Consider the following 144,179-nt stretch of genomic DNA (forward strand, 5'->3'; position numbering starts at 1 on the left):
GCTCATTATCAGATCCACAGTCAGTTCCAGGTCTTGTTTTTCTTCAGTGTATAGAACTTTTCCATCAGATTTCCATGTTGACCATCTGGTTAAATTAAGACAGTCAATAGGGAGGCACCTGAATTTGCCCTTCAGAGGATATTTGGATTATCTGAGACATGTAGTATGTAGAGATCAGAGATGCTGCTACCCATCAGCAGTATTACCATTATAACTCCTTAAGGGAAGAAAAATGCTTTTCATATAATTCATTATCCAGCAAGAGTTTTGATATCCTGAATTGCTTAATAAACCTTTTCTAATTGAATTATAAGAATTAGGACCCCAAAATTGTTTTCACCATAAATCTACAAGACCAACATTCAAAGAAGCTTAGCTTTTTGCTTTCTCCTTCCATAGGAGGCAGTTTTCTTCTTCCCCTATAGTTAGTTATTTAGTTTTTTATTTATCATTCTGTATTATAAATATAAGCAATTATACATACAATTACATTCATAATACCTTCCCATTTCTAAGATAAATAATAGCACATTTACATTTTCTTTTACCGCTTCTGATGTGATACTTTTTTTGTTGTTGTTACAGTTTTCTTCTTAACATCATGAGCGTGCATGTTAAGTTGCATCAGTTGTGTTCAATTCCTTGTGACCCCATGAACTAAGTAGGCTACCAGGCTCCTGTGTTCATAGGATTCTCCCAGGCAAGAATACTGAAGTGGGTGCCATTCTCTTCTCCGGAGGATCTTCCTGACCCAGGGATCAAACCCGTCTCATGTCTCCTGCATTGGCAGCTGGGTTCTTTACCACCAGCACCACCTGAGAAGCCCCTCTTAACCTCATAGTCATTTAAATTTACTTCCTCCATCATCTTCATTGATTTTGTTTCACATCTATTTATTTTTTGTTTAAGTAGCTTTTCTATTATTGAATAAATAAATAAATACAGAAATGACACAATTTACCCAGGTGGCACTAATGGTAAAGAACCTGCTTACCAGTGCAGGAGACATGAGACTCTGGTTCAACCCCTGGGTCAGGAAGATCCCCTGGAGGAGGGCATGGCAACCCACTCCATTATTCTTGCCTGGAGAATCCCATGAACAGAGGAGCCTGGTGGGCTACTGTCCATAGGGTTGCAGAGAGTTGGACATGACTGAAGTGATAGAGCATGCACGCACAGAAGTGACAGAAACAGATCCTTTGTTTTACATGTTTGAATCAGGAGTTTGTAATTTCTGAATTGTTTTTGTAAGCCATTCCAAAATATCTTTCCAAATTGGAGTTAAATGATGTGTCTGAATTTTATCAGTTTTTTTTTTTTTTTTTTTTCCCTCATGTGTTTTGATTTTTTGTTTTGAATCTTTAAAAAGTATGTGTTGGAAGTCTTTAAAATGTCATCATGTCCCAACAGCCTGATACTGGGGAGACCATCTTGTTATATTAAAGTGCATTAGAAAGTCCAAGTTTGCATGTGTTTAAAATACTCTGTTAAGAGGACCCTGAAAAGAAAAAATGTAAGAGTTAAAATAACCAAAGTGATGAACAATTGTAGATACTGTGTGAACTGCTTTTACTTTGATGAGCTTAAGGGAATGAACTGAACAGGATACATACTCTAGGTTCTTACATGTGTTTTTTAAAAGAATCCTTGCAGCTGCTCTGTGAAAGGCACTGTTAAGAGAATGATAAGACAAGCCACAGACGGGTAGGAAATACGTGCAAAACACATATTTGACAGAGGTCTTGCATCTAAAATATGCAAAGAACTCTTAAAATGCAACAGTAAGAAAATAACCCAATTTTACTGGACAAAAGATTTGAGCAGACATCAGACCAAAGAAGCTGTATAGATGGCAAATAAGCATATGAAAAGATGCTCATTTATCATCAGGGAACTACCAATTAAAACAATAATAATATACTATTACCTACGTATTAGGAGAGCATAAAAAAAAAAACCTGACAATAACAATAACAGTGGCAAGGGTGAGAAGCAGCAGGACCTCTGATTCATAGCTCCTGGGAGTGTTAAATGGTACAGTCACTTTAGAAGACAGTTTGCATTTTCTTAGGAACCTAAGCAGTCTTACCACACAGCTCCGTAATCGTGCTCTAGGGTATTTACCTAACTAATTGGAAAACTTATGTCCACAAAAAAAATGGAATGTTTACAGTTGCTTTATTGATAATCACCCAAAACTGGAAACAACTAAGCTGTCCTTAATAGGTAAATGGATTAAAAAACTCTAGCACAGTCATACAATGGAATATTCTTCAGTGAGAAAAAGAAATGAGCTTAAGCCATGAAAGACATAGACAAATCTCTGATTTGTATTGCTGAATGAAAGAAGCCTGTCTGAAAAGGCTATCTATCTATTGTAGGATTTCAATTATATGACGTTCTGGAAAAAGAAAAAACTATAAAGACAAAAATCAGTGGTTTCCAGAGGTACAGGGGAGGGAAGGAATATTGAATATGTAAAGCACAAGGGATGTTTTCGACCAATGAAACGGTTCTGCCTGATGCTATAATGGGGATAGACAGTGCTGTGTATTTGTCAAGACCAGTACATGGAGAAGCCTAGAACATGTGTCCTTATGTACAGATTCTCTGGTTCCATAAACATGGCAATTTAGTTAAATTCTATTGTGCTTCCTCACTATTAAGAGGGGGAACAAAGTATGACTTGTTAATAAATGTATACTCTGCATGACTGAGGATTTTCTGGCTGAGGAAAGACACTGCTTTTTTTTCCCAGTTGCACTGGGTCTTTGTTGGTGTGCGCAGGCTTTCTCGAGCAGCAGTAAGTGGTGCGCACTGGGTCTTAATTGCTGTGTGCAGACTTTAGTATTAGCAAGTGGTGCATAGCCTTCTCTTTTCAGTGACGTCTTGTTGCAGAGCACAGGCTCTGGGTGCTCAGGCTTCACTGGCTGCAGCACGCAGGCGCAGTAGTTGTGGCCTGAAGGCTCTAGGGCACAGGGGCTTCAGTAGTTGAGGCTCACCAGTTTAGTTGTTCCAAGGCATGTGGAATCTTCCTGGACCAGGGATTGAATTTGTGCCCTCTGCATTGGCAGGCAGATTCTTATCCATTGCGCCACCAGGGAAGCCTGAAAGCTACTGTTTTGATGAAGCATTAATGAAACCTGCAGAGTCTTCCATTTACAATTTACAATCATTTATGATGATTGTGACAGTTTTCCCTAAATTGGCTTCGGTTCCGTTCATTTTAAACCTTGTTTCTCCTCCATCATTGATATACTTCTGGCGTCAGTCCACAGGACACATTCACCAGGGCCTCATAATACAGCCTCTGACCACACACCTTTGGGTCATGATGCCCTAGTGCCCACAGTGGTCAGTGGGACAGTTGCTGGAAGCCACTGCCACACAGAAAACCTACTAATAACCTAAAGATAAATGGAAATGATGGCAAATTTTACAAAAATATATTTCTGTGAGAATACATTGCTAGTCCCCTTCCTATGACTTATAAAAGAACTGTGTATGCTTCACAGAAAATCACCCTCCATGTGCCCAAGAGTCTTTGGAAGGTCTCTCTTATTTTCTTCATCTTTCAAGGAGAAATAGCAATCAGGATGGATAACCATGAGAATGAGGAATGAAGTGGGTAGTTTGAGAAAGAAAATAACATATGAAGTATCTATGAGAATGGAAATAGACTAGGGAAATATAATTATTGAATGGCATTAGGACCTACTTCATGTTCTTGGGGAGGAATTTATAGAAAAACCAGTAGGTGTGATGGTGTATTACACTCTGGCCATGTTTAGTCACACAATTATAGACCAAAGAGTGGGTGGAGAACTGGATTTGAGCAGGGCATCATTGCCAAGCAAATATTGCAAAGTGAGAGGGATCAAGGGGGAAGAAGATGTTGCAGAGAGTGATTTTAAAACTGGATTGTGAATTTTAACCCGTGTAAGGAGAGGAGAAAGGTTATCAAAAGTTGATGGTTAGTGAAAAGTGGTAAAATCAATAGGTTGAGAGGTCTTGTGGATCACAGGATTGTTAGAATTGAATGCATGAGGAAGTAAACTGGAAAGACATGGAGTGATGACAAGAAATGGGGTGCATGGAATTGAGATTCGGATGAGTTGCTGTTAATGGCAATGACAAAGCCTACAGGGTTAGCGTCAGACTGAGTGGGTAGGGTGGTGTTGAGGACTGGCTCACTGGGAGAGACTTTTCAAAGACCTGAAAGGACAGGATATTGAAAGGATCCCTTATATGTGTATCAAATTCCCAAGAATTAAGACAGGAGTACAAATGAGTTGGGTGACAGTGAACCTTGGTGCTCATACTTCTTGTTAAGAAGTGAAGAAGAACCTGGGAGTTAGTACATGAAAGTAACAATGAATAGCAATGGGTATGTAATTTGATAAAATGAGGTGCAAATAATTGGAGGAATTAGGGAATAGGAAAGAAATACCCAGAAGCAGCAATGAGGAGCAGATAACCCACTTCCAGACCCAGTTATGGAAGAAATGCAGCCACCAACTGAAAGGGCTGAAGAGGCAGATATATCCTCAAAAGAGAGCCTCATTTTAATTTGGAAGAAAAATTTCTAAAAGTACATTGGATTTTGCTAAGTATGGACTGGAATTCCAAAGGGCACATGTTCTATTACCATTTCTATGTCCAGATATAATTTCCGGGCTATGGTAGGGGGTAAGGTTAGAGAATATAGTATTGCATATAAATGTATATACACAGTATTTCTGATGGCTAACAAGAGATAAGTGTTTTCTTCTGGAGGAACTAACTAATGTTGGAGGGAGAATTTTACCTTTATTTTATACTGAAATACTACAATGCATGATGATGTGAGAAAATCAAAATATGAATACTTATTGAGTCTTTTCTTAATATTTATTTGGCTGAAGTGGGTCTTAGCTGTGGCACATGGGCTTTTCATTGTGTCACACAGGATCTTTCATTGTGGTGCAGACTCTCCAGCTGTGGCACATGGGCTCAGTAGTTGCGGTGTGTGGACTTGGTTGCTCCATATCATGTGGGATCTTAGTTCCCTGACCTGGATTTGAACCCATGTCCCCTGCAATGCAAAGCAGATTCTTAACCACTGGACCACTAGGAAAGTCTCTTGGGTCTTTGGTATTAAAGAATTATTACTTTCTCCTAGGTGTGACAAGGGTATTAGGATGATGTTTTAAAAGTCATAATTTAGAGATGCATATATAATTACTGATCAACTATTTGTAGGTATCAGCCTAAAAATAATATGAAAGGGGGAGTGGATAAGAGGAATAAATAGGAGACTTAGATAAAATAAGATCATTCACAAGTTGAGTAAGGTTGAAGTTAGGTTATGTTTATGTGGAGTTTCATTACACTGCTCTGTCTACTTTTGCATATATTTCAAATTGTCCACAAAAAGTTACAGAAAATAACTTATTGAACACTGCAATAGGTAATATCTAATTCAGATAAAATTTGTTTCAATTCCATACTTTATTTGCATTAAATTTGGAGAATGAGAATGAGTGAAAGCTGCTCGGTCGTGTCCAATTCTTTGCCAGCCCATGGACTGTACAGTCCATGGAATTCTCCAGGCCAGACTACAGGAGCGGGTAGCGTTTTCCTTCTCCAGGGATCTTCCCAACCCAGGGATCGAACCCAGGTCTCCGGCACTGCAGATGGATTCTTTATCAGCTGAGCCACAAGGAAAAGTGCAAATTTGGAGAATGAAGTGATATAAATATTCAGTCCTAGTCGTTGTATAATTGATAACTTAAAGGGGAAAACAAACTATTAGCAAACGTCCCCACCCCCCCTCTCCCCCAAGAAAAATAATGAGGTGGGTCAAGGAGGGCCTTGAAAACTATGTTGAGTTTGGGTTCTCTCCTAAAAATAATAAGAAGCCATTTCAGTGTTTTAACCAGAGAAAAATATTATCCATCGTCTCCATAGTATTCACTCTAACAGAGGAACTGATTGAAAAAGTGCTCAGTAATTGAGAACTGTGATCAATTACAAGGCTATTATGATCTAGGCTTATATTGATGGAAGTTCATAATATGTGAGTACAGAGAAAATCAGCAGAAAAATTGAAAAGAAATGGTGGGTGAAGTGTTGTGTCATAAAGCTGGAGGATGTTCTCAAGAGTCCAGTACCAACTAAGGGTTTATAAGCAGGATGATTATTTATTGCCTAAACCAGTGTGCATATGTTGATTCCAAACTCCTTAACTATCCCTTCCCCACTGGCAGCTGTAAGTTCCTTCTCTAAGTCTGTGAGTCTCTTTCTGTTTTGTGAGTTCATTTGTATCATTTCTTTTTACATTCCACATACAAGAGATGTCATATGATATTCCTCTTTCTCTGTCTGACTTCACTAGTATGACAATCTCTAGATCTATCCATGTTGCTGCAAATGGCATTATTTTGTGGAATAAACTGATTTCTTATCTCCTTGTGTGCATATCACAGCAAAATCCAGATTGATGTTTCCACAGAAAAAAATTGAGATTAGCTTAAATGCTCAATCAACTACATTATGAACATGTGTGATAACCTTAAGATATCAAATCACAGGACAACTTTGGGTGCATAAAATTCTTTATTTATAACAATAAAGTATATGTATATATAATGTAATTTCAAATTCAAACCTGTATAAAAAAGGGTCAGAACATATACCTATTTTAAAAAGTACACATACAGTACATACACATACACATCACATTTTACAACTTTTTTTATTTAATTAAACTTCAGTCATAATAAAACTATAGAATAGTGTTGAAAGACATTTACATTACAATATGCAAACTCCAATCTATGACTGAACTAGCAATATATCTATACATCCATCTAAATGTCTGAATACTTTAAGTCCATTGATTTAAAAAAAAAACAGTGGCAAGTGGACACTATAATCACACATTAATCCTTAGAATATAGGAGAATAGGATGTTTTGATTGGAAACTTTTATTGAGTCACAGCTCAGAAATTAAGCAACTGAAAATACTATGGTTTTTAGTTTAAACAATGTTATTTAAAAAAATACAATTAAGATGTAATTGTAGATGGCACTTATACATAAATTTACAATGCTTAGGAAACATTTTTAGGATCATGAATATCCATTATAATATGGATTATTTCTAAAACAATACCTTTTTAGGAAATGAAAGTACCATTATTTTATCTTCACAAAGGGCATTTCCAGCAACATTATAACAAATAAAGTGGTTGGAATTTCAATCTGAATATTTGTATTTTAATGCCAATTTCAAAATAATACTGTTTCAAAACAAGCTGGCTTTCTTTAAAATTCTTATCCCATTTTCCAGTTTTAAAATTTAATTTATGGTTTACCCATCTCCAAATGGATTCTAAAGTATCTTTTGGCAGTTAAAAACTTTATGAACATCTTACATTTTCTGCCCTTAGCTTTTAAGAAAATGAGAGATTTAAATGCTTAATTTGGTGCACTTCCAAATGCTACACACATCTTATAGTATATTTTCCTGGATAAAATATACTCTTGGTTTTCATTCTTCAGAAGTAATCCAAAAATGTTTATTTAAGCAAAGGAAAAAGCCATCTCTTGTGTAAATGGTTATCCAATTCAACCTACAGTAGACTGAATTTCACTTTAAGAATGGACCATATTTACATTACAAACAAGAACAGCCATAGCTTTTTATGTTCAAATTGCTTATTCACAGAGATCATAGTTGGATATTCTGTATGCAATAGCTTCAGCTCTTATCTATCATCTTTGTCATTCACATATCAATAGGTTTCTCTCATGTCTATGGTATGACCTGACTTCACCACACAGATAAATAAAAAACTGAGATCCAAAGAAGGGCAGTGATTTATCAATACAGGTTAACAGCAAAGTGGAAGGTCCTGACAATTTTTCCTAATATCCATCCCACTATGTCAAACTGCCTTTTTGAAAAGTGTATTTTTTAGTTAAGTCAGAATAGGTAGGCAATGGCTAAAAGCCCCATACTTACATTTTGAAACCAGAAACTAGCTGCAGAAAAACATGAAGAACTATCTATGAATTCTGAATGGATTTTTCTATTAATTTAAATTTTCATTTGAATTGGAATATCAAAATATGCCACAAAGTTTCTCCAAAGTACTTTAATTCTTACTAAAAGCAAATGTTTCATTGTGAACATACTTTATCATAAATTGTCGTTTTCACATACTTAGTCCTTTTTAAAGAGGGTATTGTTCTATTAAAGTGTTGAAAAAATCAACGTCTCTGACTCATTAAAAAGTGGCAGTGTGGTAAGCACAACAGATTACAATACAAAATCCAGCAACACTTCGATATCACTGGGCAGGCATCATTGATCACAGAGCCAGTTTCTGTATAGATTTGGGTTCTACCAAAGAGGTACAAAGCTTTTAGTATAATTTAGAATCTGAAGACTTCTGAAATTATTTTAAAAGACAATTTTAAAACATTACAAAAGAAGACTATCAGATACATGGCACCAATTTATAGGGTGATTTCACTGTTTAAGATATCAGTTATGAGTTTTCCATGATTTATGAAGGCTATTCAGAACACATACTGGATAAAATAAAGCAAAGCTATATATGTTAATCTCCAAGCAGATATGACAGTTAATTCCCAAGCAACTACCATCCAAAGTAATGTTCAGCATTTTTCTATTGTTCGTGTATTTTATTGAATTTTAGTGTTTTAAAATATTGGTATCCATACAACTGTCAATGAACCAATACATTTAATTAGGCAGAATACATCTCCCCACACCCTACCATGCCAGATTTCATAACTTGCTGAATTTGTTTATTTAACTCTATTGATTTAGGACCATGTCCTTGAGTGTTAAAAACCCAGCTACCAGTTTTGAGAACAAAAGTACATTTATTGTACTCTGAAGCTCATTAAGCAGCATTTTCACATACATATGAAAATCGAAACCATTGCTGAAATAAACTATTAGATTGAGAAGTATCAATCTTCTCAATCTATACGTGACTTACACATACTCAGGTTAATCTATGTCTATTCAAAACAGTATCACACACTGAGACAGGTCCTTACAGCCATTAACTTGATCTCTTTTATTATACATATCATAGTTGTATCATGGGATATTTGAGGGCCTAAATAAATTCATGCAGCTTCCCAAAGCACCTGGGTTGTATCTTAGAGAAATGACTAGTATTTGAGGAACCACAGCACTTTAGAGAAGACAAGGGTCATAGAAATCATCTGAGCTCTTTGGTATAAAAAAGAGCAAAGGCCACTTACTGGAGTTGTATTCTAATTAGCAGTGAACATAAGCTAAAATCCAACTCTACTAGAAATTCTTGGACTAGTAAAGTCAAAAAGTATCAGTTTTTCATGCCCTTCTGTGTCACTGCATTGAAGGTCATCTCATGGTGGTAGGATATGGCAATAATGTTATCACAAGGATGAAGTTAGAAGGAAAGCTTTGGATTCCTTTATGTTCATGACATATTGAAAGAATCTTCATCAAAATAAACCATAAGAAATCATTCTTTGACCTTAGTCAGATATTCCTTTTATATAAAAAAAGAAAACTGGCAAGGGAAATTCACTTAATGTCTTTACAAGTTCTGGTTTAAAAACGCAATGTCCATCTTGGGAATTCCTGCCAAATTCACTTAATATGACAAAAACGCTGTCGCATATTTTAATAGCAAACTGACATGCATAACTACATAAAGCTCTCTTTTTATTTTTAATTCATAAACCTTAATGAATATAGAGTGCCTGATTTTAAATAAATGGATCCTTTAAACAGATAATGGTGATTATAGTATAAATAACTAAAGTTACCTGATTCCCTGCATTCTTGTAAAAGCCAAGTCACCTAATTTTCAACACCCATTATCAGCATGTGAGTGTAGTTTTCTAATCTTAGATACTAAATATCTTATTTTTCCTCTCTCCCACAGCAGAAATTGAAAATGGGGCCTCCATACATTCAGTGATTCCTCCTAAGTCCCTTTACATAACTCTGTAATAGTTTTAGAATATAAACATTTTGTAATATATTTTGCAAGCACAATTTATACACTGTGGAGTGGGCAAGGGCAAATGCCGGCGTCACTAGGGGTGCCAGATGTCCTCCTCGGCAGATGCTTCTGCTGATCAGTGTCCACAGCTTCTTCATGTGACAACCCTCTAGGAGTCTCTTCTCTGCAAAGGCATCATGTTGTCATTCAGTACTGGCTAGCTTGTATGGATAGAGCCAGCCAACTATGTCCATTTGTCTCGTGGTATACGTGTGAGCACCTTCTATGTCAGGAAGAGACCCAAGCTCAGATCCACATCCCTCACTGATCAGCAGCTATGAGGCGGACCTGCACCTACTCCCACACTGTGTCCACTGCTTTCTAAATGAACAGTGGATGATGCTATTGAGTTTTTGTTTTTTGAACATTTTCTAGATCCCTTTGATACAAATGATGACCCCCACCCCCCACTATCCAGGCTGAAATCTACTTGCAGACCAAGATAACTATGAACTGCAGGTTGTCACTGTAAAATAAAGCTATGTGGTTTTTTCAGCAGTTAGATGCTTCTGGAGGCATGCAAAATTGTATGTGCAATCTGGGACACGTGCTTTCTCTCCCAATATCAGTTTGCAAGTTCTAATTGAGACCACAACTCCCTGTAGGTCCTTAAAATAGAGTCCCGCTCCATACAAGTTCTTCTTTATAGATGATTAATTCAGTGCCAGTTTCACAGTAAAACACTTTGTTCCAATTTCTCAATCATCCATAGAGAGTCATGGGTAGCAAGAACAGATAAAGATGCGGTCTGTCACTCCAGACAGAATAGGAATTTGTTTAAAGCTGCTTCATTTATGAAGCAAACATGAACTGTTACCCGCCTAGAGAAGAAAGGAAAAGAGAGAAATTATATAGCATATCTGCTTTCTGCCTTCTTTTCATTCTCAGTAGCTAACTTCATGTGCCTACAGAATGAGTACTGGATTTACAATGTATGCTTCACAGCCTAAAGTAACTTGACAAATATTTTCCTAGATATTAGTGATCACTCTCTGATCTCTCTAGTAACATTTTACAAAATCGGAAATGATCTTTTTACTTACTATGTCTTCCCATTAGAATGTAAGCCCTCTGAGGACATGGAGCTTTGTTGATCTTTTTCACTGCTGTATTCCAGCAACTACAGTGCCTGGTACAAAATCCATAGTTATCCCCTGCTTTTTCCAAGTTCCCTTTACTTTGCTTTTACAAAAGACCTACATTAGTACCTGTTTTCAACACACAACAGAAATCTCAAGAGGATTTTTGCTTCTATGAAAAAAGGCAAAAGCATTCAGGGTTTGTTTTGCAATAAGCCTATCAGTAAGTGTGCAGCCCCATCAGTAAGAGTTGGCACTGCCACCGAGTTCTTTCCCTGGAATTATACTTAGAATCTCAGCATAAAGTTACTCTATCTTTGAACTGCGTCTATAAGCATCTGTGCTTCACCTCAATTTATTTTGTGCATCCTGTTAGTAAGATGTGTCCTAAGATGATTGCTTCTTTGCTTTAAGCCATTTTGGTTTAAGAAAGGTTTCATAGGAATGCTCTACTCTTGGATAGTGCTGGAGTGGTCGGTCTGTGCGTGCTCAGTCATGCCCGACTCTTGGTGAGCCCACGGACTGTATGTAGCTCACCAGGCTCCTCTGTCCACGGAATTTTCCAGGCAAGAATACTGGAGTGGGTTGCTATTTCCTCCTCCAGAGGATCTTCCAGACCTAGGGATTGAACCCATGTCTCTGGCATCTCTTGCATTGATGGGCAGATTCTTTACCACTGAGCCACAAGGGAAGCCCCACTTATATTTGATAAATACATCTTGAACATGGAGTGGATGAATGAATGCCCTGTGGCTTTCATATCCCCAGGCACACCACAGATGATCTCCGTTTGTGATGAGAATTATCAATCTGTGTAGCCGTGAACTTCTCTAACAAGGCTATGAAAAGGTTGTAGACAGGCAGTGAGGCATGAGGGACAGTGGCGGTGTCAGAGTGGAGAAGTGCAGTGGCATGAAATATATCAGGGATCCCATAAATGGCAGCCTCCCAGCCACTGAGCAGCATCAGGGTCTTGACTGCCTACCCAGGTTCTAGCAATCACGTCTACCAACCAAGGAAAGAACAGCAGCAAGATCGCCAGTACTGTGTGCCAAAAAAGAAACAAAGAAATCCTGTCACCACATTCTGACAAAGCCTCTGGGGAAGTTCATTTGGCCTCAGAGCAGCTTATTGTACTTGTTGAATCATGAAAGCCAGACTCTGTTCTAGCTTTTCAGTGCTGGGGTTAAACCGCTGAGCTACAGACTCAGCTTTCAGACTTTTCAACTTTTTATTATTATTTTAATTAATTGATTTATTTTTGGTTGTGCTGGGTCTTCATTGCTTTCTCTAGTTGTGGTGAGTGGGGGCTAGTCTTCATTGCAGGGCGAGGGCTTCTCATTGCAGTGGTTTCTTTTGTTGAGCAGCACAGGCTCTAGGCACGTGGGCTCAGGAGTTGTGGCACCCGGGCTTAGCTGCTCCATACCATATGGAGTCTTCCTGGACCAGAGATTGAATCTGCACTGGCAGGTGGATTCTTATGTGCTATGCCACCAGGGAAGTCCCGGATTTTTCAACTCTCAACTGAAGTGTTTGCACTTCCTTTTTTTTTTTAATTATAGGCAGCATTTATATGTTATCTTTAGTCACAACCCCTAAATAAATGTGTATTTTGCATTTAGTTTCTTCCCTGTGAAAAGTTACAGTGTTAGTCATTCTGCTGTGTCTGACTATGAAGGACTCCCATGGAGTGTAGCCCACCAGGCTCCTCTGTTCATGGGATCTTCCAGGCAAGAATACTGGAGTGGGTTGCCATTCCCTTCTCCACGGAATCTTCCCGGCCCAGGGATGGAACCTGAGTCTCCTGCCTTGTAGGTGGATTATTTATCATCTGAGCCCCCAAAGAAGCCCCCTACTCTTTACCTATTTTTGTCCTTATTTATCAATCCAAAGAATCAGAGGTCACTGGTTTTAAAATGTTTGAGATCAATACACAGGCTATATTAAAAACTTTATGAGTGTATGAGTGTTTTTTCCAGTAATATACTAGATGTATATAATCTCTAAATGTAATATTTTGTATATTCTCTAAATGTAATTTACTAAACATATAAATATATAAAATGTAATAATATACTAAAAACTGTATTATATGACAATTTGCAAAACTCTGAAAAATAGGAAAATTATATTTAGGAAAGCAGAATTAAATCCTGAAGGAAAAATTAACAGACATTAAGAGAAAATTTCAGAAATACAAATTACCAAGTTTAAAAAATAAAGCTTGGTTAGAAAAGCAGAAGGAACTAACAAAAGGCAAAAAAATACATATTTTTTTGGAAAGCTATGAAGAATTTGAAATTCTAAACTTAAGCAGAGAGAAACAAGAGAGAAGTCAGAAAGTCTTCTGACTTTGCCTTTGGATCATTTAGCAAAAAAAAAAAAAACATTTAAAAGCCAACAACTGGTTTCCTATAGAACAAAACTACTATTTTTATAATGATACCCTGGATTCTTACAACCTCCTCATGAAATAAACAGGGTGAGCATTATTATCCTTTCAGTTATATTTGAAAAACCTGGGGTCAAAAACAACTGATTCATCCAGGAACCTACAGCTGGTTAAGGTGCAGCTCAAGGTTTGAACCTAAGACTAATTCCTTCCAATCCTCTGCATCACAATGTATCAGCAGAGAGCGAGCTCCAAAACCAAACCTTAGGAAATACGTGGTAAAGAGTCACAGATCCGGCCCTTTGGTAACCAACCATTCCTGAGCCCTGTACATTAAATGTCTCCACATAACTTGCCCTCATCCCTATTCCAATTCTAGGATCTCCCTTCTTCTGTCTTAGCTCAGATCCACTGGAAACTTCCAAGTTGTGTTTCTTTTATAAATCTCTCCGCCAGCCTAATTATAATAAGAATTACTTTCTCCACTTACTATGCTGGGATAAGTCTACAAACACTGCTATCTGAATGTCTATAGACTTATGCTGTTTACCCCCAACCAAACTGGGCTTTTGCCATGATTATGCAAAACCTTCCCCTGAGGTCTCAATTAAAATTCTTTGTAGATGACTTCCCAATCCCAAATCTATTATTTCCATCCCTGACTGTTCACTGAAGTTCCAGTGCAACATATTTGGCCACTGGTTAATAATTACTAACATCTCTTTCTCCCATTTTTTTCTAATGGTGCTTGACATCTGGTTGGTCTTATAGGCTCTAAATCATCAAGAATCCACGTGCCAATGCAGGAGATGTGGGTTTGATTCCTGGGTCAGTAAGATCCTCTGAAGAAGGAAACGGCACTCTACTCCAGTATTCTTGCCTGGAAAATTTCATGGGCAGAGGGGCCTGGCAGACTACAGTCCATGGGGCCGCAAACAATCAGACTCGACTGAGCACATGCATCCCTGAGTGCTATAATATCAAGCCTTACATCCCATCAGGAACTAGGACTTGATTCTTTATCTGCTGTGTCTCCAAAATGGCCTGTGCTTTCCTATTTCCATGGCTGTGACCCTAGCTCAAGTTGTCATTCTCTCACATCTGTTTGAAAATCCACTCCTAAGTGGACTTCCTGACTCCAGTTCACCACTCCCATCCATCCGGCCACATCAACATCTGATTACTTTCCTAAACCTCTGCTTTGATTGTATTACTCACATTTTTTCTAAACCCTCCAACAACTCCTTATGTGACTCAATAGTGTGTACGCCCTATATATTGGAATTCAGACCCTTTCACACTGATGTCCATCCTTTCTTAGCATTTAAACCCTCTATGTGTGATCTCCAGCTGTATAAACCCTTGAACACAGTCTGTACTTTTGGTCTTCTGATTTAGCTTATTCCATTTGCAGCACCTTCCCGACTGCCAGTAAAATTTTACCAATCATTTAAGACCTAGCTCAACACAAATGCCACCTCCATCACCTACACAGTGAAGCTTTTCCCCTAGTGCTTTCGCTCCCCTGTTAAATAAAACAATTTTATCAGTTCAGTCGCTTAGTCATGTCCAACTCTTTGCAACCTGATGGACTGCAGCATACCAGGCTTCCCTGTCCAACTCCCAGAGCTTGCTCATGTCCATCGAGGCAGTGATGCCATCCAAACGTCTCATCCTCTGTCATCCCCTTCTCCTCCTGCCTTCAATCGTTCCCAGCATCAGGGTCTTTTCCAATGAGTCAGTTCTAAGACAACTGTATGTGGGTAGTGCAATTCTAAGGGATGCCGTCCATATCATTCATTATCTAGAGTTATGTTGAGGGTATATCCTTGACAACCATATACAATGGTTTGACCTTTGATTCTTTACTACATTTCTGTCAGCTCCTTCTGTTGATTTTTAACCAACACCTCCTTTGGTGCTTTAAAAAATAGATTATTTATACATATGTCTTATCTCCTTTTGTAGGCCATAAGCAATCTGAGGACAGAACTAGGTTATAGTAAGTTTTGCTATACTAGAGCTTGTTGGTATCACATTTGTGGTTAGAATGAAGAGGAATATGTACTATGATCTACTCTATTTCTCTCTCCTAAACTGTGCTACAGGCAAGCTAATAAGTGAAAAATTCTGGGATGTCACATATGAATACTTGTCATCAGCTAGTTGACTAAATACATTTTTAACTTTTCAGAGATAATTTCACATTTGATGTCAAATAATCGCAGCTTTAGTATATTTTCTCCTAGAGGCAACTTCTTTTTCTTTCTGGCTCATTATCTACATCCCTTCCTTGTATTTAAAATATCAAACCCTCCTCTTCATTTTCCAGTTATAGGTTGGAGATCTAACTATTCCATATGTTTTCAATTCTAGCGTTCCAATATTTGTCCTGGTTTAATTTGTTTTAGTTCAGGGAGAAATTTTTGCTACAAACCTGAGTCATTCCTTATATTTTCCCTTTTTTGTTAACCAAGAAAATTTCTATAATACAAATTATATCCAATTTTTAAAATATATAATTACAACTTCACATTTCATTTCTATTTTGATACTTTTTACTATGGTTATTCTTATTTCTTGGAAGACTTCCTCGCCTACCATGCCACAGCCTATTCTCCCTCCACCACATCCCTTTCCCCAAATTATATTCAAATTTCCTTGGCAGGTTTTAATCTCTATTGTTACAGAGAACAAAGCTTTCTTTATGTAGTGGGTGCTCAATAAATGGTCACAAATGATACATTCACATTTTTACTTTGGGGTTTGCAGATTCATGATAATGAGCTGCTTTTTACTTCCTTTTATATCTATCTTTCCCTCAACATTTGATTGTTAATTACTTCTACCCACACACATGTGTTTTTACTACATAAAATTTATTCTCACATTATTGCAGTTCTTTGATGTAGTCATTCATCTCTTCATTTATTCAACAGATACAGTCATCATCACTTGCCTGTGCTTAGTATAAACTATATAGCTTACTGGGATTCCATAAAGAAATTCAGAAATGAGTCCTGTCCTCTCAGAGCTTATGGTTTACAAGAGGACACAAAAAGTGTATGTAAGTAAATGTGATGCCTTCCTAATTTATTAGTATGGTATGAAATGTAATATGAAATATAATTGTGTGTGCATGCTCAGTCGGGTCCCACTTTTTGCAACCCCAAGGACTGTAGCCTGCCAGGCTCCTCAGTCCCTGGGATTTGCCAGGCAAGAATACTGGAGTGGGCTGTCATTTCCTCCTCCAGAGGATCTTCCTGGCCCAGGGATTGAACCTACACCTCCTGTGTCTACTACATCGGCACGTGGATTTCTTTACCACTGAGCCACCTGGGAAATCATAGAGATTACTTTCATTTGGAAAGTCAGCTTTTCAGAGGGGATGGTTTCTGACCTGAGCCTTGAGAGAGCTTTGCCAAGATGATGATGAGTAAGGTCATCTGCTGCTAAGTTGCTTCAGTCGTGTCCGACTCTGTGCGACCCCATAGACGGCAGCCCACCAGGCTCCCCCGTCCCTGGGATTCTCCAGACAAGAACACTGGAGTGGGTTGACATTTCCTTCTCCAATGCATGAAAGTGAAAAGTGAAAGTGAAGTCGCTCAGTTGTGTCCGACTCCTAGCTACCCCATGGACTGCAGCCTACCAGGCTCCTCCGTCCATGGGATTTTCCAGGCAAGAGTACTGGAGTGGGCTGCCATTGCCTTCTCCAGTAAGGTCATCTATTTCACACCAACTCCTCAATTATTATGTGATGAGTTTATTCCTAAACAATCTGGGGCTTCTTTAACCTGCTTCATTTTCATTCATTTAATTATATGAGTAATATCTCAGATTCTAAGAAAATAAGTTAACTGTTTCCTATATCACCATCTTCCCCTTGCTGTACACACTTTGCTGTCCTGACCAAAATCAGCAACTTAAACATACACATATAAGATAAAAATAAACCTTACTGCACTTTTTAAAAGATTGTTCATCTTAACCTTATTGCAGTAAGAACACAACACAAGATCCACCCTCTGAACACATTTTTAAATACACAATATAGATTGTTTTAAACTCTAAGCATTATCTTGTACAGCAGATCTCTAAAACATACTTATCTTGTAAAACAAAAAACCTTTTAAAAAAGGTCATTTCACAAGAACTATATTCCTTACCACTTAGTAAGCTTTTCATTTAGGGTTTGTTTATTGCCTCAATCACTTATTCAATAGACATTGACTAAGTGCCTACAATGCTTAGGCAACAAGTGGGGTGCTCGTGAGGAGATACAGCAAGAACCAGACAGCCTTGGTTCCTGCCCTTGCGTGTCCTCTGGTAGACATGTGTTAGTTGCTTGACTACAGCCTTTAAAATGCCATCATTTTTTCCCCTCTTAGGCCAGTGCCCTGGGCTTTTCCATCAAAATCCATTCTCCAAATGTCACAGTACAAGTACCACAATTAAACACCACATGACCTGTATGCCAAAACAGGATCCCAGTGATGCCATCCAAAAGCAAATTACAGAGGACATTACTTGAACCTTGAAGGTTCAATTAACCACTTAATGTGTGCTCGGTGGATGTCTGGCTTAAGGGAACTGAAACGGCAGATAGGGAAGAAGCAGTAGGTTTGTACTGGGATTCAAGGGCAGAAAAGTTAAGTTTTTAGGAATAACAATGATTTCAGCTTAGGGAATACTGGGCCTGAAAATAAAGAGAGTCAAGTGTTCCTTTACAGTATTTGATAGGAAACAGAGTCTAGAGAGGGCTAGGATGGGAGCAGAAAAAAGAGAGGGTGCTATTCATGCCCCAGACATGGTGATCAAGGGCATGATTCAAGGTAAAAATGAAGTCTGCATAATAGCAGGGTTAAAGTGTGAGAGACATATGCGACATAATTACTATTATTATATGATGTTATTTTGGGTTGCTAAAAAATGGCGTTTGATAAAAAGTGATTTCCTGGAGGAGACAAGAGACTCTGTGACCCAGTTTCCCTGCAGAAGATTCACTGTAGAGAGAAATCTCTGAATCTGGGACAGAAGGGAGAGCTGGAAGGACAGTGACATGAAAGTAAAGGGCAAAGCTCCCCAGAGACCGTGTCTGTAATAATCTGGGCAAATAAATGATCCTCCAGCCACAAGGGGGTGCAGGGGAAGAACGGAAGATTTAGAAAAATGAAAAAACACTCATACCCCACTGGAATACATGGGAGTTAATGGGCAAAACAGAATTGATAGCCAGTTGGCAGAAGTACAATGGGAAGAGCATGCATGATGCTGGATCAGGTTAATGCCATTCGGGGTGCTCCCCGCACCACATCTGCAACTTTTTTGGAAGCTAAGACAGGAGAGGGGAGAGGAGACGTAAAAAACAGCGCCCTCTAGTCATGTTCTCCTGGTCTCCCTTCTCCCTGAGCCCTCCACAGACCCACACAACTACGGTATCTATCCCTGGCTTGTATTCAGTGCATCTGGGATTCTGGACTGTGATGAGGCACAATAAGGACCAGTCATGTGGCAGGTGGCCCCTTACCTTGACACTTTCCCTCTCCTGACTATAAGGGATTTTGACCTTTACTCCTTTTCCTTAAAATAGCAGGGAAATGTTTTTGGTTTTCACTTGATTGAGCATTTAACAAATGAGATACTTCTCCTATCATGTTATAGTAATCACACGTAATTGAAATTGGTTTTATTTATTCTTCTTCTATTTTATTTTAGTCCTACTTTGCTCTATCCCTCTTATTTTCTGGCCTCAAAAATAAAAGCACTCAGGAATTCCCTGGCAGCCCAGTGGTTAGGACTCTGCACCTTCACTTCTGAGGATGTGGGTTCAATCTCTGGTTAGCGACCTAATATCCCACAAGCCGTATGGTGTGGCCAAAAAAAAAAAAAAAAGGAAGCACTCAACTGTTAATGTTTTGTATAACTCCTCTACAAGATGAATCCACTAATCTGGAATAACACTGCTTGTCTTTCAAAATTTGAGAATGCACAATTCAATGTAACAGTTTCAGCTGACATACTGACATCAGCTTGATAGAAGACAATAAATTCTGGCATCTAGGATGCTGTGTAGTTCCTGTTATATCTTTTAGCTTGATTTCTGAAAACTTACCAATGTACGAAAGTAACAGTGTTGATAGAAGCCACAATTACACTTCTTGAAACTCTCTCTCTTTCTCTTGCAACATACTGAAAACCAAGAAACATGCTTATTTGCTTTAAGATAGATTCTGAAGTATACCATGATCTGGGTATTGTAAAGGGCAGTTTTTACTTTTCTATAAATACAGGAGCAAAAAGCTTGCAAAATTGGGTGGAAAGTTTACTTTCGTAATATTACTATAGAGAGGACTTCAACACAGTCTCAAGTAGTTAAAAAATTCTCTATGCATATGATACATATACAGAAAATGCTTATATGTGCTTAATATGTGAATGTGTACACATGCAACATGATATAAGAAAAAATAACATGCCAAATGGAAAAACCATAACTGAATGTAAAGTCAAAGTATTGGTCCTGGGCAGTATGTGGTAGGAGTAAAATAGTGATCAGAAGTCAATTATCATAAGTGGAAAGGTATCTTAAATTTTGTATCTGGCTTTAAAAAAATACTGAGTAAGTTGAGATAAGTTAAAGGCTCCAAAAGCCAGAGTGAGGTCTAATATATGAAGTGTGAAAGAGAAAAAACATTGAAAATATCTTGACTAGGAGGTGGTATCAAGAATGGGGTTTACAGAAGGAGACAAAGGTGGAATTTAGAAGGGCCGAGGAAGGTTCTGTGGCAGCAACTCAGACAAGATGAAAATAATGACTGCTGCTAAAGAAGGAGCTCAGCATGTCTCGGCTATAGTGTGTAAAAGAGGAGGGTAAATGTGCCTCCTGAGCTCCATGACCAGGAACATGATGAGCAAGATTCTGCTGCTTATAGAAAAGAGAGAGCATACCCTAAGAAGGGTCAGGAAGACAATTCTGTGAAGGTATTTCACAGGTAAGTGGAGATGTGGGACTGAAGAGAGAATGGGAGATCAGAAATGGAGCTAAAAGCTGGAAGACACTGGTTAGGAGCTACCATCATGAGGGTGAAACACTTCTTAAAAGATGTTATGAGCACATGCATGGTATGTGAAGTGGCGAGGTCAACCTTACTGATGAACATATTCAGTAAAATGAAATACCTTATTTCATTATCCTCTTCATTAATCTGTCTGTTTTCAACTGTCCTTGTAAGATTTGGTTGTTTCTTCTGGGAAAAGAACAATGATATGTATTGTAAAATTATCATGTCCTATTTAAGAGGTAAATAGTCTCCACTTCTATGTTTTCATCAGCAGGCAGTCTATGAAAATACTTTTGCAGAAAGAAATTATGAAAAATGCATGGTATTATCACTCAAAAGTTTTAGGATGTTGGAGATGAAAGAGTAGTAAAGAAACTGAAAGATTTAAATAGTAATCAAATTAAAAAGACATTTCAAAAAGCTGACTTGCAATCATTTAGCACATTTAAAAATTTCAGACAGGTTTCAATGAGAAGAGAGCGTAAGAGTAGAAATCCAAAATAGCACATCATACAAATGGCATTTCTAGCTAATTTTAACCACATCATATATTTATTCCTTTTTATATTTAGTTCAGACTAATAAGGAGAAGGCCATGGCACCCCACTCCAGTACTCTTGCCTGGAAAATCCCATGGATGGAGGAGCCTGGTGGGCTACAGTCCATGGGGTCGCGAAGAGTCGGACACGACTGAGTGACTTCACTTTCACTTTTCACTTTCGTGCATTGGAGAAGGTGCTAGCAACCCACTCCAGTGTTCTTGCCTGGAGAATTCCAGGAACGGTGGAGCCGGGTGGGCTGCTGTCTATGGGGTCGCACAGAGTCGGACACGACTGAAGCGACTTAGCAGCAGCAGCAGCAGCAGACTAATAAAACCAGTTTTCATTTTCTTAAGTATGCATTCTCAGTTACAGGAGTGGTCTTCAAAACATGAGGAGGAATGGGGGAACCTTTCTAAGGTTTATATTCTGTGGAGGCTATAAGTTAAGACATATCCTGTCTTACTGTTTTCTTGGTAGGATCCTTTCTTAGAAAAGGGCAGTTTGTTAATCATTTATGTAATGTGGTATGAGCAAATAAATATGTAAAGTTTTTGATTAAGGGGGAAAAAAAAAAATAACAGCACTTACCTTCCAGTAAAAGGCCCCAAAAGCAAACCCGATCACAAGAGAAAAGAATGCTGGCAATGCTACGGCTGCCCATTGTAGGCTGGAATCTTCAATGGAATTTGAGGCCTTCCCTGTAATTTAAACAGTACAGTGGTGAACACCACATACCCATACCCATGCCAGAGGTTTTGCTCTTAATGCTGTGGTTGTTCCCAACTGTTTCCGAAATATACTCTGGACCTATCATCTGTTTAAAGTATTTAACATGCTGATTTTTCCACTTTCAATACAAGTTCATGTTGTTTCTGACAGATACAAGGTGAAAAAGAAACCCCACAGACAGAAGGCTGTCTGACTTGGTTAATGTGGACCCATATGGAACGCAGATAACATCTACCTGAAAATGATTTCTATCTAATCAAGCAAATCCATCTTCTATGCCTTTATCTTCTAATACCTTTTCACTTTTTTACACATCACCTCTTGCCAAGAAAAGTTAAAGACATTCTGCATCCCGATCAAGGTCTCGATGAATCAAGCTATGTCTGGCCTGCCTCAAATTTTAAGTTAATATCTGCACATTATGCTTAGGGCATTTTCAGGGACCTCAAGCTTAGAATTGCAGTGTCTCTTCATTGCATCGTCAGCTGGCATTTACTGGATACCGAGCAGTGCTTTGCACTGTGCTATGGACTAAAGGTTTCAATTTTTCAGACTTTCTATGTTAGAAAGCCAGAGATGACTGAACAGGGAAGAATGGCTGGAAACACCAGTGTCTCCCCATGTAACTAAGTGAGAGAGAGAATGCGCACATGAAATCAACTTGGGACACCTCCCTGAATCCTGCTTTGATCTTCCTTGAGAAGCAGAATGATTCAGGAATTAAACAACAAAACTCCCCTAAGGGTCTCTTGCTCCCATCACAAAACTTAACATTTTGACAGATTTTTCCTCTCTGTCTCCTTACAAGAAACAGCTTCCTTGTTTGAGAACATGGACATGTGTATGTCAACTTGTAAGAGTTAAACTTTCAGTTCTCTTTGGAAGATGTAATACATTTATAAACTATATACTTTCAGCCATCATATGATCAAAATGTAAGCCAATTAAGTAAAAGTGACTGATTTGGGTTATGATATTTTGCAATGATACTCGGGCTACTGTGTCAGCCTACAGTCACCTATTTAATATTAAGTACCTAAAGTACACGATCTAAAAGAATCAAACCACAGTATGTGTATCAGCATTTAAGAGGGAAAAATTAACTCATAGATTTAACCTCAGAGGCAAGAAACAAATCTTATCTATTGTCGTGAGAATAAGAATTGCCCATTTCCCTACCATTTGTAAACTTGGAAGAGGAAACTCATTAATTCTATAATTCTTATGTTTCCAAAGAGGTTCTCATAATAGTAAGTTTGGGTGTGTGCTGGGGCAGCATAGGGGAAACATAGTGAGTCATGTGCCCCTTATACTTAAAGGAGATTGAGTAAAGAACTGGACTCTTCCCTTCATGTAACTATGAATCACTTCCTAAGACCAGACTGACAGACCTTTTGGCCAACTCCATGGGAAATATGTTTTAGGCATCTTAAAGCTCTTGATGAAAGTTAAAGAGGAGAGTGAAAAAGTTGGCTTAAAGCTCAACATTCAGAAAATGAAGATCATGGCATCTGCTCCCATCACTTCATGGGAAATAGATGGGGAAACAGTGGAAACAGTGTCAGACTTTATTTTTTTGGGCTCCAAAATCACTGCAGATGGTGACTGCAGCCATGAAATTAAAAGACGCTTAGTCCTTGGAAGGAAAGTTATGACCAACCTAGATAGCATATTGAAAAGCAGAGACGTTACTTTGCCAACATAAGTCCATCTAGTCAAGGCTATGGTTCTTCCAGTGGTCATGTATGGATGTGAGAATTGGACTGTGAAGAAAGCTGAGCACCAAAGAATTGATGCTTTTGAACTGTGGTGTTGGAGAAGACTTTTGAGAGTCCCTTGGACTGCAAGGAGATGCAACCAGTCCATTCTGAAGGAGATCAGCCCTGGGATTTCTTTGGAAGGAATGATGCTAAAGCTGAAACTCCAATACTTTGGCCACCTCATGCGAAGAGTTGACTCATTGGAAAAGTCTCTGATGCTGGGAGGGATTGGGGGCAGGAGGAGAAGGGGACGACAGAGGATGAGATGGCTGGATGGCATCACTGACTCAATGGACGTGAGTCTGAGTGAACTCCGGGAGTTGATTATGGACAGGGAGGCCTGGCGTGCTGCAATTCACGGGGTCGCAAAAAGTCAGACACTACTAAGCGACTGAATTGAACTGAACTGAACTGAAAGCTCAACATGAATTCTATCACCAAAATAAGCCTGAGTTATAAAATGGGATTTGGCATAATTGAAGTAACACTATTATTACAATAATAAAACCATTTTAAGGGTTATATAAGATTACATGTGCTTGTCTCAGATTTTGCTACTATTTATAAAAGTGATTTCTATGAGGAAATGTGTTTGGAGTTACAGGCAATTCTGACCATTTTAGAAATGTTTGTATCACTATCAATAAATAATAATTTGGGTATTTATGTTTGTATTCCAGTGACATGTTCGAATTCCCATTGATGGCCAAACCACTATGACCCACACTGTCTATTTTGATTGCTGGCATGTGATTATGATTTGGCCAAGTGACATATCCAGACATATACAGAGAACAAAGGAAGCTATAAATATTTTGTCCCCAGACTCCAATGGAAAAGTAGCTAGTGGGGATGGTGCTACGGAGAACTCCATTACCTATGTTTGAGCAGCCAGATGCCCCAGAGTCAAGGCAGCTAGACATCTGTTCTTCCTGTTCTATCCAAAGGCCAAATCTTGAATTGTTATTAGTCAGACCAGAGGAAAGACCACACCCACCAGCAGCAAGCTGAAGGAACTTATTACAGAGTGAGGTGCTCTGGGATTCCCCACTCTAAATCTTTCTCAGCTAGAAGGACAGCCCCCAGGGGAGGTGTTGCAAATAAAGCCAAGCTGGAGGAGAAACTAAAGAAAGCACACCTCGCTCTCGCAGAACACTGTGACTTGTTAACCAAAGTCCTACCCCTAGGACTGTGGCCCTGAACAAAGTTCTGGAATTTGACTAACACGTAGCACCAGTCCTCCTGTATGAGAGGGAAAAGGAGATAGACAGGAGGTGGTCAGATCCACAGGAGCCGACTTCACCTTCTACAGAGGTGTCACTTCCTTATTTCTTCTCTTAATGTAAATGGCTTCACAGCTAGGCCTTGGGTTCTCTTCAGTGATCCTGCCATCCCTCTTCCAGGAGAGAAAATCTACTTTATTAGAAGAGGCTTTGCTTATATCTCCAAGGCATGATTCCCAATACTTGCTACAGTTGCTATCCATCAGGGGTCAATGAGATCTGAATTATGTGCCTCAAGAGCCAAAGGAAGGGTATGCATGCATGCTAAGTCACTTCAATTGTGTCTGACCCTTGCGACCCCATGGACTGTAGCCCACCAGGCTCCTGTGTCCATGGAATTCTCCAGGCAAGAATACTAGAGTGGATTGCCATTTCCTACTCCAGGGATCCCAACCCAGGGATCAAAACTGTCTGTCTCCTGCATTGGAAGGGAGACACTGCATTCTTTTCCACTAGTGCCACCTGGGAAGCACAAATGAAGGCTATTGGGTCCAAAGCGTTGCTTTTATATAAAAATGCCTCTAAGTTTCTGGGGGTGGGGGAGCTCATCTGCACAGGATTTGAGTAATCCTGAATTCCTGAGTTCTTATCTTATTAGCTGTTTTCATTATTATGAAAACCTTCCGGTGTTCAAAATTGGTGGGAACTGACTTGTGTGGTTTGACTTAATAATGCCGGACATCTGTACAAACATAGACCACAAAAACCTGTGCTGCAATTCTGCTGAATTTCTTTGTAGAGTGAGTCTGCTTATGGGCACCATGCCCAGGAATATGTCCCTCTTCTTGGTCCTTAGAAAACATGCAACTCAGTACTCTCCCTTGATTCAGAGCTCACCACAAACTCACCACTTACTGACTCAGCCTCGCTGCCTCTAATTGTTCTAATAATTCTGGATGAACATGTACTATACATCAGCCACAGTGCTAAGTACACATGTGCTAACTCATTTAAAACTCACAGAAAACTTATGAAGGAAAGATTATCAACCTCCATTTGATTGAGGGGTCCAGAGCGATTAAAACACTTGCCCAAGATCACACAGCTAGCCAAGCAAGGGCTAGAGCTGGGCAGTGGTCTTTCTAGAAGATGTGTAAGGTAATGTCAAAGTAAGGATCTTCTCTCTATCATTTAAATATACTGTCTGTAAGGATCGCAAACTTAAACATTTTTAAAACACACTTTGCTGCTGCTGCTGCTGCTAAGTCGCTTCAGTCGTGTCTGACTCTGTGCGACCCCATAGACGGCAGCCCACCAGGCTCCCCCGTCCCTGGGATTCTCCAGGCAAGAACACTGGAGTGGGTTGCCATTTCCTTCTCCTGTGCATGAAAGTGAATAGTAAAAGTGAAGTTTCTCAGTTGTGTCTGACTCTTAGCTACCCCATGGACTGCAGCCTACCAGGCTCCTCCGTCATGGGATTTTCTAGGCAAAAGTACTGGAGTGGGATGCCATTGCCTTCTCCGAAAACACACTTTAGCTTGGTACAAAGAATATTACCATTACTTTGAAAGCACAACTCCCTTTGGATAACTTTTACATTTTTACCTTATCCCATGATTCTCCCTTATAAGATACAGAGAGGGAACTTACACCTCTGGGCTGCTTCATCATATGCCATGGTCCTCTGACCAGCATGGCAACATTTGGGGTCTTTCTCCTGAAAACAGCATGGTTTCTTCAAATTTCCCTGACTCCCTACTCCCCAGAGTGTCTTACTTTCCTTATGCTACAACTAAAGACATTTACATACTTCTGTTAAATATAGCATAAATAACATAAAATATGAATATTTTTATTTGTGTCTGCTTCTCGTATGAGACTGTATACTCATAACAGCTAGTCCTATCCATGGGTATCTAAAGTGCCATTTTCATGAGTGAGAACACCTGGCCAAAAGCTGCTGATCATGCAAGATTCACTTTTTTTTTTAAGCAAAAAAAGAAGAAAGGGAGAAAAAGGGAAACAAAAAACAAGTCTGGTCATTCATATTGCCATTTAAAAACTACTGATAGTCTCAAAGGTATAGGACCAAACAGGTGTTTTATATTCAGTTGTCTTGTAAGTAGCAAAGATTTTGCATTCAACCCTGATGATAGCAATTTAACCTTCCCAACATAAATAATTATCACACTAAACAAATTATACTAGGCAACTACTTTCAGACCTTGGCCGAAAGGCAACACGAGACTGTGATCCCTGGGAGAGGGAAAATGCAAGTGATAAGACCCACAACTGTCCCGATTTGCTGGCTGGGTGACACCTTTTGACTGAGTAGTCTCACTACGATAGGAAATCAGAGAATGAAGCTGAGGGCTGCTGCCTTAGCTGGAGGTGGGGCTGTTTGTGAGGTTTGTAAGGCAGGGTTATTTTGGGGAGAGGAACTGTGTAGAAAAGAAGCGCTATATGTGTCTGGAGGAGACTCAATCATTGCTTGAGTAATAAGCTGTACATGCACAGGGAGAAACCTCACAAAAGCTGGCAATAAACAGTGTCCAGGAAGCTATGACTTAAGCAAAGACCCTAGAAGTCAATTCAGAGACAAAGAAGCTCTGACAAGCAAGAATGGAGAGATTTTCTAGGCATTCAAGAAATAGCTCAGTGACCCCATGCCTTAGAAATAAGGCTACTCTCCCTCCACCCTCTAAGAAAGCCTAAAAAAAAAAAAAAACAAAGGCCTGGAAAGGAAGAGAAAACTGATCTGCTAGGAACTGAACCAACTGCCTATCAGAACAAAACAGTCACTGAAGGAATGCTACAAAATCCAGATATTCGACAACATAATACCTATACCAACAACATAATATCCAGCATATGGTCAAAAATTACTAGCCATCCAAAGGAAGATGTGACCCACAATCAGGAAGAAAAAAAAATCACTTAATAGAAACCATGCTGGGATGACCTACATATTGAAATTTGAAAACAAGAACTTTAGAGAAGCTATTGTAACTATATCCAAGAGCCAAAAAAGAAAATATTGTCATAATGAATATGCAGATGGAAAATCTCAGCAGAAAAATATAAAATATAAAAAGAACCAAATGAAAATTCTAGAACACAAAGTACAAATTTAGAAATGAAAAAAATGCAGTGGATTCAAACCCATAGAATGGATAGCACCAAGAGTGAACCCTATGTAAACTGTGGACTTTGGCTGATATGAGGTGTCCATGAAGATTCCTCCATTGTACAAATGTACCTCTCTAGAGGGGCATGTTGATAATGAGAGAGGCTATGCATGTGTGGCAGGGAGTATGTGAAAAATCTCTATTCCCCTCAATTTTGCTGCAAACCTCAAACTGCTCTAAAAATAAAGTCTTAATAAAAAAATTAATGGAAAAAGGAAAACTTACTGGAAGAAAAATTTAGCAGATGACAGAAAAGTCAGGGAACTTGAAAATAGGTTAAAATTATTCATCTTGAAGATTAAAGAGAGGTTGGAAAAAAATGAACAAAACATCCATGATCTGTGAGACTGATTTTATCAATAATATATGTGGATTATGTGTGTGATTGTATGTATGTGTGATTCTTAAACTTACATATCCAAGAAGCTTAAACCACTCCTAAGCGCATCTTATTTGAACTCCTAAAACAGAAGTAAATTTTGAAAGGCAGAGGGGGAAAATGACTCAGTACATATAAGGAAAAACATCATATAAATGCTGGCTGCCTTTTTGTCAGAAACAATAGAAGCAGGAAGACAATGGAGTGACATCTTTAAAGGACTCAAGGAAAAAAATTCTGTTAACCCAGAATTCCGTATCTAGTAAAAAGCACCTGCAATACTGAAGACAAAGTCATTTTTCTATTAAAAGAAAAAGAATTTGTTGGCAACAGATCTGCACTGCACGAAATGCTAAAGGAAGCTCTTCAGCCAGAAAGGAATTAACGCCAGACAGAAACTTGGATTTACAAGAGGAAATGAGGAGTAACAAGAAATAATAAATATGTGGGTAAATGTAAAAGAATTTTTTTCCTTCTCTTGAAAAGATGGTTTTAAGCAATAATTTTAAGACTGTATTGTGAGGTTTATAACCTGCATAAAGATATATGTCAACACAGCACAAAAGGGGTTATAGGCAAGTGGAACATCCTGTTGCAAGGTTCTTACATTGTTTCTGAAGTGCTGCAAGATTAAATAGAATGCTACAAGTTAAGATGTATATGGCAATTCCTAAAGCAACCACAAAATGATGTCAAGAGGTGCTGTTGAAAAGACAACAGAAGTAATTAAAATAGAGCACTAAAAGTCAATCAATCAATGAACACAAAAGAGGGCTGGAAAGGAGGAACAGGGGATCAGTAAGCATGTGGTGCCAATCACAAAATGGTAGACCCACATCTAACCACACCGATAACTGCATTAAATACAAAATGGGTGAAACAGCCTAATTAATGAAAATAAGGGACTAGATAAAATAGCAGGGCCCAACTGCATCCTATCAGAGAGATACTTTCAAAATAAAGACAAGAAGAAAAACAATATATATGAAAACAGTAAATATAAGAAAGGCTGGCTCTACCAATGTCAAACAAAATATGCTTCAAGACAAGAGCTCTAGCAGAGTTAATAAGGAATATTTCAGTAAGATGTAAATCAGGAAAGATATAACAATAATAAATATGTAAGTACTTAATAATAGAGCTGCTAAGTAGGTGAAGCAAAAATCATAGAACCAAAACAAGAAATAACCAAATCCACAATCAAAAGGAAAGATTTTTAATGCTCCCCTCTCAGTAAACAATTAAAAATTTGACCAAAAATGTAATAAGGACAGAAGATTTGAACTTTATCAACCACTTGTATCAAATTTCAGAATGCTACACCTGGAACTTTAATATTCACAAAATGTCTCAATAAATCTCACAAGACTACACTGTATGTTCTTTGACAATAATGGAGTTAATTTAGAAATCATTAATAAGATTAAAAGACGCTTACTCCTTGGAAGAAAAGCTATGACCAACCTAGATAGCATATTGAAAAGCAGAGACATTACTTTGCCAACAAAGGTCCGTCTAGTCAAGGCTATGGTTTTTCCAGTAGTCATGTATGGATGTGAGAGTTGGACTGTGAAGAGAGCTGAGCTCCACAGAATTGATGCTTTTGAACTGTGGTGTTGGAGAAGACTCTTGAGAGTCCCTTGGACTGCAAGGAGATGCAACCAGTCCATTCTAAAGGAGATCAGCCCTGGGTGTTCTTTGGAAGGAATGATGCTGAAGCTGGAAACTCCAGTACTTTGGCCACCTCATGCAAAGAGGTGACTCATTGGAAAAGACTCTGATGATGGGAGAGATTGGGGGCAGGAGGAAAAGGGGACGACAGAGGATGAGATGGCTGGATGGCATCACTGACTCAATGGACACGAGTTTGAGTGAACTCCAGGAGTTGGTGATGGACAGGGAGGCCTGGCATGCTGCGTATTCATGGGGTCGCAAAGAGTCGGACACAACTGAGCAACTGAACTGAACAGAACTGAATAAGATATCTAGAAAAATCACATATTTTTAGACAACAACCCACTTTTATATTCCCATGAACAAAAGAAGAAATTATAAGGAAAATTATTTTTAAAGAAATGATAATGGAAACACAATATATCAAAATATGTGGAATTCAGCTAAAGCTGCTTATAAGGACATTTATACCTTTAAGTGCTTATTTTAGAAAAGAAGAATGGTTTAGAGTCAATGATCTAATTTTTCTACCTTGAGAACTTAGAAAAAGTTGAACAAATTAAACCCAAGGCAGATGTAGGGAAATTATGAAAGGTTAGATTATAAATCAATGAAATACTAACAGAATTTTAAAAGTCAAAAACTGCTTCTTTGAAAAGATTAATAAAATTCTTAGTAAAAAAGACCTTAACATATATAGTGTCTTCAAATTTTTCAAATCCAATGGGTATTCAGAATTTTAGATTTTAGAACACTTCTGTCCTATAAATATTGTATATTATATAATATCCTCAATGAGGTATGAGTAGCACCCTATAGTCAAACACATTAATATTTCTTAGTGAAAGGCATCCTTAGTGAAAGGCATACCCAGTTTTAGAGGGTAAAGATTACAAATAGCCTCATCACAATTCAGGTCAGGTTTTGGTGGCAAAACATCCAAAACAGATAGATTTTAGAGGTTTTCCTTTTAATTTCTGATTTGCAGGATTGCTGTTGTGGATTTGTATTAAATTGATTACTCTTTTTTTTTTTTTTTTTACTTTTTATTCATGAGCTTTTTTTTTTTTTAATTTTATTTTATTTTTAAACTTTACATAATTGTATTAGTTTTGCCAAATATCAAAATGAATCCGCTTTTTACAGATAGGTCTTTGATGCTCTTGAACATATGAGAGTGTCCCATCACTAACTTTTAAGAGACGATCTTCTCAGCTAAGATCACAGGATGAATTTTTTCCTCCTACAGCATCCAAGAGACTAGAGGGTCAGAATATTTAGTAAATCCAATGACCCTTATAGTGACCTTTGCCTAGGTCGGTAAGTTTAGTCTGTCAGTTGTGGCCGACTCTTGCAACCCCATGGACTGTATAGCTCTCCAGGCTCCTCTGTCCATGGGATTACATTTGAAAGAAAAAAGGACATTAGACTTCCAGGAAACTGGATTCTTCTTCACGAACAAGGATAGAAATTTCAGAGAAAGAAGCATATTGTTCCCCAACATATGATTTTATAGTAAAATAAAAAAAAAATCAAATTTCCAAACATACAGTAGTAAATAGTGTTATACACAACAAAACAGAAGATATCCTTGGAATTTTACACAGCCAGCACCTCTATTTTCCATTTTAAAATTCCATTTTTTTGTCAGGCAAATTCCATGCAAAATATATTTCAAGTCAACAATGAAAAAAGCTTAAATCATCTAAAAGTAATTTCATGCCTTATTGAAAACTATCTTAGCAGAAAATGTATTACCCCAATTAAACATTATCTCCAGCTTTAGGGAAATCCAATTGTGCAAACCTAATTATTTAATTCTCAGGAAAATCATAACAGCAAGAATAGTAAGAGAACAGAATTAATAGTAATGATTGTAGAAATTTCCTTTAAAGCTCATGCAATACTCCTAACAGAAGCTAATTGGAGCCATGCATGCATTAAATCAGATATATGTACTTACTATTACTGCTACTGCTGTCATTCCTAAGGGAGCTGGCTGCAACAGGGGGTAACATAAATGGTTTTGTGACACTGACTCTGGAATCTAAATAGAAAGCAATAATGTGTCAGTGTTGCATGGCGATTTACATAAATTAAAGAGTCCTCAAAAGGTGAAGTGCAATATTAGAGTACTTTCCAGGCCTGCTTCCCAAATCTGGATCATTCAGATCCTATTTATTTTATACTTGGTCCTGCTTTTCTATTTTTATTAAGAAATTCACCAAAGTCACGTTACAGAACAAATGTAAATAATGCAAATGGTTGGCAATTGATCACTTTTTCAAAATAAGTAATGAAATTAAAATTTCATATCATAGGGATGGTAGCGGGGAGGAAGTCTCAGTACAGGGTAAGTGATGAAGATGAGAATTCATGACTCAGAATTAGACCCCTAAGGAAAAGATTTGAGAAGGGGACATTAAGAAGACTGGAAGTGAAGAAGAATATAATTGTATATTACTAGTAAATATCAGGTGAAAATGAGTGACTATCTCATATATCGTTTACTCATGTGCAATTCTGTACTTTGAAGATGGTTAAGTATTGTTTGGGCTTGAACACCAACAAATATATAACTGTTTTTTTTTTCATGCCACTGATATTTGCTTTTATATTAGACATACATACACACACATGTCTGTTTCTAGCTACATATATATTTGAGTCAGAGGTAGATTCTTACCTATACATAAAAGATTCAGTCTTGCTTTCTACATTTATATTAGGAATATATATCTTACCTTTTTCAGGACTTGATGTTGAGGAAATCACACATTCACTCATTTTAGAAGCCACTATCTCCAAGTCCTTGAAGGCATCGATGGATTTATTAAAAATTCCAAAAAATTTCTCAGGAGTAAACTGCCTGGGTTCTGGGCTCTTAGATGATTTTTTTACATTCTAGAAGAAGGAAAAAAAAAAAAAAAAACACAAGATTAGGTTTTTCAAATAGTCTGCAGATTTAACTAATGTCAAAGTAATAGACCACAAATATGTCCTTGACAGACTCAAGTGAAACCGACACTTTTAGACAACAGTTTTTTGTTTGTTTTTAAGTAACATTGTTAATATTTTAGGAACATATCTATTGAGTTAGATTTGAATTAGATTTTTACAGTCTTTTTTTGCCTCTCCACAGGGCATGCAGAATCTAGTTTCCCAACCAGGGATGAAACCTACACACCCTGCAGTGGAAGCCCAGAGTCTTAAACCACTGGAGCACCAGGGAAGTCTCTAGACAACTGTTTTAAAACTCGTAATTCAAACTGGCACTATAGGACAAATGACTCTATGCAGTTCAGTCTGGGGCTCAATTCCGGATAAAAGGAAGAGGGTGGTGGCGAGGGCGAATAAGGTGAAAGCAACATCAAAACAATGAAATAATCCTAACAACAAACTATAGACTGTTCTCTTTAAAGATGTTCATTAAAATCATTACTTCTCATTAAAAATATACACAACACATGCTCCAAATATGCACTAATTAAAAAGTCTAATGATGATAAATACTGGCAAGGATCTGGAGCAGAGGGGGTCTCTTATATACCAGTGGAATGACATAAATTGGCCCTTTGATATTAGTAAGGTTGGACACGCTGCCATCCTGTGACCCAGAAATTCCACTCCTAGGTAACTACTTTAAGGAAACTCTTGCAAGATGTACCAGGAGGCATATTAAGCAAGTTCTTGCCAGCAGTGTTTATAAATTCTTACACCAATCAACAGGAGAGTGGTTTAATAAATTAGTGGTATATTGAATCAATGAAATGTTTATGAACAGTAAAAAAAAAAAAAAAATCAACTACGGCTGTAATAATCAATGTGGATATCTTATAAACAATGTGGAGTGAAAGAAGCAAGTCTCAAAAGCATAAAAAGAATATGATTTTCTATAAAATCCCCAAACAAGTCAAAGCTATATTTTAGGAATTCATAAATATATGAAAAGTGAAAGTTTCTCAGTCTGTCTTTGTGACCCCATGGACTATACAGTCCATGGACTTCTCCAGGACAGAATACTGGAGTGGGTAGCCTTTCCCTTCTCCAGGGGATCTTCTCAAACATGGTTATCTACAAATAAAAGCAGGTAATAATAATTAGAGTTAACACCTATGTACCACTTACTATGTACTACTCTAAGTGTTTTATATATATGTTAACCTCTGGAACAACTGAGAGATACCACCTGGTATGAATCTCTTGGGTTCTAGCCAAAGTGCCATGGTTAGTAAATGTACACCTTTTGGTATCTGGAATGCTCTTCTAGATAAACTGCCATTTATTGACCAATTAATTCATCTTTCAGGACCTAGGGCATATCTTATTTCCTTCATGACACCTTGTCTGGTATACTCTACTTTCTGTGACCTCTCCTTATCATTGCCATTAGTACATCATTCATACTGATATGATAAAAAGGGATGCTAACTCTAAGATGTCATTGAATATACGATACATTCTGATTGGGAAATTAGAAAGTAAAACAGTAGAAAAGATGAATTATGCTGCTGCTGCTAAGTCACTTCAGTCATGTCCGACTCTGTGCGACCCCATGGACGGCAGCCCACCAGGCTCCCCTGTCCCTGGGATTCTCCAGGCAAGAACACTGGAGTGGGATGCCGTTTCCTTCTCCAATGCAGGAAAGTGAAAAGTGAAAGTGAAGTCGCTCAGTCGTGATTAGGTTACTGGCGTTATGAGAATTTCAAGATTGGAGAGCACAAATGGGATGGAGGTTGGGTCTTAGAGAGTGACTAGAATTTGAATGGAGACAGAGTATTTGACTGTTACTATGGTGGCTCCGATGGTATAGCGTCTGCCTGCAATGCGGGAGACCCAGGTTCGATTACTGGGTCGGGAAGATCCCTGAAGAAGGAAATGGCAATCCACTCCAGCACTCTTGCCTGGAAAATTCCATGGACGGAGGAGCCTGATAGGCTACAGTCCATGGGGTCGCAAAGAGTCGGACACGACTAAGCGACTTCACTTTCACTTTCATACTGCATCATGGTTAAAGCCTTAGGTTTGAACTTCAAGAAGGCCTGTAGGCTAAACCTTGTCTTGTGAACTCTATGTCAAAACAGGTGTCCCAAGAGGTCATTTATTATATAGACACAGTGTTATAAAATTTTTAAAAAACTGTTAACATTTTACTTTGCCAAATTTGAATGATAAAAATTCATTCATAATGATGAATAAAAACTCATCATTAATCATGTAATATCGACTCCTCTTATTGTCCCCATTTTATGTGGAAAGGAGGTGAGCAAAACTATTTTTGAACAAAGCCAGGATTTGACCTCCAGCATCTCATCCTTAATCTCTAGTGGGTACATTGCTTCTTTAATATGCTTCGAATCCAAAGCATTGCTATACCCATACTCTGAAGTGACAACTAATCATCAAATGACCCAAAGACATTAAAATGCTCTTCTCTGTTGTGATATTATTACTATAGATAAGAGGTCAAGTGTTCATTATAGGCAATTTTCCATTTAAAGGTAAATGAACATTGGTAACCTCATAGGAAGGCTATGAGAACTTTATCCATGAGATACAGTCAGGGTTGTTTTTATAAGTGTATTGTGAATACATTTATTTTTATATTAAGTAACAACATTTAATTGTCTTAATATACATTTCAGTTGTGATATAACTACAAACATTTATTTTTTTGTGCTCATCTTCAAAACTTTTTTTAATTACAAATTTATACGTTAAAAATCTCACAAACACGTCCCCAACCCTGCCACCACTTATCAGCCATAGGTTACAGAGATGAGTAATAAAAAGCAGTCCCAGTACAAAGTTACCTCAGATGAGTGTTCTTCCATGCACTCCACAAGGTCATCAACTATTTTCACAAGTTTGTCTATGATACAATAATTACTCAAGCCTTCAGAAATATTCGAAAACTTGTCCAGAAGATCAGTCAAGCTGACTGACAGTTGTTCCACCATCTCGCTTATCCAACAATGACTAGGCTGTAAGAAATTAAAAGAAGACAAAGCACCTGTTTTAAGTACAGTCACTGATTACCGGACAAAAGATTTCCTTATATCAGAACAGGTTTGTTCTTAGGTTTTTCTTAAGTCATATCTAACAGCTGTTTCAAAATTTCCAAATGCATAAAGATCAGAAGAAATTGTTGATGGTAAAGATTTTGCCCTTCCATGGAGATAAAATTAAGACAGAGCCCTTGACAAGGTTCAGATACTGCAAAATTTAATTCTATGGAAGCATATTTATTTCTTACTTACTGTATTCTGAAATGAATTTAACCCAGAGAAATTTTTTTAGAAAGTTATAGTGGGAAAGGTTCCTATGTTCTTCAAGGAACTTCCAGTCTTTTGGGGAACTAGAATATGAATCAGTGGATCAATAATGGCTTATTTTTCTCAGGATCTTGATAGATTTCAAAACTTCTTCATAGCTGAGTTTCTGTGGGTGTTAAAAAAAAAAAATAGCCCTGGTCTGGGAGAGAAGCACTTTTGCTTTAGTGGCAGGACCAGCTACATAATTTGTGGGGCTAATAGCAAAATGGAAATGTATTTACTGCTCAAAACGTGTTCAAAAAATGATGAAGAGTTTCACGATGGTGACAGCAAGCATGAAACCAAGTGTGGAGCCCCACTCATGAAGCCAGCCCTGTCCACTGGTTGGAAGCTCAAGCCTTGGAATCAAGCAAAACTGGGTTCAATTCTGGCTGAGAGAATCCCGACAAGCTACATAAATTTTCTGAACCTCATTTTGCCCCTCTACAGAAAGGGAAAATGGAAGTAAGGTAGTTTTGAGGAGATGAGGTACATAATTTGAATTTAAGTTTCATGAGGGTAGGATTTTTTCTAAAATTGTGTTCCCTGTGGTGTTCCTAAGACCTAGAATAGTGTCTGGCATATGGGTGTTGCTCAGAAACTAATTGCTTAACTGATATAGAAGTGAAAAAAAAAAAAAAAAGTGAGAGAAAATACTACATAACAAGGGTCCCAACATTTTCTGGAAAGGGCTAGATGGCAAATATTTTCAAGCTTTGTATGCCAAAAGGCAAAAATCAAGAATATTGTGTAGGTCCAGTTATATAAGAGAAAATGAATTTCTACCCATTCTTATTACCATTTAAAAAGTAATGATTATAATTGGATACAATTTCTTTTGCATAATTATTTAGCTTCTTTTGTAACACAGGTTTAGCAATAAGAAGTATGGAATTCTTTATTTTGGGTCAACATTTTTGTTCACTTAGGGTTAAAAGCATTCTCTATTATCAAGTAGACTGTAAATGTTCATCTGTAAAAAGACAAACTCAGCTGGCTGTCCATGTAATATCAGCAGCATACGGGATCTGGTCTGTAGAGTGTAGTTTGCCAACCCCTCTTATACATTTGCAGATAAATAATGGTTTAGATTATTAGGGAAAACTTCTTAGTATATTAGAATGAATTATAACATTTTTAAAAATGAATGTGACACCACTTAAAATAATTGGAAATTTACATACATTGTATATTACAATATTCTTTTTTCTCTTATAAAAAACTTTGAAGTCTAGGTTCTGATTTATATTTTTAACTGTTAAAATGTTATAATGAAAAAAATAAGATAGAAAAGGTAAAATGGTCTTGGCTTATTAAGATCTCACATAATTTTAAATTATTTCTATTGTAATAAAAACACATAATCAGAGAGGGTAACCGATGTCATGTAAAATGAACAAAACCCACTATACTTTATTTTTCTACTTACCAGCAAAATATCTCTGTGGGTGAAAGTCATGTAATTCGTGTTTTCTAAATTATACAAGAGAGCCATTTTATATTTATTTCATAGAACAATTTTAATTAATATGACCCAGCCAAAGGGGAAACTGGTTTCTCTACAGATAGGTACGTTGCAATTTCTGGAAGCATTAAATGCCATTCAAAACTTTTAGGGAGTGTTGGCTCTGACTTCAGATAAGTAGAATAAACAAACTCCTAGTGGGAATTAGTTCAATTTGGCCATTTCATTTGACTCACCAACCAAGTTCTCAAAGACTGTTTCCAAAATACGCTGAGAATGAACTCCTTGTTTTATAAAATCAGTGCTTATCTTAAGCACATGCAAGTTCATATTTGCATCATTAACAAGTCTCTTTACAAGCTGTCAGTCTTTCTTTGGAGGCTGATTGCTCTCCCAAGTTTCCCTCCACTTAGACAGCAATAATTCCCTTTAGATAGTCATCCCTATCAGCAAGGGGCAGATTTCCTAGGAATGGGAAACAGTACATTCTGTAAATACTACTTTAGTAGTATTTATATGGTAAAACAGCCTTCACCAATTAGTTCATCCCACTGAAATTGTGCAAATTTTTCCATGGCAAGTACAGCTCATGTATTAATCTTTTCAAACTCTGTCCTTGCTCCACTTTATGAACAAGCTCACCTGTCCTTCTCTCTGATGCTCTGACGTGTAGGAACCAAAATCAAATTCCCCTATTCTGAATTAAGGTACTGTGGTCTTTGCCTTAAATGAACAGGTTGTTTTTTCTTTTTGTTTGTTGCTTTTTTGTGGTTAAAGCAGAAAGGAGCTTGTTTATATGTTTCTTAGTTTTAAACTGGGAACTCTGGGGTGCTTATGTCACTTCTGTTTATCTCTATCTTCAACTGAACTCTATGTTTACATTCCTCATTCAAGTTCTTATTTAGCTATGACTACTCGCCCCATGGCCACCCACCCTTGTTTTCACATACCTAATCAACAGTCCAAGCAATCAATTTTTCCCAGAAACATTTTTCAACCCTAAACCTGTAATTTCTTACTGTTAAATCATGGAAATCCCATAATCGAATCCTAGCCCAATATCTGCCCCTTTAAAGTTATGAAAAATTCATTGATATTTGACATAAACATCGAGACTACACTGCTGAAAAATATATTTCTAAACACCTTTAACTGTATTTCATTCATTATACATTCTGCATAATTTTCTTGGAAAGACTATATAATCAATTCAAAGTTATTTCTTTTCACTAATCTGTTTAAACAGCTATATTTTAGCTTTTAAAGTTTATTGCATTTAGGAAAGATAAAACTGAGGTAAACAATATTAACTATCAGCCAGTTTTAACTTGTCTGCCTACAAGAAAGGAAACCAGCCTTGACTAGAACATCAAGCAGATTCGCATTTTCTTTTTAATTAAATCTAGTCAATGATTTGTAGACAGCAAAACACAGTGACCTAAATATTTCATTTGTGAGATGATATGAAGTCTGTTTTTCAACTCTTACAAGATTATTATGATTAGGAAATAGATAATTAAAAGTGTGCAATTCACAAATTTAAATTTTTCCTTTACCTTAATAAACAGGCATTACTGTCACTCATCTTTCAGAGACCATTTTAAACAAATAGTTTTATATTGCACAGCTATTAACTCACAATAGATATTAGAAGAATGTAAGATATAAATAACATTCTCTATTTCACTAGAAGAATGTGAAAGATCAGTAAAGTTGATAGAGTCAGACAGGACATCAAAGAGTTGATGTAAAGAGTATGTTTCAAATTCCTGAAGTACATATAACGTAATGTTTTATTCACCTATATACACACCAAAAGAAATATACTTTTTTGCTTTGAAAGGGAAAATTTGTCTGGATTTTCCTTAACTTCATACTCTTAATTTCTTACCTTCTTTTTTGGTAGCCTCTGTCTTACATTTTCTGGATCAATTATAACAGCTCTACTTAGGATTATTGGAGCAACATATGCTTTCTATTCATGTTTGTGTGTGTATATATAAATGATATATAACATGTATCATTCTAGAATGCTAACTGAATCGATGACATTAAATCAATGTCCTTGACCTGCTCGCATGCCACCACCACAGAAGATCTGGGTAAAAACTATGAACTTCCTAAGGATTTTAAAGTACCATAAGCACCAAATTAATAAGATTAAAAAAAGAAAAACTATGATTGAAAGCATTCTAAACATAATTAAGAATATGACCACTTCCAAAAACCAACAATGAAAACTCACACATTCACACAAATATAAAATAGATACGTGAATTTCACAGGATGTGTGATATAATATCTCTGCAGACCCAGAACTGGTAAATTTGAGACCGTGACTGAAATAAAAACATCTGAGAGACTTGCTAAATCTGGCCTGCCTTCTTCTCTCCATCCTCTGCTTCATTTAAGAAACTTCTGGTTTATTAGCTGAAAACATTTGACACAGGATTCTGCATCAGTCTTAGATGAAGAGTCTCCAAGAGCAGTCCAGAAGCCTTTTGGAACTAGAATCTGAAAGTGGACAAAACACACACTAACGTTTCTTCACGGAGGTACTTGGCACTACTTTTCCGTTTAGTAACTGTTCTTTGGGAGATATGTGTCTGCTTCGTCAGGAAGCCTCACGGAGGTATGTGCACTGTGAGGGAATTCTCCACAAAGGAGCTGGGGTACAACACCCATTAGAGATTCTGAGGGAGCAAAGCCCTGGCTCATAAACTATGAGGCTTCTGAGGAATATTCACAATAAGCCTTCCACCCCATCTTCTAATCCAACTAATCTACTTACCAGCATTACCGCCCAGTTTGATTGTTTCTGTTTTGTTTTCTTTAATGTGTGTCAACCTTCAATCTTGCCAGAATTAGAAGTATGAATGCCCACAGGCACAAAGCACCCCTTTCTTTCCTCTTGTGCTTCCAGCATTTACCTCCTGGCTGGTCAGTCAAAAAGAATCTGGCACTATGCCAACAGAATCACAATGCTTTAGATCTGGAAGAGATGCTAAAGGCCATCTGGTCCCGTCCCACCAATGTCATAAATGGGAAAATCAAGGAAGGTCTCAAGCAGTGAAGTGGTTCACCAAGGTTACACAACAAATTTAAAACAAATATTAGAAACCGAGACTCCCAAGCCCTTGCCTAGTTCTTTCATCAGTAAATACAGTCAAAACACATACAGCTGTAGCACTTTCTTCTGCTGGGTTCTCCATGACTCGTGTGGTCCAACTTCTGGACGAGACACACTGGTCCTTAAACTCGATTAAGAGATTACTTAGGAATTAGAAATGGCTCTGTCTCATTTCAATGAATCCAGAACTACATTATAGGAACCAGATTTCTTCCAGTAACTGTTGCAAATGCTAATTGCTTTCAGCAGGCTTCCCTGGTGGCTCAGCCAGTAAAGAATCCACCTGCAATGCAGAAGACCAAGGTTGGATCCTTGGGTCAGGAAGATCCCCTGGAGAAAGGAATAGCAACCCACTTTAGTATTCTTGCCTGGGAAATCCCATGGGCAAAGGAGCCTGGGTGGGCTACAGTCCATGGGATCACAAGAGTTGGACACAACTTAGCGACTAAACCATCACCATCAATTGACTTTAATGGACTCTCCTTACTCCTTCTGGTTTTTACTCTTAGGACCAGAAAGCAGACACTCCTTGCCAATCTCGAACATTTCATGGGCAGGCAACTTTAAAACATTCCTACAAAAACACGTCGTAAAATATTGTGTGCTCAAGTTACTGCTGTAGAGTCTCCAAAATCTTAACTCCTTTTTTGAGCTGGGTTTTGTCATGATTTATTTTAGTCCTCTCTCTAAACAATTAATTTGGGTCTTCAGTGTTCACTGCAGACATCTAACTGCATTTTCTCGCTTTAATTAAAGCGAGTAGAAACCTCAATCTGATTAAGATGGTAATCAGTCCAAACACTATAAATACATGTTGTTTCCCCAGGCGGGCCTATAAATGGCCTCTGAGCCAGATACAAAATAGCACCAGGAAGAAAGGTCAACATGGGAGATGAGGGCGGCCCTGATGAACTAGAGGCTGTCTAGTCCTAACTCTGTTAACACACGTTGTGATTTTAGGCAAGTCTCTAAAATATCTCTGTCTAATCTGTGTGAGCCAATAGAGGGACCATTTGCCACCTTCAGCTACTCATCACTCAAAATGTGGCCAGTATGACTGAGGAACTAAAATATTAATGTTGCTTAACTAATTCAACATGTTGAAAGTTAGAAAATTATTATGTGATTTGGTGACTGGAACACTTTTAAGAATCTTTGGAAAAGCTTAGGTATGTGAATCTGTGTTTTCAATTGTCAATTTTATAAAAATCTAAATGAGTAAATATTTCTGATGAAAATTTAGTGTTTGAACTGGAGTGTACTGTAGATATGAAATACACAGTAGATTCTGAATAAATATTAAAAATTAAAATATGTTGATAATTTTATATGGTTTACAAGGTACAGTGATCACATTTTGAATATATTAGACTAATAAACTTTATTATAATTTTCATGTTCTTTTTATTTTAATGCAGCTACTGGACAATTTAACATTATATATGTGGCTTCTGGGCTTCCCAGATAGCTCTGTGGTAAAGAATCTGCCTGCCAAGATCTCAGCCGACACAGGTTTGATCCTTGGGTCAGGAAGATCCCTTAGAGGAGGAAATGGCAATCCACTCCAGTATTCATGTTTGGAAAATTCCATGGACAAAGGAGCCTGGTGGGCTACAGTCCATGGGGTCGCACGAGTCAGACACGACTAAGCAACTTAACAACATGTGGCTTCTATGCTATTTTTTCAGGTAGTAATGGTCTAGATGTTCTGAAAGTATCTTAATGTAACCACTTACTTATTAAGATGGGCCCTGTAGTTTGAGTATACAAAAGAGCCACCTAAAAAATAGTGTTTAATGTTAACGTTTTATTCATTTAGCTAACATTTTATACTTATTCCTTTGAAAGAAATATTATATGAGAGCTAGAAGTAGACAAGTACAGTGTCTACCAGACTGACTTCCATTTCTATAGGAAGCATTTCAAATCATAGGGGTGGATCCTCAGGATCCACAATTACAAACAGTGGCCTTGCCCAGTAGCCACAGCTGACTGGACAATAACGGCATCCTGAGACAAATGGGTCCATCGGAAAGTCCCTCCCCCAAAAAGGTAGTAGTGATAAGAACTGGTAACTAGTCTCTGAGCAGGGTCAAACTGTACTATGTGAGTGTGGGAGCTCTGGGGCAGCTATTAAGCCATCAGGTGACTGAAAACACACACACAAAAATTCTGCACAGGTGAAACAGAATGAGGCAGAGAGGCAGAGAAGGGGAAAGGAAAACCTGAATCCCGTCATGAGGCCTGGCTGCATCCCTCCCCTTGACTTGAAATGCTATTCTTCAGTATCCTTATAGTAATGGGACTTTTTTTTTTTTTTTTTTTGGTGAAGCTTGATTTCATTACTGTTAGCAAGAACCAAAGGAATCTAAACAAATAAGGGAGGCTCCCTCAAGATTTGTAAATCAGACATTTTTTGGGCCAGCAGTTAAATGTTTACTGGTAAGTAGCTTTTGAGTAGCTAGTACCTGCTCAAATGGTAAGGAAATACAACAGGGTAAAAGGGTTGATCCCTAATCTTTAGATAAATATAGTAAAAAGAGAAAATATAACATAAAAATAATTGTGAGGACATAGAACAATTATTGCATGTACACTATATCTTGGGTTTTTCACATCTTAATCACTTCTCATAACAATACTATGAGACAGATCCATAACACATACAAGTTTAAATAGCTGTGTAAGCAATATATGATTAACTACCCCAAATGATGGACTTCCCTGGTGGCTCAGACAGTAAAGCGTCTGCCTGCAATGTGGGAGACCTGGGTTCAATCCCTGGGTCAGGAAGATCTCCTGGAGAAGGAAATGGCAACCCACTCCAGTATTCTTGCCTGGAAAATCCCATGGATGGAGGAGCCTGGTAGGCTACAGTTCATGGGGTCACAAAGAGTCAGACACGACTGAGCGACATCACTCACTCACTCACCCCAAATGATTAGTTTCGAGACAAATTCTATAGAAATTCAGAGATAATAAAGTAACAGATAAGGCCCACAGAATAGATACCACATCAGTATTGCTCATCACCCTGTCCCACACAAGCACCCAGCAGAAGCATAGATTAGGGGTGGTGTCAGTTTTTACTGGCCACTGATGCAGGGAAGAGAGCGTGCTCTGGGACAGTAGGAAATGGTCTTATGAGAAATAGGGATCTTAAGCTGACCTTGGAGGAGATGACCACTAAGATGCACTCAGTCCCAGGATACTGCATAATTCTGTGGATAGAATTTGGATGAGTGGGTGGGAGAGGAAAGAATATTCCTAGCAAAGAGAAGCTAAACCATGCAGTCTTGGAATTGAGAATAGAAAAGAATGGCAACCCACTCCAGTATTCTTACCTGGAGAATTCCATGGACAGAGGAGCCTGGCGGGCTAATAGGGTTACCAACAGTCGGACAAGACGGAGTGACTAACACTTTCACTTCAAGGTGATTCTAGGAGGGTGGGACTCACCTGACTGGGAGACGAGTTTGTGTTGCAAAATAATGGGCATTAAGATGAGGTGATTGGTGTGGGGCAAGAAGGTTATTATGGAAGCTTATGAACATCAGACTCAGGAATCTGGCTTTCAGCCTTCAATCACTGAGAACAATGAGAAAGTTCTTGATTAAGGAAATGACTCAGTTAAAAGTAGCAGCATAACAGAAGGCTCATGGAAATCATGATTCGTGAAAATAGCATGATATTACTCTTAGACCTAAACCTTTTTACGAAATGTGTACATATCTAAAAGAAGATGAGTAAAACACTGAGGTGCAAAAACTGTGTGATGAGTTACAGTCATTCACCGCATCATCATAATCTATGGATTCTATTCAGTTGGTACCTCAGGGAAATTACAAGTGATTACACGTGAGAGAACTTCCCTCCTTCCTTCCATCTTCACTTTCAGCACATAAGTGCCTATCATACATTGAGTACAAAAGCAGCAGGGCAAATGCTAACAGAGTTTTGCCAAGAGGACACACTGGTCATAGCAAACATCCTCTTCCAATAATACAAGAGATGACTCTACACGTGGACATCACCAGATGATCGATGGATTATGTTCTTTGCAGCTGAAGGTGGAGCAGCTCCTTACAGTCAGCAAAAATAAGGCCTAGAGCTGACTACGGATCAGATCACGAGCTCCTTATTGTAAAATATAGACTTAAATTGAAGAAAGTAGGGAAAACCACTAGGTCATTCAGAAATGATCTAAACCAATCCCTTATCATTTACAGAGGAAGTGACAGATTCATAGGATTAGATCTGATAGACAGAGTGCCTGAAGAACTATGGATGGAGGTTCCTAACAAGGTACAGGAGATGGTGACCAAAACCATCCCCAAGAAAAAGAAATGCAAGAAGGCAAAATGACCGTCTAAGGAAGCCTTACAAATAGCTGAGAAAAGAAGTGAAAGGCAAAGGAGAAAGGGAAAGACATGCCCAACTGAATGCAGAGTTCCAGAGAATAGTGAGGAGACACAAGAAAGCCTTCTTATGTTGAACAACACAAAGAAATAGAGGAAAACAACAGAACGGGAAAAACTAGAAATCTCTTCAAGAAAGTTGGAGATATCAAGGGAATATTTCATGCAAAAATGGGCAAAATAAAGGACAGAAATTTTAAGGACCTAAAAGAAGCAGAGAGATTAAGAAGAGGTGACAAGAATACACAGAAGAATTGTACAAAAAAGATCTTAATGAACCAGATAACTATGATGGTGTGGTCACTCACCTAGAGCCAGACATCCTGGAGTGCAAAGTCAAGTGGGCCTTACGAAGCATTACTATGAACAAAGCTAGTGGAGGTGATGGAATTGTAGCTGAGCTATTTCAAATCCTAAAAGATGATGCTGCAAATTTGGAAAATTCAGCAGTGGCCACAGGGCTGAAAAAGGTCAATTTTCATTCTAATACCAAAGGAGGGCAATGCCAAAGAATGTTCAAACTACGATACAATTGTGCTCATTTCATATGCTAGCAAGATTATGCTTAAAATCCTTCAAGCTAAGCTTCAGCAGTATATGAACTAAGAACTTCCAGGTGTACAATCTGGATTTAGAAAAGGTACAGGGGCCAGATACTAAATTGCCAACATCTGCTTGGAACATAGAAAAAGCAAGGGAATTCCAAAAAAACATCTGATTCATTGACTGCGCTAAAGCCTTTGACTCTGTGGATCACAAAAAAAATGCGGAAAATTCTTCAAGAGATGGGAATACCAGACCACCTTACCTGTCTCCTGAGAAACCTGAATGCAGGTCAAGAAGCAAGAGTTAGAACCAGACATGGAACAACAGACTGGTTCAAAATTGGGAAAGAAGTATGTCAACACTGTGTAATGTCACCCTGCTTATTTAACTTATATGCAGATGTGAAATGCAGGCCAGGATGACTCAAAAGCTGGAATCCAGATTGCCGGGAGAAATATCAACAACCTCAGATATGCAGTCTAATGGTGGAAAGCTAAGAGGAACTAAAGAGCCTCTGATGAAGGTGAAAGAGGAGAGTGAAAATACTGACTTAAAACTCAACATTCAAAAAACTAAGATCATGGTATCTGGTTCCATCAGTTCAGTTCAGTTCAGTTCAGTCGCTCAGTCGTGTCTGACTCTTTGCGACCCCATGAATCGCAGCATGCCAGGCCTCTCTATCCATCACCAACTCCCGGAGTTCACTCAGACTCACGTCCATCGAGTCAGTGATGCCATCCAGCCATCTCATTCTCTGTCATCCCCTTCTCCTCCTGCCCCCAATGCCTCCCAGCATCAGGGTCTTTTCCAATAAGTCAACTCTTCGCATCAGATAGCCAAAGTATTGGAGTTTCAGCTTTAGCATCAGTCCTTCCAATGAACACCCAGGAACTGATCTCCTTGCAGTCCAAGGGACTCTCAAGAGTCTTCTCCAACACCACAGTTTTTTCAAAAGCATCAATTCTTCAGTGCTCAGCTTTCTTCACAGTCCAATTCTCACATCCATACATGACCACTGGAAAAACCATACCCTTGACTAGACGGACCTTTGTTGGCAAAGTAATGTCTCTGCTTTTCAATATGCTATCTAGTTTGGTCATAACTTTCCTTCCAAGGAGTAAGCGTCTTTTAATTTCAAGGCTGCAGTCACCATCTGCAGAGATTTTGGAGCCCCCCAAAAAGAAAGTCTGACACTGTTTCCACTGTTTCCCCATCTATTTGCCATGAAGTGATGGGACCAGATGCCATGATCTTCATTTTCTGAATGTTGAGCTTTAAGCCAACTTTTTCACTCTCCTCTTTCACTTTCATCAAGAGGCTTTTTAGTTCCTCTTCATTTTCTGCCATAAGGGTGGTGGCATCTGCATATCTGAGGTTATTGACATTTCTCCTGGCAATCTTGATTCCAGCTTGTGCTTCTTCCAGCCCAGCATTTCTCATGATGTACTCTGCATATGAGTTAAATAAGCAGGGGGACAATATACAGCTTTAACATACTCCTTTTCCTATTTGGAACCAGTCTGTTGTTCCATGTCCAGTTCTAACTGTTGCTTCCTGACCTGCATACAGGTTTCTCAAGAGGTAGGTCAGGTGGTCTGGTATTCCCATCTCTTTCAGAATTTTCCACAGTTTATTGTGATCCACACAGTCAAAGGCTTTGGCATAGTCAATAAAGCAGAAATAGATATTTTTCTGGAACTCTATTGCTTTTTCCATGATCCAGTGGATGTTGGCAATTTGATCTCTGGTTCCTCTGCCTTTTCTAAAACCAGCTTGAACATCTGAAGTTCATGGTTCACATATTGCTGAAGCCTGGCTTGAAGAATTTTGACCATTACTTTACTAGCATGTGAGATGAGTGCAATTGTGCAGTAGTTTGAGCATTCTTTGGCATTGCCTTTCTTTGGGATTGGAATGAAAACTGACCTTTTCCAGTCCTGTGGCCACTGCTGAGTTTTCCAAATGTGCTAGCATATTGAGTGCAGCACTTTCACAGCATCATCTTCCAGGATTTGAAATAGCTCAACTGGAATGCCATCACCTCCACTAGCTTTGTTCCTAGTGATGCTTTCTAAGGCCCACTTGACTTCACATTCCAGGATGTCTGGCTCTAGGTCAGTGATCACACCATCATGATTATCTGGGTCATGAAGCTCTTTTTTGTGCAGTTCTTCTGTGTATTCTTGCCACCTCTTCTTAATATCTTCTGCTTCTGTGAGGTCCATACCATTTCTGTCCTTTATTGAGCCCATCTTTGCATGAAATGTTCCCTTGGTATCTCTAATTTTCTGGTCCCATCACTTCATGGCAAATAGATGGGGAAAAAGTGGAAACAGTGGCAGATTTTGTTTTCTTGGGTGCCCAAATCACTGCAGATGGTGACTGCAGCCACAAAATTAAAAGGCGCTTGCTCCTTGGAAGAAAAGTTATGACAAACCTAGACTGCATATGAAAAAGCAGAGATATCACTTTGCAAACAAAGTTCTGTAGAGTCAAAGCTATGGTTTTTCCAGTGGTCATGTAAGGATGTGAGAGTTGAACCATAAACAAGGCTGAGCACTGAAGAATTGATGCTTTCAAACTGTGGTACTGGAGAAGATTCTTGAGAGTCCCATGGGTAGCAAGGAGATCAAACCAGTCAACGCTAAAGGAAATCAACCCTGAATATTCATTGAAAAGAGTGATGCTGAAGCTCCAATACTTTGGCCACGTGATGTTAAAAGCCCAGTCATTAGAAAAGACCCTGATGCTGGCAAGGATTGAGGGCAGGAGAAGGGGACGACAGAGGATTAGATGGTTGGATAGCATCACTGACTCAAAGGATATGAGTGTGAGCAAACTCCAGGAGATAGTGATGGACAGGGAAGCCTGGAGTGCTGAATTTCATGCAGTTGCAGAGTCAGACATGATTGAGCAACTGAACAATAGTCATACATTGGACAGTAAGGATGGACAAGCAAAATTACAGAACTCCTGCCCTCAGGAAGTTTATAGGTAAATAGATTACAACTAAATAGTTGCACAAATAAACAAAAGCACTACCATTCTAGGAGTACTATTAAAAGTTTCTAATATGAGGGTATGGCTTCCTCAAGGAGAGTAAAGGCTTCCTTCCTTAAAGAAGTGAAATTGAAAATGAACTTGTCAGACAAACAATAAATGCTAGAGAGGGTGCAGAGCAAAGGAAATTCTCCTATGCTGTTGGTGGCAATGTAAATTGGTGCAGCCTCTGTAGAAAAAAGTATGGCAGTTCCTCAGAAAACTAAAACTTGAGCTACCATATGATCTTTAGCAATCCCACTCCTGGGCATATACCTGGGCAAAACTACAGTTCAAAAAGATATATGCACCCCTATATTCATAGCAGCAGTATTTACAATAGCCAAAACAGGGAAACAACCTAAATCTCCATCAACTAAGCTGCTAAGTCGCTTCAGTCGTGTCCGACTCTGTGCGACCCCATAGACGGCAGCCCACCAGGCTCCCCCGTCCCTGGGATTCTCCAGGCAAGAACACTGGAGTGGGTTGCCATTTCCTTCTCCAATGCATGAAAGTGAAAAGTGAAAGTGAAGTCGCTCAGTCGTGTCCGACTCTTAGCAACCCCATGGACTGCAGCCTACCAGGCTCCTCCGTCCATGGGATTTTCCAGGCAAGAGTACTGGAGTGGGGTGCCATTGCCTTCTCCGATCTCCATCAACAGAGGAATGGATAAAGAAGATGTGGTACATAAATACAACAGAAAACTACTAAGTCTTAAAAAAGAACAAAATAATGCCGTTTGCAGCTACCTGGATAAAACTTCACACCAAGTGAAGTAAGTCAGAAAGAGAAAGGCAAATATCATGACATCACTTCCATGTGGAATCTAAAATATGGCACAAATGAACCTATCCACGAAACAGAAACACTCACAGGCATAGTGATCAGACTTGTGGTTGCCAGGAAATGGGGAAGGAATGTGGGGTCAGTAGATGCCAATTATTACATTTAGAATGGATAAACAACAAGGTCCTATTGTATACCACAGAGAACTATAGCCAATATTCTCGATTAGCCATAATGGAAAAAATATTAAAGAATGTATGTATATGTAAAACTGAGTCATTTTGCTGTATAGCAGAGATTGACACAACATTTATAAATCAACTACTGTTGCTCAGTCACTAAGTCATGTTCTACCCTTTGTGACCCCATGGACTGCAGCACACCAGGCTTCCCTGTCCTCTATCTCCTGGGAACAATCAACTATACTTCAATTGAAACATTTTCTTTTAAAAAAGAAAAATCATAGAAGAAAAAAAAAGAAAATGAAAGAGGAGTTATCCCAAGAAAAGGATTGACCAGCACACTAGGTTCAGAGAAAGACTTGCAGGAAAGGAACAGGGGCAGCAAGGGACATGTGAGGCTGCAGGACTGAAGAAGAATCTGGAAAGGTGCCAGATCACCAGAGTCTTGGAGGCCATGTTTAAGGAGCTTCTTTTCCTAAGAGCAACCATTCAAAGTATATGAAGAAGAGGGATAAAATGACCAGGTGTATTTGTTTTGAAGAACCACTGTCCTTTAAAGAAGAGTTGAAATATCAAGTAATAAATCCTTGACTGGTGAGGGAGATGTGAGAAGACCCAGAGGGGGCAGACCAGCAAAAAAAGGTACAAATAGTTGAGAAAGTAAAATCATCCAAAGGGGTGATGGCTGGGATCCATGTTTTTAGGATAACATTATGTATTGCCAATGACTTCTTTGTTTAACCTTGACTTTTAAAAAAATAAAAACTGACATGACAGTAAAGACTGGTTCATGTAAAAATCAATCTACAAGAGGAACTTTGATGAAGGAACGTACATGGTCTTCAAGTATCTTCCCAAAGATCCCAGCTTAGTTGTTAATGAGTAAATACACAGAAATAGTGGAACACCTGAACCAGGGGATTAAAACAAGCAGCACTATGGGGAGAAGATGGACACTGTGCCTCTGGGTGTGATAACTAGAGGACACATCATTCCTTAATGTAGCATCACACCTTGGGATGCGTATTCTGACAAGATGGTTGGAAGGCATCACTGACTCATGGATTTGAGCAAGCTCCAGGAGACGGTGAAAAACAGGGAGGCCTGGTGTGCTGCAGTCCATGGAGTTGCAAAGAGTCAGACAGGACTGAGTGACTGAACAAAAACAACAGGCTGAAATCAAAGTGACCACAGATTACATGGTGTTTCTTCTAGAGGCTCTACAGAAGAATCTCCTTCTCTGTGTCTTTTCTAGGTTTCAGGGATCTCCCACATTCCTTGGCTTGTGGCCCCTTCATCTTCAAAGCCAGGGGTGTAACACCTTCTCTCTGGTTCCTAAACTCCCTCTCATAAGGATTTATGTGATTAGATTGGGTCCACCTGGATATTCCCAGGATACCCTCCCCATCCTCAGATCCTTAATTAATTCTGCAAAGACTCTTTGCCATGGAAGGTAATATAGTCACAGCATGAGACATCTTTGGGGGACCATTATTCTGCCGATCATAGTATCAAAATGCAAATCATGATGCTAGATTAGATCTTGTACCAGAAGAAAAACATGCCAGAAAAATTTGGTAACATTGAAATACAGCCAACAGATTGAAGTATTCAGTTACTGCTAAATTTATTCAAGTGGACAACTGTGGTTATGTAAGAGAAAATACTTAGGAAACACACACTTAAGTATTTAGGGGTAAACAGTCATTTTGTATACAACTTACTCAAGGGGTTTAGATATAAGCATACAGAAAGCAAGAATTTATAAAGCAAATGAAGCAAAATGTTAAAAACAATTGAATCTGTATTAAAAGGTATATGGGTGTATATTCTTATAATCTGTAAATTCGAAGTATTTTCAACTAAAAAGTTAGATAAAAAGTGGTAAGTATGTAATTTAACTAAAAGCGAATTAACTTTATTATGCCAATACCACAAGCAACTCATAGTTTATATCATTTTAGAGAGGCCAGAATGACTGCAGATTCAGCAACTCAATTTCTGTTCTTTCTACAACATGACTAGTAAGTGAAAAGGATCAGAAACATTTAGGATTTTTAGGCTAAGAATTTAAAGGAAATCCTAAGTTTGACAATATTATAGTTTCAAAGAGTTTAAACTAAAATTGGTAATTATCGTTAGATTTAAATACCAACCAGTGGATCATACCCGGCTATTTGTGAGAGACAATCTGCTGGGTAATTTTCTAAAAAGGCACTTAGAAAAGTAACCTCCCCTTTTCAGGAGTATCTGGTTGATTTTTAAAACCAAACCAAAAAAAAAAAAAAAAGTATTCTATTCTAGAGCTTTCTTCTGCCCAGGGCCTCCAGCAGAATTTTATTGGTTTGGCCCCAGAGACTATTTCTGGTACCCGTTCTGGCTCCCACTCCACCCTGTATTGTTTAAAGACAAAAGATAAGGCAAATAAGCCTGAGCCTCTCCACTGGGAAACTCCTCTGGTCTTGGAAGAAACTAACATTTTTAAATGAAGGTAAAACAAAGCATATGACCCCCTGTTTCTACCCAAAGGCTATGTTCGGGTTTGTTTTTCTTGCCAACTGTGGTAGCCAAGAACAGAGTTCCTCCAATTGTGCCAGGATGGTATGCCAAGACCAAATAATAGAGGATTTTTCTCAATTACAGAAACAAGGGGGAAAAAATAGGTGGTAATGAATCATTTTATTTTTATAAGTTAGCTCTTGTTAGCACCAGCCAATACGGAAATCTATGATTCGGCACAATCTATGATTATACCAGCACAAAAGAATCTATTTTGCTATTTTTAGTTTAACACAATTGTTTTTCAAAGAGTTGCATGATTTCTTTAAATGAATTTGGCAGTCCCAGCCTAAGTGCATCTCTAGTCAGAACAGGGTATGTCTTTATTACGTAGATGCTTCACTGAGAACTCTTTACCTTGCTATTAATAGATACCCACATGAAGGGTTAAGAGTCAGATGGCCTAGGATTTCTTTTTAAGACTATCACTTTCTAATTGTTTAACCTTGGTCAAAATGCTTCTGGTTTATAAAGCTCAAGGTGTCATTTGTATAATAAGAATCACAGTAGCCATCCTGCTTTCCTATTTTTCTAATCATCCAAGAAGATAAAAATGTGAAGTCATTTTGCAAGTAGAAAAGCATTATGAAAAGGCCAGCTACACTGAACCCCATAATTACTATTTTTTGAACATAAGGTTAATTGATGTATGTTTGTTTGTTTCTTAAAGTGTCTCATAAAGTGCTCGCTCCATAGTTTTCCCTAAACAAGTACTTGCTGAATGAGCAGATGATTAGATCAATTAAGGTTCAGGCTGCTATAAAATTTACATTACTATGTCAAAGAACTTCCCTTGTTCAATAGGACAGAGATTGACCTAGACTTGCTAGGTCAACAAAGAGGTACCTGGTTCAACAAGAAGGTACATGTTCTAAGGAATTCTACGGAATTTAGTAGATAGTAAAGATTTTAGCATGGACTAATGAAAAGAAATATGTCTTTCAAGAGAATGCTCTTGCAATGACAACCTTACAAAGTTTGGAAGACTTTTTAAACACAAGCACTTAGTGATGTGCTTATTTAACTTATACCCAGAGCACATCATGTGAAATGCCAGGCTGGATGAGTTACAAGCTGGAATCAAGACTGCCAGGAGAAATATCAACAACCTCAGATATGTGGATGATATCAATCTAATGGGAGAAAGCGAAGAGGACCTAAAGAGCCTCTTGATGAGGGTGAAAGAGGAGAGTAAAAAAGCTGGCTTAAAATTCAATATTAAAAAAAAAAAACAAAACACTAAGATAATGGCATCAGCCCCATCACTTCACGGCAAATAGAAAGGAAAGAGGTGGAAGCAGTGACAGGTTTCCTCTTCTTGGGCTCTAAAAGCACTGTGGATGGTGTCTGCAGTCACAAAATTAGAAAATGATTGCTTCTTAGCAGGAAAGCCATGACAAACCTAGACGATGTGTTAAAAGGCAAAGACCTCACTTTGCTGACAAAGGTCCATATAGTGAAGTCTAGGGCTTCCTGGTAGCTCAGCTGGTAAAGAATCCACCTGCAATGCAGGAGACCCTGGTTTGATTCCTGGGTTGGGAAGATCTCCTGGAGAAGGGGAACAGCTACCCACTCCAGTATTCTGGCCTGGTGAATTCCATGGACAGAGGAGCCTGGCAGGCTACAGTCCATGGAGTAGCAAAGAGTCAGACAAACCACGTGATTTTCACTTTCACATGGTCTTTCCAGTAGTCACATACAGATGTGAGAGCTGGACAATGAAGAAGGCAGAGTGCTGAAGAATTGGTGCTTTTGACTGTGGTGCTGTAGAAGACTCTTTAGAGTCCCTTGGACTGCAAGGAGATCAAACCAGTCAATCTGAAAAGAAATCAACCCTGAATACTCTTTGGAAGGACTGATGCTGAAGTTCCAATACTTTGGCCACTTGGTGCTAGAGCCGACTCATCAGAAAAGACCCTGCTGCTGGGAAAGATTGAAGGCAGAAGGAGAAGAGGGTGACAGAGGATGAGATGGTTGGATGGCATCACCAATTCAATGGTAAACTTGGGCAAACTCTGGGAGGTGGTGAGGGACAGGGAAGCCTGGCAAGCTACAGTCCACGGGCTTGCAAAGAACTGGACATGATTTGGCAACTGAACAACAACAATTTGCTGCTAAGTCGCTTCAGTCGTGTCTGACTCTGTGCAACCCCATAGACGGCAGCCCACCAGGCCCCCCCGTCCCTGGGATTCTCCAGGCAAGAACACTGGAGTGGATTGCCATAGTGACATGCTTATTAACACACTTGAAGTGGTAATAATTTTGATGGATGTGTCCACAGAAAGGACTCAAAGTCAACTTGCAAGAAGTCAATGTGTAATAAGTATTTTTGGTGTTATAAAAAGATGTCAATTTGCAGAGCAGAGAGTAACCCAAGTGGCTTTAAATTAATTCAAAGGAGCACAATACAGTAGTTAAAGTGAATCAACATGGAACATATTATGTGTCGAAGCATTTTGCAAAATATGAGCAAGTTGTAAAGTCATATATGCATTATAATGGTATCAACATAAAATATGCAAAACATGGAATCATATATATATGGATGTAGAGTTTGCTATCAAAGTATAAGAAAGAGTAGGGCTACTGTGGGCTGTTACACTCAACACAACTCTGAGGGGATGGTACCCTTATGTCAAGCCCTGGAAACATGCATTGGAATGAGAAACTCCAGCTCAGAATACTTATTCCTAAGAGATAAGCTCTCCCTAAGAGAAAACTAGTACTTAAGGGTATAGGAGAGAGGCATATATGGGGCTTTAACTATATTTATCATGATTCACTATTAAAAAGTACATTTGAAACCTATTTCCAGGGCAAGAATAGAGATGCAGAGGTAGAGACTGGACTTGCAGACATGACGGGAAAGAGAGGGATGGGGGAAAGGGTAGAATGAATTGGGAGATTAGGATTGACCTAATATGCACCACCATATGTAAAACACATAGCTAGTGGGAGCCTGCTATCTATATATAAAAGCACAAGAAGCTCAGCTTGGTGCTCTGTGATGACCTAGATGGGTGGGGTGGAGGTGGGTGGGAGAGAAGTCCAAAGAGAGAAAGGATATGCATACACATGGCTGATTCACTTCATTGTACAGCAGAAACAACACTGTAAAGCAATTATACTCCAATTAATACAGCTGAAGCAAATATTGCAAAATGGTAACATCTGACAAGTTATGTGACGGGTCCACAGGCATTACATTAGTCCCTATACGTGAAATATTTCTTCATGTCTTAATACTAACACTACATAATTAGAACATCAATGAAAATTTTTGGTTACAGTCATAAAAGCATATGTACAATCATAGCTACCTTTTTATTGTAAATTTTGAAGAATCAATCACACTGCAAATAAACTCAGAGATAAAACATTTTGTGTTCTCAAATTAAATAGGAGACTTATATAGGACCTTTTTCAGGTATGAAAGTAATTTACATAATTTTACACTTGAGCCTTTGTTTGTAGGAAGGCTGAAAGAAAAACAGAAGTCAGTGGCTAGCTATAAAGAAGGTGATCTTATGTGCTTTGGGAGTATAGGGGTAAGATACATGCTGAAATGTTCACCCCAAACCAAAATTTAGCAGTTGCCTGAGGAAAAAATATAAATATACAAGTCAAATTCCAAAGATACCTTCTTCAAATTCTGACAGTTAGCAAACTCTTAAATGGCAGATAACTTCCTATCTCAATATGAATGACCCCGTTTCTTTTGTCAGCTACCACAATGAAACCCAGAAATGTACAGTTTACATACCAAAACGTCCATCCCGGGGACATATTTGAGGGTTATCATATAGTCTTTGGGAAGATTTGCCACCTACAGAGACCAAAAGAAAAAAAAATCTGTAAGAAAATCCATACACATCAGTAAATCATATTGTTTTTAGGGGTTTAGAGAAAAACACCTGCAAACCCAGGATGCTTTTAAATTACCTCTGATTTTCAACATTTACATACATAGTGATTTTTCATTCTTGATTTCCCTTTGCAATCAAAAGCACTCTCCAGAAATGAAATAATAATACAAATCTTTTTTCACTCCAAATTCAGTTATGGGTGGCTAACGATAATTTACTGAGTTTGGAAACATGATTTGAATTTCAGCTTCCATCTGTGGTCTTGGAATTTCCCTTCAGGACTATTTTCCTATTTATTCCTCCGAAGGATCAGTAACACAGTGTATTTTTCTCGTTAAGTGGTTCTCCAAGTGATACGTCAACGGCACCAGGGAACCTGTTAGAAATGCAAAGTCTCAGGCCACACCAGACCTACTGAATCTTACTAAACAAGTCCTCCAGGTGATTCTGATGTGTGCTCAAGTTAGAGAACTACTGTTCTATGTTAATCCTAGAAAAAAAAGTGTTAAGTTTCAAAAGAACAATGATACTTACAAGTTGCACATGCTTTATCAGTTAATTAATTTAGAAAGATTCAGTTCTGTGATATAATGTAACCTACTTGCCTGGGACTAAATGTATGAGATGCCTCAAATGTTTAACTAGCTTCCTTTAAAGACTTTCAGAAAATATCTAACCCATTTCCATCATTCATTGTGGCATAAGTTGAACAAGCACCTGATTTAGAACCAGGAAATTTAGAACAAATCTCAACTCTACTTTGGTTTCTCTCATCTGTAAAGTGGAGATAAAAGTATCCATGTCCTATATACACTACCACGTATAAAATAGCTAGCTAGTGAGAAACTTCTGTATAACAGGGAGCTCAGTTTGGTGCTCTGTGGTGACCTATCACAGTGGAGATGGGGGTGAGACTCGGCGGGCGGAATATATGCATACATATGGCTGATTCACATGGTTGTAAGGCAGAAACCAGCACAACATTATAAAGCAGTTGTCCTCCAACTAAAAAAAAAAGTACCCGTGTCTAAGAGTCAATTTAAGAATTTAGATGAGTGTGCCAAACATCATAAACAATCAATCCATATTCTTTACTGAGAGCTATACTGGAAACTGACTTCCAAGGCACAAGTTCTAGTAAGTCACAGAGTTTTAAGTTCACTTGTCTCCTTTTCTACATATCACCAGCTCTGACATCTCACTCTTCTAGAACAGTTAAAATTTCCTTCTGTAGAATATGGCCCATTTATTTTATGTACAAATTGACTTAGCCCGCTGGGTCTTAAAACAATAGACAATGTAAAAATGCGGTTTTGCTCTATTATATCTTCAGTGGGTCTCCCTGCTCCGGCAGACTCATTTTCCCCTTTACCCTGTTTCTTAAATCATCACTATTCTCCATCGTGAGCTAGTACCTGGTGCATATTTTCAGGCTAGTTCATCTCTGACAAGACTCCCAGAACACAACCCTTATGTTTCTTCTTGGCTTTGCCAATAGCTTCTAGAATTTGAGAACAATTTGCTGAGAAAAGAATCTAGGTAAAGGCATATGCAGTCAGAGGGGAGCCAAGGGAGGAAGGGATCCCATCATGCGTGCTACCATCCAACGTCCAATGGAACCACCTCCCTCTCATCTCAGCCTCCAGCCTAACACTTACCAAATACTTACCATGTTCTAGCACTGTGCTCATTATGGGCTTATGTTGTGTGATCGCATCCAACCCTCAGAATCACTTTCACGTAGGATTGCTAAATTAATGAATGAAGAACTTAAGACTCCAAGAGGTCAAGTAACTTGACTGAGGTCACACGACTACTACCTGTCAAGTCTGGACTAGAACTCAGGTCTCTGACAGCGGGGCCTCCATTACCTCTCAGCTCAACTTACACATGGTCACCCATTTACTCTCTGCACACTTGTCCCAGATATTTCCCACTTGTGAGGCTCACCAACATCCCTCCTCGTGCCACCCGCAAGAGAACAGTCAAGTCTGCACTGCTTACTGAGAACACATCTGCACTGCCACAGAAGGTGGCCTTCTTTAAGTTCAGGGTGACTTTTCACAGTAACGTTCTTTCTCTTGGCCAAACTTCCCATCATGCTTCCAGGATTTCTTCTGTCTGTGGATCTTCACCCCCATATTTGAAAAGCAGACGGACCTCATCATTTTATGTAAGCCCTGGTGGAAAACAGAGCTAACAGCTTCACAGGTATAAAAGCTGGAATCAGAATGAGCGCACCATTCTGTTTTGTTACGAACCAACAGGTAAGTGAAAGCCATTCCAGATGGAGAAATGGCACAAAATGGCAGGTGTTCTGAACACAGGCGCTTGACAATCTATCCCCCTTCCTTATGCACAATTAACATTATCGGAAAATAAACACAGAACTGACCAAATTAGTATTCAGAAAACTTATGATCTGAGTATGTACCAAGAGAACAGAGGAAATGTAAAGATCCGCTGGCCAATTCTGTTTTGTTAGTAATTGACATGTAAAAAATTGGTGCAAAAAAATCAAACAAATCTTACCACACTGGGTTGGGGGGGGGGGGCAGTATATCATAATAATTTCTGCCTTAAACTGATTTACTGATATTTAGTTTCTAAGGGATCTGAAAAGGAATACTATTTTTGAAAAATGCTTTAAAATTTTAAAAGGTTTTGGACACAGTCTCTGCCACAACCAAGATACATATTATTGGGTCTATTTTACCGAACGATACATGGAGGCTCAGAGGGGTTAAGTGGCATCTCAGGGTCACAGACATGAGTACACAGTGCGAGTGAGCACACAAATCCCGGCTCTGAGTGCTGGTCTCAGCAGTTATCTGTGGATCAGTCTGCGCGTTATTACTTTCTTGGATTGCACTGGTTCATTTCCAATCACATTTGGAAGAGAATTAAGGAAGTCAAGTTGTATATTTTTTATGGCCACTTCATGAATTATTATATTACTTTCTAAGCATTCACAGTATGTTGAATAGCATCCAAAAGGCACAGATAACCTCGTGATAAATTCAGTTTCTCTTATGCATGGTGAGCACTGCAGAAATCTGAGAGAGTAGAGGGAGCCTTTGGCCTGGAACTAGGAAGATAAGCTGTTCCTTCGAGGCAGTTACTTTGACAAAGGACTCCCAACACAGGTCCTGGGGACACACTGCTCAGGCTGGATCCAGGTCCTGCCACGTGCTAATTCAGAGATCTTGGGCAAGTTACCAAATCTTCTTTAGTCTCAATTTCCACATAGGTAAAATGGGGATCACAGAACTGAGCTGGTATTAAGACTATACAAGGATAATGTAACTTATTTAAAATACTTAGTTATTTAGTGTTGTGTGTAAACGAGTACTTATTAATTGCAAGGGAGAGGGACATCTGCAAAGACAGAGACATGGTAGACCAGGGGCAGATCATTCAGGCTCTAGCCAGCCCACATCAGTGAGGGACCTGAATGTTGGGCCACGGAGGCCAGGTGGGAAGCAGTAAGGTTCAGTGGAACCAGTTCCACCACTAGATCCCTACAGGTCACTGTTGTCTTAGGCACATCACTTCCTCCCTGTGGAACCTATACCCCTCATCTGTAAGATGAAGAAGTTGAAGGAGAAAATTACTAAGAATTCAGTCGGATTTACCTTCCTCGTGTAAGCAGTGGTGCTACATTGAGTGTGTTTAAGCAGGAAGAAAACGTGACAGTCAATTTAGGAAGGTTAGTTTGGAAGTACTCTTGCCTGGAAAATCCCAGGGACGGAGGAGCCTAGTGGGCTGCCGTCTATGGCGTCGCACAGAGTCGGACACGACTGAAGCGACTTAGCAGCAGCAGCAGCACTTTGGAAGTATGTACTAAAGCAAAGAGAGAAGAGAGACCAGGGGCAGTTTAGAAGACCAGTGGGAGAGTACTGAACACACATTAAATATTTTTACAGAGATTAAAAGCTGAAAAAGCAGAGATGTGCTTTAGATTCCAAGGAAGCATCCTGCTGGTAAGGTTATATGGATTCATATCCAAGGCTACAGACTTTGTAAACCTAACTGTCCTGGTAAAATAAGTTCAGGGCAAAAATTAAAATGAAATAGAACCTAAATGATGGAAAATTTACCAAATCTCAAGTTATTCCAATGAAAGAAATGGTTTGGAGTGTAAGGATTTAAACACTGTACTAGATTAGAAAATGCATAAAACTTCTGAAACAAGTCACTTTGTGATATGATGGGCTTCCCTGGTGGCTCAGATGGTAAAGAATCTGCCTGGGATACGGGAGATCTGTGTTCAGTCCCTGGATAGGGAAGATCCCCTGGAGAAGGGAATGGCAACACCCTCCAGCATTCTGGCTTGGAGACTCCCATGGACAGAGGAGCCTGGTGGGCTATAGTCCATGGGGTTGCAAGGGGTTGCACACAATTGAGAAACTAACACTTTCACTCAATTACTAGACAGGCCCACTTGCTATCTTTTCATTTTTTTGGATATCTTAAGGATTGATCATACTCAGTGACACTAGGGGGGAAATGCCTAAGAGAATAGCATGTGGAAATGCTAGAAACTCGGCCAAGAAAAAGTCTTTGCAAGCCAAACAGTCATTGGCTGCTTACCATGCCCTGCAGAAAAAGAAGTCAAAGTCAGAACATTTAACTCCCTCTCTAGATCACTGATCTAAAAGATTTGGATCTCAAGATCCAAACATCACTGAAGTCTCTCAGTCTTGTGAAATCAGTGGCTTTTTGGACATCCTTGGTGAGATACTCGTCTCAGTTGTTTCTGTCAAGATCTTGATAAGAATCAAAACGCAATGATAGTAACTCATGATTCCCTTGACCCTACATAAAGCAGCGCACACATAGTTGACCTTTCTGAGGGAAGAGTCCAGTTCTCAAAGTCTCTGAGACACAGAGAAGTTTAAGAATCACCGCTGATTCTTAGAGCAAAAAAAGCCTTCTATGCATGTACTTAAAATATCCCAGTAATACCCCAGTTTACTCCATGCCACAGCTTAGTGTAACAATGGTTGTTCAGTCTTCAGAAATAACACAGAACAAAGCTTTTGCCATTTTATTTCCCCTTATAAGCCATTTCTTGTTAATACTGACTAAAAATCTAACCAGGTCAATCGCTTTTTTCTTTTTTAAATAATAACTCAATTAGTGATTTAGAAAAAATTAACATGACAACTCACAAGCCTTTCTGGGTCTTTTCTCAGTGAAGAATACCTAAATACGTTTAGATGATCCTTGTCTCCTTCAAATAAAAGAGATTAAAAACATTTGGTCTCTACCATCTAACACAGGGAACTCTACTAAATGCTCTGTGGTGACCTAAATGAGAAGGAAATCTAAAAAAGAGGGGATATATGTATAACTGATTCACTCTGTATGCAGCAGAAACTAACTCAACATGTAAAGCAATGATACTCCAATAAAAATTAATTTTAAAATGTTGGTCTGCTTCATAAACATACCTTATGATGATGACTCCTGTTAAATAGTACTAATCTATAATTTCCTAATCATAAAATAAGATGACTTCTACCTAGCAAGTACAATTCAAGAGGATAGAATGATAGTTCTTAAATTGCAGTCGATACTGACATAAGTAAAGACATCATAAATTATGAACCGGGTTCTTATGTTCCAGAGATGGGCAGTTATGGGTTCATACCTCTATTCATCTCCCAGCTTCCAAGTGAGAATCATCAGGTTACTAACCATCACTAGGCTTCAGCTGCCTAATCAATACAGTGGTGCATTAGTCAGGCTTCCCTTTGACCCAGACAGTAAAGAATACACAGGTGGACAAAATCATTACCTTCTAGGGTTGCAATGACTAAAACAGAGAATCCACAGACAGTGCTTTGCATGGTGCTTAGATGTTCACACAATAATATCTGCTGTAAAAAAGTCAAGGGGCAGGAGATACTGTACCTAAGTGGTTTATCTTACAAAGGAAGAACAACATTTTCTTTATGATAAGATTTACATGCTTGGCAACACAGCTAGTCAGTTTTTACAAATATTATTTCTAATATACTCTGTCCTTTAAATACTAAGTCCAAAATTTACTTTAAATAGAGAAAAAAAAATGTACTGACTACAGGAGTAGAAAGTAAAATGCTAAATATTGCAAATTAATAAAAAATCAACTTTAAAAACTATCCAGCTATCAAACCATTGTTCTTCAATGGTCAAACAAAACTATGGGGGACCTCTGCTTTTAAAGAGAAGATATACTTAGAAATGGGGAGACTCAGAGACTCCAATTGGAGAAGGAAATGGCAACCCACTCCAGTGTTCTTGCCTGGAGAATCCCAGGGATGGGGGAGCCTGGTGGGCTGCCGTCTATGGGGTCGCACAGAGTCGGGCACGACTGACGCGACTTAGCAGCAGCAGAGACTCCAATCCTCCATTTTAATGCAGTGATAATTCTATCCAAACATTGTACTTGAAGAGAATAAAAATTCAGCACTATTCAAAACAGTCCACTCGAAGTGTGAAATTTGTTATCTAAGAATATTTTTATAATCTCCTATTATGTCAAACTATAAGAGGCATGTATTAATATAATCTGTTTAAAATAATTGCCTACTGAAAGACCAGGAAAGCCACAAATTTCTGACTTTACCCTACTGATCTATAGACTGACCTTGAAAAGACAGAGTGATTTCCACTTTTACAAGATGGGGGCTAGAACAGCAACCTGCCTTAAACATTTTAAGGAAGACAAACAATTACCCAACAGATAAAGATAAAAATGTTTTCAAAAAGCAGCAAAGTCACATTCAATTAAACTCCCCCAAACGAAGAAAAATGATCATAAATGAAGGAAACAGTAGAAAGAACAGAAGGAAAAACTAATTTGATCTATTTCAATGTTTGGATTCCTTTTTTATCAACACAATCATTAAGAGCTGCAGTTGAACCACCCAAAGATACAAGTTTTTAAAGTTTGATTCACTACCTTCCCAAACACCCTTTCTTTTTTTTTTTTTTTAAATTTTATTTTATTTTTAAACTTTACATAATTGTATTAGTTTTGCCAAATATCAAAATGAATCCGCCACAGGTATACATGTGTTCCCCATCCCGAACCCTCCTCCGTCCTCCCTCCCCATACCATCCCTCTGGGTCGTCCCAGTGCACTAGCCCCAAGCATCCAGTATCGTGCATCGAACCTGGACTGGCAACTCGTTTCTTACATGATATTTCACATGTTTCAATGTCATTCTCCCAAATCTTCCCACCCTCTCCCTCTCCCACAGAGTCCATAAGACTGTTCTATACATCAGTGTCTCTTTTGCTGTCTCGTACACCGGGTTATTGTTACCATCTTTCTAAATTCCATATATATGCGTTAGTATACTGTATTTATGTTTTTTCTCCTGGCTTACTTCACTCTGTATAATAGGCTCCAGTTTCATCCACCTCATTAGAACTGATTCAAATGTATTCTTTTTAATGGCTGAGTAATACTCCATTGTGTATGTGTACCAAAGCTTTCTTATCCATTCATCTGCTTATGGACATCTAGGTTGCTTCCATGTCCTGGCTATTATAAACAGTGCTGCGATGAACATTGGGGTACACGTGTCTCTTTCCCTTCTGGTTTCCTCAGTGTGTATGCCCAGCAGTGGGATTGCTGGATCATAAGGCAGTTCTATTTCCAGATTTTAAGGAATCTCCACACTGTTCTCCATAGTGGCTGTACTAGTTTGCATTCCCACCAACAGTGTAAGAGGGTTCCCTTTTCTCCACACCCTCTCCAGCATTTATTATTTGTAGACTTTTGGATTGCAGCCATTCTGACTGGTGTGAAATGGTACCTCGTAGTGGTTTTGATTTGCATTTCTCTGATAATGAGTGATGTTGAGCATCTTTTCATGTGTTTGTTAGCCATCTGTATGTCTTCTTTGGAGAAATGTCTATTTAGTTCTTTGGCCCATTTTTTGATTGGGTCGTTTATTTTTCTGGAGTTGAGCTGTAGGAGTTGCTTGTATATTTTTGAGATTAGTTGTTTGTCAGTTGCTTCATTTGCTATTATTTTCTCCCATTCTGAAGGCTGCCTTTTCACCTTGCTAATAGTTTCCTTTGATGTGCAGAAGATTTTAAGGTTAATTAGGTCCCATTTGTTTATTTTTGCTTTTATTTCCAATATTCTGGGAGGTGGGTCATAGAGGATCCTGCTGTGATGTATGTCAGAGAGTGTTTTGCCTATGTTCTCCTCTAGGAGTTTTATAGTTTCTGGTCTTACATTTAGATCTTTAATCCATTTTGAGTTTATTTTTGTGTATGGCAAACACCCTTTCTTTAGGTAGGTCTGAGTCTGCCTTTTAACACAAGTCTTGCAACATTTTTTAGAAACAAAGCAAAAAGTTCTGTAAACAGATGAACTATTATGCTGAGTAAACATGCCAGAAGGATTTAAAATAGAAACCATGGGGACTACAGGTGTAGTACAAAACGTCCAAGAAGAAATTAAAAAGAAAATGACAGTAAAGTCACAAACCATGTGCTTCTGTGACACGGGAGTCACCCCAAGCAAACAAACTTAAGATTTGTGGGCAGAGTGCAAGTTGCCACCCACAGCAAAGGCAGAACTGGCAGCATTGGCAAAGGAATGATTTTAGTTGAATAAATTACAATGAGCAAAGGGTACAAAGGTATTTTCAACCCACTTTCTTTTTCTCAGATAAAATGTACATACGTTATGCCTGCAAAGGAAGTAAATCTAATCTGATATAACCTCCTTTAGTCAAGGCATAACTGGATTATTCCAACATGTACAATCTGAAGAGGCAGGACTATGGAATAAGAGAATCTCAGGGCTAAAATGGGCCTCCCGAGTTATCCAATTTGCTAGTTCTTATCTTTTGGGGGGAGGGTTACAGACTTCTCTGGGAAGCATGAAAAGTTATACATGTTCTTACACACACACACACTAGGCTTCCCTCATAGCTCAGTTGGTAAATCCTCTGCCTGCAATGTAGGAGACCCGGGTTCATTTCCTAGGCTGGGAAGATCCCCTGGAGAAGGAAATGACAACCCACTCCAGTACTCTTACCTGGAAAATCCCATGGACGGAGGAGCCTGGTGGGCTGCAGTCCATGGGGTCACTAAGAGTCAGACACGACTGAGTGACTTCACTTTCACTTTTCACTTTCATGCATTGGAGAAGGAAATGGCAACCCACTCCAGTGTTCTTGCCTGGAGAATCCCAGGGACAGGGGAGCCTGGTGGGCTGCCGTCTATGGGGTCGCACAGTCAGACACGACTGAAGCAACTTAGCAGTAGCAGCAGCAGAAACACATAAGGCACACAGCAAGCATAATTTGGAATTTCATTTGAAAGAGTTTGAAAGTTTATGAATTCTAGATTCAGAACTACTGATCATGTCCTAATTCCTCATTTTCAAAACCAAAAGTTGAATCCCAGAAAGGTTCAGAGATTTATTTGTCCAAAGTCACACAGCTGGGTAATAGCAGAGCTGGTATCAAACACCCCAGTAAGCCTGACCTACTTCAAGATGCTTTTTTGCTCCACTGTTCTCCAGAGAGAGACTGTGGTTATCTGTAGCCATAAAACTGAAAAGTCACTCATGTCCCGGTTTGAATTAGTGCAATCAATGAGTTTTAGGCTAAGGATGGGAACGCCACTTCTTTTCAAATATGGAAACAACCCCATATTGTAAGTATAATTTATTACCTCAGTAGTCCTGACCTATGCAAATAACTATCACCTGGGACGTCAGTCCAACACATTAAGCTTCCTACATCTCATCTCCATAAGCTGCAATCCTATATTTCTGAGGCAGGGCCCTGATGGCTAAACTTTTCATAAGGACCCTCAGAGATTGTGACTGGATGGTTCTCAAGTAATATTCCACAAAACGGTGGTTTAGAGACGTGATTTGCAAACATTTTCCCAGAAGCTCAATTCTTTGTTCCACCCAAGTTTTATTCAGAAACCCAGAAACATAAATAAAAGCAGAGCTGCTGGGTAGTCTCTTGAAGCCAGTCTGAAAACCACTGTCCTAGAAGACAACACAGGTATGGGACCAGGAGCTGGAACTCACCACTCACGGATCTCAGTTTTCCTATTTATGAAATTCTGAATTCTCTAAATTCAGCTCCAGTATCCTGCTGCTGCTGCTGCTAAGTCACTTCAGTCGTGTCCAACTCTGTGCGACCCCACAGACGGCAGCCCACCAGGCTCCACCCACCCTGGGATTCTCCAGGCAAGAACACTGGAGTGGGTTGCCATTTCCTTCTCCAATGTGTGAAAGTGAAAAGTGAAAGTGAAGTTGCTCAGTCGTATCGGACTCTTAGCGACCCCATGGACTATGACCCCACAAACATCACTACCATCACACTACCATTCTGTCCTCAGTTGCTAAGTGTGGCCAACTCTTTGTGACCCTGGACTGTAGTTCACCAGGCTCCTCTGTCCATGGAATTATCCAGGCAAGAATACTGGAGTGGGTTGCCATTTCCTCCTCCAGGGAATCTTCCCAACCCAGGAATCAAATCCGGGTCTCTTGCATTGAGAGATTCTTTACCACTGAGCCACCAAGGGAGCCCTATACTACCATTACTAACATAATATTTAGCACGCACTTGCTATGTTCCTAGCACTGTTCTTTTATTTAATCTTTGAAATCACTCTATGAGGTTAAGTACAGTAGATCCTTGAACAACACGTGTTTGAATTTCGTGAGTCTACTCATACTCCTGTTTTTCAATAGTATTACACTACTACACAATCCACCCTTGTTGAATCCATGGATGCAAAAACCACAGCTAGGGAGGAACCTTATATGCAGAAGGCCAACTATAGGCTGTGAGACGATTTTCCACTGCCAAAAGGTTGGCACTGCTAACCCCTGTTGTACTATTAATCTATTATAATGATGAGGAAACTGAGGCACAGAGAGATCATGTGACAATAACTGTGGTTATATATATACATATATATGTATGTATATATATATACACACATACACATTCTCTTATTCCATCTACACCATAAAATTGGGAAGAACTGAGCTTTAGAAAGATAGTTTCTTATCTAAGGTCAAAAAGCATGTCTGTCAGATGCTAAAATCCATTCTAACCAAAAAATCAGTACAAGTCGGATCCCATACTTTACCAGAAAATATTTTAAATAGCATCCATTTTCATGTGGTTATTGTGGTATTAGTGATCTGCTTTCATATATTCATAGAGATGGCTTAGCCCCAAACTAGATTATAAACACTCTGAGACCAGGGATTATTTTATATCTTTCAATTTCCTACTCTATGAAATACCGGCTGTGCATTAAGTAGGTCTTTATTCAATCAGAAGTGATCTTCTAAATCCTTTTTTGTTATTAACTTGACTTTTCCCCCAATAATCTGAAGTAAACACACTAATTTCATTTAGATCAACTCTTGAAATTAAAAAATTCCCCTATGAGTCAGTTGCTGGAAGGGAGAAAAAAGACTTTTTCCAGCTTAATGATTTTACATTTCCCCCTGCGGAAAGGAATTATATTAATATTTTACTGTTAATAAGTATCTCTTTCCAGGCATTTCTTTCCCAAAGTTTCTTGCATTTTTCAACTGATAGGTAACAGACTGAAAATAAGCAGATGGTTAAAGACAAGAACAGAAAATCTTGGAAGGTGCTTACAATACCTACTTATGCCACTTGAAAATATCAGTTTGACATTTCACAGGAAGTGGTGCTCATTAGGTAATATTCTTCAAACAGCAAAAAATACTGACAATAAGTAATTTTTCTTAAATGCCAACTTAATTTTGGACATGCTTAGCCTGTGGTCAGATACACCATCACCTTCCATCTGTGATTCCTTGCCCACATATTTGAAATTGGATGCCTAGGACTACTTCCAATCTCCCCTGCTCATTGTAGCTCCATGGTTCCACAAATAACCCCATAAGAGTTGTTAATTTCCCAGCTGTGACCTACTTTAAGTCTATTTTGGAGACTCATATTAATCTAACATATATGTAAACCCATACAACATAGAAAAAGCTATGGTTTTTCCGGTAGTCATTTATGTATGTGAGAGTTGGACCATAAAGAAAGCTGAGTGTCAAAGAATTGATGCTTTTGAACTGTGATGTTGGAGAGGACTCTTGAGAGTCTCTTGGACTGCAAGGCGATCAAACCAGTCAATCCTAAAGGAAATCAGTCCTGAATATTCATTGGAAGGACTGATGGTGAAACTGAAACTCCAATACTTTGGCCACCTGATGCAAAGAACTGACTCCTTAGAAAAGACCCTGATGCTAATAAAGATTGAAGGCAGGAGGAGAAGGGAACAACAGAGGATGAGATATTTGGATGGTATCACCAACTCTATGGACATGAGTTTGAGCAAGCTCCAGGAGTTGGTGATGGACAGGGAAGCCTGGAGTACTGCAGTCCAGGGGGTTGCAAAGAGTCAGACATGACTGAGCAACTGAACTGAACTGATACAATGTAGATAAAACTGGTCATAATAAGAAATGAGGTTAAAGTAAAGTCACAATATTTTGGTCTCTAAACTTTGACAGCATAAACCATCTAAAGCAATGGTTCTTAAATCTCCTTTAAGGAATATCTTTAAAATGTAGATGCATAGAGCCCTTCCTCAGACCTGTGTAAACAGTGGGGCCCAGACACCTGTGACTTTCATGAACGCCACAGATAATTTTGTTGCTGCATAGTGATGCACATCCTTACTTCATTTATTGAACAAACATTTCACGAGGGTCTTTGACCCATACCAAATTTTGAATATAAATGTTTTCTTCTTAGTATAGTTCCTTGGCTAACAAACTAACAAGCAATTTGAGGAAAAGGATCATGATCTATGTTTTGAAAAAGTACTTCCCCCAGCCCATCCTTAAACCCAGCTGGGCATATAGGAGGCAAATGTTATAGTGCTTGGATCACCAGCCCCTCAAATAAAACATGTTGATACACCTTCAGATACTGCACCAGAGAATACTTTTAAGCCTGGACTTTGTAGGTATCCAAAGAAATCTGCATGGTGTGTGTGTGTGCATGTATGCGTATATTCTTAATTGTACATTGAGACTAAGCTAAGCAAGACTCAGATTGTAACATTAAACTTCTGTTTTGAAGCTTGGTTATGAACCCAAAATAACAACATATACACCAGGAAATGCATATCAAAGTAGGAAAGATAAATATCTCAACAAATATACTTTCCTTTCTTTTTTACATACTACAACCCACATCACTCTGCTCTCAAAATAATATTCATATAACTGAGTGCCACTGGGCACTTACAAAATCAGGAACTTACAAAACGGCTTTTCAAAGTGTGTTCACTCCGAAAGCAAGAGTGTAGCTCCAATGAACACGTACAGCCGCCGCTAGATCATGAGGCTCGGGAGGAATCCATTTCAGAGGCTGGGTCACGCCCTCGCTCTCTGCGGTCTGCCTCTTGAGAGAGGCTGGCAGTGACAAAGGGGCACTAGTGAAAAACGGCTTTTGCTGGGGGAAAGGCTACGATGGGATGGATGTGGGAGATGTGTCTGGTCAACGCTGGGGCAACAAACGACTCCAACTGTGTTTACTGAGCGGGCAAACACCCACCCGCGTGTAACGGGTCTTAGAGCAGTTGGAAACGGGAGAATGAGCAGCTCGGACCTCCTTTTGTTAGGCTCCTTAGAGAAGAGCAGGAAGACGTGTGGAGGGAAAATGAAACTTGCCTACGAGATAATGGGGAACAAGCTAGTGCTCACACATCAGCAGACAAAGCACCCGCCAGCGTCCTTCACTGCCTGCAAAGGAGATGAAGAGGCCAGCAAGGAAACAAAGTCCCTCGAGTGAGGTGCGGCGGGCCACCCTTACCAAGACGCTCTGTGACCGCAAGTATCGCCTGACCTGCTCCCTACAAACCCTTCAGCACAACTCGGTGACTTTTCTCCTGATCTCTGAAAGACACTAATCTGGGGCAAGAAAAAAAGGAAATCTTTTTCAAAAAGTACAAGAGTCAGAGCAATTGAAAGCATTCCTTACCAATTTTGTAACGTCTTTCACATCATCAGTCACACGGTTACTGCAGATCCCTTGAGTGTGGACGAGAGGATTAAATAGGAGCAGTTGAAGATAAATGCAAGTGATAATCCAAGTCTAAATGAAAAGAGAAAAAATGCTGGTGACCATCAGTAAATATCCATAGTCACTCAAACTATTAACAACTAACATTTTCTGCCTTAATGTGGAAAAAATAATCTATCTTGTGGGTTTTTTTTTTTTTTTCTTTGAATACTACTGGTTTAAATACCTTACACACAAACTATGCTAACCAAATTTCTTAAAAATTCTCAGTTAAAATATGGTTTGGTTTTTCATTTCAATGACAGTATCGTTAACTTTTGTCAAAAACGTTCTATGGGCAATTCCCCAATGGCAATTAGAAATGAACTTGTAGCAACATGAGAAGAATTTATCACTTAAGCTATTTTCTAAAAACTAGGGAATGCATAAAATTTGTACCTTAAGGCACCAAAAAAATTTTTTCTCTACTTTAAATGTAGACTGTTTGGCAAGTAACAGCAAAACTCTGAGCATTGCTTTAACCCAATAACCTACTAGAACACCCAGTTAAAATGAGAGAGAGATATTTAGATCTAGGAGAGAATTTAAGTTGTGAGACATCAAAAGAGTCATTGTTTTCAATCACAGTTTTTTAGCGATTTAACAAGGAAAAATATTTTCTTAGTCAATGAGAAGCCATTTTTGAACACCAGCATGAAGTACTCACACACACACACACACACACACACACACACACACACACACACACACACATGCTACCTCTCTTTCCAAATAACTCTTTCAACCATGTTAAATAGTTACTTTTATGCCTGGCTTACTTTTTCTTATTACCCTGTGTTTTATATTTCTAAAAATTAGGGCATCTATTTTTTTCCCCTCAATATCTTTACAAGACATAACAGCACCTGGAATATAAAAAGCTCTTGCTAAATATTTGCTAGATGAATCAGTGATCAAGGTTAAAAAAGAGTCTAATGTTTCAAATTTGATACCTATTTATTGAACTTGTATGAGACAGGGACTGAGCCAGCCCGAGAATTGTACAAAGGTGATAAGACTCCCCTGAAATGCAGATTCAGGGAAATAAGTAATACACACACCCTGCGATAAATGTTCTGGGAACCCAGAGGAGGAAGCAATTAATCAATTAATCTTAAGGGAGAGAACTCGTGGCAGAAAGGTAGTGCCAAGAAAAGCCACAGAGAAAATGTGACTCCAACTGGATTCTGGTGGACAGAGGAGGAATTTGCAAGAGTTGACGGGGAAGGGATGAGCATTCCAGGAAAAATAAACAACAGGAGATGTGATGATATTTTAAAATGTGAGAATTCTTTTATGAGTTAACAGTCATCTATGGCATTTTAAAATTACACAAAGGCCCATCTGCACACGGCTAGAAATCTTTCCTACTTATTATGTAACCAGCCATGTATTAAATGGAACTGGATTATTATTTTCAATTAATATCTGCCAGCTTAATAGATATTATACTGGACCAAGTTACAATGATCATTTACTAAAATTTCTAAGACTACAATGCTTCCTACATATAAAAATGGAGTGTAAACAAAACTAAAATCCCTTCATTGTTTTACCATTGTAATCTATGAATGTTAAGTAATCCTGCTTAATTTTGTTTAAGACTACTTAGAGCTTGGTGGGATCCTGCTCTTCTCCCTTGGGCCAAAATAAAGACTAAATTGTGTACATCAGGGGTCCCTAACCTCTGGGATCTAGTGCCTGATGATCTGAAGTGAAGCCAAGTAATAAATAATAGAAATAACATGCAATACATGTAATATGCTTGAATCATCCCCAAACCATCCCCATCTCTACCCTGGCCTGTGGAAAAATTGTCTTCCATGAAACTGGGCCCTGGTGCTGAAAAGGTTGGGAACCGCTAGTGTAAATGATTTGTTTGGGGGATTCCGCTTTTTGGACAATCCCAACACATAACATCTCCTCTAAGAGTCTCCCTTCATGTATGTAAATACAATGCTTAAACTCAAAGTGTCTCTCACACTGTCATCGCTAAAATATAACCCTCCCTTGAAATAGATTTCTCCAACACCCTCTTTCATGATCTAACTTTGGAATCCTCCCTAAGTATCTCTATAATGGGCCAATCTCTAATAACCTTATTCATATTCTAGGCTGTAAGAAATATAAAGGCACAGGGATGAGGGAGGGAGGACTCGATAAAGGTGATCAAAAGGTACAAAGTTTCAGTTGAAAGATAAAATAACCACTAGGGATGTACTGTATAATGTGATAAATATAGTTAGCACTGCTCTATGTTATATATGAAAGTTGTTTGAGAGTAAATCCCAAGAGTTCTTATCACAAGGAAAAAAAAAATTCTGCTTCTTTACTTTTGTAACTATATGAGATGACAGATGTTCACTAATCTTAATATGGTCATCACTGCATGATGTATGTAAGTCAAATCACTATGCTGTGCAACTTATATAGGGTATATGTCAATTATATCTCAGTAAGACTGAATTAAAAAATAAATAAATATAAGGGCAGAAATTCTGTTGATTTCTCTTTACCATGTTTTATGCCTGACATTTAAGAAACGCTATACAAACATTTGTTCACTCATTCATTCATTCAGCAAATATTTATTAAGCACCTAGTGCTACTGTGTGCTGGGCACTGTTCTAGATGCTGGGGATATATTAGTAAAAAAAAAAAAAAAAAAGCAAAAATCCCTACCCTCATGAAGCTTAGCTTCTAATGAGAGAAGGCAGACCATGACCAATAAAACTGATAAATAACCAGATTATATAGTATGTCAAAAGTGTACCATGAAAAGAGAAAAATTAGATCTCAGTAAAGGGACTGGAATTACAATGCCTACTGTTCTCTACTAGCAGCAGGGTCTTAGGTTCAAGGGGACAGTCACACTCATGAGGCGTTGGAGGCTTCACCTAGCACCAAGTGTACTACTGAGCTCTGAGAAAGGAAACAGGAGAGATGACAAAGAGCACGCACAGCAGAATAGAACTCACGACTGACTGCTGCACCATCTCTAATGTCCACATATCACTACACCCTTGGGGCATGTGGCAATGATTCACAGTGCTGGGTGGGCAGGACCACTTCTCAGGCTTATACCTCGCTAGTTGAGTAGCCCCTTCAGGGACATGCCATGAGCTGCCACTCATTCTCCATTACAGCTCCTCCCACCAGTAACAGTCTCAACAATAAAAGGCATACTGGTGATTGTTCTGCTACCTAGTAACCAGCAGGACTCTCTTGGGTGAAGTTTAGGTATACTCCTATCAGTTACTTGAGTTCTTGATACAAAGAGGAAGGTAGATCGCTTCTCAGCCTTTTGGCTAAGATCAAGTGAGGAAGGTAGAGAGGTCAAATCCCCAGGCATCTCTGAATCTAGAGAAAAGGCCACAGTACCAGCTATTAACGCCACCTCTCTTTCCCCAGAGACTGAATGACTGCAAAAATAATGCTATTTTGGTGGGGCCTCATTGGGAAGGCAACGTTTTATCAAAGATTAGATGGCACTAAGGGAATTATCCATGCAGATGTCTGTAGGAGAGTGGTATAGACAGAGAAAGAGAAGCTACTGCTAAGTCCCTAAGGTCTATTTTGTTGTTTTCAATTGAATCTTTCAAGATATTTTATTATAAAAGTAATATATTATCATTACCAAACACTTGGAGAATAAAGAAAAAACCTGCTTGGAAAGTCACTACCCTGACAATTTTTAGAAAGTGTATCTCCCCCCACCATTATAAAAGAAATGCATCTCATTGATTTAAGGAACCTGCTTTATTTAAGGAAGAGCAAGAAGAAATCAGGGCTTCTCGGGTGGTGCTAGTGGTCAAGAACCCACCTGCCAATGCAGGAGACAAGAGACTTGGGTTCTATCCCTAAGTTGGGAAGATCCCCTGAAGGAGGGCAAGGCAACCCACTTCAGTATTCTTGCCTGGAGAATCCCATGGACAGAGGAGCCGGGTGGGCTACAGTCCATAGGGTTGCAAAGAGTTGGACAGGACTGAAGCTTAGTACACATGCATGCATGTGAGAGTAAAGAGGGAGCAATGAAGATGATGATGTCAAAGGGAACAGGTCAGATCATGTAGGGTCTTGTATACTCATCTGGATTTTTGACTTTTACTGTGAACCAAGAGGGATTCGTTGCAGGATTTTGAGCATAGGAGACAGATGACATGTTATATAATAATAATACTAAAAACCTGGTCGTTTCTTACAAAACTGAACATACCCTTACCATATGATCGAGCAATCATGCTCCTTGGTCCTGTCCCAAGGAGCTGAAAATATATATCCATACAAAAACCTGCTTACTGATTTTTATAGCCGCTTATTCAAAACTGCAAAACTTGGGAACAGCCAGAATGTCCTTCAGCAGGTGAATAGATGAATAAACTGTGGTATATCTGGGCAATGAACTTTTACTCAGCACTAAAAAGAAATGAGCTATGAAGCCATAAAACGACATAGAGTAAACAAATACATGTTACGAAGTGAAGAAGCCAATATGAAAAGACTCTACACCATTTGATTCCAACTCCTCTGTCATTCGGAAAGGGCAAAACTGTGCAAATAGTAAAAAGATCAGTGTTGCCAGGGGTTGGAGCGGGAGGCATGCACAGACAGAGCATGCACGCATGTGTGCTCAGCTGTGTTCGACTCTGTGTGACCCTATGGACTGCAGCCCACCTGGCTCCTCTGTCCATGGGATTCTCCAGGCAAAAATACTGCAGTGGGTTGCCATTTTCTTCTCCAGGAGATCTTCCCAACCCAGGGATCGAATTCATGTCCCTTGCATTAGTAGGCAGATTTTCTTTTTACCACTCGGCCACCTGGGAAGCCCACAGAGCACAGAAGATTTCTAGTGCAGTGAAAGTACTCTACGTGATACTATAATTGTGAATACATGTCATTATATGTTTGTCCAAACTCAGAAAATACACCACCAAGAGTAAACCCTAGCATAGACTATGGGCTCTGGGTGATTAAGGTGTATCAACATAAGTCCATCAGCTGTAACAAATGCACCAGTCTGGTGGGAGATTATTGATAATGAGGGAAGCCCTGCATGTGTGGGCGTAAGGGGCACTGGGGAAACCTCTGTACCTTCCTCTCAATTTTGCTATGAACTGCTCTAAAAATATAAATTCTTTCCCTAAAAAAAAAAAAAATTTTTTTAAAAGATCACTTCTGATTGCTGTGGTAAGAAGAGACTCAGGCTTAAACAACAGGTAGAAACAGGAAGACCAATTTGGGGATATTGCTATAATCCAAGCAAGAAAGGGTTGACACAGTGAACTGCTTAGAGGTGGTTAGCTCAGAGTCAAGGATGACTCCAAGGATTCCGGTCTGAGCAACTGAATGGATAGTGTTGCCATCAAGTTATCAATATGGGAATGACTGAGGGGAGAGAAGGTTTGGGGGGGTGGTCATATGAGGAGTAAAGTTTTGAATGTCATCAGTTTGAGATGTCTTTAAGATATCCTAGTGATGAAAGTAGGTCAGGATATTTGAATCTGGACTGAGGAGGGTAGTTTGGGCTGGATATATAAATACGACAGCCTTTGATACATAAATGGAATTTTAAGCAAAAGAGTGGATGAGACTATCAAAGGAGTGAATACAAATAGAAAAAAGAACAAATAACTGGGTCCTATGATTCATGGGGTCGCAAACAGTCGGACACGACTGAGCGACTGAACTCAACTGATGGTGCTCCAACCTTAAGAGGTCTGGAAAAGATTTAGAACACACAAAGGAGCCTGAGAGAGAGCCAAGGGAGGAGGAGGAGGAGAAACCCAAGTTAAAAAAAAAAAAAACAGAAACAGTAAAAGTACTTTAAGGAGGTCAAACTATGAACTACATCAAATACTCATAACAGATCAAGTAAGATGAGGACTGAGAACTGATCACTGAATTTAGCAGCACAGAGGTCACTGGTGACATTAACAAGAGCATTTTTATTGAAACAGTTTGGAAAAGGCCAGGGAGAGGCGGATTCAAGAGTGAGGGGTGAGTGATTAGAAACAGTGCATACAGGTAGCTTTTTGAAAAGAGCTGTCTTTTCACCTTGCTTACAGTTTCCTTTGTTGTGCAGAAGCTTTTAATTTTAATTAGGTCCCATTTATTTATTTTTGCTTTTATTTCCAATATTCTGGGAGGTGGGTCATAGAGGATCCTGCTGTGATTTATGTTGAAAAGACAGCCTTCAGAATGGGAGAAAATAATAGCAAATGAAGCAACTGACAAAGAATTAACCTCAAAAATATACAAGCAACTCCTGCAGCTCAATTCCAGAAAAATGAACGACCCAATCAAAAAATGGGCCAAAGAACTAAATAGACATTTCTCCAAAGAAGACATACAGATGGCTGACAAACACATGAAAAAATGCTCAACATCACTCATTATCAGAGAAATGCAAATCAAAACCACTACGAGGTACCATTTCACACCAGTCAGAATGGCTGCGATCCAAAAGTCTACAAGCAATAAATGCTTGTGTGTGTGTGGAGAAAAAGGTGTGGAGAAAAAGGAACCCTCTTACACTGTTGGTGGGAATGCAAACTAGTACAGCCACTATGGAGAACAGTATGGAGATTCCTTAAAAAACTGGAAATAGAAACTGCCTTATGACCCAGCAATCCCACTGCTGGGCATACACATCAAGGAAACCAGAATTGAAAGAGACACATGTACCCCAATGTTCATCGCATCACTGTTTATAATAGCCAGGACATGGAAGCAACCTAGATGTCCATCAGCAGATGAATGGATAAGAAAGCTGTGGTATATATATACAATGGAGTATTACTCAGCCATTAAAAAGAATACATTTGAATCAGTTCTAATGAGGTGGATGAAACTGGAGCTTATTATACAGAGTGAAGTAAGCCAGAAAGAAAAACACCAATACAGTATACTAACAAATATATATGGAACTTAGAAAGATGGTAATGATAACCCTGTATGCGAGACAGCAAAAGAGACACAGATGTATAGAACAGTCTTATGGACTCTGTGGGAGAGGGAGAGGGTGGGATGATTTGGGAGAATGGCATTGAAACATGTATAATATCATATAAGAAATGAATTGTCACTCCAGGTTCGATGCAGGATACAGGAAGCTTGGGGCTGGTGCACTGGGATGACCCAGAGGGATAGTATGGGGAGGGAGGTGGGAGGGGGGTTCAGGATGGTGAACACGTGTTCACCTGTGGCAGATTCATGTTGATGTATGGCAAAATCAATACAATATTGTAAAGTAATTAGCCTCCAATTAAAATAAATAAATGTATATTAAAAAATAAATAAACAAAAGAGGTGTCTTTCAAAGGACAGCAAATAAATAAATGAACAAAGAAATAAAAACAAAGTGAGAATGTGGTTGGTGAAGAATTAGGTTGGAGTGGGGGGAGACTTTTTTTGTAAGACGGTAGAAATACCAGGATGTCTGTATACCTATGGGGACAATCCAGAAGGAGCTACAACTGGCACTGTGGATCAGAAGAAAGGTACATTAGAGCGATGTTCTTGAGGACAGGAAGGGGTGAGATCCAGGTCTCAAACAGAGGGCCTGGCTTTTAATAGAGTGTATACTGTAGGTCATCAGTACCACCAGGCAGGATGTCTGAATGTATGCACAAACGCTGCTGCTTTCTGAACAGCAGTGAATACAGCTTTCCCTTACTGAATATTTACTGGGTACCAAACATATTGTCCAACTGATCACAAAAAAAATTTAAGATTCATCTATCTTAATTTTTAAAATGAAGAAACCAAGATAAAGAGAGATTTGGTGACTTCTACGTGGTGAGGGCTTTGCTGATAGCTAAGCTAGTAAAGAATCTGCCTGCAATGCAAGAGACCCTGGTTCGATTCCTGGGTAGGGAAGATCCACTGCAGAAGGGATAGGCTACCCATTCCAGTATTCTGGCCTGGAGAATCCCATTGACTGTATAGTCCATAGGGTCACAAAGAGTTGGACACTACTGAGTGAATTTCACTTTCACTCCATGGTAAGATCAGAATGTGAATTTCACTTTCACTCCATGGTGAGATCAGAATGAAAACTCAAGTGTGTCCAGTTTGAAATCCTGTCCTCTTTCACCACCTCACACTGTCATAGCACTCCCAGGAAGCTGTTAGATCATTGGTGAGGACTCTGACACCATCTCTCAAAGACTTCAATAATTATTTAAATATAATGCATATGAAGACAAGCTTGTTTCCAAGTCAAAGCTGAATATTTTAAATTTTTCAGAACTTTTAATTTTATAATTTTATATGTTTTTGATAGTTTAAAAATATATATTAATTGTAAGTTTTGTAAGACATTCAAAATCTATTAACAATTGCAAAGTAATTTCACCAGGGCAACAATTTCTTTTGGATCAACTATATAGAAACATCTGTAAAGATGACTTTGCTCAATTTATTAGGGTCCATTTGAGCAGGACTAAACTTAAATCTGTTAATGCACTCAAATATTCCTGAGAGAATGTAAATTGGTGCACCCACTATGGAAAACAGTATGGAGGTTCTTCAAAAAAACTAAAGATATGTTTTCCATATGATTCTACCATCCCACTCTTGGACATATATCATGAGAAAACTATAATTTGAAAAGATAAGGGCACCCCAATGTTCAATGCACCACTATTTACAATAGCCAAGCTATGGAAACAACCTAAATGCCCATCAACAGATGAACAGATAAAGATGTGCTACACGTATGGAATGGCACACTAGCCATAAAGTAGACTGAAACAGTGCCAATTACAACCACATGAGTAGACCTAGAGATGATCACACTATGTGAAGTCAGGCAGAGGGAGCCGAACACCGTATGACATCACTTATATCTGGAATCTAAAATACGACACAAATGAACTCACCTAGGAAACAGAGACAGACTCACAGACGTAGGAGTTGTGGTTGTCAAAGGTGAGGGGAGACGGGGAAGGAATGGAGTGGAAGTTTGGGACCAGCAGGTGCAATCTATTATACATAGGATGGATACACAAGATCCTACTCTATAGCACAGAGAACTATATTCAATATCCTGGGATAAACTATAATGGAAAAAAAAACATGAAAAAGAATGTATGAATGTAACTGGATCACTTTGCTGCACACTGGAAATTAACACAACATAGTAAAACCATTATACTTCAACAAAATAAAAAAAAAAGAAACAAGTATCTCTGAGAAACATGTTTCATGAAGCACTATGTTAAAGCTATCACACTGAAATTGTAATTTGGTATTGCATATACAGTTGGCCCTTGAGCAATGCAGCAGTCATCCAGGTATAATTTATAGTCAGCCCACCCTATCCCTGGCTCCTCAGCATCCAGGGATTCAACCAATCTGAGACTGTGTAGTACCCTCAGTATTTACTATTGAAAAATATCCACATATAAGTGGACCCATGCAGTTCATACTCATGTTCTTCAAGGGTCATGTACTTTGCTACTGATAAGTATTCATCTTTCATAAAATCCAATCATTCACTCAGGCATAACTAAACATTAGGATGGAGGAACAGTCAGGGTAGAAATGTATTGAGCATTCTGCACAGCAGTAGTAATACCTCCCTATCACTATTTCAGGGAGAGGGTTGAAATGAGGAGCTTACTTCTTTAAATGGAAAAGTATTTTTTCCATATTATTCTATGCAGAAATTATTCTAATATATAGTACACACACTTCCCTGATATCCTAAACAGTGACTAGAAATATTAAACTTTGCTTTTCTTTGGTGATTCATTCTCAAATAAAGGAAAGACTAAATGAAAGAAGCCAGACACAGAAAGACAAATATCATATGATCTCACATATATGTGGAATCAAAAAAAAAAAAAGTTGAACTCATAGCAACAAAGAGTAGAATGGAAAGGTGGCTGGGGGGTGGAGGAAAATGGGGAGATATTGATTAAAAGTTACAAACTTTCATTTATAAGTTCTGAAGGCCTAAATACAGCACTTTGACTACAGCTAATAATACTGTATTGTTCACTTGAAAGTTTCTAAGAGTAGATCTCAAGTGTACTCATCACACACACAGACACACACACACACAAAGACACATGGGTAACTGTAGACAGTCTGACTGTAGCCATCATCTCACAACGTATTCATATATCAAAACATCCCATCATACACCTTAAATACATACAATTTTATTTGTCAGTCACACCTCAATAAATTTTCCACAGTTTGCTGTGACCTACAGTCAAAGGATTTAGTGTAGTCAATGAAGTAGAAGTAGATGTTTTTCTGGGATTCTCTAGCTTTTTCTATGATCCAAAGGATGCTGGCAATTTGATCTCTGGTTCTGTGACTGTGTAGATCACAACAAACCGTGGAAAATTCTTAAAGAGATGGGAATGCCAGAACACCTTACCTGCCTCCTGAGAAACCTGTATACAAGTCAAGAAACAACAGTTAGAACCAGACATCGAACAACAGACTGGTTTTAAACTGGGCAAGGAGTACATCAAGGCTGTATATTGTCACCCTGTTTATTTAACTTATACTCAGAGTACATCATGTGAAATGCTGGGCTAGATGAAGCACAAGCTGAAATCAAGATTGCCAGCAGAAATATCAATAACCTCAGATATGCAGATGACACCACTCTTATGGCAGAAAGCAAAGAGGAATTAAAAAGCCTCTTGATGAAGGTCAAAGAGTGAAAAAGCTGGCTTTAAACTCAACATTAAAAATACGAAGATCATGGCATCTGGTCCCATCACTTCATGGCAAATAGATGGGGAAACAATGGAAACAGTGACAGACTTTATTTTCTTGGGCACCAAAAATCACTGTGGACAGTGACTGAAGCCATGAAATTAAAAGACATTTTCTCCTTGGAAGAAAAGCAATGACACACCTAGACAGCATATTAAAAAGCAGAGACATTACTTTGCCCACAAAGGTCTGTATAGTCAAAGCTATGGTTTTTCCAGTAGTCATGTATGGATGGATGTGACAGCTGGACAATAAAAAAGGTTGTGTGCCAAAGAACTGACGCTTTTGAATTGTGGTGTTGGAGAAGACTCTTGAGAGTCCCTTGGACAGGAAGGAGATCAAACCAGTCCATCCTAAAGGAAATCAACCCTGAATATTCATTGGAAGGACTGACGCTGAAGCTCCAATACTCTGGCCACCTGATGCGAAGAGCTGACTCATTGGTAAAGACCCTGATGCTGGGAAAGAATGAAGGCAGTAGGAGAAGGGGATGACAGAGGATGAGATGGTTGGATGGCATCACCAACTCAATGGACATGAATTTGAGCAAACTCCGGGAGATGGAGAAGGACAGGGAAGCCTGGTGTGCTGCAGTCCATGAGATTGCAGAGTTGGACACGACTGGGCGACTGAACAACCTCAATGCAGTTAGGGGGGAAAAGCATTTTGGTTATGTAGTTGTGACTGTCCTTCTACAAGGAGCTCCAAATTACTGTACTTGTTTGAATGAATGTTTTTCAATTGTATTTTTAGTTTTGTTGGTTTGTGTCTTAATTTACCTATTTCTCCCATATCATCAGGTAATGATTTGCAACATAGTTTTACTGTTAATATGCCCATATCTAGCCTCTTGTAGTCTCCATGGCAAATACACGTCCCATGGCAGGCGGGGCAGTACTTATGGTAGACAGAATAATGGCAAAAAAGATGGCCATGTCCTAATTCCTGGAATTTGTGAATATACTGCCTTATATGGCAAAATGGACTTTGCAGATGTGACTAAGCAAAGGACGTTGAGATGGGAGAGGATTATCCTCGATTCTCTAAATCCAACCTAACCATACTGGTCTTTACAAACTGAGAACATTTGTAGCTGGTCAAAGAGATGCGATGATGGAAAAAGGGTCAGCAAGATGTGACAACGATCAGGACTTGACTTGCCACTGCTGGCATTTAAGATGGAAGTAAGAGGCCAGGAGTCAAGAAACGCTGGTGGCTTCTAGAAGCTGAAAAAAGGCAAGGAAAGAGTTTCCCTTACAGACTTCAAGACAGCAAAGGGTCTCACCTTGCTTTTAGCCCATTAAGTCCCATTTTGGACTTCAGAATCTCCAAACCATAATGTCATAAATCTGTATTGTTTTAGGTCACTAAATTGGTGATCATATTTGTTCCAACAGCAATAGAAAAATAAATCAAAGCTCAATACATTTACTTTCTGGATGAATTAAGCAATGAATGGAGCAGTGTGCAATGTTCAAGTTGTTCCTGGTAAGGAAAATATACTGCCTCACCAGAATTCTGGGCCCCTGAAGCCTGCTTTAAGCAAGCAACTCAGCTTTTTATTGTTTTTCTGTTCTGTTTGTTCATGCTTCTGGGTAAGATTTTGTTTGAACAAAGGTTTCCAAGGACAAGAAAGAAAAAAAGTTCACGCTTTTGAAAACTTGTAGTGTGATGGCAGGGGACTGAAGGTGGATCCAGAAAAACCTCTGAGCCCCTCACTGTGTGACTTCAAACAAGCCAGTGAGTCCTTCTGAGTATCTGTTTATCAGTGTCTACAATGAGAATCATTTTTGCCTCCGTGTTCATGAGTGCTGGTGAGAATCAAATGAAAACTTTCCAAACCACAGGTGCTGTTCCGTGATTTGTTGTCTGCCCTGTAGGTTTCGGACTGTCTAGGAAGTCAGGGAAACAACTGCTTCAAAACCATACAAATAAGAGCCCAAGAAAGGACTTTATAGAATCAATCCTGCATGAACAAAGAGCCTGATCTTTAGTGCATAGGTATTCTGACACTAATTTGGGGGTCAGATGGCTTTCTGAATGTATTTCTTAGTTCTCAGCAGTGTTGAGAGTAGCTTGGGTTAACAGACAATTGACTTCCAATGAAGTGAGGTGTTCCAATACATCCACAAAATATTTATCTTTGTTTTCTCTCCCTTCCTCTTTCTCTAACTTCTGGCAACTCCAACAAGGGTATGCGGGTGCCTGAACGCGTGGGCAGATGCGTACACACACACCCTATGGAGATAGAAAGCTGAAGCAAAATGTCCCTCGTTTGTGACTTCAGCTCTACAATGTGTCTTTTTGGCTTGGGTAATCATCTTGCTGTTTTTTCCGTAACACTCTGCTTCTGCAGACATTTTTCTTTGGCTACTTTGTTTTAGCATTGTACAACTTTTCTCTCTAGGTCACGCTCATTGTATGATAACCCCTCATTTCATGATAACCTTTCACTGCACAGACATATTAAACTAATCTTATTGTCGGCCGTTTCTAGATTTTTTTTTTTTTTTTAATTTAGAGGCATGCGTCAAAAGTGTCCCCCACGTCCTCCCCATGGCACACAAAATTCCAATAACCCTTTCATAGTTAAAAGAGCCCTTAGCTTATTTACATGATGAAAAATGAGAAATCTATAGGCACTGTTAGAAGTAAAACATACATTAGAAACAGTCCTAATAGAGGGAGGTAACAGAGACTAAAATTCACATTCAATTGTGAATGACAAGATATAGCGGGTCTTTTTCTGGGAGCAGGTTTTAACAGTGGCAGAGAGTACTGAAAAGGAACTTTAAAAGGCAAAATTTATGGGAAGATGAGGCTGGAGACCCCTAAAGCAAAAGTGTTATCTAAATCTCGTTTTTGTTGAGAACCAATTTCAAGAGACTCTAGTGGACTATTCACCCATTCATCAATTCTTCCGAAGCAAAACAGCCTTCCTTACAATAAAAAGCCACATGCCAGAAAAAGGAGCTGCAAAGCCCCCTAAAGCAAACAATCTACTTGATCTGAACATGTGTTATTACACAGAAGTCAGGTTGCAGACTCCTTTCCTTTAGTAGAAATTAACATGAATGTAGACCAAGAACATCAGGGCAACATATGCTGTTCGGGAAACCAGAAGATTCTAATTCTCTAAACTTGGGGAAAAAAACAAACTTTTCTATGCACTTGAGAAGTGGTTTTAAAATATGCATTGCCAGGGTCCACATTACAGACTTTTCGAAGTCGAAAAGGTAAGCAGGGTGTCTGTGTAGCCTTTTTCTTTATGCAGAGAACTACAGACTGGTATTCGGACTGCCCCGAACAAAACAGCAGCTGCTGCCAGAAACAACATTCATCTCCTCTTTAATCTCGCCTGCCAGCTAGCCAAGCAGGCAGTTCCCTTGTAGCCCAAATGTGCTCTGGAAGACAGCCAACTGGCTCAGCCACCCAGAGCCAGGATAGCAAGTTACCAAGATACAGGTATAGAAATGAGTCCTGAGTTCAGATTTTCTGAGGTCATACAAACCATATCCTCCCAAAATAATCTTGACCTAAAGCAACAGCAGATTGTCAGTCAGTGAGTAACTATTTAGTTCTATATGACTTCTTCCTTCAGATTTTTTATTGCTCAACAAGATTTTACCATCCAACTTTATAAAGAAAATACAGAAGCATCCTACACAGATTCGAATTCTTCTCTAGTGATTGTCCAGTAATCTTGAAGATGCAAAAGAAACAGCAGATTGGTTGTTTTTACCATTATCAGGAAAGGAGATGTTAACAGGCCAGTTAAGTGAAACTCAAACCAGCTTAAAGTCCAAGTTGGTCCAATAAAATCCTATAAAGATATTCACTCTTCTCTCTCAATGCAGGTCTTTTTGTGAAGTAGAATATTTTGAAATATGGGTAAGTATGCTCTTATAACAAAATCTGAACATTCTGAAGGGAACTGCTTAACAGAAAAAGGCAGACAATGGCTTTAAAGGAAAAGGAGAATTTAAGGACTTCAAGATAATCTATAGGAAAAAATGGGGGCGGGAGGAGAAATATCCTGAGGACAGTTCATCCTTACTCTATATGTAAATACTATTTAAAAGGGGAAATGACTCAATAGATTCACTCCTATGAAGGGCCACACATTGCAATCTGTGATATTCCATATGATCTTCTCATCAACCAGGTAGATAACTACTACCCCATTTTGTAGGTGAGTAAAACATGATTCAGTGAGATTAAGTAATTTGTTTATGGCCACTCTGCTAGTAAACCCCCGAAATCAAGTTTATTCTTTTAATTTAATTTTCTTGAAGTATAGTTGATTTACAATGTTTTAGGTAGACAGCAAAGTAATTCAGTTGAACATGTATATTCTTTTAAATTCTTAGTTTATTATAAGATTAAATACAGCTCTCTAGGCTACACAGTAGGTCGAGTTTACCTATTTTATATTTAGTAATATGCATTCTATACACCATTATTTTATGTGCATACTATATTTTACATACAGTAATGTGCATGTAACCCACTCCAGGATTCTTGTCTGGAGACTCTCATGGACAGAGGAGCCTGGCAGGCTACAGTCCACAGGGTCACAAAGAGTCAGACACGACTGAGCAAACAGCAACAGCAGTGTGCATATGCATGCTCAATTGTGTCCAACTCTTTGCATCCCCATGGACTGTAGCCTGCCCAGATCTTCTGTTCATAGAATTTTCCAGGCAAGAATACTGGAGCAGGTTGCCATTTCCTTCTCTAGGGGATCTTCCTGACCTGGAGATCAAACCCACATCTCTTGTGTCTCCTGCATTGACAAGCAGATTCTTTACTGCTGAGCCACCAGGAAAGCCCTCACTTACTTCACTTACTATGATAATCTTGAGGTCTATCCATGTTGCTACAAATACCATTATTTCATTCTTTTTCATGGCTGAGTGATACTCCATTGTATACATGTATCACATCTTTATCCATTCATCTGTTGGTGCACATTTAGGTTGCTTCCATGCCTTGGCTCTTATAAATAGTGCTGTAATGAACACTGGGGTGCATGTATCTTTTTGAATTATTGTTTACTTTGGATATATGCCCAAGAGTGGGATTGCAGGACCATATGGCAACTCTATAGTTTTTTTGAGAACCTCCATACTGTTCTCCATAGTGGATATACCAATTTACATTCCCACCAAGAATGTAGGAGGGCTCCCTTTTCTCCACACCCTCTCCAGAATTTATTATTTGTAGACTTTTTGATGATTGCCACTCTGACAAGTGTGAGGTGATACCTCACTGTAGTTTTGATTTACAGTTCCCTAATAATTAGCGATATGTTGCATCTTTTTATGTGCCTGTAGGCCATCTGTATGCCTGGACCAAGTTTACACCAAGACCTATACTACACTGGAAAGAAAAACACTGGTCAGTTAGTAAAACTTCTGTTGTTGTTGAGTCACTAAGTCGTGTCCAACTCTTTGCAACCCCATGGGCTGCAGCATGCTTCCCTGTCATTCACCAGCTCCAGGAGTTTGCTCAAACAACTTAATTGTTATATCTGATGAACAATTAAGTTTTATTTACTATGGCTTCCCTCATAGCTTAGTTGGTAAAGAATCCACCTGCAATGTAAGAGATCCCAGTTTGATTCCTGGGTCGGAAAGATCCACTGGAGAAGGGATAGGCTACCCACTCCAGTATTCTCGGGCTTCCCTTGTGGCTCAGCTGGTAGAGAATCTGCTTGCAATGTGGGAGATCTGGATTCAATCCCTGGGTTGGGAAGATGCCCTGGAGAAGGGAAAGGCTACCCACTCCAGTATTGTGGCCTGGAGAATTCCATGGACTATATAGTCCATGGGGTCGCAAAGAGTCGGACACGACTGAGCAACCTTCAGTTCACAACACCTGTACTGTGGACAGCATATAGGTCTCTTTAACTGCATCAATTTCTAAGTGAAACAACAATCTCAAATTATGACCAGGCTGGGTAAACAAGTAATGCATGAAAATCAGGTTATGATTGCTGTACCTTAAAAATTGCATAGCTAGAGGGAAGGGAGAGCTCAAAAAAGGAAGTGATAAGTTGTTTGTTCTGATAAAAACAAAATTGAGTGCTTTCAGACTTCTAAGAAGAGCTACTTATTCATCATCAGATCCATATAGAGTACCTGATACGTACAGAAGGTAGTGATACAGAATATATGGTCATGGCCTCCAGGAGCTCACACTCTTGTCGAACATGACTAAGTGATAGAGCATCTAAGAGGGGAAGGGCCCAGAGAGACAACTAAACTTGACTTTGGTTTAGTTGGGAGAGTAAAGGAGGGGCTCAGTGATAGCTTCTGGGAGGAGACCTCTTTTTCAAAGGTGAGAGGAAGGTAGCCAGGTCAAAGGGAGCTGGGACAAAGACCAGTGGCAGAGACATTAAAGTAGCAGGTGCCTGCAGAAGCGAGAGAGGCATTTTCATAGATCTTCATGTTTATGACTGAATGAAAAATGAGTCTCAAGGAATACACAATAGACGAGGGAGGCCCTCCCAGTTTCACTAAACTAATTGATTTGAATTTTATCTTAAAGGCAATGGGGATCTCCTGCTGGATTTTCAGCAAGAAGTATCAAGATCTGATTTATTTTTGAAAACTTTGTCAGTAATCGGAATAAAGGATAGATGGGGTGGAGGGGGGCAAGCAATAAGCCTGGGGCAGGAGGTCAGTTAAAAGGTCAATGGAGTCATCCAGAGGCCACAGGAGGAGGTCCTTAACTCTCACAAATGGCAGTGGGAATAGAGAAACAGACAAGTTCAAGAGGATGTGGAAGTAGGCAGAAAGAAGGTGTGGGGTGTAAGGGAGGGAGTCACATGACTTCCATGGGTAACTGAGGCAGAAGTGGTGCTAGTCCCATCAGAAGTGGCAGCTGGGGATTGGAAGGTATCACCCCAAACCCTGGAGAATACCATCGTATAAGAAGAAAGAATTAGCCACATAGAAGATGAGAGAATGAGAAGTCAAACAGAAATGAGATGCCTATTCGTTGCTTTGGGGGTACCCTGGCCAATAGAGGAAAAAAGTACAAAAGGGAGAGTATAATCAATAAAACAAGCACTAAAAGATGTCAACCGGTTGGTTGTTGGAAGAGGACCTAGAGGAGCTGACCTTCATGAGGGCTGTTTCCATGGAGTGAGACCATGGAGGATGGACCATAGGGGTCAATGAGAGTGAGGAAATTTCAAGGGCTTCAAGAGTCGGACACGACTGAGCGACTGAACTGAACTGAACTGAACTACCACAACAGAGAGTGGCTAATGCCTGGAATGGCTAGAAAGTTAACTTTAGTCTTGATAGATAAGGAAAGGCACCTCTATAAGAATGGGGTGGGACTTCTCTAGTGGCCCAGTGGTTAAGACTTCACCTTCCACTGCAGGGAGTGGAGGTTTGATTCCTGGTCAGGCAGCTAAGATCTCACATACCACGAGGCCAAATAACCAAATCATAAAACAGAAGCAATACTGTAACAAATTCAATAAAAGTTTTTAAAATGGCCCGTATTAAAAAAAAAAAAAAAAAAAAAAGGGGCTAAAATTAGTAACTAAGCCTTCTTCCACCTTAAATAGCCTGAGCATGGAGAACTCCCCTGTGGTTAATGAGAACCAAGTTAGCTCAGAGACTTTGCCCCTGTATGAAAATATCTACAAAGGACTTCTACCTCAGGCTAGAATCTAGGGGTTAGGTGTTCAAGTTTTATTGTTATTACTTTTAATAGAAGCACATGTAATAGAATAAGCTTTGTGCAGCAGTGGAGATTTCATTAGAAACAATGGTAATAGATCATTGCTATTCATAAATATAGGTCTTCAGAAGTTACATTAATGCAGAGAGAAAGGATGTATTTTATAGAGATGCTAGCTGGTGACCTAATTCTAATCAATATTAAGAGGAAGAGGACATGTAACAAACCAAACTGGTCTAGAAAACCAGTGGGTGCTAGCTCAATGTTGAACCTAGATTTACACATCTGTTGCCAATTCTTTTTGCTATCAGTGTTCTTTGTTTTTTAATAAGAGCAACAGGCCCTCAACATTGGAAAGTATAGGAATGCAAAGAAAAATTGTGACAGTTCTGAAATCCACATACTCAAAAATTCAGCACTTTACAAGCACTGATTCTTTAGGGATGGCAGTATTCACTATTATGTTAATTAATTGCTCTTAAAATTGAATCATCATGACATACATTCTGAGGGTTTGTAGCTTTCCAAAAACAGTTATAAAACCTAAACGATAATTTATCTTTCATCTATGTGACTCACTTCTGAAATTGTGATCTCCTGTAAATCAAAAGTTCTGCAAAATCTGTACAATCTTTTGAACTCCAAACAATTCAGGAATGGAAAATAAGCTTGGGCTCCAGTTGCTCTCTGATTTCATGCACTGAATTTGGGCCGAATGCCTGAGCTTCTTAGAACTTCTTGTGTTCACCCCCCCTCTGGCTGTAATTAAATGTGCTCAGATGTCTTGTCCTATCAGCTATTGGGAGTGTGACAAGCTTGGTCTCATGGGCCCTTTTCATTTTTAAGAAGATTCAATCTGAGGAAGCAGCTCAGGAAATCTCAGACGAAGTTTCTTTTTTCCCCCACCTGAGTTTTTGGACTACACATAAACTAAATCTTTATACTCTGCTGGGACTGTTCTAAACAGCATCAAAACCAGGAGGTCAAAGGCATGAGCTCAAAGAACACTCACAATCTTGATCATCTTCTCCATCACATCAGATGACAAGCCAGATTTGCAAAGGTCACTGCACGGCTTCCCTGATTATGCAGTGTGTGCTAGACATACCAAATGCCTCTGGGTGAACTGAATAAACTGTTGAAATGTTCCCCCCACTTTCATGAAAGGTGCCCCAACTGAAACAAGGGGAACTGCTGTCTTATGTTTAGATCAAAGTATAATCATCTGGGGGTATTTATTTAGAATGCAGGTTCCTGGGCATCATGTGGAATCCAAATTTCCGAGGGTCCATCTCAGAAATGTGTACTTTAAACAAGATTCTTAGGTACTCTCTGAAGTCCGAGACATACTATTTTAGGCTGCACTAGCTCATGGGTGCTATATCATTAGAGAAAATGAAAATGTCTGAAAAGGTATGAGAGGTTGCATTTGGTTCAAGCATTACACATTAGATACTCCTGATTTAGAGGAACTTGAAAAAAGAAGAGTTAAATATAGTGAGTGTAGAGGAGACTGTCAATTGACCCTTAATCCCCATTCCCATTCTCTCTGACCACATTCTTCTGTATTGTAGTGGCTTCAAAATTAAAATTTCCATGTCTTGGATTCCTTTGCAGTTAGCGATGGTTGCAGATGTGACTTAGGTTTTATCAGTCAGGCACAACTCTGTAAGATTTGATATGGAAAGAAAATCCAGGAGAAGAGAAGCTGGATGGATGCTGGGCAGGCATTTTGCTGAGTGGTGGTTGGTGGGGTTGGGGGTAGGGAGGGCCTGCCATCAGGAGCAGTCCTGGCTGGACAGCACCGGCTGTATGTAGCTGCTTCACAGGCTGCCTCGGACTTAACTGCGTTCTGGGTGTGGGAGTGTTCTGAAATCTCAACCTGTTCTTCTCGCCCTTCCAGTGGTTTCATAAGCCATCAAATATATTTCAATATATCCCTTAATGTTTAACCTAGCTAGAGTAGATTGTATTATCTGCAATTAAACCCCAAGCAATGCTAGGAGAGAAACATTTAAGTTACTGAGCATTTATTTCTCACAAAGGTCAGTCTAAACTCTGCTTAGGAATTTTCCATTAATATTTCAAAATTCAAATTGTAAAATAAGAATCTTTTTTTTTTTTCTTTTAAAGGCAGTTTTTGGTTGGCAATTCATGAGACTGTTAATGTAATTCTACCACCTGAAGCCCAGCAATCATGTATCTATGGCGTGCCTAAAACACGTTCCTCTGGTAATTCTACCACCTGAAGCCCAGCAAAGCATCTATTTTTGACATGCCCAGGACATGTCCCTCTGGTAACAGTATATTTTAACTGCAGGTTCACTGCTTATGAAAGAGATGAGATGATGTTTAGAAAAGAAGAAAATCAGCAAAGTAAGATGTAAATTCAAATCCTGATTCTGTCACTTACATGCTGCAAACTCCAACAAATTATGGAAACTCTGAGGTTCCTTTTGGATTTCTCATGGTGATAACATTCCTTTGGATATTTGAAAAGATTAGTAAAGAAGACTGTGTTATATAAAGCAGTTATACAAAGGGACTGGCACCCAGGAGACCAAGACATGACTGTTAAAGCTATGCATGTGTGCATGCTCAGTCACGTCCAACTCTTTGCTACCCCACAGACTATAGCCTGCCAGGCTCCTCTGTCGTGGGATTACCCAGGCAAGAACACTGGGGTGGGTTGCCATTTCCTTCTCCAGGGGATCTTCCCAACCCAGGGATTGGACCCGTATCTCCTGTACTGGTAGGCAAATTCTTTACCACTGCACCACCTGGGAATCCCATTAAAGCTATACTGGCATATCTTGGATTGCAGGGTCAGTTCTAGACCACTGCAATAAAGCAAGCAAGTCACACTAATACGTTGGTTTCCCATCACATACAAAAGTTGTATTTACACTATGCCATCACCTATCAAGTGCGCAATAGCCTAACAACTAAAACAATGTATAGAACTTAATTAGAAAACACTTTATTGTTAAAGAATGCTGCCTATCATCTGAGCCTTCAGTGAGTCACAGAAGTCACAGGAAACATCACTGATCACAGATCACCGTATTATAATAACGACAAAGTTTGAGACATTGCAAAAAGCTGTGACACAGACACACAAAGTGAGCAAGTGCTATTGGAAAAGTGATGCTGAAAGCCATGGCCCAGGCAGGGATGCCATAAGCCTTCAGTCTGTTTAAAAAAAAAAAAAAACAATATCTAGGAAGCACAATAAAGTGAAGCATAATAAAAGAAGGTATGCCTGTAGTTATTTTATCATTACTCCCCTGAGCTTAGATTCGGATCAGCTCTCCCAGCAGCAACAGGCTCATCTCCACCTGGAGCAAAAGTGAAATGGAATTGTTTGGGCAATGGGTGAATGTTAACCCAAATAGTAGAGTTTCAAAAGTCAACTTCAGCTTTAGTAATAATCCAAGACGGTTTTAGAAAACAGTGTGTTTACTCAGGCACAGAGAACCGTTATAGAGTGCGGGAGTGGGAGGCAGTGATTCTACAACCAGGCTGCTCTAGATTTAATCTCTACTCTGCCACAGATTTGCCTCATGGCCTTTGGAAAGTTATCTTTCTCTGCTTGAGTTTCCTCACCTGTAACATGGCCCTAATGATGGAACTCACTTCACAAGCTTTTTGAGGACTAAGTTACACATGCACTTGGTATGGAGTCTCTCACAGCTAGCTCACCCTCCTAGATGCCCACTACTGTGGATATCAATGCTGTCTTTTCAACCACACCTAGAACAAGCATCCCCAGTAATGTCATTTCCAGACCTGAAGCCTGGCGGCTCAAGCTCCAACCCTGAGCACCATCCTTGATCCTTCCCATTCCCCTAGTTCCACACTGACTCTGTCGAGTCCTGTTGGTTCTACCAGCAAAATAAAGTCTTGAAACACTCACTTCCCTCCGTCTCATCTCGGAGCAGTACCACTTGTCCCCAGCTCCATCAGTCTTGCCGGGAAGACTCCAAGGACCTTCTAAATAGCCTCCTTCGCTTCCATGCCTGCTACTCACAAGACTGTGGTCTTCAGGCATTGCAAATCACCACCACCTGCTTACAACCTCGGAATGCCTTTCCATTACATTTATGATAAAATGCACATCCCTATCAAGGTCTCCAAGGCCCTATTTAACACAGACTTGTCCTGCTCCATGCTCAGTCTCACCATGCCTCTCCCCTCACCATACTCCAGCTCCACTGGCCTCCTTTCTGGTCCTTAAACACCGGGAATATATTTCTGCCCTAAGCTGTTGTGCCACCCTTACAAGCTTTCTCCCTCTTGGGCTGTGAATGAGGCAAATCTTTCTGATCATTCAGGACTCAGTTCAGATATCACCTTCTGGGAAAAACCTTCCCAGGTGACCTGCCTTAAGCAGGTTGAGCACTCTCAGATCACAGTTTTATTTCCACTGAAGCACTTTTCATCAGAAATTATGAGAAAACTGTCTTGATGGCTCAATTCATTTATTCTTATCCCTGTTCCTTCTGACAAGTGGGAAAATGGGGTGAGGAGGAGGATACTGCTATCGTTGTTCATCATTCTTATCTCTAGCTCCTTGAACTACTTAAGCACTCCTACCATCTAATTCTCTTTTATATAGTACAGACCTGGTGGGAGCATGCGTAAAAGTGTTTGCATACAGAATAAACTCGGGTATGTGGAAGGAGGCACAGGTGAAGCCAGGATACTGTGTGATTCAATCCTTAGCAGATGGTATCCTTATTCACATGAAACTGGCATTACCCACCAGGCAGGCTTGTTACCCCCTGGAGAAGGAAATGGCAACCCACCCCAGGACTCTTGCCTGGAGAATCCCCATGGACAGAGGAGCCTGGCAGGCTACAGTTCATGGGGTCACACAAAGTTGGACACGGCTGAAGCGACTTAGCATGCTTGTTACCTGTCTCCTGCTCTTGAGTTTGAGCCCCATAAGGCAGGTACTTTCTGTCTCTCACTGTTTTGTCCAGGGTGAGTAGAGCAGGGCTAAATACAGAGGAGCTTCTCATTAACATGTATAAAATAAATCCATAATGAATGAAGGATAAGATGAATCAATGAATGAAGGATAAATGAAACAGTTTTGCTCGTCCATTGGGCATAAACCACTGTCTTCCTTCCGAATCCACTAACTGCCAAAGCCTAATGATGACACATATGAAGGTTGCGACATTTTCTTAATTATCCAAAATGCAACATCAGCTAAATGCCTTTCAGTTTGAATTTTAAACCATTTTCTTTGTACCTTTAAATACTTTTCTAGCCCCATGAAAATGGAAAATAAGGATATAAAACCAAGGCTACCCTATAAGCCCCATGAAAAGCAGGAATGATGTGCTTTCTTCACTACTGTAGCTCTAGCCCCTAGCACAGTGCTCTGCTAAATGCTAAATAAACTAAATGTTTTTACTGGCATATTTGGCCAAAATGTGGTAATAACCCAAAGTACTGACCTGCCTATAAAATCCCAATTCCCTTTCTAAAGGAACTAGATGAGTATCATGTGCAGTTACTTTCTTTTATTGACTCAACAAAGGCATTAAAAAAAAAAAAAAAGACCTGGAATGCAGACACTTTCCTATAGTAAGTTCAGTGGAAGTAAGTACAATTCTACCCTCTTATTTAGAATTCAGGATAAGATGCATCTATAAATTTCTCCCTGTTTCCCCAGCCAACTGCAATCTATCAAAATTTCTAAAGCAGTCATTCATAAAAAATTATTCACGGTGGCTCTGCACTGGGAAACACATGCAGGGAATATGATTTCACTAGGGAGCAGGCACATTCAGAAGTGATGACATAGGTTAAGCTTTTAAATGCTAATCTTATCTTTTCCCAAAGCACTGGTTGACTCTATCTGTCATCCCTACTGAAGCAGGCAAAAAAAAAAAAAAACTCACAGAACTAAATGACTTTTTTTATGTCGTCAGACCCATTCCTAGTTTGACTAAAGAATAAAAACAACTACCTTTTCTTCAGAGCAACACAGGCATAATATCACCATTCCCTTCTTGCAAGACTTGTTTGCAAGAAACAGAAAGCTGCATGCCAGACTACACAGGAGTGGACTCAGATGGCACTGCCCTCACCACCACCCCCTCCAAAATAGACATTTTCATGCTAATGAGCATGACTACTCTGCAAGCTCTTTTATTGCGATTTTTCACCAAGATAGCCATAGAGTTGTGCTTAGCATTCTCCATAATATGACTATGTAGGAAGAGACTCCAAAATCACTAGAGAAAGGAAGATGTAAGACAGAAATAAAAAAGGAAGACTTTTTAACAATGTACCAGGATGTAAGGAGTGGCATCACACACTTTTTATAATTACTAGCTTTTAAAAGGTTCTCAGTTAACAATCTTCAAAGGAAATGTCAACTATTTTGTGTTCTGAAATTCTTTCTCAGAGATGACCTGAAAGATGATCAATTAAGTTTCCTTGTATAATAAGACAAAAGAAGAATATGGAAACTGTACTTTAAACCCGCAAGCCTTAACTCTAAGAAAATCCTAGAGGAAAAAAAAAGAAAGGAAGGAATTTTTCCTTGGGTCAAGAAAGAAGATGAGTGAGTATCCATTGCAAAACTGTTCTTTGGGCTTTTTTCAAAGCAGCTGTTTTGCTGAGGAATCAAAAGTGGATAGAGGGATACATACAAACATGGAGAGTGCTTGGAGAGCAAAGAGATTCTCTCACTATACAGGAAAGAATGGGAATCCAGTTCCTCAGGAAATGAAGACAGGGCCGTGTATCCAACTAAATGAAATTGCAAAGATATGTTTCAGCTGCCGTATGATTCGAGTGCCAAATCTGCATGTCAAATTTATTGTTTAATTTTTGTGTGTCATCTCCCCTTCTCATGTATGGTACTTTTTGGAGCTTTTGTTTGTAAATGGAGACAGGAGGTAGATTTTGCTCCTTATAATGTAGTATTATCCAAAACTTAAAAAGTTTTTACAGATTTCAGAAATGCTAACCTTTCAGTTCTACACCCCAAACCAAGCAGCTTACCTGATTAGAAAAAAAATAAAAGTAAAACTAGGGCATGCTCTAAGGTTGCATAACTTTAACAACTTCAGAACTTTTGAAAACTTGGCATCAAAATAGTTCTGTGTTTAAGAACACTGTGTTATAAGTGGTATCATTGCCTTGGGTCACTAAGATGGTAGCTTCTAATCACAGATAAAATTTGAAAACATCACTTCATGTTAAATCCTTCTCCAACTTTCTTCCTGCACACTTAAATACATCTTTGATCCTGAGTACTGAAACATCATTTTTGCTAAATTCCTTAATCACATCAATCTTAAATCCGTAAATATCACTAGGCTGAACCATCTAAAGTTCTCATATTGTCTATCGTCTCATATTTCTTTCATCACTTTCTTGATAGAGATTATACACATCAGTGTATAATCCTTCACAACATCCTTCCCTTGTCTGTTGCACTGGCTAACCATTAACCAACCCAAACTATGAAAAGAAAATATGAAAGGAAGCTTCTTGAATGTGGGTAAGCTGGAAAGAATTTCATTTATTCTATTTATGACAGTCTTATTCATTATTATGTATCAAGAAAAACATCTTACCTAAGCAAAAAGAGAAAATGTCAGCAATACTAATACCAAGCAAACAAACTGGGTTTAAGACTAACTAGTTGAAAGATGCTGAGCAACTTACACAACCTACCTATTCCTGTTCTGTAAATGGAAGGGATCACATGACCAGACTCGTAAGTGGAGAGACTAGTGCAGATACAAGTATGTGACACACTTAGGTCAGGACCTGGCACACCAAATGAGAATCAGAATCAGCATTTTCTTTACCATTATCAGTGGCAGTATCATCTCCTAAAATCCTTTCTGGCTCTTAGACCCTATATAATCTTGAATTAGCCAGTACCATCTCAACCTGCTATTCAACCTAGTGTGTTATTTCCTTAAAGATGGCCAGCAACTTGACCCACCCAACTCTTTTTTTAATCCATAGTCTACTTTCTTCTACAACCCCAAGTGGCCAACTTCTCTCTCCAAACAGAAGTATGTTTGAACAACGTATGTTTGTGCCAAGTGGTACTGCATGCACGGTTATATGCATTTCCTAGGTATGACATCAGTGCATGATTGATGTTCCTCCTACCTTCCAAATCGCCCTCCGTGGTACCACCCCATGCGTCAACCAAGGTCAGCAGGCATTAAACTGATAAGCAGTCTGACCCATGCTTAGAATGCTATAGTCAAAGATTCAGTAGAACAGCTGATGTGATTCATGCACTCATAGTTTGGTTCCAAAAATCTTAATAAGATTTTGGTATTGTACCACTAGCTGACGATATCAACATGAACCAATTTAGCCACATAGGCAAATAAGAAAATTTTGTTATATTGTTTTATTTATATATATATATATATATATATATATATATATATATATATATATATAAAACGCTATAGAAGCATGGGGTAAGATCACTAAATACAGGGGGAGTGGAGGCAGGGAAGAAGGGCAACAGACTTCAGGGAGGGCTTCTAAGAAGAGGAACCATTTCAGGTAGATCAACTGGAGGATAAAGAGGGGCTATTGGGGCTTTCAAGACCAAGTGCAGCGTGGAGTATATCACTGTTTCACTGCACGTTGGTTAGGTGACACTGGCATGAAATTTACCACTGAGGGAGCAGGGGAGATAAGCAACAGCCAAATCGCAGAGAATCCTGTACAGTGTGTTGAGGGTTTGGACTTTATCCTGCAGGTAATATAAAGTCAGTGGAAGATTTTAACCAGGGCAGCCACATGATCAAACTTCTTTAATAATCTGGACTGTGTACATTACAGAGAATCTTTAACATTACAGAATTCACTCTTTATTTCGTTGAGTTATGAAATCGATGCCGTCAGAGAGACGAACTCTATACCAACACCATAGAGTTGAATTCAGGATGCGGATTCTTGTGCAGTCAGTCAAGTGCTTGTTTTGACTCTGCTGCATTGCCCCTCATGTGCCAGGGCACAATTTTCAAGGAAAGATGCAAAAAGCCCCTTTATAACCTAACTCTCCTCTGAAATAACTTATAACACACATATCAATGATTCACCCCATTCTCCTTTGGGCCTTAAAAGAATGGACATACCTTTTTTTTTTTTTTTTCCCCTTTTTCAACATTTAAAAGAGATCTTTTTTGCTTTTGAGTTTCACTTGAGTCTTGACTCAAGTTGTTATGCTAAAGCCTACTGTGAATTGAGCCCAAAGTTATTTCGCGCTTCTCTGGATTGATAACTTAATTGTTGAAGTCATGAGAGTCAAAGACTCAATCAAGAAACCTCTAGAAACAGTCTTCAGATTATGCAATGTCAGGAAATAGGAGCTGTTTTCTGTCTTCCGCAAGTCAGCACCCCATCAAAAGGAACACAACAGTTTAATGTTCTGTCCAAGAAGGGAATGCTTGTTTACCTGAAATAATGGACTGATAAAAGTAATTTGCATATGGTCGTGATTGATACAACACTTACTTGAAGATTAACCTCAACAATCAAGCCCTTAAACTCTAAAACACCATCACCCACAAGAAAATAAAACCTGAATTTATAATGCAAACATCCCCAAACTGTTGATCCTACACCCATGCAAATTCAATGCATGCAGACAAAACCAAAAAAAAAAAAAAAATGCAACCAACTGAATGCAAAAATGAATTTTGCTCAAAATCAACTAACATTTACCTAGGTTTTCCTGGGTATCTGGCATGGAACAGTCCTTCTCATGCATTGGCTCCTTTAATCCTCAAAACCACCTGATGAGTTAAACATTATTATAAATGTCATCTTACAAATGAAAAAGTCAGAATGTTAAAAGAATTAAGTGACTCAAAGTCACTCCAATTTGAAGAGGTGACTCCATACCTATGTGTCTCCAAAACTATTAATACATACTATATGAAGCAGTGTGAGGCTCACTTTGGGAGACATTAATAAACTCAAATTTTTCATTATTTAGAAAGTTGGACTTATTCATTACTCAGGGCTTAGAATAATAGCATGACTATAGGCCTCTGAATGAAACAACACAGTGTGAGGAGCACTGGTCTATTAAGTATCTCTGTCTCACACAACAACTGGTGATGCAGTCAAGACAAGCATCAGCATCCTTGGTTTCAAAGCAGGAGGCTGACCCACATCCAGACCCTTACTAGTCTCGGTTCATGGCTACACAAGCCCATTTCCCATAATCCCTCTTTGCTTTTCAGCTTTTCAGTGACAACAGGTTTAAATAATTGTATCTATTACACAAGTGGAGTAAGAGACAGAGCAGACTGATCCATACGGATTTGTTGGCTGGCGTCTTCCAGTCCCTAAAGATTAGAGATACCACTCATTGAACATAAGTTCTGGGTCAGCCAATTTCTATACATTATCTCATGTGATCTTTGCATTCTTCCAACTATATTTTATTACCCTTACTACCCCATTATACAGGTAGGAACACTGAGGCCCAGAGAAAGAAAGTGGGTCTTGGTGAGTAACAAGATTAAGGACTTAAGCCTCATTCTAACTCCAAAGTCCATGCTCCTTTGAGTGTCTGACGAGGCCAATGAATCAAACACTTACACAGTCACAATTTAGTGCTTAATAGTATAGCGGGAAAACATGTGTTCAGTCTGAAAAGCACTTTTTTATAATAGTACAATTCTGTGAGTGACAATCACAAAGTAGAGATGCTATGCTATGCTAAGTCACTTCAGTCGTGTCCGACGCTGTGTGACCCCATAGACGGCAGCCCACCAGGCTCCCCCGTCCCTGAAATTCTCCAGGCAAGAACACTGGAGTGGGTTGCCATTTCCTTCTCCAATGCATGAAAGTGAAAAGAGAAAGTGAAGTCGCTCAGTCGTGTCCAACTCTTAGCGACCCCAAGGACTGCAGCCTACCAGGCTCCTCCATCCATGGGATTTTCCAGGCAAGAGGACTGGAGTGGGGTGCCATCGCCTTCTCCGAAAGTAGATAATACGACACTATTTTTAGGTTAAAAAGCTGCAAAGTATTATTCCACTTTACAAGAGAGGAAATTCAGTTTAGAGAAGGCTAAGCCAAATTACGGAGAAGGCAATGGCACCCCACTCCAGTACTCTTGCCTGGAAAATCCCATGGACGTAAGGGCCTGGTGGGCTGTAGTCCATGGGGTCACTAGGAGTCTGACACGACTGAGCGACTTCATTTTATTTTTTCACTTTCATGCCTTGGAGAAGGAAATGGCAACCCACTCCAGTGTTCTTGCCTGGAGAATCCCAGGGATGGGGGAGCCTGGTAGGCTGCCGTCTATGGGGTCGCGCAGAGTCGGACACGACTGAAGCGACTTAGCAGCAGCAGCAGCAGCAAGCCAAATTAGCTAATTTGCCTAAGATCCCTTTGAAAGCTAGAATCAAGAGCTAGAGGTAAAACCTAGGTGCTTTTGACACAAAAGCCACGCTCTTTCCTTTCTCCCTCAACAAGTGGCTATATTTCTGTTGATGCAGAAAACGACTGCTCATCCCAGACAGGGAAAGGAGATCACTCACCAATTCAGGGGAAGGACTCATGGTCTGTACCCCCAATTCCAGGTAGAGCACAGGGCTGAGGAATGCAGGCTCTGGTTCCAGACGGCCTGGTTCCTAGGCCAGCTCCGCCACATGTTAGCACTGTGACCTTGGGCACACAATAGAAAGAACTAACTTTGCTCTAGGTAAACTATCTTGTGATTATAAGTATACACATTTAGCTCTTTTTCAGTTTTTTTTTTTTTTTGGTTAGAGTAGGGAATGAAAACAATTATTTAGGACTAAAGTTAATTCTAGGTATTTGGATAAATTGCTTCAATTTTCTGTTTCATTCTGACAATGGAGATTTTGCAGTGAAAGTCACTTTAAAACACAAGGCTTCATTGCTATTGATAAGCTTGGCTGTGGTGGTGGTTTAGTCACTAAGTCATGTCCGATTCTTTGCGACCCCATGGACCGTAGCCCGCCAGGCTCCTCTGTCCATGGAATTCTTCAGGCAAGAATACTGGAGTGGGTTGCCATTCCCTTCTCCAGGGGATCTTCCTGACCCAGGGATTGAACAAACATCTCCTGCATTGGCAGGCAGATTCTTTACCACTGAGCCACTAGGGAAGCCATGTGTTCAATATAAACATAAGTTTACCATTTGTTTAATGCTAATGATTACTGTGAATATTTACTTAGGATTCCCTAGGTGCCTGACACTGGACTAAGGACTTTTTGTGGATTATTTCACATAATTTTCACAACCACCTTTGAGAAATGTACTGTTCTCCCTTTTGGCAGATAGGGAAACCAAGGCTCAGAGGATCAGCAGGCCATCTAACCAAAGCAGGCCATCCAACTGCTGTCTGTTTAGTTCTGTTCAGCTTATCACACCTCTGTTCTGCTGTTTTCTTTCACCTGTGTTCTAATGATTCCAGGATATTTTAAAGAACACTTTCATTTCCACTAAACTGATAAGTTACAAAGTGATGCTGCCACCAAGGATGCTCCAACAGTCATTTGTTGCAAAAAATCATAATATCAATGCAGAAAATGAATTTTTACTATTCATGCAGTTGGACTGATAGGGAATTACAAAGCAAAGGTCACAACTTTAACAGCTGGTAGCTTTAGCAAAAAGACATTATTCAGTAGTTTTCCAAAAATGATCACAGTCACTGACAGTTGTCTTCAGAAACAGCATGAAAAGAGTCAGAGCTAATTGATTAAGGTAATCCTTGAAACAGCTTTCTTCTCCCACGAAGTTATTTTGCAACAATTTTCAAATATTTAACAACCTTCCCCTCTGCCAACAAAAGTACCATTTTATTTGACAGACACCAAGAACTTGGCAGTGATTCTTAATTCCATAAAATAAAATGGCATTTTTCCAGTTAACAAGGGGCCTCCCTCACAATGGGTCAGCAGAGGCAAGCATCTGATGGCTAGGGAGACTGAGGACCAAGCTGGGCTCCCAGACTGTGGGAGTGTTACTGCTCTTCACTGCCATTTACACTCCTGGGTGGTCCTGGGAGCTGAGTCAGAAGCAACCCTTCACTCACCCCAGGAGCTCTGCTTTGCCTGCTCAGCCTTCCCCTTATAAGATTAAAAAACCATCATCTTCACACACACTTTTTTTTTTAAGTCTCAAGGCTTACAGATTATATGTATATTAAACATAGGTGCATTCCATTGACGTGGTTCAGTGGAATCTAGTTTGTAGAATTAAACAGGCTTGGCTTCAAATCCAAACTCTTCCACTTATGTGCATTTTGCCCCACTTGTAATCTTGGGCAAGTGTTCTTAATCTCTTTGAACTTTAGTTTCCTTATTTGTTGAAAAAATGATGTCAATAAGGATATCTGCTTCATAAGATTTTTTTTTTTTTTTGGCTAGAATCAAATGAGAAATTCCTGTGCAGTCTGGCCTAGTGCCTCAGGTATGGTGAGTAATCAATGGGTATTAACTATTAGTTAGTCTTTTTATTTCCTTATTCTTCATTTTGTTAAGCAGCTTGTCTTTTGGCCCATTTTGTATGCCTGTTACCGTCGTAGAAAGGGGAAAAATGAGGTAGAGGATGTAAAACTGGAGGAAAATTCTGTTTAGTCTGCTAGGAGTGCTGAAGAAGGTAGATTGTGTATAAAGAAGGCAGTTAAGGTATAAAGCTCTATTTTTTTTTTTTTTTAACTTTTCTGTTGGAGTAATAGTTGATTAACAATGTTGTATTCATTTCAGGTGTACAAAGTGATTCAGTTATACAAACACGTGTATCTATTCTTTTTTCAGTTCTTTTCCCATTTAGGTTGTTACATAATATTAAGTAGAGTTCCCTGTGCTATACAAGAGGTCCTTGTTGGTTATCCATTTTAAAAATAGCAGTGTGTACCTATCAATCCCAAATTCCCCAACTATCCCAAGCTCTATTATCTTAATGCACTTATTCATGCAAGCCCTATACCCAAAGTGAGGAAATGCGAATAATGCATTTATGTCTTTCAGTATGTGGATTTGCGGAAAGGTTCTGTGATTTGCTCTTCTTGCTGAGAAGAAACTGGTTATTTACTAGGAGCAAGTCCCTGTGCCCTTACACAGCCTATCTCACTTAATCACGACGTCAATACTAGCCACAGGTAGTTATTTCTGCACCCATTTTAGAGACTGGGAAAGTAAAGCTCAGAGAGAAATACTTACTGAAGAGCACACTGCTAGTAAGTGGCAGAACCACTGCTGTGTTTGCTTCAGTCCAGTGTTTTTTGTATTCTCACATGCCCACCAGTTTTGATTAGTAAATAGCGCATATTCACTGAAAATTAATGCTGTAAATGGGGACCAAAGTAGCCTTTCCAATCATTAACCAGACATTTCTGTGTATGACACAGCCAGGACAGTAGTTAAAATTTGCCTACTGTTAAAAAAAAGAAAGAAAGAAAGAAAAAGGCTTCTTAAACAGGTTATTGACACTTAACAACCAGATATCAGGCATTTATTCATTCCACAATTTTCCATTTATTTTCATTGAGCCTCTAGTATGAACCACTCCACAAAATTTTTGCTACCAAATTCTATTACAGGCAGCTGTTTTTAATATCTGACTGCATTTGTTTTTGACTCAATGTTCTTCTGAGCAGACTGTGTATCTTTGAGGTTCTGAATAAGCTCCACTAATGGACTGCAGTCATGCCAACTGAATCTCTGGGTGTTGATCATGACCAGAAAACCCTTTGAGTTAACAAGGAAAAGACTTTATCTTGGTTTCCTCATCTGTGAAATGGGACTTAAGAAGAAAAGGTCTGAATTCACTCATCTTGGAACTGTTTTCTACTAAGTGCTATTTTGGCATAATCTTATTATCAGGGTGGTCTGATTTTACAAAATAATCATGAAAGCTATTTAAAATGGCTACACATTTAAATGTCAGATGCTTGACACAAACTGTACTAAATATCATTCCTTCAAGCCAAATCATTTATGTGTGACATTTATAAATAAATGCAAACAATAAATGGTCAAATCAACTTGGGGGTTAGAAGTCTATGGAATTAAGAATATAAAAGATCCGAGTTTCAAATGGGGGACTATTTTTTATAGTTCACTATTTCCTAGTACTGTTCAGACATAGAGTACCATTATGGCTACAGTACGTTATAAACAAATGTGTCCTAAAGTTTTAAAATACTTTCCTGGGCAGGGGTTAAGAATTAGAAAAAACAAAAACAATATTGTTACAATTTGTTGCATAACAATGGAAAGATTATATAAACCCTACTTTGTAGTTCTATGTTTTTCTGCTGCTGCTGCTGCTGCTGCTGCTGAGTCGCTTCAGTTGTGTCCGACTCTGTGCGACCCCATAGATGGCAGCCCATCAGGCTCCCCTGTCCCTGGGATTCTCCAGGCAAGAACACTGGAGTGGGTTGCCATTTCCTTCTCCAGTGCATGAAAGTGAAAAGTGAAAGTGAAGTCGCTCAGTCGTGTCCGACTCTTAGCGACCCCATGGACTGCAGCCTACGAGGCTCCTCCGTCCATGGGATTTTCCAGGCAGGAGTACTGGAGTGGGGTGCCATTGCCTTCTCCGTCTATGTTTTTCTACATAGAATTAATTTCATCCAGTATTAAAAACATTTTGCTAATAACTTCTTTTGGATTTTTCATGAATGTTTTCTGACTTCTTTACTATTCCAGCATTTTAGCACCCACTTGGGACCATCTGGAGGCATAAAGCACAGAGCCAGTTCCTGTAGTGTGATAATAAATCTAATAAGCAGTAGAATGACCTGCGTTCATTCTCTGCCTAACAGAACACATCAGAGATCTCTGGGTAGGGCTGGCTGAAGGTAGCAGCTTTCTAAAATTGCCAGAGATCCAATCACAGAGGTTTTAGTCGATCATCAGAAATGGAAATCCCTAATGCAGTGACTATTTCAGAAGTGTTAAACTGTAGGTTTACACAGAGCCATAAATAATGATGTGCAACTGCTAGGGTTTGTTTTGCAATCCTTGGCTTTTCTAGATCACATTAGAAACCATCTTATATGAAACATCTCTACCCTTCCTCCTTCCTCCCATCCAAAGTTCTGCAGTGAATGTCAATTTTAATAACCATCTATAAGTCCCCCCACTCCAATATTCTTGCCTAGAGGATGCCATAGACAGAGGAGCATGGCAAGCTACAGTTCATGGGATCGCAAGAGTTGGACACGAGTTAGCGCTATCTTTCTTTTCTTTCTTATAAGGACAACACATTCCAGGAGAGGGGCAAAGCCTTTATAACACAACCTACTTTCTCTGCAACACTCTTCTTGGAAATCAAGAGATTCGTGTCTTCATAAGGCATCTAGGAAGGCTTCAGAAAGGGACCCCAAGTAAACAGTCGAAAACTCAGTAAAACAGTCTGTGACAATAGATTACCATTATTATGCTGTAATTTTTAGAGGCAACTCGGTTTACTACCACTCAAACACTGGCATTTAGAAGAAACAGGCCAATTACCAGATGTGATTCAGTCCTGGACTTTTGGTAAAGACACTTAAAAGGAAAGGTCCTTGGCTTCAGAGATTTCAGGTCAAGGTGACAAAGAGGCAAAAGTGCTAAGCACCCACAGGGCTTTTACACAAAAGGTGAACTTCTGCTCCTGAAAGGGCAACAGAGTATGTGTATGTAAGACAAACAACGGCTCCCTCCAGGTTATGCTCTTTCTTTCCCGGTCTCCAGTGGTGGCACTGTACAGACAGGGTACATTAGACAGCAGGGCCACCCTTTCTGCAAAGGTGAAGGAGGCTGGGGCTTGCTTTTGCAAATGAGCAGTGACAGAGCTTTGCTCTTGCTCTCGTCTTGTACGCCCTTTTGCATGGTCACCCTGGAGAGCAAAGGCATTATTTGCAAGGCAACTGTCAGATTTCTGAGCTGCCGTCTGTGTGCCAGGAACACAGAAAAGGCACCCTAACTGCCCCCCTTAGAGACTACATTCTAATCAGCTGCACCGCAAGCCCCAAGGCAACAGCTTACACCTGCAAAGTCAAGCACTGAATTCTTGCATCCAGATAACCGAAAGATAGCCACTGCTGCTGTGTCAAGTATCTGGATCACTGCCTCAATTCTGAACATGGTTTTAGTAGGAAGCTCGCTAGATTTTGCTGATGATGAGAGCAAATGGTACATTGTTGTCACTGTCACAGCTCTATTTTCTGCAGAATTTGTGGTCTTTTGCCTGGAAGAGGGGGGTCCAGTTGATCTTTGAATATTCTCATGTCAATCATGAGCAAAGTGGCTCTGGCTGCCAAGGAAATCCAGCTGCTGGCTACCAGGCTAGTCCCAGGTTCCAGTTCCGTCAGTTGGCAAGAGAAGCTAAGGAAAAGTCGCGAGTAAGAGGTGTTCCAGAGTGGTCCTAGACCTGCAAAAACCCAGGACACGGAGAGACTCAGATGGCAACGAGCCATCCTCAGGAACAGTCTCTCCCGGAGGCAGAAGAGCTGCTCCCTCCTTTCTCAGCCTCTGCGTCTCCAGCTGCAGACCCCTCCTCTTCACTCTCTTCTCAGGATTAACTCTAGGGCACGATATGACTAAGACTCAGTGACTTGCCCAAGACTTGTCTGAGACTCGCCCAAGACTACAGAGACTCAGTGACTGGCCCTGGATCCTGAGCCAAGTGCAGGACCCATACCTCTGATACCCTCCAAGAAAGCTCTCTCTATACATTTCTACTCCAGGCACACAGATATTAGAGACCGCAGGGGCAGAAATGACAAGCTAATATGGCGAGGCAGGCATACATTAGTTATGTAAGAGGACCTCTCTGGCTGCCTGACTTTTTCTTAAGATTCTTCTTCACATAAGAGAATTTAAAGATTGGAAGAGAGAAAGGAAAGATCCCCATTAGTGAGGGACACTGCTAAAATAGGAAGTGTAAACACCATTCTTTATAGAAAAAATATCGAGTAGTAGGTGAAAAGGCTAAAAGTAGAACAGTTTAAAGTGAAATCTCCTTCATTTTGCCCCACTGCATTTATTTTCCATATATATATATATATATATATATATATATATATGTTATATGGTTATACTCCATAACCATATATAAGACAATGGTTATGATTTCTATTCACACCAAAGCAATGACTACATGAACCTCAGGACAAATGGAAGCTTAAATGCCAACTGGTTCAAATATCTATTTGACTAGAACCTTAGAGAATTTTAAAAGTGTAAGACACTGAGAAATCACCTAGTCCTACTTTTTCATTTTACAGTGGAGGAAACTGAGGTCCAGAGAGATTCAAATACCTTCCCAAAGTCAGATAACATAGTATCTGTGCTAAAAAAGAACTCCATCCCCTAATAACCAAGTCAATGCAGCAACCTAGAAAAATAGGAAAATGTAGTCAAAAGACAAAGAGAGTTATATAAAGGACAGTCTTCCTGTCCTTCCTGACACACATTGTGATTTTAGAAAAAGGTCCCTGAGGCCTAATTATAAGAAAGTCACATTCCCCCCATCACCTCCATTTTTCTGGACAGAAGGAAATAGATAGAAATAGATAATGACAATCCTCTCCCACCCCCAGTAAACAGTTTTAGCATGCCCACAATTAAGGGAAAAGGCAAAAGCATCTCATGCATCTATAAATCAGTAAGGCTACAGTCAATGGTTTCTATGAGACAAAGTCCAAACAAAATAACCCTGAAAGCAGCATATATTAGAAAAGCATCCTGGTGTTTCTTCAATTTGTTTTCTAAATTGTTCCAACTACACAGGTGACTAACACCAAAAAGACAGTCTCCTGCAGCTGCTCATGATTCATGTACTAGAAAACAAAGATAAAAGATCATTCCTGACAGATTTATATCCAAATGCCTTACCCTAATTTACAAAAGGGAAAGTTAAGGTAATCAAGGAAAAAGAAAAAAATCTCCCAAAATTGCATAATGGGAAAAAAAAAAAAAATGTCACCACATGTTGCCTGTTGCCTGGTAAAGACAATAAAGAACGCTGCAGACATGAATCCTTGTCCTCACTCAGAACAGCAAGTTCAAAGAACATCAAGGACAAGAAGCTGACTCAGTCCCTTCTAAAACAAAATAACATAAATCCTCAGATTTCAGATTAGGGGGGCTCAGAAAGCGAGAGTGCGGAAATATGAAAGTGAATCAGAGATAGTGATATTTCCTTTTTCTATTTTCACTCTCTCATTTTCACTTTTAAAGAAAAAATTTTAAAGAATTTAGCATCTCCCATGCCATGGAGATAGCCCTTCTTTTCACACATTCTTGATTTGATGAGTACAAACACATATCAGCCTATAAAGTTGAATCCACAGATCCAGATTATCAAAATTTGGTATCTATGCTTTGATGGTTAAGCATCATTTACCTGCAAAAGCTAGTTTTATCTCTGGCTTTTAAGAGAGCCGGGAGGCAACTTTCTTCTAGGGATAATAAATTTAAGCTGTAACCACAGCAAGCCACTGGGCTGGGATATATAAAATCTCATTTAATCCTTACAAATCTTTATAACTATTTGATAATCATTGTACAGATTACAAAATGGAAATCCCAAGACATTAAACCACGTGCCTGAAGTCATTTTTCTCACCAGTGGTAAAAGAGGAATTAGAATCAGTCTTGAAAAGCTAACGTTTAAGATCTCTTCACTATTTTTAGTGCTCCCTGGACATGGATGGGGAAGAGCACATGGAGTGGGGCTTGCCAGACCATGCAAGAACCTCCCATATTCAGACTAGCTACTTGGGGAAGAATTCATTCTTTTTAACATTATTGATGGTAATGGAAAGATTTCAATCACCTATCATTATAGAATAAATGTGACTCACCAATTTGCTATCTCCAAATCAGCAGTTAGATATACATAAAATTTGGCAATTTTAATTGGTTTGGCTCAGGCCTTCAGATTTCCATATGGTTATTTTCCTTGTTTTATGTTAAACGTAATCGATTTAGCACTTGAGTTTCAAAGTTTTGGCAGAATGTATCAATTAAAAGCTACATAAATTAGGACTGTTCAAAGCACACATTCCAAATAGAGTGATTTCTAAGGACAAGACTAAAAAATGCTCTTTTCATAAATGTTAAATTTTTCTATAAACTTGCATCATCACCCAGATGACAAACTTCACACAGACAAAAAAAAAAAGGGTGGGGGGGGGGCGCAGAATATCTTCTTTGGAAAAACAAAAGCTAATAATCATTCTATTTGCTTCTTCTGAGAACTAATGTGTGCCTAACGTGGTCTTCTCTACACCATTTGCCAGACAGAATTTTCCTGTCTTCATATTTCTAAACCCGACAGCAGTTGTGAAAACTCTCACAAACCATCTCAAAACTAAAATGTAAGTACAACATCAATAAACATGGCATCAGCCCTGTTAAACTGATAGCACTTTCCTAATTGGTCTTGCAAATTAAGATGTCCGATTGTTATTATATGGTGAATATAGATGTTCTAAGCCAGAGACACAGTTCCCTTCAGAAACCGTAAAACCACACAATAAGGATAAAATACAGTCAGAAATCTGAAAAATGCAAAACACTTTGATTTCTGTAGACTTGTGATTAAAACTTAACCCTTCAAACTGCTCCTCACGACTCCTGCCGTGTAATTATTGCCCATCTGCTGGTCCATCGCATGTGCTAAATAAATGAAAGAATCGTTTTTTCACACCTCAAGTGGTTGTTGGTGGAATTTCCACATTTACTTAGCTCGACTATAAGGCTAGAATGCCTCGTGTCCCTGTGATTCTTGGAGAGCTGCATAATTCAAGTATATTAATTTCTCATTTTATATCTTGGGTAATGGAAGGGTACACAACTGTTGGCTTTATTACAGAACTCGGGATTGATTCCATCTTTATAAATGACTATTTCAACTACTGAATATTAATAGCTATTCCACCTTTTCGAGTATAACATTAGATTCACTGGAACAATTGATCTCATCCCTTAATGTCAGATTACCTTATGCTATTTGCCCTCCGTACAGAGTTGCACTAGGAAATTTCTGTGTAACTTTTGGATTAGAAAATCTAAAAATATGAATGAGGACCTACGCACCCTCCCCCATTTCCACTGATTACTTCATTGATTTCATGTTATTTCCAGGGTCTCCTTCTTCAGTGCAAGAATGTGGAATTGCTAGAAGTATCCTTAAAGGAAACCTTGAAGGTCATTAGATCCCAGGCAATGAATGCCTTCATTCACCAAGGGCACTGCCCTCCTTTGCCTCCAGCCCTTCAGCATCAGCAAGTTCCCCCAAAGGGCTTGCACTTTTACTCAGCCTGAGCAGGTCACATTTCTAAAATACTTCCCTGTCTCCAACGTCCCTGGTCAGCAGTACTGATTCACTGTCACCAAGGAGTTTCAGGCTAGTTCGACCTCTTTCTAGTTTTCAATGGAATTATTCCATGTAATCCGATTTACACAGCCATGTAATCAAAGTGAGAAAGGAGATTACAGAGCTCACCGTTTGTTTTGCAAAGCAAGCAAGGGTGCAAGGATCATCAATCCTACCGAGTCTAAGTTGACTTGATAGTACCGTCCCATACCACCCCCCACCCCCCACCTTTGGATTGTTGGTCATTAACCTGATCTGTCTCCAGAGATCTTGTTTAAATAGGAAGGTTTAGGCTCTTTTCCTGAACTGGAAGGTAGCGGGGTTCTCCACCCAGATCTCACTACTGCCATTCATATGAGCAGATGCTACTGTAACAAAGAATTGGTTCCCCGCCCATGCTTATTAATTTCACACAGCAGAAAGCATGTATAAGTCAAGTAATTACTTTAAAACTTCTGTTGCCAGTCTTCCACATTTGCATTTCAACAGCCCGCTGCGGTGATCCCAGGTGCTCTGCCTATAAACTAACCTGCTTGCAAGAAAGAAACCTGCGCTGCGCTCCTGTCCTCCGCCTTGGGCAGCTGCCCTAGAGACTACACAAACCTTTCTGCCAGGCCAAGTCCCAAACCCCTGCTCTTTTCCACACAATGTAATGGGCTCGGGTCTTTCTACTCCCTTCTGAATGCGTTGGTACCCTTCCCAGATCTAGACGTCTATTGAAACTGTGACACTGAGTGCGTCATTAAATAAAGCATTTTCAACATTCTAAACTGAAGACGTATACAATCTTTTCACCCGCCACTTCCACCCCCTCGACACGTGTCAAGAATTGCAATCTCCGACAGAACCTCTGGGGGGTGAGAGGGCAGCCTTACCTAACCCGCAGCAGATAACACAGAAAAATTCCTAAGGGGAGAAGTAAGAAGAGGTGAGACCTGGCGAAAAGAACTGTGGATGGGAGTGCCGCGCCGGCCCTTTATCAAGGACAAGCCTGAGATATCTGCTGCAAGGAAAGAAAGGAAAAAAAAAAAAAAAAAACTAATTGTACCCCTAGACGGTGCTCTACCCTCTGTGCTTCTTGTGCATAATGCAAATTTTGCAGCACCGGGAATTACCTCCATAACTACCACCAGAGGTGCCCATTAAAACACGCACGCGCGCACACTTATACAACTTCTTCTCTTCTGTAATGGAAGAAAGTGGGTACAATGTGGAGGTATTACCCTATCTAGAGCTCGCCTAGAGCCGCAAACCTGGCAGACGCCGCGGGAGCCAAGTTTCCCCCGGCTGGTGGGGCAGGTTCTCCGCCCAGCTGAGCGCGGCGAATAAGGACCTCGGGGTTGGCTCGGTTCCCGCGGCTGCACCGGAGTCCGCACGAGCCCGACACCCACACCCGAGCCACACAAAAATCTGAGTACGCGAGTGATCGAGCGTGGCGCGTGGGGAACTATTGTGTAATCTTCCCGAAATCCACGGGAAAATGTCTCCCGTGCAAGGACATGCCTTTCCGGAATAACTTCAACTCTCCGGCCAAAGAACAGATCCCTCTGTCTTACAGGAATTGCGGCTCCCAACTGACAGCTCCCAACTTACGGGCTACGGCTCCCAACTTGACACCCGCTCCCTCTCATCCCTCCCACTCCTCTCCAGGCTCACCCGGGCCGGGCGGCTGGGGCTCGAGCGCCTCTCCCGCCTCCACCACCCCCTCCAGGCTCGCCCGGCAGGCACAGCCCCGCACGCCGGGGCAGCTGGGGCCGGGACGCGCCGGCCTCCGGGCACGGTTTTTCTTGGAGAGCTGGCGAGCTCCCGGGCGCGCCCTACTTACTTGTGTCTTCTTCATAAGGAAAGGCAGCACTGTGATCCAGCCCAAGCAGCGGTGTGGCAACTCCGTTTAGCTGTTCTGGAGCTCCAGCATACTGCATGAGCAGCGGCTGCAGATAGTCCACGCATTGAGCCCGAGCGCAACGCCCGCTCCACTGCCAGTGCTTGGCGCGGCGATCCCTGTCCCGGCGCGAGGCGGTGAGCGAAGCCTGGGCCGGCGCGCCGCCAGCACTTTTATACGGCTCCCGCCCGCCTACTCCGGACACGCCTCCTTCTCTTCCGGAGCCCCGGGGAAGCAAGCCTGAGCTGGGGCAGGGGGCAGGGGGGCAGGGGGGCAGACCCTGGAGGGCGGCTGGAACACCAGAAGTTGGACAGATCAAGCGAAGCGCGTTCCAGCGCTGGGGGGCTGGTGCGTGCAAGGCTGGGAGACTACTGGGGCGCGGGGGCGCCTAGGACGAAGGTGAACACGCTGCAGCCGCCACTCGCGCTGCGCGCGGGGCGCGGAGAGTCTCTGATCTGCCTCTTAGCCTGGCACGGCCGGGGGACTCAAGAGAAACCTTGAGCTTGGGCGAGGGCTGGCAGTTCCTTTTCTACTGCAGAGGCGGGGCTGGAGGGGTCACTCGGGGCCTAGCGAAGAATTCACCTAGTCCTGCTTAAGGGAAAAAAAATGTTTAAAGCTTAATTAGGATCTATATAGTTAGGCCATTGTCCCACTCCAATTTTTTTTAAACAATTACTTTAGTGAATGGATATTTAATCATTGAAATTATTGTTGACTCAGAGTTGAATGTTGCTAAGGGAGATGCTGTTTCCAGAGTGATTTACGGCTGCTGCTTTAGAAATTAAGATGGAAAGAGAGGCGGTAGGTAACAGGCAGGCCACAGAACCAGGCAGTTTTGAAACCTGTACTTTCTGTTGTTGGAGAACGTTTTGGAGTCAGGTAATGCTACAACAACAATAATAGCTAAAACCACTGTGTGATGTACTTAATTACATACCAGGCGCTGTGCCTGAGAAGTGTTAGTACTTAACAGCGATTATCTCACTTAGATCCTCTCCACAAATCTATTATATAGGTCTTGTCATTTTTATTTCCATTTTATAGTTGATGAAACAGTCTTAGGTCAACTTCCCCAAATCACAGCTAGTAAATGGCAGAACTTAACTTGAATCCAGAGTCTTGGCTATACAGCTTTTAAAAATATTTAAAACAATTCTTGACTCTCTAAAGCCCCATTATATTTGTTCTTATTTCAGACCACTAAAAAGCATTTTATTAATTCTTTGAAGAAAGTATGTACTAGAGATTAATATGTCAATAATCTATAAGAAAAAATATGTAAATTGAGGAATTAGGTATTTTAATGAGTAGGATTCCAAATTAATTAATTCAGTGAGCCTTTTTAAAGAAATGAATATTTATATTATGGCATATGGCCATAAAACCTATAATCATGAAAAACAAGAAACTAGGTAAAATTTGAAGCTCATAGTATTAGTTTTCCATCACTGCTGTGACAAATAACCAAAACTTATTCACGTTAAACAACACGTATTTATTATCTTACAGTGTGGAGGTCAAAAGTCCAAAATGGATCTCCCGGGGCTAAATGTTGATAGGGCTGTGTTCCTTATAGAAGCTCTAGAGAATTCCTTTTCTTGCTTGTCCAGGGTTCTAGAAGTAATCCAGAGTTTTTGGCTTATAGATATTTTCCTCTTCAAAATCAGTTACGGTAAGTTGAGTCTTCATATCGCCCACTCTGGCCTTCCCTTCTGCCTCCTTCTTTCACTTTGAAGGACCTTGTGTACATTGAGCTTACCTGAATAATCGAGGGTATGCTCCCTAAATCATCTGATTAGCATCATTAATTCCACCTGCAATCTTAATTCCTCTTTGCCATTTAGTATAGCATATTCACAGGTTCCCGAGATTAGGTTCCAGAGATTGATATCTTGGTAGGGGTTGGGGGGCAGCAGGTACAGACATTATTCTATTTGCCACACTCAATATGAGCTTCCCTGGTGGCTCATTGGTTAAAAAAAAAAATCTGCCCACAGTGCAGGAGACTCAGGAGACAAGGGTTCGATCCCTGGTTTGGGAAGATCCCTTGGAGGAGGAAATGGCAACCCACTCTTGCCAGGAAAATCTTGTTGACAGAGAAGCCTGGCGGGCTACAGTCCATGGGGATCACAAAGAGTCAGATGTGACTCAACACACACCACACTTAATAGCAAACAAGTTCTGGGAGAACAAGGAGTGGAAATGTGGATTTGTTTCACTATGATCCTTCATCAAGTCCTTTACTCCAAGCAGCCACAGATCTCTGGCTAGGAGACTGTCTCCTCCATAGCTATGAAAATAAGTGTTTGAAAAAAGACCACAACCAAAGTTCAGAGTTTTAAATAATTACTTTCAGTCAAAACAGTGCTATAAAATGATCTTACTCAGAGTGGAAGTGTGAAAACAGAAATAAATTGGACAGTAGAGGAAAATCATTTAACTAATGACTTCTCCCTGGCAATCGAATCTTAATATAACCAGCCTTTAGGAGTAATTTTGGTCTGCCAGAATCTTCCAAAGAGTTGCATATATATTACGCACTAAGGAGTTACACTTCTGAAATGTATTATTATGGACCAATATTATTATGGAAAGGGAAATGAGTTTGAGGAAGGTTGATTCTATTTTAGACTGTATGCAGGCTCTATGATCTTTTCTCCAATCAGGGATTAAACAGTGTGGCATGCATAATTGTTAAGGCTCCCCAAGTGAGTATAGATATTACATCTTTGTTTATCAAATGAGGATAAGTTGAAATGCATATTTTTAAAATGTTTACTATATATTTACATGTATAACATATATAGGGTTTCCCAGGTGGCTCAGATGGTAAAGAATCTGCCTGCAATACAGGAGACCTGGGTTTGACCCCTGTGTCAGGAAGATCCCTTGGAGAAAGGAATGGCAACCCACTCCAGTATTCTTGCCTAGAGAATTCCATGGACAGAGGAGTCTAGCAGGCTACTGTCCATGGGGTCAGCAAGAGTCAGACACCTCTGAGCAATACACACACACACACATATAACATATATATCATATTAAACAGATGAGTCCAAGTTGATTGCTTTTTAGAAAAAAAAAAATTAAGGGTCAACTTCAGTTCAGTTCAGTCTCTCAGTCATGTTCGACTCTTCTCGACCCCATGAATCCCCGCATGCCAGGCCTCCCTGTCCATCACCAACTCCTGGAGTTCACTCAGACTCACGTCCATCAGTCGGTGATGCCATCCAGCCATCTCATCCTCTGTCATCCCCTTCTCCTCCTGCCCCAAATCCCTCCCAGCATCAGAGTCTTTTCCAATGAGTCAACTCTTCACATGAAGTGGCCAAAGTACTGGAGTTTCAGCTTCAGCATCATTCCTTCCAAAGAAATCCCAGGGCTGATCTCCTTCAGAATGGACTGGTTGGATCTCCTTGCAGTCCATGGGACTCTCAAGAGTCTTCTCCAACACCACAGTTCAAAAGCATCAATTCTTCGGTGCTCAGCCTTCTTCACAGTCTAACTCTCACATCCATACATGACCACAGGAAAAACCATAGCCTTGACTAGATGGACTTATGTTGGCAAAGTAATGTCTCTGCTTTTCAATATGCTATCTAGGTTGGTCATAACTTTCCTTCCAAGGAGGAAGCATCTTTTAATTTCATGGCTGCAGTCACCATCTACAGTGATTTTGGAGCCCAAAAAAATAAAGTCTGACACTGTTTCCACTGTTTCCCCATCTATTTCCCATGAAGTGATGGGGCCAGATGCCATGATCTTTGTTTTCTGAATGTTGAGCTTTAAGCCAACTTTTAAAAGAAGTTTTATAACGTTAAATAAAACTGGTAATAAAGGAAGATAGATATGGACAAAAATCATCATGGAAGAATTACTGAAGCTTGGCCAACATCTATTTAACCATACTAATTTTATGAAACCAATAAGAGGAAATGGCCTACAGGTTAGAACAGGTTTAAAGAAACCAGAGGATTTAGACCTAGCAGAAATTCAGTCCAGTTTCTTTTCAATCAACTGGATAATTCATCTCAATACCCAATATGCTCATCTCCTAGAATGACTCACTCTCTTCTCTCCCTTCCTCCCTTCTTCCTTTCTTCTCCCTCTCAGTTCTGTTTTCTTCTTCCACCTCCACAGTCAATGGCTTTTTAGCTCCATTAATAGCATGATTGACTTTCTTATCGATAACTCTATCTGTTGTTTCCTTCATTTGACGCTACAATTCTGATGGTGATTGCAGCCATGAAATTGGAAGATGATTGCTTCTTGGAAAGAAAGCTGTGACATACCTAGACAGTGGTCATGTACAGTTTTGAGAGCTGGACTGTAAAGAAGGCAGAGCATTGGAGAATTGGAAGGACTGATGCTGAAGCTCCAGGATTTTGGTCACCTGATGTGAACAGCTGACTCATTGGAAAAGACCCTGATGCTGGAAAGATTGAGAGCAGGAGAAGACAGCATCAGAGGATGAGATGGCCAGATGGCCTCACCAATGCAGTGGACGTGAACTTGGGCAAACTCCAGGAGATAGTGAAAGACAGGCAGGCCTGGCATGCTGCAGTCCATGGCGTCCAGAAGAGTCGGACATGACTGAGTGACTGAACAACAACAAAAAAGAAGATATCAAAGAGATTAGAAGAGCTAGCATACAAATCGAAGACTGTGGGCAAGCTCAGCAGGAGGTCAGAAGTGGGTCAGAAAAACTAAGATCTCTCTTCAGGGTAGGCTTTTGAGAGAAGACAAAAGCCAGCATCCAGGCCCTTAGCAAAAGAAAACCAGGAGCTACTTAAAAGTGAATAAGAGGTAAGGCTGTGCTCTAAAAGGATAAGAGGCATCAGGAATTTTTTCTGCAGAATAGTAGGCTCCTGTTATAAGGTACAGGGAGTTCAACATTTGATACATTGGGAAGAAAGTCTGTCCAAGATTATCTAGTCTTTACTTGCATACATTCAGTGCTAGTTGGTCCATCATGCTGCTTTTGATTAATTGTTGGAAAGCTTCTTTTTTTTTCTTTTGAGCTTTAACATTTGTTGTTGCTGATGTTTTTTAGAGATAGATTTAATTTAATAAGTAAGTCTGGTAAGTCTTGCCTGCATACGAAACATCTCTTGTTCATTCACCCCTTCTGGTTGCCCTCTGTTAGACGTAACACTTCGATCACATAACCTCCTCTGCTGAGAACTCTGGTGGCTTGCCATTACTCTTGGAATAAAAAAAAAAAAACAAAAACAGGAAAGGCTTTAAACGTTCTGAGGTCTGGCTCCTCATTGCCTCTTCAAAGTCAATTCATGCTGTGCTCCTACCCCAGAGGCAAGAGCCATTTGATATTCCTCAGAATTCTCTCCTATCTCAGAGCCTGTACTTATTCGGTACTCTTCCTTCTGCCTCTGCCTAGACTGCTTTGCTCAACTTGCTCCTCTTCGCCTAGTAAATATCTTCTTATTCTTTAGATCTCAATTCAGTATTCCCTAAATTCCCTTCTTCAAGTAGGTTTTCCCCAACCTCTGATTTGATCAGCCCACTCTTATTAGAGGGGCTTCTCAGGTGGCTCAGTGGGCAAAGAATCTGCCTGTGATGCAGGAGACACAGGAGCCGCGGGTTCAATTCCTGCATCAGTAAGATCTCCTGGAAAAGGGCCTGGCAACCTACTCCAGTATTCTTGCCTGGAGAATCCCATGGACAGAGGAGTCTGGTGGGCTACAGTCCACAGGATTGCAAAGATCATGCATGACTGAAGCGACTGAGCATGCATGTCTCTTATTAGAAGGGCTTCCCAGGTAGCGCCAGTGGTAAAGAACTATCCTGTCAGGAGACATAAGAGATGCAGGTTCAATCCCTGGGTTGGGAAAATACCCTGGAGGACAGCGTGGCAACCCACTCCAGTATTCTCACCTGGAGAATCCCATACTCAGAGCAGTCTGGTGGGCAATAGTCCATGGGGTCGCAAAGAGTTGGACATGACTGAAGTGACTTAGCACACATGCACACTCTTACTAGAAACTCAAGTATGAATTCCCTCTTTTATAGCATTTATAAAACAGAGGCAGTTTCACATTTGTTTGTGTGATGATTAAAGTCACTCTGACTATCCTCACTCATTATTTTACCTTCAGTGTTTAGTGCAGTGAGCAGAACACAGTGAATCTCTTAAATATTATTCTGATTAGTTTGCTGATGCTAGACAGGAGGCAGTAATTGGACAAGGCCCATGGCTTATATGATATCACCAATTTCTCACAACAATCATGTAAGCGAGATAATTTTTCTGTTTGATCAATAAGGAAACTGAGGACCAATAAGATTAAGTAATTTATTCAAGATCCTCAATTGGTAAGTGAAAAAGGCATGATCTAATTCAGGCTGTGAACTATGGTTAGGATTTTTTACCTACTCAGCACCTCTCCTATTCTTCTTCCTCTGCTACCAGCATCCCACTTTCTTTTGTAGAAATCACACAAGATGATTTGAAGTCTTTCAGGAGGGATTGTCATTCACAAGCCTTTGTTCCTTACCTTCCCCCTTCATTTGAGGCCTGGATTTAGAATCCTGGCCAATCCCCTGATTGGTGAGGTATGGCTACATCACTTGAGATGGGCCAATCAGAATCCACTGAAATATTTTCCTGCTAAAGTTACTTGGAAATGTTACCTTCTTCCTATGAATTTGCCACAAGCCACAAAAATGTGACGGTCCCTTTATCCTATTGATGTCTGGTTTGACCAGTCTTAAAAATGCTGAAAGATAACAGTTCAGAGTATTCTTTGAAAGCCCAACAGTTCTTATATTTAGGGAATACTATCAAACTCATTAGTTTATTTTTTCTTGATTATAGAATACAGATTAGAAAACATTGCCAAGGATAGGAAATACTTAAATAATTGGTAGTCAGCATTCTTTTCCCTTTACAGGTATCTGAAAATTAATCACAGGTCCAATTTAAAAAAAACAGTAAATAATTATGTTCCTGAAAAAAAAATTGTAGAATTAACTCATTTATTCATTAATGAATTCATTTGACAAATATTTTTAATGCTTTCAGTAATTATAACATAATTTTTAATTACCTCCAATAATCTACTCTAAAATGTATTATTCATTTCAATCCTCACTATCCCGCTTCAGAGCTCATGAATTTCATTTAAAACTATTTGAACAGATTCACTTAATGTCGTCCCGTCTCTGGTCTTTTCTTCTTCCCATCCACTTCATCATCACTGTCAACATTACATTAGCATCTATAATAATCTAGGCACAGTACCTCATAGTCTATAAATGTAGTCTGATTCTCCGTAACTAGAGAATAAAATCTGAAGTTCCCGGCAATTTGGCCACAATACATGTTTGTAGCTCCCTAGACTCATCAATTGTACTAGCTACTTTCTTCCAAATAGCCATGTTGGACTTCTCAGCATTTTCTCTGACACCTTTGTTCCTGTGCACACATTGTTCCTTTTGCATGGAGTAGCTTTTTCTCTATTTTCTGCCTGAAATCTCCTTTTCATCATTCAAATCCTGGTTCAAATAACACTTCCTCTTAGAAGCAGAGTGGTTGCTCACTCCTTATAACATTCATTAGGCTTACAATTAATGAGAAAGTTATTTGGTAATCCGTGAGCCCTCATTCAGAGAAGGAGAGAAGGATACTCTCAGTATGTGCTGAGAGAAAGAATAAAATGAGCTGTGGGAATTTGATGGGAACACTCGAGCAAGAGAATATGCACATGGGGGCTTGATAATAGTTGCATGTGATTTTTTTTTCTTTTTACTAAAAGGTTAGCAAATATGTTTTGACTCAAAGTTGTATTTTTAATAAGTATAATTATTCCCTTCAACTTATATAACTGTTTTTGTGTCTTTCTAATCCTTAAAGATTTCAGAAACAGTTATTTCACTATTTCTAGGTTTTAAAACTAGAAAAGAATTTTGATAAATGTGGTTTACACAGTTCATCTACAGATGAAGAATGGAGGCCACGGAGAGTCTTATTTGAATGAGGAAGAGAACATTTGTCTCTAGAATTGACTCATGACTGCCTCGTCTGGAAGTATTGCTTCCAAGAAATCCAGATCAAAGAGTAAATATTCTACCTTGTTTATAGTAAAGAGTGATTATTAATAAGATAATGATTTTAAGATTATTTAGAGAAGAATTTCTAGAGAAAAAGGTAGAATTGATTTTCTAATTGATATGTATTTCTGGGAATATGCATTTCTATATACATATATATGTATATATGTATCCATATATATATATATATATATATGACGATCAAATACCATGAGCTGTTATAACTTTTAATATTTTACTACAAGTCCCTCTTCTCCATGACATTTAAAAAACATATTATATAATTCTACATTTTTACAGAATTTTCCTTGATATTATGACTTTTATGTGTATTAGATAAATTAATTTAGGGTGATATTTTTGTCAGTGATGTTATTCTCTTATCTGATTTAAAAGAGATGTGTGACTCGAACTGTAGCAGTGTTCTTTTTTACATTGTACTTTTGAAATGTGTTCTCTAATGAATCATTTAAATGAAAAGTTGCTAGTGTATTTCCTAATTGATAGGTTTGCTATATTCAACTCTTGAATGGCACAGTTAGTGAACAGTATAGAGACATAGACAAATGTACTAGTACTTGGTAAAGCTCTATCATGAAATGTAATGTGACTCCCCTGGTTATCTCCCTTTAAAAATTATAAACAGGGAATGGCAGAGAAGCTATCGTGTATTTGGAACTTTCCTCTTTCTTCTTCTGGAGCACAGTAGGTGAAAAGAATTTGACATTAAGGCAGCTAGAGAACAAATAAACTTAACTCTATTGTAGGTTCCAAAGTCTGAAACAAGCATTGTAGATACTTTCTTTTTTTTAAGTGGATGTGCAACTTGCCTAGACAAGTAGCAGATTTTTCCTGTCTCCCTCCAGCGTCATCAGACCACTTATCAAGTTTGGATAAAAGACTTTTGTTAACAATGTACCTTATTGTCTGTGTTTTCCCTCAGCTAGAAACTATTTGCAATGACCCCATCTTTAGAGGTTATGCAGATCTTGACCACTTTTCAACCTGGTCTGCAAAGGCCTTGAGGGAAGAGATGGCTTTCAGAGTTGAGAAATCCAAGCTTAGACTGGCTGGTAAGCCCTAGACATTGTCATCTTAGCCATATACACCAGCCACCCTCACCCACCTTCCTTAAAAAAAATTTTTTTTTCCATTCAAATCTGTTATTGCATACTATGGAGGCTCCCATGGCAAATCCTCGTTATCAGCTTTCTTATTCTGAGGCCTGCACCCAAGGTGAGACAGTAGATAAAAATAAGATAATCATTGTCACAATCACTGATTTTTAAATATATATTTTCTTTTTCATTTATAAAGAATTCGCACTTAAATTGGATTGATTTTTGCTATGATATCTTTCATTTACCTTAAAAATATGCAGCTTGGTACTGTGTGTATGTTATTTGATGGAGAGTATATTCCACGTGCTGAAAACATCCTATTCAAGAATTTTAGTCCAGGGCTGGCCGGCTAGCTTTCAAGTGAAAAGTTCCATGCACTATGAGATGCTAATGTACACACTTCTATCATCCATATCTATGCTATCTAAATCTAGCTTATTTCATAGATGGCAAATATGTTAGAAATAGGAATACTCTATATTATTCATAAACAGCATACTATATGGCAAATAATTTTTCAGAGGTGAAAATGCTGGCTTATTGATCAACATCATTAATATAAGAAGACAGTCTCATTCGTAAAATTAAAGCTCTTCAGGATAGGTGCACTGACTAAAATTGTTCTAGAGGCATAGTCCTGAACAGGGTATAATAATTCAAGGAGGCCTGAAAGCTTTAGCAGTAAAAATGATGCTTAAGACTTGAGTCCTAAACAGACTGGTTCCAGCTATTGGGTAAGAGAATTTCTAGTATGTGTTTGTTTTGAGTAAATATTTCATGTGAGCTGTTCATGGAACACTTAACTGTACTAAGAGCTGGAACTTTATCAAGCTATAAAGAATTCTTGGTGTGACCTGATTTATGTCTATTTGTCATTATATTGGGGCTTCCCTGGTAGCTCAGAATCTTCCTGCAATCTGAGAGACCCAGGTTCAATTGCTGGGTCGGGAAGATCCCCTGGAGAAGGTCTATATGTGTTGCACAATTTGGTCTGTGGTTTGCTTTCAACATGATCTGGTAGCCACATAATCTACCATAAAGAATCTAAGAGTTGTGCATATTGAATTGGCTTGAGTCAGTTCGTAATGGTTTATAGAGCACCTACCATGTACTTTGCATATATTATTTAACCTCTATAGTAATCTATACAATAATTCTCACTTTACTCCTTGCACAACAGTTATTGTTTGGTTTTGACATACCATCTATGTACAGGATGATATTAATCATTGTCATTATTTAGAGAAAGAGAAGCAAGCTAATTAAATCAAGTCGGACACGAGTTAGCAACTAAACTACTACTACTATAAGGTGGGCATAATTACCTATTTTACAGATAAGCAAACTATAGCCACAGAGCAGTTAAGTGACTACTCAAGGACATACAGGTAGAAAGTGGTCAATCTTGGATTTAACCTGTGCCTGAATGACTTTAAAAGCCCATCCTTCTAACCATGATGTTTTACTGCATCCTCTAATGATTTTTTCTTGTTCATAGAAGAATTTAGGGGCTAAGAAGTGAGTTAAATATTTCTGATAGTACAGTATCTACTTTGCAGAGTTTTCTCCTGGGGTCCAATGATAGAAAATAATTTGTCAAGTGTAGGGCATGCTGGATAGCTATCAGGACTCTGAGATAATTAGACACTTTTCAAAGCAAGACTCTCAGCATGGAAAATGTCCTTAAGGATTTTGATTCAAATGACTGATTTCATGACAATGAAGGGCCCCCAAAGCAAAGCAGTGTTCTTTTATGTAGAGCACAGGAAATAGGCTAGCACTGAGTCTTTTCAGGGCAAACATTGGAAGCTTAAGATTATCTGTGCTGATTTTTCCCTTAATCCACCTTATCGGGTTTCTGGATACCCGACCTTAGCATAGCTTGTACAATATCATCTCTGTAACCTTTGTGTTTGTGGGTTTATCTTGATCAACTATCAGTGCAAAGTGAGAAGCTGCCTTTTATCTGGCTTCCAATGGTGCTAACTAGGAAAAAGAGAAACTAAAAAGTTTTCATTGAGCAGAAATAAAGTAGTAAAGGTATTAAAGTACCAACAGCTAACCTAAAGAAGGCATTTTGAGGAAGGAAGGCTTCCTAGGGAGAAGGTTCACTAAAGAATATCGACAACATAGTACGTGGTGAACAAAAAGAGTTGGCTAAAATCTTGATTATTTGCAGTGGTACAAAGTTTTCCTATCTGAACTTCAATAAAGAGTTTTTGTCAATTCATCCTTACGCTGAAGCTGTTCTCCTAAATCGAATACATCAAAGATGTGACTTTGTTAAGGAAGATAATCCTTGAACTCTTAGCAATATAAGCAGAATTGATTTAAAAAAAAACAGAAGGTATGATGCTATATAAGCCTTTTTCTCTGAAAAGGAAACAGAACACATATGACTTCTGGAGACCAGCTAAATCAGGTAGAAGAAAAAAGAGAGACTTTGTAGCCAACAATGGAGGAAAAATTGAACAAGGAAGTTATAAAGTGCAAAATGATTGATTTTATAATGTGTATTATATAAAAAGAGGACGTATATTTTGTGTCTAATGTCCTTCCTTTTACACTGTGTGGTAATGAAAAGAACATTAGCTTTGTGGTCAACAGACCTGGGATAAAATCCTGGCTTTAGTACTTTCTGCCTGGGAAATTTAGGGCAGATTCTTAAACCTCTCTGAGCCTCAGTTTCCCCATAGGTTAAATGGAACTCCCAGTATCCATCACCCAGAAATGTTGAAGCCTATATCGGTCATAAACCTTCTTTTTGACTTTGGGAAACTCAGTTTTTCTGAGCCTCAGAAACTCCATCTGTAAAATGGGAATACTCATGTTTCCTGGCTCCAACCTAGAACTTTTTCAGCACAGATGGACAAAATATGTAGGACTGACTCTCTTGAAGGTTTTTTTTCTCTGTCAAGTTAGAATAAAAATGACTACCTAGTAGTTGCCTTCTAAAGATCAGAGTCATACATTTCAAGTTCATAGTTCATCAATTCAGTTCAGTTGCTCAGTCATTTCCAACTCTTTGCAACCCCATGGACTGCAGCATGACAGGCTTCCCTGTCCATCACCAACTTCCGGAGCTTACTCAAACTTATGTTCATAGAGTCAGTGATGCCATCCAGCCATCTCATCCTCTGTCATCCCCTTCTCCTTCTGCCTTCAATCTTTCCCAGCATCAGGGTCTTTTCTAATGAATCAGTTCTTTGCGTCAGGTGGCCAAAGTTTGGAGCTTCAGCATCAGTCCTTTCAATGAATATTCAGAACTGCCCAGCTCCTAGTTCATAGAAGCAGGCAATAAATGATACACAGCTGGGATGCAGTAAATGTTTGGAGTACATTGTTAAATCCACATTAGATCTATTGGTGGGATTGGCTTACTCAATACTTGTTTTCATAGGGAAAAATATATGCCATAACAGACAACATAGGAGAAAAAAATGTCCCATATTTAAACTGTGTTCACTACTTTTTGAAGCATAATCATATCCTTGTGGAGAAGGACATATACATCATACTCTCTATTTTCCAGAAAAGAAGGCTGAGATCCAGAGAAATTTAGTGGTATTCTGCAGAAACGGTGTGATTTAGTAGGATCAAGGCTGGAATCTGGATTCCTGAATTCTGTCCCGGCAAACAATCTTTCTGTCATAAAACATTCTCACTGTCTTATTTTTCTGGTATAACTTTCAAGAAATCTTGTTGGGATAAATTGTAAGAGCAAGAAGTAAGCAATCAAGATAGGCTTTCCTCTAATGAGTTAGTTCATGATGTGTTGATGCCCTTGGCTTATCATTTCATTTTTTTAAATGGAAAAATGACGATGAATTCTCTGTAACATTTAGAGAGGAACAGAGAACACACTTTGCTAAATTGAATGGATTTGTGCCACTATCAGCTTTGAGACTTGAACTGATTTCAGACCCTTGAAAGCTGAAATAGCAAAATGTTTTGTCTTTCTTTGGGAATGTTAGGTAGGTAGAATAGGGAAAAGGAGTCCAAAATGGCGGTGGCTAAAAGACAAGGAAGGTCAAAGGAAGGTCCGAGGACCAGAGTGAAGACTTCAGGCAGAACAAACAGAACAAACAGCACTCCTGGCTAAGCCCAATTTGCATAGGGCAGGCCCAGGTGGAGGAAAAAACATATAAAAGGAGGAGCCATAGCGCTTTCTCTTGGACTCTCTCTCCCGCGTGCGTGCACTCTTTTCTCTCTCTCTCTTTCTCTCTCTCTCTCTCACTCTCCTGCTATCTTCTAAATAAAATAGAGCTGTAATACTGATTTGCCTAAGAACTGTAGCACGGTTTGTCCAAGACCTGAAAGCTGTGACACGCCGAGGGCTTTAATGTCCGTTGCTCCAAATCTTTGTTGTGACGAGACAAAGAACCGAAGAACATACACTTGCATGACAGGAAGAAATATCAAAGTTTTTAAGATCAGAAATCAAATTCCTCAACTTGAAATAGCAAAGAAAAAATTAAATATTTTGATGAATAAAGCAATTGGAATACTAACAGAATGATTACAATTTCTCTGAAACAAAAGTCTTCTTATCATACATGGTTACTGACTACATAGAGTTTAAAAGCATTGGGTTTGTAAGAATGAAGTCCAAACTAACTTAGATAACTTAAAATAGTTTATTATCCTCAGTTAACTACTTAAATACTTAATAAATTTTTTCTTTGCAATAATGAAATACTTTTATAAAGTAACAGAAATAAAAGATGTATAAGTGTATATATAAAATATATATTTTGGTTCAGTTCAACTGGCAATTTAATTCAACCTACAATACTCAAAGAGAACCTATTCTCTAGGGCATGATACTGGCCCTGAGATAACACAGGTCCCTATCCTTGAGGAATTCAGCTTTACAGTAATACAATTTTAGTTGCTAACTTTTATTGATCTCTTATTATGTATCAGCCACTTTGCCAAGGGTATTGCATATGTTTTCTTTTCTTTTTTTGATTGGTAAGAAGTGGATCTTTTCAGATACAGAGAGAAGCACACTTCATAGACATAGTGTGGGCCATTGCAGAGGGAGAATGCAGGGGCAAAATATGGTGTGGTTAGTTTTTACGCTGGGTAATTTCATATGCTAATGAGTGGGAGGATTAGTCCAACTATTTTTGGGAAAGGGCAGAGATTTCCAGGATTTGGGCCACTGCCCATTCCTTGGTCTTTTAACAGTGCCTGGGAACCTAGAGTAACCTCAGATAAGCAGATGACACCACCCTTATGGCAGAAAGAGAAGAAGAACTAAAGAGCCTCTTGATGAAAGTGAAAAAAGAGAGTGAAAAAGTTGGCTTAAAACTGAAAATTCAGAAAACTAAGATCATGGCATCTGGTCCCATCACTTCATGGCAAATAGATGGGGAAACAGTGGCTGACATTATTTTGGGGGGCTCCAAAATGACTGCAGATGGTGACTGCAGCCATGAAATTAAAAGATGCTTACTCCTTTGAAGACAAGTTATGACCAATCTAGATAGCATGTTAAAAAGCAGAGATATTACTTTGCCAACAAAGGTCCGTCTAGTCAAGGCTATGGTTTTTCCAGTAGTCATGTATGGATATGAGAGTTGGACTGTGAAGAAAGCCGAGCACCGAAGAATTGATGGTTTTGAACTATGATGTTGGAGAAGACTCTTGAGAGTCCCTTGGACTGCAAGGAGATCCAACCAGTCCATTCTGAAGGAGATCAGCCCTGGGATTTCTTTGGAAGGACTGACGCTAAAGCTGAAACTCCAGTACTTTGGCCACCTCATGCGAAGAGTTGACTCATTGGAAAGGACTCTGATGCTGGGAGGGATTGGGGGTAGGAGGAGAAGGGGACGACAGAGGATGAGATGTTTGTATGGCATCACCGACTCAATGGACATGAGTTTGGGTAAACTCCAGGAGTTGGTGATGGACAGGGAGGCCTGGCGTGCTACCATCTATGGGGTAGCAAAAAGTTGGATGTGACTGAGTGACTGAACTGAACTGAACGGGGAACCCAGAGACCCCACAGAAAATGAGACATAACTGTGTTTGAGTGTCTCCTGCGGAGGTAGAGGTCAGCAGTGGACTGCTGCAGAGGCAGAGGCTCTGGGAGCAGTAGACCTGGGTATGGCATAAGCCCTCTTGGAGGAGGTCACCATTACCCCACCATAGAGCCACCTCTTGGAAGGCATAAACAAAATCTTGTGCACACCAGGACCCAGGAGAAAGGAGAAGTGACCTCACAAGAGACTGACCCAGACTTGCCCATGACTGTCCAGGGGTCTCCGGGGGAGGTGTGGGTTAGTGGTGGCCTGCTGCAGGGTTGGGAGCACTTTGTGTAGCAGTGTGTGCATGGGACCTTTTGAAGGAGGTTGCCATTATCTTCATTACCTCCACCATAGTTTTGCCTCAGGACAATTAACAGGGAGGGAACACAGCTCCGCCTAGCAACAGAAAATTGGATTAAAGATTTACTGAGCATCACCACGCCTATCAGAACAGGACCCAGTTTCCCCCTCCTTCAGTCTCTCCCATCAGTAAGCTTCCATAAACCTCTTATCCTTCTCCATCAGAGGACAGACAGAATGAAAAGGACAATCACAGAAAACTAACCAATCTGATCACATGGACTACAGCCTTGTCTAACTCAATGAAACTATGAGCCATGCTGTGTAGGGCCACCCAAGACGGATGGGTCATGGTGGAGAGGTCTGACAAAATGTTGTCCACTGGAGAAGTCAATGGCAAACCTCTTTAGTATTCTTGCCTTGAGAATCTCATGAACAGTATTAAAAGGCAAAAAGATAGGACACTGAAAGACAAACTCCCCAGGTCAGTAGGTACCCAATATGCTACTGGAGATCAGTGGAGAAAGAATGAAGAGACAGAGCCAAAGCAAAAACAACACCCAGTTGTGGATATGACTGGTGATGGAAGTAAATTCAGTTCAGTTCAGTTCAGTCGCTCAGTTGTGTCTGACTCTTTGCGACCCCATGAATCGCAGCATGCCAGGCCTCCCTGTCCATCACCAACTCCCAGAGTTCACTCAGACTCACATCCATCGTGTCAGTGATGCCATCCAGCCACCTCATCCTCTGTCGTCCCCTTCTCCTCCTGCCCCCAATCCCTCCCAGCATCAGAGTCTTTTCCAATGAGTCAACTCTTCGCATGAGGTGGCCAAAGTACTGGAGTTTCAGCTTTAGCATCATTCCTTCCAAAGAAATCCCAGGGCTGATCTCCTTCAGAATGGACTGGTTGCATCTCCTTGCAGTCCAAGGGACTCTCAAGAGTCTTCTCCAACACCACAGTTCAAAAGCATCAATTCTTCGGCGCTCAGCTTTCTTCACAGTCCAACTCTCATATCCATGCATGACCACAGGAAAAACCATAGCCTTGACTAGACAGACCTTTGTTGGAAGTAAAGTCTGATGCTATAAACAGCAATATTGCATAAGAAACTGGAATGTTACGTCCATGAATCAAGGCAAATTGGAAGCGGTCAAACAGGAGATAGCAAGAGTGAACACTGACATTGTAGGAATTAGCAAACTAAAATGGACTGGAATGGGTGAATTTAACTCAGATGACCATTATATCTACTACTGTGGGCAAGAACCCATTGGAAGAAATGAAGTAGCCATCACAGTCAACAAAAAACTCCAAAATGCAGTACTTGGATGTAATCTCAAAAATGACAGAATGATCTCTGTTTTTTCCAAGGCAAACCATTCAATATCACGGTAATCCAAGTCTATGTCCTGACCAGTAAGGCTAAAGAAGTTGAAGTTGAACAGTTCTATGAAGACCTACAAGACCTTCTAGAATTAACACCCAAAAAAGATGTCCTTTTCATTACAGGGGACTGGAATGCAAAAGTAGGAAGCCAAGAAATACCTGGGGGAACAGGCAAATTTGGCCTTGGAATACAGAATGAAGCAGGTCAAAAGCTAATAGAGTTTTGCCAAGAGAATGCACTGGTCATAGCAAACACCCTCTTCCAACAACACAAGAGAAGACTCTACACATGGATATCACCAGATGATCAATACTGAAATCAGATTGATTATATTCTTTGTAGCCAAAAATGGAGAAGCTCTATACAGTCATCAAAAATAAGACTGGGACCTGACTGTGGCTCAGATCATGAACTCCTTATTGCCAAAATCAGACTGAAATTGAAGAAAGTAGGGAAAGCCACTAGACCTTTCAGGTATGACCTAAATCAAATCCTTTACGATTATACAGTGGAAGTGACAAATAGATTCAAGGGATTAGATCTGATAGAGTGCCTGAAGAACTATGGACAGAGGTTTGTGACATTATACAGGAGACAGGGATCAAGACCATCCCCATGGAAAAGAAAGGCAAAATGGTTGTCTGAGGAGGCCTTACATATAGCTTTGAAAAGAAGAGAAGTGAAAAGCAAAGGAGAAAAGGAAAGATATAAGCATCTGAATGCAGAGTTCCAAAGAATAGCAAGAAGAGATAAGAAAGCCTTCCTCAGCGATCAATGCAAAGAAATAGAGGAAAACAATAGATAGGAAAAGAGTAGAGATCTCTTCAAGAAAATTAAAAATACCAAGGGAACATTTCATGCAAAGATGGGCACGATAAAGGACAGAAATGGTAAGGACCTAATAGAAGCAAAAGGTATTAAGAGGTGACAAGAATACACACACACACAAAAACTATACAAAAAAGACCTTAATGACCCAGATAACCATGATGGTGTGATCATTCACCTAGAGCCAGATAGCCTGGAATGCGAAGTCAAGTGGGCCTTAGGATGCATCACTAAGAATAAAACAAGTGGAGGTGATGGAATTCCAGTTGAGCTATTTCAAATTCTAAAACATGATGCTCTGAAAGTGCTACACTCAATTTGCCAGCAAATTTTCAAACTCAGCAGTGGCCACAGGACTGGAAAAGGTCAGTTTTCATTCCAATCCCAAAGAAAGGCAATGCCAAAGAATGCTCAAACTACTGGACAATTGCACTCATCTCACATGCTAGCAAAGTAATGCTCAAAATTCTCCAAGCCAAGCTTCAACAGCATATGAACTGTGAACTTCCAGATGTTCAAGCTGGATTTAACAAAGGCAGAGGAGCCAGAGATCAAATTGCCAACATCCATTGGATCATCAAAAAAGTGAGAGAGTTCTAGAAAAACATCTATTTCTGCTTTATTAACTATGCCAAAGCCTTTGACTGTGTGGATCACAATAAACTGTGGAAAATTCTGAAAGAGATGGGAATACCAGACCACCTGACCTGCCTCCTGAGAAATATGTATGCAGGTAAAGAAGCAACAGTTAGAACTGGACATGGAACAACAGACTGTTTCCAAACTGGGAAAGGAGTACATCAAGGCTGTATACTGTCACCCTGTTTATTTAACTTCTATGCAGAGTACGTCATGCAAAATGCCACGCTGGATGAAGCACAAGCTGGAATCAAGATTGCCAGGAGAAATATCAATAACCTCAGATATGCAGATGACACCACTATGGCAGAAAGTGAAGAAGAACTAAAGAGCCTCTTGATGAAAGTGAAAAAGGAGAGTGAAAAAGTTGGCTTAAAATTCAACATTCAGAAAACTAAGATCATGGCATCCAGTCCTATCACTTCATGGCAAATAGATGGAGAAACAATGGAAACAGTGCAAGACTTTATTTTCTTGGGCTCCAAAATCAATGTAGATGGTGAAATTAAAAGATGAATTTAAAGAATGCTTGAAATTAAAAGATGTATGCTCCTTGGAAGAAAAGTTATGACCAACCTATGCAGCATATTAAAAAGTAGAGACATTACTTTGCCAACAAAGGTCCATCTAGTCAAAGCTTTGGTTTTTCCAGTAGTCATTTATGGATGAGAGATTGGACTATAAAGAAAGCTGAGCACCAAAGAATTGATGCTTTTGAACCGTGGTGTTTGAGAACACTCTTGAGAGTCCCTTGGACTGCAAGGAGATCCAATCAGTCCATCCTAAAGGAGATCAGTCCTGAGTGTTCACTGGAAGGACTGATGTTGAAGCTGAAACTCCAATACTTGGCCACCTGATTTGAAGAACTGACTCATTTGAAAAGACCCTGATGCTGGGAATGATTGAATGCAGATGACAGAAGGGGACCTCAGAGGATAAAATGTTTGAATGCCATCACTGACTCGATGGATATGAGTTTGAATAAGCTTTGGGATTTGGTGATGTACAGGGATGCCTGGCGTATTGCAGTCCATGGGGTTGCAGAGTTGGATCAACTGAGTGACTGAACTAAGCTGAACTGGAACTGTCATGGCACCTCTGGGTGTGTCATTTCACTTGCTGATTAAGGATCAGGATCTAGTCTTGTCTGCCATCTTGGTCCCATCTGATTCTAATCAGTTTATATTATGTGCTTGGGCTATGTCATTCTTTCAAAAGTTGTGCCCTGCCCCTTTCTCTCCTGTTACATTCCCCCCACAGAGATTTTACTCCTATATTCTTAAGGAAAGCAGAAGGGCTATCTTCTGTAATTGCTTCCAGGCTGAGTAGACGCATCGTCCCTGCCTATCAGGGAGTAAAAATCTCTGTATACCTGATCTAGGGGCCCCAGGGGCAGGGAAGCTCCTTGTTTTAGTCCACACGGGCTGAAATCCCTACATAGCCATCTTCTTGATGTAGAACTGTTGTAACTGGTTTCTTAGTCTTCTTATGTATCTTTTTGATGATGAAGCATTTTGTACCAGCACTAGGGTACAGAAATATCTATAAATGACAAAAGAGTCAAAAGTCATGGTCAATGTCTGATTACAGTGTAAGATAAAAGTTTGGTTACAATAACCAGAATTACAAATGATCACATTTAACATAACATACCAAATAATCCTAGTTAAATATTTCTCTCTGTGATTCCTCAGTTCAGTTCAGTCGCTCAGTCATGTCCGATTCTTTGCGACCCCATGAATTGCAGCACGCCAGGCCTCCCTGTCCATCACCAACTCCCAGAGTTCACTCAGACTCACGTTCATCGAGTCGGTGATGCCATCCAGCCATCTCATCCTCTGTCGTCCCCCTTCTCCTCCTGCCCCCAATCCCTCCCAGCATCAGAGTCTTTTCCAATGAGTCAACTCTTCGCATGAGGTGGCCAAAGTACTGGAGTTTCAGCTTTAGCATCATTCCTCCCAAAGAAATCCCAGGGCTGATCTCCTTCAGAATGGACTGGTTGGGTCTCCTTGCAGTCCAAGGGACTCTCAAGAGTCTTCTCCAACACCACAGTTCAAAAGCATCAATTCTTCGGCGTTCAGTTTTCTTCACAGTCCAACTCTCACATCCTTACATGACTACTGAAAAAACCATAGCCTTGACTAGACGGGCCTTTGTTGGCAAAGCAATGTCTCTGCTTTTCAATATGCTATCTAGGTTGGTCATAACTTTCCTTCCAAGGAGCAAACATCTTTTAATTTCACGGCTGCAGTCATCATCTGCAGTGATTTTGGAGCCCAGAAAAATAAAGTCTGATACTGTTTCCACTGTTTCCCCATCTATTTCCCATGAAGTGATGGGAGCAGATGCCATGATCTTCGTTTTCTGAATGTTGAGCTTTAAGCCAACTTTTTCACTCTCCACTTTCTTTCATCAAGAGGGTTTTTAGTTCCTCTTCACTTTCTGCCCTAAGGGTGGTGTCATCTGCATATCTGAGGTTATTGATATTTCTCCCGGCAATCTTGATTCCAGCTTGTGCTTCTTTCAGCCCAGCGTTTCTCATGATGTACTCTGCATGTAAGTTAAATAAGCAGGGTGACAATATACAGCCTTGACATATTCCTTTTCCTATTTGCAACCAGTCTGTTGTTCCATGTTCAGTTCTAACTGTTGCTTCCTGACCTGCATACAGGTTTCTCATTCCTCAGGAGTCCTCTAAAACATCTCAAAGTTAGTTTTTAGTCAGATAAATCATAAGTCACAGGGAGACAATACTTATTCCCTACCCAAAGTTATAAAGATCTCAAAAGCAAATATAAATCACTTGCAGATGAAGAAACTCAGCTCGATTTGTTTGTCAAGAATCCTTTGAGAGAGAAACCAAATCCAGTCTTGTCTTAGCCCATTCCTAACAAAATCCATTTACCCAGCTAAATTTCATCCAATCTTAGAAAATCCCGATCAGCTTCATATAAAGCCTTGATTACTTTCCACTGTTGAGCTTGTGGAATCATAATATTTAACCCCCTATTTTTAGTGCAACTTTTTTCCTTCATATAGCAAGGTTGTTGCATTTCCTCTATCAAAGCCTAGGACTTTTAAAACTGCCTGTGTTTTATCTGTTGGTATATAAGCTGCTTTCTTTGCTTCTTGGTCAACTCGGTGATTTCCCTTTCCAATTTCAGATCTGAGAATCTGAGACTGATGTCCCCTACAGTGAACTACAGCTATTTCTTGGGAATCTTGTATAGTAACCATTAGCTGAATATCTTTGGCCAGACCTGGGACCTCGGAATTCCACATTCCACGGTCTAGTAAGCCTTCTACCTCAACTTCAGATTCAACCTGTCCCTTTCTGTTTTCTGTTAAAATCATTTGACAGTGAGGATGGTTCCTTTGCCCTTCCAGAAACAGAATGGCCCCTAACTTCCTTAATAAATCTCTTCCCATTAAAGGGATGGGACAACAAGGCATAACCAGAAATGAATGTAAAAACAACCATTAGCATTGCACAAAACAGGCTCCAGAAAATTGTGTCCCTGTTTCTTCCCTGACAACCCCATTACATATTTCTTATGATCGCGAAGGTTTCTAATCCTTTGGGTTAAGACTGAGAAGGTTGCCCCAGTGTCTATAAGAAATTTTACCAAGCAGCCAGCCACATCAATGATCACCTGAGGCTGGACATTAGTTAGGTAGATGGTATCTCCAGGCAGAGCCACTTTTGGCCTTGGGTCCCGTCAATCTTCTGACTGCAAAACCATCAATGGCTGAGGGGCCTCTGTCAGTCTCTGGCACTTGGGGTATTCCCTCTGCCAACACCCTGGCTGCCTGCAAAGGACACATTGACCACCGTCCTTCCCCCAGTGCCCCTTTTGTCTACACAGGGTACACAGGCCTTGTATGAGTACCCATGAGCCTTGTGGTCTGTCAGGACCAGATTGGTGGTCTTTGAGCAGACAAAGCCATTGCAATCATTTGGGTCTCTTGTATATTTCTCTGGGTGTGTTCAGCCTTTTCAGCCATATCCTGATTATTGAAAACCAAATGAGCCAACTGGATTAAATCATTCATTGGAGTCTGAGGACCAGCAGTTGCTTTCTGAATTTTGTGCCTGATGTCTGGGTCAGACAGGGCTATGAAATGCATAGCCAAAAGCACCCGTCCCTCAGAGGAGGAGGGATCCACATTTGTATACTTTCTAAAAGCCTCCACTAATCTCCTTTGGAAAACTTCAGGATTTTCATCCACAGGCTTTACTGTAAGTTTCTTCATACCGTCTATTAAACAATTAATCATACAATCCTGTCTATCAATAGAATTCAGCTGGTCATTCCACTGTGGGTTTGCCTAAGGGACAGCGTCATTCCTTACCTGGTACACTGCATGGTCCTGTCTGGCTCAGGCTGCCAGTATTATACCCCGGTCTTCCTCAGGGGTGCAGCATTAGGATAGTAAAGCCTGTAAGTCCTCCCAGGTGAGATCAAAAGATCTCACTCACTAGTAGGGTAAATTCTTTTGTAAAACGTTCAGGATCCTCAGAAAAACTTCCCAACTTGTCCTCTCCATACTTAGATCAGATATTGAGGAAGGTACATAGACTTTAATTGTTTCTCGATTTCCATCAGGAACTTCTCTCAGAGGCAAAACTGTAAGGGCACTTGGTTGGTGACTTAGATCTTTGACAGTGCTAGCTGAGCTAAGGATGGGCCCCTTGGGTAACTCAGGGTACAAAGAAGAGGTTCCTGAATATGGGTGGGGTCACTTTTCCATCCTTAGCTGTGTCTTCCCCCGAGGCAATGGTTCCTCCCAGTAGGTGAGGAGCAGCTGTGGCTCCTCCTTGCAAAGGATTTAATCTTTGGATGGCTCTATAGAGTAAATCGGCTAAAACATCTTTTGTGTCCTTACTAGAATTATCCCTCGGAGCTACACGCATCTTAAATCCCTTGTGGATCTAATACAAAGTCTAAATACAAGGCCATGAAAATTCAAACATATGGAAGCTCACTCCATTTAAATTTCCTTCTACAATATAAATCTAGCTACAATATAGTATCATAACTCAGGGACCCATTTAGTGGCCACTTTTCTTGGCATCCTAGCTCATACTGTGGCCAAACATGATTACATAGACTAACAAATTTCATTGGTTTTAATCCCAGTAGTCTGAATCTTTCCCAATCCTGGAGGATAAGACCCAGTGGGTATTGGTTGGGATTGATGCTGCCTGACCCATTTCAGATCCAAACCAGAGATGATGTCTCTAATTCCCATTCTATTCAAAATTTACCCTTTAAGTCAGAATCCACCACTCAAATTGGTCAAGATTTGCACTTACGATTTTAGATGTTATCCCTTCCAAGGGGGTCTCCCAGCCAGTTGTTAGTACCCAAAAGCTGTCACAAGGAAATGGCACAAAGACATCCCCAATGGTGTTGATGATGAGCTGGAGGTGGTTTAGCTATAAGTTGGGAATAAAGGGTCAACACTTGTAAGGGTCAGAGGGAGGGGAATAAAAGCAATCTTTTGAGGTTAACAGAAGAAACAGAGCAGAAATGAACAAAAACAAACAAAAAAAAAATGTAGGAGAAAAAACCTCAGAGTCAAAGAAAGCAGTATAATTCTGTCCTGGACCTGCTGTTGGATGTGCATAAGCATTCAGAATTGACCTGCCAGTCACAAATGAGCAGACAACAGCAGAGCATTTTCCTCAGTATACCTGGCTCAGGTATTCCAGGGACCTCTTTAGGACCAAGACCTGACTTTAAACCTTTTCTTACCTTATCACCATCCCTTCGTGGTCACCAGCTGAAACCGTTTAACACAGATTGGGACTCCAACCCATGTACTGGGGCTTGAACCCAGCCAATACCCAGTTTGGGACTTGAACCCATGTGGCTGGGACTCAAACCCAGCCAAAACCCACAGTACCTGGTTTCAGGACCTAATGAAGTTCAGGTTCTTGATATCATGGCAGAAAGAATTCAATGAGAGACAAACTAATAGGTAAGAAGCAGATTTATTCAGATACAGAGAGAAGCACATTCCACAGAGAAAGTGTGGGCCATCGCAGAGGGAGAATGTGGCCATATTTTCTTATTTAATCCTCCCACGTCAATCCTTTAGAGACTGCACTTTATCCATCGATTTTTTAGATGAGGGAACAGTGTTTCAGATTTAGGAATTTATCCTAGGACACAGAGTTCATACATGCTTTATTCTATTAATTAATATGTTAATACAAATATACAACACAGACAAATAAACTCACACAAGTAAACACAAATACTTGTACATTCTATTTTTTAAAAGACTATGAATATATTTTTCCTTTTTAAAATGAAACAAAGGTGTTTGTTGTTGTTGTTTCTCCTGTCAGCTTATGCTTAAATAATGACTGTACAGGAGCAGTTCCATCCTTGTATAGAAAGGTCAATGCATTTATAGTCACACAGAGAAGTGCTTAAGTCTCTTGTGGCTATTAACTCAAGTATCAAATGCTCTGATCCCAACGCTGCACTTTGTTCATTTTTTTTTAAAAAGATCAATTAAAACCAAAAGGCTATTTAAACATAGGTTCATTTCATAATTAAACTTCTTATCTTAAACCATATTTGTGCTTTTCCTGGGGAACTGTGGTAATAACATGTTTTGAATACACTTAGAACTGTCTTTTTAAAAAGGATCACAAAGGACCTTAAACATAGGTGCCCAAGTAGCACAAGTGTAGGAGGAATATTTACGGAAACAAGTGGACTCATTGGAAAAGACCCTAATGCTGGGAAAGATTTAGGCAGGAGGAGAAGGGGACAACAGAGGATGAGATAGTTGGATGGCATCATGAACTCAATGGACATAAGTCTGAGCAAACTCTAGGAGACAGTGAAGGACAGGGAAGCCTGGCGTGCTGCAGTCCATGGGGTCAAAAAGAGTTGAATGTGACTGAGCAACTGAACAGCAACAAATGAGACTTTACAAAAGATAGACTTCTCAAAATTTTATTTAAAGTTTTTGGATAGAAAACACTTGATAGAATATTTAGAAAAATATTGAGAGATATCTAATTCTGTTCATGCATTTAAATAGTAGATTGAGTGGCTATGTTAGTTTACTAGGCTGCCATAGAACTACCACTGACTGGGTAGCTTACACAAGAGAAATGTAATTTTCTTACAGTTAAGGGGGCTGAAAGTCCATGATCACAGTGTCAGTGGGGTTGGTTCTTCTGAAACTGCTCTCCTCCCTTGCAGGTGATTACCTCTTGCTGTGTCCTCACATGGTTGTTCTTCTGTGCATTTCTGCCCTGGTTTTCTCTTTGTGTGTCCAAAACTCTCCTTATTATAAGGACTGGCTTCCCAGGTGGCTCAGTGGGTAAAGAATCCACTCACAAGCAATGCAGGGAACACAGGAGATGAGGGTACGATCCCTGGGTTGGGAAAATCCCCTGGAGGAGGGTATGGCAGTCTGCTCCAGTATTCTTGCCTGGAGAATCCCATGAACAGAGGAGACTGGTGGGCTACAGTCCATAGGGTCACAAAGAGTTTGACATGACTGAGCAACTGAGCATGTTATAAGGACAGCAGTCAGGGGTTCACCCTATTGCCCTCGTTTTAACAAGTCACCTCTCTATAGGCCCTCTTTCCAAATACGGTCACATTCTAGGTATTGGGGATTAAGCCTTCAACATATATAATATTTTGATGGAACTCAGTTCACCTCCTAAGAGTGAACTGTAGCTGCAAAGAGCTCAGAGTTCTCTCAGATCTAAGAATGCGTTTTCTTCAAAATTTTCAGTGCATGTAAATTGACCACCATTTAATTTGCTAGTATAATGTTTTTTCTCAGGAGGCAGGTGAGGTGGTCTGGTATTCCCATCTCTTGAAGAATTTTCCACAGTTTGTTGTGATCCACACAGTCAAAGGCTTTGGCATAGTCAATACAGCAGAAGTAGATGGTTTTCTGAAACTCTCTTGCTTTTTCAATGATCCAGTGGATGTTGGCAATTTGATCTTTGGCTCCTCTGCCTTTTCTAAATATAGCTTGAACATCTGGAAGTTCACAGTTCATGTACTGCTGAAGCCTAGCTTGGAGAATTTTGAGCATCACTTTGCTAGCATGTGAGATGAGTGCAATTGTCCAGTAGTTTGAACATTCTTTGGCATTGCTTTTCTTTGGAATTGGAATGAAAACTGACCTTTTCCAGTCCTGTGGCCACTGCTGAGTTTTGAAAATTTGCTGGCAAATTGAGTGTAGCACTTTCACAGCATCATGTTTTAGGATTTGAAATAGCTCAACTGGAATTCGATCACCTCCACTTGCTTTGTTCTTAGTGATGCATCCTAAGGCCCACTTGACTTCGCATTCCAGGCTGTCTGGCTCTAGGTGAGTGATCACACCATCGTGGTTATCCAGGTCATGAAGATCTTTTTTGTATAGTTTTTCTGTGTATTCTTGCCACTTCTTAATATCTTTTGCTTCTGTGAGGTCCATACCATTTCTGTCCTTTATTGTGCCTCCTGAGAAATCTGTATGCAGGTGAAGAAGCAACAATTAGAACTGGACATGGAACAACAGACTGGTTCCAAATTGGGAAAGGAGTATGTCAAGGCTGTATACTTTCACGCTGATTATTTAACTTATATGCAGAGTACATCATGTGAAATGCCAAGCTAGATGAAACACAAGCTGGAATCAAGATTGCTGGGAGAAATATCAATAACCTCAGATATGCAGATGACACCACCCTATGACAGAAAGTGAAGAAGAACTAAAGAGCCACTTGATGAAAGTGAAACAGGAGAGTGAAAGAGTTGGCTTAAAGCTCAACATTCAGAAAACTAAGATCATGGCATCTGGTCCCATCACTTCATGGCAAATAGATGGGGAAACAGTAACAGGCTTTATTTTTGGGGGGCTCCAAAATCACTGCAGATGGTGATTGCAGCCATGAAATTAAAAGACGCTTGCTCCTTGGAAGAAAAGCTATGACCAACCTAGACAGCATATTAAAAAGCAGAGACATTACTTTACCCACAAAGGTCCATCTAGTCAAAGCTATGGTTTTTCTAGTAGTCATGTATGGATGTGAGCGTTGGACTATAAAGAAAGCTGAGCGCTGAAGAATTGATGCTTTTGAGAAAGCATCAAAGTGGTGTTGGAGAAGACTCTTGAGAGTCCCTTGGACTGCAAGGAGATCAAACCATTCAATCCTTAAGGAAATCAGTCCTGAATATTCATTGGAAGGACTGATACTGAAGCTGAAACTCCAATACTTTGGCCACCTGATGCGAAGAACTGACTCCTTGGAAAAGACCCTGAAAGACCCTGATGCTGGGAAAGATTGAAGGAAGGAGAAGAAGGGGATGACAGAGAAAAGATGATTGGATGGCACCACTGACTAGATGGACATGAGTTTGAGCATGCTCCGGGGGTTGTTGATGGACAGGGAAGCCTGGCATTCTGCAGTCCATGGGGTCGCAAAGAGTCAGACAGGACTGAGCAACTGAACTGAACTACCTGTATGTTTTTATTTATTTATTAAAATGACATTCTTACTTTTCTGCATTACCCCAAAAAGGGTCATACAGTATTGTTCTGGGTTCCCCTTGGACATTAAAGGAAAACGATCACAATGTTTGGAGCCCTTGCTGTCCTGCCAATGAGAAAGGAAGATATCCTTACATTGTTTGCAGAAGGAACCCACTTAGGTGGCACCAACCTTGACTACTAAGTGGTCTATGAAAGGAAAAGTGGTGGTGTTACTTCTTGCACCTACCGAGAGACGCCTCCGCTGGCAGCTCCTGCCATAGTTGCCATTGGAAACTGGGTTGATGTCGGTGTCATATCCTCCAGGGATACTGGCCAGCCATCTGGGCTGAAGTTTGCTACTGCCCCTGGAGCCATTTCTTTTGCTGGCTCCTTCTCTTTTGGAACTTTTCCTAACTCCATCCAGGCCTCCATCCGGAGGCAAGACTTCTAGCGGTACTGGCCCCAGGCTGATCTCAGAGGCGTCTTCTGTTAACCGGACTTCCCACCCTGACCCAGTGACTCTCCTCTGTGCTGTGTGGACAGCACCATCCCCGAGCAACAACAATGGGTCTTCGGCGGATGCCTGGTGAGAAGTTCTGCGCGTGCGTTGCGCCGACTCCCATGAGCACCCTCCAGAAGGTCAGCCTGATCTCTACTCTGCAGAGGTGATGAGTTGGCTGCTGCAGGAAAGGGTTTGACTCAGGAGGAAGTTCAGGGTGAATGGACTGCTCCAGCTCCCAAATTTACTGCTACTTGACCTGAAGTTGCAGATGGGTCTGCAGGTGCGCTCTGGGTCTATCCAGCAGTTCCTACTGAGGACTGCCGCGCTCAGCCCACCACCAAGGACAGGATTGCAGCTCCCACTGCTTAGGTCACTGAACAGGTAGGAATAACCACTGAGTGGTCTTAAGTTGCTCTTCCACAGACCCTTAAACAGGAAATGGAAATAAGACAGGCAGAAAATAAAGTTTCCTAAAAAGAAAAAAATAATAAGACATTTCTGAATTAGCTATACACACAGATACATATGTATGATAATATCCCCATGTATATAGGAGTGTGTTAAGGTAATAGAGAAATAGAGATACAGCTGTGATTACATCTACCTTTTAACTCATACATTTATACCCCAAAGTGTGTACCTATTTATTGACCAATTACACATGATAAAATGAATAACCAGAATCACACATTTTCACCATGTTAAAAGCATTTTGTTTAAAAATGAATTTGAATAAGTTTCTTTTTTAGATTAACCTACAATTTCATGCTACATTCAACCTGGTTTTTGGATGAATTTGTATAGACTAAAATAAATTATGTGGGGTTGTACTCTGAGTTAAAAGTCATCCCAAGTATGTTCAATAAGAGCCCTGCTGTTGTAGATTGTATTTTCCAAAAATGGCTGCAAGAACATTTCCAATCCTACAGACTTTGGCAATTTCCCAGTCCAGAGGTGGAGTCTGTGTCTCTCTCCACTGCAGTCCTCCTCTTTAAAACTTGGTGGGCCCTTCTGACTGCCTCCATAAATAGAAAGCAGTAGAAAAATTACTATGGGACTTCTGAGAACAGGTCATAAAAGGCAACGTGGCGGGTTTTTTTTAATTTGCTTAGTTAACTATTTATAGATGGTTTTCAAATATATGTTTAATCTTTTAAATGATGCATATAGTTGAAAATTTACTTAATTTCTTGAAAATGACTCATATAGTAAATATTGTTACTGTTATATAATACATTAGTTTGCCTTTCCATAAAGATAGTTCTCTGTTTTTATTGTGGAAATAATATCTCATAAATCTAGAATTATTCTGTCTACTGCCTGAAATTATGAAAAGTTAATTAGTAGTCTTAGGTTGGCTGTTTTTAACCATCAGTATTTTACTTCCCCAGAGAATTTTCCTCATTTATTACAAAATAGAAGGTTGTACTAAACCAGTATTTTCCAGATTGTATGACTATGAAATTACCTAAGACGTTTATTATAATGTTCCAGGTCTTTCCTTGTGAAGATTCAGTAGGTCTGCTTAAGACCTTTTTTTTTTTTTTTTTTAACAACACCCTGATATGACTCTTATGTTTAAGCAAGTTTGTAGGAAGATATCAAACTAAGTAGAACTACATTTAATTCATGATCATCATAAATAATGGGAGCAGGATGTTAATAATTCAAAGGAGTGTATAATTCCCAGGGTTTGCACTTTTGAATTCCAAATAAGTTCTGCATTATTTTTCCTACTGTTATACTGTCCTAATTATTCTTTCTCATCAAGATATAACAATTAGTATTAATTACAACCATATGCAATCATATACAGTTCCATCAAAACATTTAAATTACAGGGCAGAGTTCTTGAGGCACTAGCCTACTGTGTTCCCCCTTTGCCTAGCAAAGTAACAAAGCCAGTTTTTTTCTCTTAAAAAAAAATCTGATGATACAATAAAATCTGTATTTTAGAAAATAATATGGCAGCAAAATGTAGGAGAAATTGAAGGAAAGAAAAAATATATATATATATATTCAGCTCCAGAAATGGTCCACCTATGTTGTCAAAAGATGCTTTAAAAAATACCACTTGAAGATTTTATATTTAATTAGCGTGTGTCTTCACTTCTACGACTTTCTTGGGGCCACAATTCAGCACTCTAAAATTGTGCTATGTACATTGTAATCTCCGTGAACATTTCACGTCGCATTTTTCTTTATTAGTGATGCCATGGAAGTTATTAGAAATAGGATGGGTGGTTGATGAGCTAATGACTCTGCAATCCACCTGTACACTCACTTTTACATACTCTGAAGCCAGATCATACTGTAGATGAGAGGGCTATTTATCTCCCTGGTATTTATCGCCATGGTAACTTTTGGCAGAGTATAGTCCTATGCTAAGACATGGGCACCAGCAGGATAGGGTAAGTTAAAAGGGGTTGAGACTAAGAACTCACAGTCAGAAAGGATCATGTGGGCATGGTGATACATCCATGGACTTTAGATACAGCAGGGATCTGCATGCAAGTTTTCCAGGTTAAACCAAGCAGTGGATTGGCAACGACAGTGGGGAATGCAGGAGTAGGGAAGGAGAAGAGAATTTGTAGCTTGTTCCAATTTCCCTGGTATAAATACTCCTTCCAAAACTATTTTTAAGCTACCAAAATGAGATAAATGGATTTGCAAAGTTTTTGAACTTTTAACAGCTCTTTGGTATGAGCTAGTATGAGTCAGCTCCAGCACACTAGCAGTACTGCCACAGAGGTTTATAACTCTGGATAATGGACCAGGAATCAGTGACTAGGCAAAGAGATTGCGTGAGAAGTTGTCTGAATCCAGGCAAATCATCTGGGTGATATGTACCAGTATCATCATCAAGAAAAACCTAGCAATGTCATTGAAAAATCACCTGAGCCATGGCCTCCTTATATTCTTCTTCTTCTTAAAAAAAAAAAAAAAAATTCCTGTGGGGGTAGGTTGGAGGCAGGTGGAAGCAGGTTAGAGTATCTACCAGAGTAGAGACCGTATGGCAGTCCCTGCCTTCTTTCTCCCAGGTAGATAGGCTGGGTTATTAGTGTTGCTGAGTCCAGAATCCAAGCTTGTACTGCTCATGGGCCCAATAGGCTGGTAAATCAAGAGATGAATTGTTGGGGGCAAAGAAGAGTGACTTTATTAGACAGAGAATGCCCAAGACTGAGAAGATGGACTAGCGCCTCAGGTCCAAGCCTCTCTGATAAAGTACCTGATCCTCTTCTGCAAAACTCCCTGTGAAGCCCAAGGGCTTCAAGCCTTTCCTCTCTTATAAAGTCCAGAGGCTCTCCCAAGTATGAACTTATGACTCTAGGCCCAGATTGACAACACTTCTGTCCTGCTCCTTAGCCACACCACGTGGATGTGTGGTAGAGGCCTCTTTGTCCCTCTCTCCCCGCTTGTTTTTTTTTTTTTTTTTCTGAGAAAGAGCTAGGAAAGTAGTTTGGTATCCTCTTTTCTTGACTTTTGTAGGAAGTCATCCCTGGAGTACAAATTAGAATTATGCCTCCCTAAGCCATCCCATGGATGGAGGAGCCTGGTAGGCTGCAGTCAATGGGGTCGCTAA

The 144,179-nt window shown here is 39.7% G+C and overlaps 1 protein-coding gene across 3 annotated transcripts; it reads right to left on the reverse strand.

Moving 5' to 3' along the window:
- Positions 1 to 6,584: 6,584 nt before the first annotated feature.
- Positions 6,585 to 112,377, reverse strand: KITLG (KIT ligand). Of its 3 annotated transcripts, XM_070788923.1 has the most exons (10): positions 112,153 to 112,369; positions 70,440 to 70,553; positions 56,310 to 56,372; positions 35,921 to 36,091; positions 32,852 to 33,011; positions 32,071 to 32,154; positions 21,743 to 21,852; positions 20,731 to 20,798; positions 19,664 to 19,740; positions 6,585 to 10,901 (listed from the first exon to the last, which is right to left on the reverse strand). In XM_070788923.1, the coding sequence occupies exons 1-9, from the start codon at positions 112,165 to 112,167 to the stop codon at positions 19,701 to 19,703; spliced, it is 825 nt and encodes a 274-aa protein (XP_070645024.1). In that variant the 5' UTR covers positions 112,168 to 112,369; the 3' UTR covers positions 6,585 to 10,901; positions 19,664 to 19,700. The 3 variants fall into 3 exon arrangements, with proteins under 3 accessions (XP_070645024.1, XP_070645025.1, XP_070645026.1); XM_070788924.1 differs by lacking the exon at positions 32,071 to 32,154 and having other exon boundaries at positions 112,153 to 112,377; XM_070788925.1 differs by lacking the exon at positions 70,440 to 70,553 and having other exon boundaries at positions 112,153 to 112,373.
- Between the last annotated feature and the right edge of the window lie 31,802 nt (positions 112,378 to 144,179).

This window comes from Bos indicus, chromosome 5 (assembly GCF_029378745.1).
Source record: "Bos indicus isolate NIAB-ARS_2022 breed Sahiwal x Tharparkar chromosome 5, NIAB-ARS_B.indTharparkar_mat_pri_1.0, whole genome shotgun sequence".
NCBI lineage: Eukaryota > Metazoa > Chordata > Mammalia > Artiodactyla > Bovidae > Bos > Bos indicus.

What these genes read in the sequence shown, in the direction of transcription:
- KITLG (XM_070788923.1), bottom strand. An exon ending in TGGAAGAACACTCATCTGAG is followed by an intron (nt 33,012 to 35,920) that starts GTAACTTTGTAC and finishes TCCTTCTTCTAG; the next exon opens with AATGTAAAAAAATCATCTAA. An exon ending in TTGGGGCCTTTTACTGGAAG is followed by an intron (nt 20,799 to 21,742) that starts GTAAGTGCTGTT and finishes TTCTTTTCCCAG; the next exon opens with AAGAAACAACCAAATCTTAC.